A 141,196-nucleotide genomic window follows, 5' to 3' on the forward strand; every position below is an offset into this window, starting at 1 on the left:
TGATTTCTTTTCAATGAAATGATGGAGGGGAAAAATTATTCTGGGCACTAAGATGAGTTTCTGCTCTGATGTGACAGATCTTTTGTCTGGTTTGATTTTTTGTGATTTCCCTTTCTCTTTCCCTCTTTCTTTCTTTCTCTCTCTCTTTCTCTCTCTCTCTCTCTCTCTCTCTCTCTCTCTCTCTCTCTCTCTCTCTGCCTAAAATGAAAAATTTGGTTTTCTCTTTATGCTGCAGTAAGAGAAAATCACACAGAATTCTGCACAGAATTCCACAGCTTTGCTCCACAGAAACGTTCCACAGCCTTGTTTCTTAGTAACGTCACAAAAAGAGTCACAAAAGAGGTATGCATATAGGACCAGCACCTACTACTACTAACCAGAATCTCTTAGACAGAGGGTAGAAGGGCTGTGGGAGTTGAATATCTGGTCGTGATAGAAGGTCTGTGGTAACATTCTACAGCCACATGCTGCAGTAACGTTCCGCAGCCATGAGGCAAAGTAGCATTCCATAGCAGGGTTCCTAAGTCATGATCCACAAACCCTTGAACATACAATATGCCACTGGTAACAGGGAGTACCTGAATCACACAGAATTTCATTGGACACAAACCACAGAGCAATCTGTTAATGTCCATTTACATATTTTCTTTATTCCCTCACCATTGCAATGTAAATATCTCTGTTGTGAAGAAACATAACATTAATCTTATGATTATATCAATGTATCATTATTATTATTATTATTATTATTAATATTATGAATGATGTTTTATTTCAATTATAACCACTGACAATGTAATTCTGTACTGAGTGACAAGTTTGGATTGTAGAAACCCTTTGTACGTGCAAAGTGATCTCCTTGTTGCTGCTGAGAGGACATGCCACGCCCACGCCAATCCCATGTCCTCTTTCTGACCGTATCCTGACCAGGTCCATGCAGGACATCTCAGCTCTGGACCAAGAATGAAGCAAGTGGGACGTGAACAGTCTGACCTTGAAAGATCAAAACCGGACAGCTCTTAGTTTGCGTGTACATGTATGAAGAGCTTCGTCCAGATACACACAAGAACTCAGTTCCTCTCTGTCTTTCCCTTGCAGAAATAATCCACAGTAGGACTCCATACTGTAGCAGATAATCTCCCTGTTTTCGGCCTAACTCGGTCTTCTTTCCATGACTCCCTCACTCAAAACTCAGACTGGGGATCGACCAATCCTGGAGCTTTTGTTTGTGTTTGTTTGACTTTGGTTTCTAACATTCTACTTTGACTTTTCTACTTGACAGTGTACTGACTGAACTGCTCCTGCTCAGCTGTGATTGTGATGTCATTGTGTAGAACACTTGCCTCATCTCGCCAAGGTGACAGCTGAGGTGGGGGTATCATTGTGAGGGAGAGACAAAGATGGAGAGGCTAATTTAGTGCCAGTGAATTGGAGGTCAAATGAAAAGATCAATCATGTTTGTTGGTTCTGTTTAAGTCACTCTTTTTCTTTTTTTGGGAAATTCACAGATCAATGACCATAATCCCAATTTGAGAGATGGTTCACTGTGACCTGGTTTATTCAGCACTGAATGTAAGACTGTTGATGTTGTAAAAGTTTTCTAATTATTATTATTATTATTATTACTATTATTATTATTATAAAGCTATTTTTAGCGAAGAAAACTGTTTGTTTGTGTGTGTGTGTGTGTGTGTGTGTGCGTGTATGTGTATGTGTTTGTGTGTGTGTGTGTGTGTGTGTGTGTGCATGTGTGTGTGTGACTGTATCTGTGTGTGAGACATTCTTGTTGGAGTAGAAATGACTCACCAGACTTGTAAACCACACTCACTGATCAATTGATAGGCTTCCCAGACAGCCCTGCCCTGTCTGATTACCACACCCAAGGAGCGCATTTCACCACAGAAACACAGCAGCGGTCCTGCAGGGTCATGGCTCTCTTTCAATCTCAGAGTAGAGAAGCAGTCATGGTTCTTCACTCTACCCCATCCCAGTCCTGGAGGAACACAGCGTCTTCCAGCTATCCTCACATAATGAATAATCTCATCCAGCTCATAATGTCAGGTTGAATTGGACCCTCTGAGCAGCATCATAGAGCATTATACATACACACACACACACACACACACACACACACACACACTGACACAGACATATGGAATCCACACAGTGTTTAAGACAAAAAAAATAAGATCTTTTATTTTGTGCAGAACACAAAAGTCATTATAATCGGCTGTCTTAAAGGCAGTTCACTTAAATGCTGAAAATGCAGCCATCTGCAATCCTTAAATGAATGAACAGAAGTTTGTGTTTACATCAGCAATGCACATCTAATCACCCACAGGAAAATGAATTTCAAATGCTGCAGTATTTTCAGATAATCAAAAGGAATTTTTAAAAGCAGTACTTTTTTTTAGCTTTTGCTTCGTTCACGACTACAGTTCTTTGGAAAAAAAAAACCCTCCAATACTAATTGAGCAACATCAGGCAAAATGTTTAATTACAACACATTCTGCACCAGCTTTAACAACCATATATCGTATTTTATAATTAACATCCATCTCCTAAATACAACATGCTCATATGAGTCAGAGCCCTACAGAGACCAGCATTGCAATGGTTTGTTTTTCTTCAAGGGCAGGGGGCAAATGAGAACACTGGTTTATGTATTTTGGGGTTTTTTTCCAACTTGATTTTGTGTAAAAAGGAAAAAAAGGGAAAAAATACCCACCAGTCTTCTATGTTTGTTCCCATATTCTTAATTAAGATCTTATTGTTGCCACACAGCTCAATGCTCTGCAGCATAACTGACTAAATATTAGACATTCTATCTAGGAATTCTCTTTCTTGTTTGCTCATTCCTCTTGCACTGCATAATCGTAGCTTCGGGGCTTTTTTTCAACGGGTGTGATTGCATATCGGACGCCTCTGCCCTGCCCACACAGATTTTAAATGTAAACTGACATCACAGCATGTGATTAATAGAGCTTCATTTACTGACAGGGTACTTCAAATGAGACTAACACCAGAAACAAAATGAGGTGAATTAGCCTGCATCCAAGAGGTGTGTTGATTTTCAAAAACAGCTGCAGAACGGAAGCATATCCGGTTCTGCCGCATCTGGTGGCCTGGCCCTCTCTAGGAGGAGAGGGTCCTGGTGCTGGACCTGGGCTCCTTGCCAAACCCAGCCCACCACACGCTGTGTGCCTCCTGGCCAGAAGACCGGGCGATGAGGAGCTTATAGACCTCGGCACGGAAGCACTTCAGGGAAAAGCAGTAGATGAAGGGGTCCAGGCAGCTGGTGGCACTGAGCAGGGAGGTGGAGAGGCGGTGAGCCAGGGAGGGGCAGAGAGGCCTCGGCTCCTGCAGGGCCCACATCGCCAGGGTGACGTGGTAAGGCAGCACGCACCCCAGGAAGAGCAGAAGCATGCCCAGCACCCTTGCTTTGGCCCTGCGGCGGTGGGCCCCCTGCCCGGTCGGGTGCTGCCCCAGCGAGCCCAGGACAGACAGGTAGGAGGCCAGCACCGCCAGGAAGGACACGGCGAAGAGGCAGCACGCGGCCAGCGCCAGGCGGGGGTCCACGTCCCGGAAGCACTGCACCCGCCCGGCCTCACGCCGGGTCTGCGGCACGGCCAGTGACGGGGCGGCGCACACCAGCCAGGTGAGCCAGGTGAGGGCGCAGATGATGGCCGCGCCCCTCTTCTGCAGCATGGGCAGACAGGGCGGGGTCAGATTCAGGCTGCGGTACCGGTTGATGCTGATGATGGTGAGGAAGGAGATGGTGCAGTAGGTGGTGATGTAATAGAGGGCGCCGATCACCCGGCAGGCAGCCTCCTGGAACAGCCAGTCCTCCTGGAGGGAGTAGTAGGAGACCCACACAGGTAAGGTCAGCGTGAACAGCACATCTGCCATGGTCAGGTTCAACAGGTACACTCTCATCGCCGCCTTCAGACGACCACCTCGCCTGCACAGCACCACCAGTGCCAGGATGTTGCCTGGCAACCCCAGGCAGAACACTAAGGAGTAGATTATGGGCATGAGGTGGGAGGCGGTCCAGTTGCTGACATCACAGTGGGCAAGGCCAGGGGTGCCTGTTGTCATAGTGATGGGTGGCAATGAACTGTTGCTCTGCTGCATTTTAAACTGCAAACAAAACTATAAAAGACAAACATGAGACACAAACCTTTTAAAAACATCTGAACAAAAATTAAATTAAAAAAAATACATTTTCTGGCTTTGACTTAACATGACCATAGTGTTTAGCATAGTCATTAACCACAAAATGAATTGCAAAACAAAACAGACTTTTTAAATCTTCAGCATGATACATGCTCACAAATGCGTTACAGGTCAGTTCATTTAAACCTCTGCAGGAATGCATGGATGCTCTTGCATTTTCAGAAGTTGATACATAGATTATGTAATATGAAGAAGAGCTGATGCTTGGATGTTACATTGATTCCTCAATTTATTGCCAGTTGCAAAGATAAAAGAACAAAACAGAAAGGTACATCATAGTCAACCAACTCACACAAAAACAATGATAAAATCTGGACAGTGGTTTTGGTTTATACAACATCGGGTTCATGTGAAAATTTTCACTTTTCACTTTTCGTCTGAGGATTGAGGCACTGTTTCTGTTTTCTGACAGATATTTAAAATGACAAAAATTTAGAAATAATAATAATACAGTAATGAAAGTTTCCTCACCTGTCTTCCAGTTCCTTAAGCACTTTCACCTGTCTCCTGTGTTTGAGTCTGCACAAATCTCTTCATTCATCTCTATATTTAAAGCCTCCACCCCACCCCCCCCCCCCATGGAGAGCTCTCTTGTAAATAGTTTCAGAGAGGATGTTGAGAGGACACACCTGTCTCACTCTCTGAAATGATTGTTTCTCCCCTAGTCTTGGGAGTCACCATGTATGTTGTTTTTTTTCCTACCAGCTGAGGTCTTTTAAATAGGATCGCACAAACTGTTAATCGATCTACTCTTAATCTAGTCTGAACATTACACACGGGTCACACAGACATTGCTGGACGTAGATTTGTGTTTGTAATGATTATAAGTAAAAGTTTTTCCGGAAGTATTTTAAAAAAATAAAAAAAAATAGAATAAAAGTCTTGATGCCCTGGATGAATGGTCATACAGACAGATTTTCAACATCATTGACCCTCAGATTTAGAGGCTGATAGATGAAGCCCATACACACTGATCTGGGAGCAGCAGCTTATGAAGACACAGTACAAAAACACTGATGTCCAAGAGGACAGTTATTTGATTAGCCTCAGATCACTGTAGTTTGCAGCAGTATCATTCTGAGATGTTCTGCTTTTATGTTGTCTCCAGTTTCTGGATTTTCAATGAGCTTACAACAGTGTGGTGTTGTTGAACTCTTAAACAGTTCAGGTCAATGTTTTCGAAGCCTGGTTGCGGGGACAAATGTGGACTGTTTGTCCCTCCAAGTTAAGGACAAGCGTAAGGACACGTGTGTTGTTAACTGAACACAGATCGAAATTTGTCCTTTCATTGATAGATATCTGCTAGAGATACTGGATGTGCTTAAAAATGTATGCATCATCTCTTTCAGTAACTGATTAAGGCATCCGAAAACTGGGCCAATCACTGGCAACCAGATGGTGTCTGTCTGGCTGGTGTGCCATGCTAGTCGATCATGAATGGTTGCAAAAAAAAGAGCCATCTCCATTTTTACATGCAGAATCTTGGTTATCTGTTAGTGAGAGTGGAAGTCCTATGTCAATCAATGATTCAAGGCCCATTTCAGCTTCAGCACTAAGGAAACCCTATAGCAAAACAGGTGCAGGTAGCACTATCGCCATTCACTGTCTAAGGATTAAGGGAAGTAACCATACAGCCTTTTATGCACAGATGCTCAAGCACAAACATGGCCAGGTGGCAAGGCTGGGATTTTAAATTGCTCTATTATTTGATAATTATGTTGCATTTCAGGTTATACCACCAAAAGCATTTCTGCAAAATTCAAAGACCTTTAGCACCAATTGGCCTTGTCTGCTGTCACCAGTTTGACCAAATCTTTTTAATTTGCCAGAGTTGTGAAGAGTAAAAAGTTGCTTTACTGCCCATTGCAATATCTAATTAGTCCTCTTTGCACAGACTCAGAGCAGGAAAGGAAGCACCAGCCCTGTCTGCTCTGGTACATCATTACTGAAATTGTAATTAGCTAATCCAGGTAATAATTACCGGTCCTGACTGGCTGGGCTACCAGGTCAGTGGACCATGGAATGGGTCAGTGGTTCAGGAGAGATATGAATGAAAATCAGACTGCACCCCAGGTGAGGACTGGGAAACATTGATTCAGGGCATGACTGTCACTTGCAGGGAAACTTTCCACACACTGCAAGCAGGGTTGCAGTTTTCTATGCGCTTGTATGCTCCTGTCCATTCGTCTGGCAGTGCTGATTCAGCTGCCAGCTGCAGCGGACTCAGATCTCCCTCACAAATTTGGCTTTTGTGCAACCATTCTTAGTGCTTAGAGGTGAGAAGCTGTGAGACCCCCGCACAAGTGAAAAGTCTCCAGAGCAGCACACAGCGTTTCCAGTGCATACAGCTCTCCAGTGAACTCAGTGAATACACGCATGCCACAGTGAACTTCATTCTGAGAGCTCGTTCCCACGGCCTCCGTTCGCCACTGCGCACACACTAAGAGTGATATCTCAGTTTGACAGTGCGACAGCTGTCGGTCATCTGTGCAAACACCTGGATGTTGGAGCTGACACATCCAGTCTGGCCTACTTGTAAATGAAGCTGGTTTTGCATATGTGAGAGGGACAGCTGTCCAAGCTACTGCTCACTGGCATGCACTGAACTATGTTTTGTCACTCGGTTTTCAGATAATGGAGTAGGAGAATATATGAGCTGGTGGCAAACCGCATTATTACATAAAAGCAAACAAGCACCTGTAACAAAGTGGCATTGAGCAGCTAATGTGATGCAATGAGCAGATGGGACTCAAGAGACCACAGCAGACGTGGCCCTTGTGCTTCTGTTGCAGGAATTTCCACAGATTCAAACGTTTTTTTCCTCAAAAGTATCGACACCATGCCGTCCTCCTCAGACTCCCTGCACAAGCGCGTCTTAGGGACACCGTGGCAACGGCACCTCTGCCTAAATTCGACAGCAGCAGAATTTCAGGATGATTCAGCTTCCCCCGTCACCGTCGCAGATTGACTCATCGCTTCGCAGGACTCAAACGGATCATTTCACACAAATCTGCTGCCGCCTGAATTGTGTCAACTGAACTTTCGCGTCGCTTGCGTGGAAAGCACGCACGTCGCTGTCATCTTCAGCAACGGGTGAGCTGTCCTGGATCTGCTGAATGTCTGCACATGCAATTAACATTTATTTACACTGAAAGTATTCCGCCGCCATGCAAAGTGTCTAGTCTGACTAATAATTTCAGCCCTCAAGCTTTTCATTGAGCCTGAGATGAGACACAGAACAAAAACATATCATTGTTGGAGTTTAAAAATAATCACACATCGCTTTTAGCAAATAGACTTTAATCAAATATTTCTTTTACTTTGTAAGAGATCCAAGTCTTTAGAGAGCAATAAAAATATGATGCAGGTAAAAAAGAAGATAGAGGAGATGAACAGAAGCACAGAGGAGGTGGGCAAATGGACAGAAGTACAGAGAAGATGGACAGGTGGACAACCCTATTTGCTTCCAAATTTCATGAGAAATGTAAGAGTAAAGAAAACAGCTGGCTATTGTTTTAAATACAATATAAAATATGATATGAGATATCATTTCTCATCTTCTTTATAGGGTTCTTTACAGTTTAAATATACATATATTCATATATATGTTTTTGTGTGTGTATATATTATATACACGTATATACATGTACAGACACACACACAGTTGTTTTTCCTGGAAAGAATCCCTGTGTATTCATAAAAATGAGAAAATGCATGATTTGCTTTGGCCCGGCTTCATAGTCAGAGAGATGCTTGGTCTAGTTATGTGACCAACGTACAGTGAGGTTGGAAACGACAGCCTCAGGACACTGGGCCATTAGTGAACCCAGTGGGATTCTGGGATTGCCAGCGCCACAGATCCTCACCTGTGGGAAGAGGAAACAAAATACATGAATTACATAAAAATATAAAATATTACTCTTCTATTGTGTTTTAGCCTTAAACCTGTACACCAGCTAACAGCTACATCACTAATACCTTAACATTACCTACAGTGCTGTATGTGCTGAAGATGACCAATGAGAGACGCCGGTCACATAGTTTACTCACACATCTTCTCTAGCCCAAAGTCTGCCTTCCAGCCCAGCTCCTTCTCTGCTAGGCGGGGATCCGCGTAGCAGGATGCTATGTCCCCACTGCGGCGTGGGGCAATCTTGTACCGGATCTGAGGAAAATTACCCCCAATGAGAGGACAGCAGGGCCCAGAAAACCAGCACTGACTCAACAAATAACCCCCACAACACTGCCTCTCCCTACACCCCACTCGCATCTAAACTCCAAAGCACTCAGCAAGACACACTCCATACCTACTCAGACTAAAGAGATCACTGATAACGAGTGTCATAAGTCATTACAAACTGTTGATTTTCCAGGCCATACATCTGGTCACTTGTAGAAAACCTGAGCAAAACCGATCTACAGTAACTGCGAGCAGAAGTTCCCTTTGACACCTCAATCACAGACACCCGGAACTGCAGAAGACAATGCTGATAAAAGCCAATCAGGGGCTGAAAATCGCATACCGCAAAACACGCCCCTCTCCACTTTCCATTCACCAAGTGACCAGGCCCGTTTGTAGATGCTGTGATGGCAACACCGCACCTCAGACCTTGCTACACTTGTCTCATACCTTTCTCAGTGGTAACTTCCTTACCATTTCTTCTCTTTCCCCCCCCTCACACACTTTGAGCCCCTACATCCTGAATTCTGAATCTCTGAAAATTGAGCTGCAGAACAAATTAAAGCCAGCTGTACCCACCGGAGTGCCCGAGCACTCTGGGTCACAGTGCAGTGACATCTTTCTATTACAGTGCAACATCATTTGACTCCTCCGAACAGCCAGAGGGCAGCAATTACTGACCTCTCTGCCTGAGGCCTTTTCCATCGCCTTCACCATCTGCAGGACAGAGTAGCCAGTGCCGGTGCCCAAGTTGTAAACCTGTGAGAAAGATTTCAGCAAATGAGGAAGGGCCCACACAACCCCCTTATGTTCACCATACACACACTCACACACACACACACACAAACACACACAAACACACACACACACACAGATAAGGAGGACAGAAAGTAGGGGGTGCTTTGGGTTTATTTCTCAGTGGTGTTACACTGAGAGGGAAAGGGGTGAGGTGTGGGGCAGGATTTGGAGCTGAGCTGAGCAGAGCAGGGGAATCATGAGGGGCACAGAGAAGGGAGACAGAAGAAGAAAGAGGCCAGTGCAGGGAGGGACACTGGAAGGAGAGAGAGAAGGTGAGGGTGCCGCTTACCTTACACCCACAGTTTTCATTCAGCTTCTTGAGAGCAGCGATGTGTCCTTTAGCCAAGTCCACCACATGGATGTAATCTCTCACTCCTAGCGGGAGGGCGGGAGGGACAGACGAGACAGAGAAACAGTAGTAGACAGACAAATAAAAGAACCATCACTACAAGACTGGTATCACACCATTATAACATGCATGCTGGATTCAAAGAAAACCACTAGAGACAGATCTTTTCAACAGAAAATACAGTCCCCATAAAAAAGAACTCTGATTATTTGGGGGATGGGGGGGTTAAGGTTTGTTTAAAATTGCTGCCAAGATTTACCTTCCAATAATTGAACATGGCTGGCGATACAGAGAGATAGGGACAAAAAGGTTATACATAACTGAATTTAATTGAATTGAATACATAATATAAATTTTGACGGCATCATACAACCTACAGGTCACATCAGAGAAAAGCAGTATCCACTATCCAGACTACAGAGCACAGATCTTGTTATGTAAGAATGCACTGTGTTTGATAACTGGCTTAGCACAGATTTTATGGGTGATGGAGCAGACAGATACACACACACACACACACACACACACAGCCTCCTCACCAGTCCCATCAGGAGTGTTGTAGTCATTCCCAAACACATTGAGGTGTTCCCTTCTCCCAATAGCTACCTGAAAAAGGCAATGATCATGTTACAGTTCCATGCTATGAATAACTACACTCAAAGTGTTCATTTCAAAATCTGAACAACAAATGTTTATAACATACAGTTAAACCTTCTGGAACAATCTGGAACAGTGGAAAACAGACGGGCTGCTGTTACCTGAGCGACGTAGGGCATCAGATTGTTGGGGATCCCCTGAGGGTCCTCTCCGATGCGTCCTGAGGAGTGAGCACCGATGGGATTAAAGTACCGCAGCAGCACAGCGTTCCAGTCCTGTCAACACACACGTGCACAGTAAAGAGGCGGAACACCAAGTAAATCTGAGCACAACAGCTCCACGGCCCCATCTAGTGTCCACCTATGGTATTACATAACCTGGGGTCAACCGATCTGCGTCTCATTTACAGCATATATAACACGCTGTCAGCATGTATTCAGCGCACATTCTCCACACATTCTAAACAAACTTTCCACATGCTCTCGCTTTGCTGTAAACACATTCTAAACATGATATAAACATGCTTTAAACACACTCTGAACATGCCCCTTAACAGTTATATATCAGTTATATATATCTGTCAGCGTGTACAGGCGGAGGTGTGTCAACCTTTTCGGCCTGGCACTGATCCTGGATCATTTCCTCGATGAAGTACTTGGTCTTGCCGTAAGGGTTGGTGCACCCCCCCACGGGGTGATCCTCGTCGATGGGCAGCCGCTGGGGGTCCCCGTACACAGTGGCAGAGCTGCTGAACACGATATTGTGTACCCCGTAAGCTTGCATCACCTGCAAAATGAGCCAACGCACAGACGGACAGACAGACAGGCAGACAGACAGACATGGCGCGTGTTTAAACATTCCCTCGGCCCACATACATGCATGGTCACTTGCATAAAAAGCCATATTAACAACTTAAGGAGAGCAAACAAATGCACTAGTAACACACATATATACACACACACACACATATATATATATGCTCATGTACTATATATACATGCTCGTAGACACAAAGTAACGAAAATGCTGACTTTTCCAAACAATCACTCATACACAGATTAACACACATTCTCGCATAAACCCACCCACACATACTCACACAGGACACAATCAGGCTCCCAACACCTGAGCTGGCAGAAGCTTGCAGACAAGCAATATGAGACACATCAGCCATAAAGCAATGGCAGAACACTGTAGATCCAGAATCCACCATATATCACCATATTAGGAACCAGCATAGCTGCTCCTGTCCACTCACCTCCAGCAGGTTGATGGTTCCGGTCAGGTTGACCCGGTAGTACCGTAGCGGCTGCTCCACAGACTCGCCCACCGCCTTCAGACCCGCAAAATGCATCACTGCTGAGAACTTGTGCTGCAAAGACAGATGGATAGACGGCTTGGTGAGCAGCCGGCAGGAAAAAACTACCTCTAGAGAGAACAGGTGCACAGACAGGAAGGGGAAGCCCACCGCACACTGCATCAGCTAGTGATGTTCTTCTGTTCTAGACAAAACACTGACCGACTCCCTTCAAAGACTTAATGACTGACTAACTATAGACACTGACTGATGCCTTTCATAGCCTGAGTGATTCTCTGTAGACACTGACCGACTCCCTTCATAGACTGACTGACTCATTGTAGAGACTGGGTGTCTCATTTAACAGACTGACTTGTTGCAGTGGTAGACTGACGTGTTGCAGCGACTCACCAGGAGGACAGAGGAGAAAGACTGTATCAAAAAATACTCTCAAAATGTACAAACATTAAGACTCTTACAGACAGACAAACAAACAGGGAAGAGAAACAGAACATTGTTGATAACTACTCCCCACAAAACCCAGACAGGCACAGAGAAATCAAGACAGCCGTCAAGGTCAACAGAGACATGGACCGAGACGCTTCCATTTTCAGCAGAAGGGGGAAAGATAAACTGATGGCTGATGTTGACCTCTGACCTTCTGGAAGATCTTCTCCAGGCTCGGCCGGTCCAGCAGGTCCAGCTCCTGGAATTCGATGCTGGTGTCCAAAATGGCCTCTATCCTACGCAGGCTCTCAGGAACATCACCCTCTCCTCCACACAGAACAAAGCACCTCAGCACCATCCCCCAAAAGCTACCCCCACCAACCCAAAACCCACCCCATTGACATTCATAGACACACAAATGCACATACACCTCAGCTCCAACACATTCACACACACACACAAATTACGCAGATATCCACACATCTGAAAGCCACCCTCTTTCACCCATCCCTACAAATACAGCCCTTTGCCTACCTCCACTGTATAAGGACACACTTGTTCTACTAGTTTCATACATCAGAAAACTCAGTCAAGGATAAATAAAATACGGATTTTACTGTATGAGCCTCTCAATTACAGGGAAAGATGCGAGCAAGCAGTGGTGCATTATGCTGTGATGCGCTCACCTCTGACAGCATTGCTGAAGTTGTCCACGACCACGGGGCAGAACCCGGCCTCGATCAGCTCCAGCACACAGTGGCTGCCGATGTAGCCACCTCCACCCGTCACCAGCACCTTCTGCGCCATCCTGCCCACCTGTGGAACACCAGGAATACATCACAGCATGATGTCACATGTGCCAACGTGACACCCGCCACCATGGCGCTGCCCATAGTAACAAGTCTCCTTTACCCTCGCTATCAAACACATTACTCAGTACTAATTGTGCAGCGACAGAGAAAAAGAGAGTGTCCAGAGACAACAGGCAGAGTAGGCACTGTGAACAGGGGCATTTCCTGCTGTTCTAGTGCACATATGACCAGACTAGGGAAACACACTTCCCCAAATTCTCCAGTCAGGTGATGCAATTCCCACTGCTGCTGAAACAACAAAAAACTGCAGATATCGCAAATTAATCTCCTTCCATTACCATCCATTGTTCATTGTTTGTTGTTAAAAAGGGAATATTTAATTATACTTATTTTATTCTAATTTCATTATAACACTGATTTTACTTTTCATTTTCTTTTGTATGCTTTATTATTATCCTCATTAGTGAATTTACAAAGAGAGAGGGAAAGAGGGAGAGATATTCTTCTTCATACGGACACAAAGAGTGCCTGTGTGAGTTGCCACGCAGCTCCATTACCTCACAACCCAACCCCCCCCCCCCCCCCCACCCCCCCATCCCAAGGCCACTCTCTCCTCCCTTGCAGCTCAGGGACATCTGCAGACTCAAATGGTTTCTGTCCATATGTGAGTGAGTGTGTGCGTGTTGGCACATGTATGAGTGTGTGTGTGTGTCTGTGTGTGTGAGATAGAGAGAGAGAGTGTTGGCACAGTTATGAGTGTGTCAGTGTGTACATGCGTGCATGTGTGTGTGCATGTGTGTGTGTGTTTCCAGTTGTTTTTTGTATGTTTTGCAACTGTTTTGACTCAGCCATCAAGGCTGGAGCCATCAAACAGAGGCCACACGCAAACAGTCTCACTTCAAATCTGAGGACAAAGATCAATATTCAGATATTACACCAACCTTGAAGAAGAAGAAAGCATGGACATATTCCTATGAATGTGTCACCTCTGACCGGAGCAGAGCATTGTCAGAAACAATCACGTGATGGTCTGTTCGTGTATGGTTTACCACAGGTACCACTCCTGCACTGCTGATCCCTGCATCACATGCATTGGCTACACAGCTCCAACAGGAGGAAGTGGGCTCCATCTTGGCTAAGTGCCTCAAGCACAATGAGCTCTTACTGAATGGACACGAGCGACACACCCCCACACTGGCAACACAAAAGACACACCTGCAACATCCCCACCCTCCCTCTTCTTACACGTCACCTTGCCACCTGAACCAGTAAGACCAGGACCTTATAGCTATGAAAGGCCCCGTTCCAGAAATTCAAGTCTGTCTGTTCTCCCTCATATCTAATAATACTGGAATTGCAACGACCTTAATCACTGTAATTAAAGTTGTCTGATTAATGTCTGAGAGTAACTTTTTAAAAATTTACGGGCCTGTTAAAGCCAAGTCAATTTACATCAGGTTTTGCACTAATGGCGATTGTGTGTCTATAGATGCAGTTCTGTCACGCTAATATTGGGCTTCACCTCCCAAAAGCACGTCAACGTGCTGCTAATAGCAATCACCCTCGTTGAGGAGATGTCCAACAAAATCACCTCACTTAATTACACTTAAAGACAAGACAGGAAGACACGCAGCGAACCCTGCAGCGCCCAAGGTCCTAAATTGCCCACCACCACCACCAAAGATTATAGCCGAAACAATAATATGTATGACTGTCGTCAACATCAGATCACCCGTAAACTATTAAGTACGGACTAAAATGACTGCATATAAGTATTCTTAATTTAATTCCTACTGTCTAGCTACGGCTGTAGCCCTTGGTATTAATGAATGACCATGGGCGGCAGAGCAGTTACCTTGCTTGCCAGGACAAAGCGCAAGGGGTTAGCGAGCAGTTGCAATGAACGCAAATGAATTAATCCCAGAGACACAATGACATGGATCTCATAACTCGTTCTGCTTCACAGAAAAAGTCACAGCAATCCCTACTTGACGAGCAGACGTGTCCCTTGAAATAAAGCTACATTAAGCAACAACTGTTTAAACGTTACCTCAGCGCCGGATTTAAGTCACACGAGGCTCAGTTATTGCTTCGTTTAGCATTCTTTTCAATAAGCATGAAATGTATCTCCGAAAACAGCTTGCTAAAACAGCAAGCTATAGTTAAGTACACTATATTGTAACATTGACACCAACCTAGAAGTCACAATGACTCCATTCATTCAGTGCTGGTACTGGACTATTGCTTTTGATTCATTTAACAGCGATAGCAACCTACTTTGTCGTCTGCTGTGTTTTGAATGTCTTCGTCTTAGTTCAACGGTAACCAGTACCCCAGCGTCCGATCCGTCCGGAAAATGAAATTACTGCAAGCTAATGTCTGATCCTTGCCCTGTTAACACCATATTCCTCCGCTTCCTCCGCTTCCTGTTCGAATGAAACGTGGAGGGGGGTGGAGATTTCCTTCCAAAGTTTACCAGGAAGCAATATTATGATTGGCTACTGTCAAGTTCGACGTCAGAAGTCATGGGACAACCCCATAGTAACAGCGCCTGGTTTCGCTTCCTGGTTGATTTGTTGCAGGATTTTTCCTTAGGTCTTTGGTAACAAGTTGGTTTGGTTCATACCTGATACCAATATAATCACTTCCAGTTTAATTCTTAGTACAGGTAAGGGAAAGAAGGTTTTGTGTTCTCAGTATCAACAGGAATTAAATAGCAAGCTGCAAGCTACTACCTAATGCGGTCTACATGCGGTCTATTCTGCTTATTAGTATTTATGTTATACTACCCTGCCCACCCACCTGTTATAATATTTATATTATACTAAATATGTCTGGCTCAACAGAAATGTGAAAAACATTATAAAAAAAAAAAACTCTCCAAAAGTAATTTGTCAATCATCATTTAATAAATACAAACGAAGGTTATCCACTCAATCTGAGGGGGCACAAAACAGATTCAACTTTAGAAGACAACAAAGTTCACAGATACGGTGAAACATAATTAAAACAACCATTCAGCTACAAAGCCCTGCTCCTTAGAAAAAAAAATACAGAACCACTGGAATGGAGATGCACACATGCCAAGGGTTAACACATGAAAGATTTAATCCGGTTACATCACTTTCCCTCTCATAAAGGTTTATTTTACTGTTCAGAACCTCTGGACAGGTGGTAGGAGAACTGCACACAGTTCTCAGAGGTGAAATACTTTTTTACCTGTAAAGTGGGTGTACTTGACAATGCACTGCTTAAACAGATGGCACCACTATTGCACATGGGCAGAGAACATGATTGTAGATCTTCATAACCATTCTGTAGGCCAGTGACAGCTTTGTTATGCATACATGACTGTCTTTTGAATGTAAAGTGAAATGACACACTTCCTTCATTTATAAATGGCATGTTTACTGAAAGGGTTGAAATTCTGAAAATATTTTGATTTAAATACAAACACAACAATGCCCCATATTCACACCACCTGCACTGAGCAAGAAGTCAGAAAAAAAATCTGTAAAATCATGAATTCATCTCCATCTTTTTTTTATCATAAAATCACGTATTTTGACCAAGCGGTCAAGAGTTCTGGAACATCACATTGGGATTCCATGATGTAGAACAGAACATTCTAAGGCACCAGCTCCATCAAGGTCCTTCTATTTCACAAGCAGGATGTTGCACCCTTTCATGGATAACTTATATATAATTTCCACGTTTTTAAGTATTCTGGTGAACGTAGGTGACTGTGAATATTTAGACTGACACTTATTTTTTCTGTTTGCTATCTTTACAAAAGCCCATCATTCAGAATCAAAATAACATTTTAGACCAGAATGTCATGAGTATTCATAAAGAGACAGGAGTCATGCCTACACCCTCCAAAAAAGGAAGAGTGGAACACAGATTGCGATATCTTGCTTGTAAATAGAATGTCTCTGGTTACACATTTTAGGAGCCACTTTTATGTGCAATGTGTCATGAAGACACAAGGCCTGGGACACAGAGCCCTCCCATATCTATGGAAGGAAAGTCTCAGAGCTTGCAGGAGGCTTGCGCCACCTTTGAGCTGGTCCTGCGGTTGAGAGCACGACAGATATATGCTCCAGCATCCATCAACTTGGCCAAGTCTACCCCCTGAGAGAAAGTAAGTGAGAGAAAGAGAATAAGAGACATTAGTGTTAGACAAAAGAATGAGCTGGTACACAGTCACAGAACAGGAGTAATTCAAATCAACCATGTGGTTCTGTATCACTGGTACTGGTACAGTAGACAAGGGAGCGAGAAGAAAAGGGAGGGGGGATAGAGAGAGAGAGAGGGGTAAGAGACTAAGATACAGGAAGGGAGACAGGATGAAAGAGTGAGACAGAGAGATAAAGAGACAGAGACGGAATGCAGAAGGGTGACTTACAGTGTGAATGCCCAGGCCATGCAGCATGTACACCACATCCTCTGTGGCCACGTTCCCTGAGGCACCCTGGGCATACGGACACCCGCCGAGTCCTGCCACAGACGAGTCAACTACACTCACTCCCATCTGCAACACCAAGGATAACATTAAACACATTCACATCCATCTGCAACACCAAGGATAACAAACACATTCACATCCATCTGCAACACCAAGGATAACATTAAACACATTCACATCCATCTGCAACACCAAGGATAACATTATACACATTCACATCCATCTGCAACACCAGAGATAACATTATACACATTCACATCCATCTGCAACACCAGGGATAACATTACACACATTCACATCCATCTGCAACACCAGGGATAACATTATACACATTCACATCCATCTGCAACACCAGGGATAATATTTCACACATTCACCCACAAGAACCCACCCACAAGCATGGACACTTACATAACTGCATCCATCTAAAACACCATGGACAATATCACACCTGCAGTGCACATGTATGCATGCACAAACACTGATCTACCCAGCTCTGAACAGCAGAGCTTTTAAAAACATAGAACTGCAAAGGAGAGAAGACATATCAAACACATTTATTTACTGCTGGCTCTATGGTTTGCTTCCTTCTGTGCTACAGGAAGTCAATCCAATCCCCAATCTCCCTGATCATGTGACTCCGCCATGCGTGCTGGGCTCCCTGCCCACCCACCTGCAGAGCTACCAGGATGTTGGCCAGAGCCTGGCCATAGGTGTCATGGCAGTGAACCGCCAGTGCATCCACGGGTACCTCCCGCATCACTGCCGCCAGCATCTCGCCCATGCTGCCCGCCGTGCCAACCCCGATGGTGTCACCCAGGGAAATCTCGTAGCAGCCCATGGCATACAGGCGCTTCGCCACCTGCAGAGGCGGGATCACAGGTAACTGATCACACCTGAGATCTAGAGCCTGCGCTAAGCCATCACAACAGTGCTGCCAGTGTTCCCACTCAAACCAGACTGGCATTATCCACAACATCTCAATGGAATTATAAGGAAAAAGTATATATGACTTTAGACTGAATGTTTCTGTTATTTTTGCACAGTACAAAGACAAATTCCTGTCACACTTAGCTACTCTGAAGATGGATTTGTGGGGGAAATGCTTTCAGGGGCACATTCATTTCTAAACATTCTGCATCTTCCATCACCAGTGAATTTCTGTAGCTGGCTAAATGTTCACACTTGCAACGCAGAACTATGTGAGAAACACTGCGGAGGAACTCACCTCAGCCACTTTTTCTGGCAACACCTTTCCTTCATAGGGGCAGCCCAGCACGCAGGACACATATCTGTCATGCAGCCAGCAAGAGAAATTCAGCCAACATATCAAATATTTTATTTCCGAGATACAATGAGAAATATTTACTTCCTGATTTCATTTACTTCCAGTTAAGTAAATTAAATGAAGGCTTCTAGGTAAACCAGGTAAAATATGAATGAGACTCCACTGTGTCAGTTTTTTACACTTTTCCACCTTGTGTCACTTCAGTGCTCTCTGAGCTAACCCTTCCCATTTCCCATGCCCCTGCACCTTACCCCCGGACCGGCACGCCGGCCTCTTTTGCCGCCTTGGTGACCTCTTCGAATCGCTGCAGGCTCTCTTCCACAGAGCAGTTTATGTTTTTCTTGCTGAACAGCTCTGAAGCCGCACCAAAAATGGCCACCTCCCCAGCGCCCGCCTTCACCTAGAAGGGCAGAGAGAACAGCTGGCAGGGCGAAACAGTAGATAAAGCAGATACTTCGCGTCACTATGTAGGGAGGCAGGGTTTCCACTCCAGTCAGACTTTTAGGGACACATATACATTTCTAGGGAGTTAGAAAGATGGATGTTTGTTCCCAGCTGTAAGTTTTTTTTTCTTGACTTTGTAAGGACAGTGGGGTATCTGACCACAACCCATGATTGTTCAGTATAAACATGTTCAAGGACTTTCCAGGACCATGCAAACCCTGGGGACGGGAGCAGAGGACCTGGTGTCAGGGTGTCACTCACAGCTGCCTGGAAGCCCTTCAGGTTGGGTGTGAGGACAGGATAAATGACCCCTGGCCGTCTGTGGATCCCCTGCATCACCTCCACCTGGTCTGCCATCTACAAATCAGGGGAAAAATATTCATATCTGTAATCACTGTCCAATGCATTTCAGCTGAATTCCTGACTTTCTCTGGTGCCATTCTTTCTCAGTGCCAGTAAAAAAAAATATGTAAAGTCTGTGAGTTATAACAAACAACAAATTTATCAGTGACTCTACCACTGGACTGAGGGCTCCGTGGCTTTGAAGAACCAGCCTTACCTGAGGGACCCATTTTGGGGAGACAAAGCTTGTTGCTTCTATGACAGGAAGTCCTGCCTCTGACAGCATGTCTATCAGTCTTATCTTCACCTCCGTGGGGACAATGGTCTGGAAGGAACAACAATTAAGAGGGACATGGGGACAAGATTTGAATACAAATGCTCACTCAAGACATGCTTATCCAATGCTGCTTTCACATCTTAGCAATTTTACCATGCTGCCACTTAAACTGGAAGCCTTCTGCTTCTGTCATCCTGGCATTCTCTGCTCACCTTCTCATTCTGAAGCCCATCCCTGGGACCCACCTCCACAATCTTCACCTGTTCAGGTAGAGCCTTTACTGCAGAAACGCCGACCTGCCAGAGACATGACAGCAGATGTGACAGTCAGAACCACCCACAACCAGTCTTTGCCAAGCCACTTCCTCGTTAGTATAGTGGTAAGTATCCCCGCCTGTCACGCGGGAGACCGGGGTTCGATTCCCCGACGGGGAGGCTTCCTTTTTCGATGTATTGTAACCCTGACTTGGGAGACTGCCACCCAAAGCAAGTCTGTAAAAGAGCGCACTTCGCTGTAAGGACACAAAGCTGACAACCCAACACCTGAAACTACTCATCTATGACTGAGTAACCAGAGAAACCGAAACGAAAGCATGGCAACACTTACGGCCATCACTGTTTTCTGTAATTTTTCTATGATTAAAACGATTTCCTAGCCAGCTATAATTCAGAGCTAGCAAGCTAGCTGGCTATTTATCTAGCCGTCTAACGACATATTAATTATGTGGTTAAAACAACTAGCCAACGAACTAAAATACTTAGCAAGTCAATTATTTATATAGCTAAGCAACGATACAATAATTAGCTATATGGCCATAATACACAGCTAGCTAACTATGGAGTTATGGAGCAACTAGCTATAATATGAAGCTATAACATCAGCCAACTAATAACATCATTATTTAACATAGCAGTCATAACTTTGGTTACCTACAATAGATGGTAATAGGGTGTTGGCTTGTAAGCAAATATTGCTCAGTTGAATTTGTTTCCTCTTAAAACGCTTTAAGAACCAACAGCCACACACGCGACCTTTCTGACTGAGCAGCGCTTTCCCTCTCACACCATTCTAGGGCAGAACTTTTGGGAGGGTGTCACAAAGTAAACATTTCAATCTTTCGACCTTCGCACCTACCCTTCCAATTCGCGGTATCACTAGCGCAATTAGGTGATGTCAGAAAGAGTTCACGCTTAAGGTTCTTAGGGGATGGGGGCTGTTTGGGACGCAGTAGGGTACTTTTTGCCGTAGAATACGCAGATCGCTATCCCCGATTGTGGTTCACATCACTTCCTGGTTAGCAATACTTGGCTTATTTTAGATAAACGTTTAGCAATGTAGCAGTGTAGCGAAAATAATTTTAAAATGTGGATGATTCGTCCAAACCAAGCCCCCTGTATTACCATATATACATACTATAAAGATGAATGAATCAACTCTGCAATTATTTAAAAAAAAAACAGACTCTGGTTTTACAGGGCGTGCTAATTTGTATTTCCAATTATCATGCACACCTAGTAATTTGTCCGTGCCAGTCACATGGGTACGCATAACCTATCAGAAACGCAATACCGAAGTAGTCAATATGCAAAGTCTGCGCCGCCCGTTTCACATTGTTTTAGTGACCAACTCTGTTACGACAATGCTGTTTCTATTTACACCTCCAGTTAGCTCACTACGTCTAAGCGAACTATTACTTGTTATGTATGGAACATAGGATAACGTAGCGTGCTGGCAAGCAGGTATCAAAGAGCAGGACACGTAACGTTAGTAATTTGTTATAATGTTCTTCTAAAATCAAATGCGCCTGCACGCAGGAAAAGAAATGCCGACCAAAAATGAAAGCAAAGCTACCACACTGGCTAACTCACAGCTCTCGCTACCGTAGTTGTTGACCTCAAGGCGATGCTTCGAGTACTAAAACTCGGACAGAAACTCCTGTACACCCTCATCGCTACGGTCGCCATCTTCAGTGAAGCTGGGCTATCAGCGACGTTGCGTCATGTACACACCCCTATGGTGAAGGTTTATGGACCGGGTGAATTGACCAATGAAATACAAGTTTAACTACGCTACAGCCAATCATAGAATGGAAATTGTTTCAATGTTGCGGTACTATGTCATGACTCTTACCAGCAATGTCGTTAGTCTACATAGCTAACTTCATGGAATTATGTAACTTGCGTAGCACCATCTAAATATATTAGCTAATCGTAATTACCAAGCTACCCTATGTAGACCTAACTAATGACCTGTAACAGAATTCAACAGCTGGCTCCATCGTATAATTAATGAAATTTAAAGATAAAGAAATTAACCGGTGAAATTTTCTATAAAGCTAACCTTTAACAAGCTGTCTGAATATTACTATCAATGAAAACCTAGCCTCTTCTTCACACCAGACTCAATCCATAAACAGGCTATCAGGTCAACAAGCGAAATCGAGAAAGTAATCTGTCATACAATTAGTATTACCTCGGTATGCAAAGTTTCGCAGGAGCACTAATTTAATGCATAGCGTTAGCCACCTACCTAACAGACCTGACTTTTTAAAGCGAACGTTACAAATTAGGCAGCTGTCCAAACTGATGAATGAGACAGCCATGCGTCTGGTGAGGCAGGCCAACAAGCTAACTCTGTTAACAAGCTGCCTAATCGACGGGATATGTAAGTGGGCGACCCAGTGGGCTAGCCATCCGATCATGCTAACTACATAGCTAGCCAGTCCGCTTCCTTACCTGAGTACAGATTGCTCCCATTGTCCTAAAACCATCATGTCACATTAATGGCACACTGAGGACAAAGATTAACAGTCTTGGTAAGCCAAAAACTCCCGTTTCCTCCCTTATTGCCATCTGCAGATGGAGGAGAACGCAGAACAGCGGTAGCGGTAGGATGCTCAAAACGAGCGTCTTTCCGCTCACAGTTTGTTCAAAACATGACGTAACTCATGTATCACCATGGCAATCCTCGTTAGTATAGTGGTAAGTATCCCCGCCTGTCACGCGGGAGACCGGGGTTCGATTCCCCGACGGGGAGGCTCAATGTTTTTTTTTCCTCATCATTCGTCCTTTTCTTTACCTTCACAAACCATAACACATTCACAAGATGTTTGCCACTAGCTAACATGCTTGCAGAACGCATAGAGGAAACCAGAGGTGACCAGACCAACACAGACTGCCCCAAATGGGCTGAAGACACAGCCTGACCTTGTACTTAGTACTTATAAAGACAGTATCGCTCCACAGCGACCACTGGCTAACACCCTGCTCTCACTTTTAACTCTCCTCTCACCGCGATTATCAAGAGAGAGCGCGAACGCAGTCCCCCACTACCAGAAATTATGCAGTCGAGATTCCCATATTCGGGGAATTCGCAGGGGACCTCTTCAAAGAGGTCGCACCTCTTCAAAGAGATCTTTTCCCGTAGTTGTGCCATGCATTGATTTTAATCCCAAAAGTTCCTCTGTAACGTTCAGACTTGAGCCCACTCCATGGATGAAGATTGACAGCTGGGCAGTATCAGAAGTGTCGCTGCTCTCATCTACAGCAAGGGAGTATGCGATGAAATCTTTGCCCTTTCCCACCAGCTGTTGTTGTAGATTGGGGGCAAGCTCACATACACGATCAGCAATGGCGTTTCTGCACAGGCTCACATTTAAAAACGCTTGCTTTTTATCTGGGCACACGACATCGCAAACTTTTATCATGCAGTTTTTGACAAATTCTCCCTCGGTAAAGGGCCGGGCTGATTTAGTGATCTCTGCTGCCACAATAAAACTAGCCTTTACAGCAGCCTCACTTTGTGATTTGGCTTTTGTGAACGTAGTCTGCTGTGACACCAGACTTCTTTTACACTCTTCTACCTTCTGGAGCCTCTGTTTCATGCCCAGATGCTCGTACTTGTCGTGGTGTTTCGTTTCATAGTGTCGCCTTATGTTATATTCTTTCATTACAGCCACATCGGCTCCGCACGCAAGACAAACAGGTTTGCCCTTTATATCCGTGAACATATACTCTGCCTCCCACCTGCCTTGACAACCCCTGTTTTCAAAGCCCACCTTTCTTTTGGCCATTTTTTGGGGAGAGGGATAGATAAAATTTGACCTCAGGTGACTAACTGCATGAGGCTGCTGATGAGCGTTAACAGATACTGGGGCGAGGGCTCGCGCTTGCGGGCCTCGATTGACGTGCCAACGCACTGGCAGAGCATTGTGGGATTTGCAGTATTAGTGGTGCGTGCGATATACCGGCAGGCCAGCTCTGATAGGCATTAGATATTATCTTGCGCGCCAAATACAATTCCACCGCAGGCAGATTTGGCCCGCGGGCCTTGAGTTTGACATATGTGCCTTAGACATGGTCCCTAATTGTATTCAGGCAATCTGGAAGACAGCAGAGGTAGGAACAGTGTACATTTTCTAAAAAAAAAAAAAGAAAAAAAATACATCACTTGCTTTCCACAGAAATTCTTTAATGCAGTTCAAAATCACTGAACTAAAAACTGAAACGACTTGGCCATAGAATTTATTTCTCATTATAATAAATCTGTGCTGTCTGGAATTATTACTTTACTTACATTAATTCAGAGTTCTTCCAAGTTCTTAATCTGCAAAGGTAAAAACTCAATATTCGTCTCTACTTCATAAATTGAGAAACAGCGCCCCCTTCCGTTGAAAACGCCATAAAAGGCTTACAGCACCGGGTATTCCCAGGCGGTCTCCCATCCAAGTACTAACCAGGCCCGACCCTGCTTAGCTTCCGAGATCGGACGAGATCGGGCGTGTTCAGGGTGGTATGGCCGTAAGCACTTACTACAGCGGCAAACTCCGCTTTATATCTCACCGTACCTACTCTTCGGCTCTCGCTAACGTCTGCGATGTAACTCTGCCCTAGATGTGAATTTAACCCTGGGACAATAGAACACATGCTCTTCGTACAGTACTTCCTTGTAGAGAGAATACATCACAAAAAATTAAAAAGACTAAACTGTAGCAAATCGGCTGAAAACACAGACTATTGTATTCCTATGAAGACTCTTTTTTGACGTCGCTTCCATTCAGGCTGACATTCATTCACTCTGCATCTTCATCGTTAAGTTATATAATCAGTGTACATTTTAAAACATCGACACTTAACATACAAACAAATATGTCATAACTATGAAATAATCAACACCCTACACGACAGCTAGATTAGCGGTGAAATACAAAAGACAAATTGCTATTCACAATAAACCTAAGTTCCAAATCGCTCGCGTAAAATTACACATAGCACTATAAAGACTGAAAGGCGCCGAAGAGAAAGCTGGTTAACCCCCTGCTATTTCGGTTAACTCTTTTCTTTCACCACGAATATCAGAGAAGACCGCTAAAGCAATGTCCCACAACAGAAATTCCAAGTTCTTCCAAGTTTTTCATCTGTAAAGGTAAAAACACAATATTCGTAAATCGTATTCTACTTCATAAATTGAGAAACAGCGCCCCCTTCCGTTGAAAACGCCATAAAAAGCTTACAGCACCGGGTATTCCCAGGCGGTCTCCCATCCAAGTACTAACCTGGCCCGACCCTGCTTAGCTTCCGAGATCGGACGAGATCGGGCGTGTTCAGGGTGGTATGGCCGTAAGCGGTTGTTACAATATTACAGTCTGCTTTCATAGCTCAATGAACCAAAGATTCAGCTTTCGCTGAGGATCCTGATGTAGCTCAGTCCTAGATGTGAATTTAACCCTGGGACAATACAGCACAAGCTCTCGAAACATTGCTTTTTTGTGGGTGACGACAGGACTTACACAAACCGTTGCAAATCGGCTAAAGACTGAAGACTATCCTGTTTCCTTGAAGACTATTTTTGGGTGTCGCTCCTGTTCAAGCTGACATTCGTTCCCTCCACAGCTTCATCGTTCAGCTGTATCATCAGTGTATGTTTGAAGGCACCGACACTTTTAACATACAGACGTTAGAGCTATGAAATAATAAACACACAACACTAACGCTAGATTCGTTACTAACGACAAAAAACATCACTATATGTAACAAGCAGCTCTAAAATCCTCGTGTAACTAGCTATGTGCCTGTATAAAAACACGAAGTCGCCGAGTACAGCTATATGCTCTCATTTTCCATTCAAGTCTTTCTTCCACCACAAAATCAGGGGAGAGCGCGAACGCAGTCCCCCACTACCAGAAATTATGCAGTCGAGATTCCCACATTTGGGGAATTCGCAGGGGTCAGCACAGCCGGAGTGCAATGGCTGAGCCTCGCCCTGGGTGAACCACCTTCTTGATCATGGTATCTCCCCTGCCAGGTAAGTATGAATTGTACATCGCGCTCATCCCGACCTCATTCCACACAATAACCTTCTCACACACGGTGACCACAACTTGCCACGGGCTACGCTGCCCCATTTGCGGACCGAAACCTGCTTACTTCACTCGTTCTAACTGTAAGCTATAATATAGCAACATTTTCATTTCGGACACCATCTAAATTTCACATAACTGATGTTACCCATAATGCCATGCATGCATATTTCCATAATCAAAGATATAAAATGGATATAGAAGACATAAAGTCCTACACGACAGCATTAGAAAAAAAAACTCACTCCTGTGAAGAAGCTGAAGCTATTCTTTATTTGTACAAACGATTTATACTTGCTTTTTTCTTTCATGTTTGCAATGTTTCACGGCTCGTCGATGCGACTGGCAGGATATCAGGCTAATACGGCGCATGACTTCCATCTACAGTATGCGAGGGTGAACTGCAACACTGCAATGTAAAGTCAACGGGAATGCTTTCTCCGAGGCAGTGTAGCTCAAAAACACGACTAAGCTACTGCCTTGTAGAGCTCCCCATGCAGACACAGACAACAATGACCCACTACAGAAATTCCAAGTTCTTCCAAGTTCTTAATCTGCAAAGGTAAAAACTCAATATTCGTCTCTACTTCATAAATCATGCCGCCTTTACCCTGACGCTCATTGCGCCGTTTGAAGTTGTCGAAGTCCGCCGTTTGAAAGTGTATCGTATTAGTTGCCCTATAGGCTGTAATTGTACAAATCTAATAGTACTGTGTCCTCAAACAGACGCTGCTCTCAGCTGAGAACTGTCTCATTGTGGAACTGTACACATCCTGTCCCCGTACTGTCGCTATATTTGCTGTATGCACTTTTGTAAGTCGCTTTGGATAAAAGCGTCTGCTAAATAAATAAATGTAAATGTAAATAAATTGAGAAACAGCGCCCCCTTCCGTTGAAAACGCAGCAAAAGCTTACAGCACCGGGTATTCCCAGGCGGTCTCCCATCCAAGTACTAACCAGGCCCGACCCTGCTTAGCTTCCGAGATCGGGCGTGTTCAGGGTGGTATGGCCGTAAGCGGTTGTTACAACAGTACAGTCTGGTTTCATAGCTCACTGAACCAGAGATTCTGATGCAACTTAGTCCTAGATGTGAATTTAACCCTGGGACAACACAGCACGGGTTCTTCATACAGTTCCTTCTTGGGGTAGAAGAGTATATCACAAAATTTCAATAACCTGACTAGCACAAAGTGTCGCAAATAAATTATAGACACAGCTTAGCGTATTTTCTTGAAGACTCTTTTTGGATGTCGCTTCCGTTCAGGCTGACATTCGTTCCCTCTACAGCTTCATCGTTCAGTTTCAGTAGTTCTCAACTCCAGTCCTGGAGACCCACTGCCCAGCATGTTTTAGATGCCTCCCTGCTCCAACACACCTGATTCAAATGATCAACTGGGTATTAACTGCTGCACCTGCGTGATAACAAGCTGATCATTTGAATCAGGTGTGTTGGAGCAGGGAGGCATCTAACCACCCAGTTATATGATCAGTGTGTATTTTAACACATTGATAATTTAACATACAATCAAAAGTAACAGCTACAAAAAGTAGTAGCTTGGTCGTATCTTCGCTAATCTATAATAAATCAGCCGCAAGCTGCTCACCCAAAAACCTGAAACTCCACAACTAGCCCAATCCTCCGACTCTATAGTCTTTTTTTTCCCACCACAAAATCAGGGGAGAGCGCGAACGCAGTCCCCCACTACCAGAAATTATGCAGTCGAGATTCCCACATTTGGGGAATTCGCAGGGGTCAGCACAGCCGGAGTGCAATGACTGAGCCTCGCCCTGGGTGAACCACCTTCTTGATCATGGTATCTCCCCTGCCAGGTAAGTATGAGTTGTACATCGCGCTCATCCCGACCTCATTCCACACAATAACCTTCTCACACACGGTGACCACAACTTGCCACGGGCTACGCTGCCTCATTTGCGGACCGAAACCTGCTTACTTCACTCGTTCTAACTGTAAACTATAATATAGCAACATTTTCATTTCGGACACCATCTAAATTTCACATTACTGATATTTCCCATAATGCACTTGAGCATAGCTTCATAATCAACAACAGGGATCTACAGGACAAAGTAGGTAAACGAGTACATTGCGATGTGAAATACACTTTCCTCCCTTTCGTTCGGGTAGTGTCATTTAAACACACGAGTACAGCTTCGTAAAGCTCCCCACTACAATTACCTGGGGCACGTAACTCTTTCCGTGAAACTGCCCGACTACCGCTATCGACAACATAACCGCCGTCCCTTTAAATACACGTCATAACTACCACTATGCATCTCCTCGTTAGTATAGTGGTAAGTATCCCCGCCTGTCACGCGGGAGACCGGGGTTCGATTCCCCGACGGGGAGGCTCAATGTTTTTTTTCCCCTCATCATTCATCCTTTTCTTTACCTTCACAAGCCATAACACATTCACAAGATGTTTGCCACTAGCTAACATGCTTGCAGAACTACCTGAGCTGTGGACACAAGCAGACACCTCTTGTAGTTTTCAACAAAATGGATAATTGACGAGTTACTGAAATTCTTATTTAAAAAATTTAAGATCTACAATACACCTGTTTATTGGCTAGAAAATATGACTATTCAGATGAAATATCTTACCACCAACCTATTGGTTACTCCCTAACCAAGTAGCTGATGAGCTAGCTAAGTGGACAAGCAAGTATTAACCTATTTCATGTACTTTGTGTTCTATGTTATTTAGAAAAGAAGGCACCAAGCTTAATTGCTGCAGCTGGGAAACAGCCAGGCCCTGAACTGTAAAACACAGCAGCATTACAACATAACCATCTCTCTACAAAGCTCTTACCAACCACAACACCTCCGCCTGACAGGCACTGCCACAGAATACTAGCTAAATGTACAGAAATATCAAAAGAAAAATATAAAAAAATAACCTCTTGATGAGTAAGTTGTTGCAGGGCATGCCTGTATTCAGGTGCCTGTAGTAGAGGTACTCCTCTGCCTTGAATGCTTATGGTTTATTACGACTGAGTAAGCTGTTACCTGAATACTGATCTGCATCTGAGATTGTTTAACCAGTATCTGTTTTGAGCTTGTTATTAAAGGCACGGTTTGTTGACTCTTTGTTCATGTAACAAAATATTAAGAGTAAGTGCCACTGGAGGCATCTTATTTTCTTGTGTCCCTTATGAATGGTAGGCCTAAACTGTTGCAAAGAAAAGGATTCGAGGGGCCATGACAAATTAACCGAACAGACTGCACAACTAATTAAGCTTAACAAAGACAGTTGGCCTCTATTTTAAATAAATCCAGTCAAAATGTGTTCTTTGTGTTTCACATACCTTTTACAGGATCCAGGTTGAGACACACACACACATAATAACCTGTAATTTGTATTATTACTTTGTCTTTATGTACATGTATTTTAACTATATTTGTATTCATCAGACTATATTAGATTTATTATAAGAATATTATATTATGTAATATAATATTCTTGTAATATATATAAGAATATATTATGTAAATCATCAGCTAACAAAGAAATGGCCAGCGCCGCCATCTTATCTAATGATATATAGTTTTTTTTTTCCATGTTAAAGAGGTTATCCTTGCCAGAGTAGTATCCAGAGTAGACTTGGAACGTGCCAGTAACGTCGCTGCAATGCCATTTTGCAACGCTCTAATAATGTTCTGACGCAACGTTCAGGAGGCAACGTTCAAGCTGCAGGAATGCAGCGTCGTGGACTGACATTTACGAATCGAAAGACGTTGCTGGGCCTAGTCAGCAGGCTGCAGCTTCATCCATTTTGACGTTCACGATGCCTCACTCCTTCCTTTTGTCCCACCCAACCATCAGCTCCACCATGCGCTTTAGGCGCCCATTCTGTGCGCATACGGTGAAGTGGACCGTTTTAAGTGCGCGTTATATGACGCCTTGGTGGCTCTGACAAACTTATTTCCAGCACTAACCGTTTTGACAACTGGGGCTCCAGTAACAATTGTAGGCATTCAAAATTCGCTAGTTAGTGAGAATGGCACAGTGTAAAAAACTGCGGGGCGAGTTCTTCATATTTCACAAAACGTAACCCAGCCTAGACCACATAACATACAGTCAGTTTACTAACTAGGTATATTTTCCTGTTTAGTGGTTTACAATGAGTCCCGTTATACATTTAGTCTAGGTTAAATGCTTTTGTGCCTATCGGTAATGGTAGGCCTATGTAGGTAAAAGCAGTTTAAACAGCTGGAATTAAACAAACACTATTATTCGCTAAATTATAATACGTCTTTTTAAAAACAGCTATTTGCACAACTTACTTACAAACTGCAAACAACTAGTTATTTTTCTTTCTCACATAGAAATAGCCAACTAGCGACCATTACGGCTTGTGGAACCGCAACAGGCCTACAGCGAACGTTAGCTACTGTCTTTAACTGCGTATTTAACACTCAAGGTCACCCGCGTACTTGCCTAACCAAAGTTTTCAAATACTGTTCTTAGCCAACACTATGAGTTTGGCAGCTGCTAAATTCTGCAAACTAAGTGTGTAAGAATAAAAAGTTCTTTACGTTACCAAGTCCTCGAAGTTTCAGACAGAATGAATTGTGATTACCCACACTAAATCCGGGCCTAAAGGGCACCATGATTAGGTAACAAATTAACAAAATTTGTTACAAATTATTGGCCTACACTCTAGGTAAACTATAGTCAAGGAAAAGTTACGTCGAAGGTAAGCGAACATCCATGAAAACGTCGTCTTGCAAGGACAAGAGATAATTGGCAACTTGGAAAACTAGCTGGCCACAGGATTTTTTTTAACACGTGAATATGGGGTACAAAAATTAACTACTCACCAGCAATTAGTTTTTTTTTTTTTTTTTTTTTTTTTTTTTTGCTAAAAGCAGCAAAAACAAACCTGTCATTAATAAAAATATAAATAAATGTAAAATTACATATTTACCTATATTGCGTCATCCAGGCCTCAAGCTAATAGTATCCGCTCTCTTCCACGCTTAGCCAGCCATTTTATCTGAGTGGATTCCAAAAGGAAGTCGTCATAGGTCAGAAGCGAGAGAATAGAAATGTCCTGAAAGTAAATTATACTGTCTGTCTCTGTTCAAGTTCATGGTTTGTATAAAAATGTTGTAAATAAATGTTTTTGGGAAAAAAAGTCCTGAAAGTGGTATTGTGCTGCCACCAGTGCAGCGTAAAAATCGAAGCCATCGTTACCTCCGTTATTCGGGCAAGCTTTCCACACGAAATAGCCAACAGGAGAGGTTGGAAATAAGTAAACGCTACGTATTTAGTGAATGTAAAGTCGATGTTCTGTCACCTCTGCACTCACTTTGCTGAAACATATCCGGCATCTTACACGCTGTACGCCATCTTTAAAAAGTTGGGTTATTAGAATGATGTGGAATGGTGCCCCATTGGCATAATAGTGAGACATGAATTCCACAGGACGCAAAAAAAGCGTCTTTTGGAAAAGTTTCAGGTAAGATAAGCAAATATTTCAGAAAAACGGGTCTGCAAGCGCATACTTCCGGACATGACTCATACTGCTCCTCTTTATTATGACACACACACACACAAAACACACGTGGCATTCCATCAGACACTTCCCACTGTTTCTTCTGCAAATAATGTGTATAAAAATATCTTTATTGTGTAGAAAAATTATAAGTAAAAAAAGTCATAAATAAATCATGTCAATCACAAAACAACATCAACGTTTAAAATATAAAATTGGTCATTCATAAGCACAGGCAAGGTAACTGCACCACTTTACCGGGGGTTTAAACCTCAAGTCTGAACTATAAGATTCTAATCATATCAGAATTCAAATTGTCATTCCACTGTCTGACGAATTCAGTGGTCTGACATTGTGAACTTGAGGTTGAAACTCCTACCAAGGTTGCTGTGATTGGCCCACAGTGTTTATTAAATACAGTTAAATACAAGTAGATACAATTTCCACCATGTAGAGGGTAGCACAGGGACACCTGGACTATAGCTGTTCACAAAGGCTTCTGTTGCTGCCCTACAGTGGAATGACAAAACCATCATTTATTGCTTGGTTTTTAAGTCATATTTGTTTTCTATGGTGCCTTTTGACTTCCCTTTACATTTCCTGTATATTGTCAAAATGCATTTAATGGCATTACAGGTTGAAGACATCACCATTCAGTTGAAAGTTCAGGTGTTACACCTGTTCCTCTGCAGACAGATATCAGACTGTTTGTGTGAGAGTGAAAGAGTGTGATCATGCACGCTCTGTTATAAAGTGGTTTCAAATTAAGATACAAATAACTGTATTATTTACATAACATATAATAGTAAAATGCCTGTATGTGATTGTTTAAATGATGTTAGCTATTTTCCCCAATAAATTAAGTTAAAATTCAAACCGAGCAAAACCAAGCAATATTTTGGAATGGCTGCAGGTTGCAATAATTACAAACCAATTTGGCACTGGTAACTCAATGAACAGAAAATTACCATAGGAGATGCATGTGATTGTTCTTTTATGACTGCCTTGTGAGATATTACTTGTGAGTTGTTTTTCTTACTAAATATTGGACATTTGTTCAGATTTTGTAGATGGTTAAATCCTAGGGTTTATACAATCCCAAGGAATGATGTAATAAGTGATTTCAAATCATGCCTCCACACAAGGGGGTACTCTTAAGTGAAGACTGGCTTATTTTCACACTGGAGGTCTAGCTCCTCCTCACTGTCATCCACTTCCTGGATGATGAGGTCAGCGCCCGAGTCTTCCGCCAGATCATCATCATCATCATCAGCCATGAGCCACGCCTTGTCCTGGTCGTCCTCCTCTGTATCTACAGCCAGAAACAGCCCCGACTCGCTGCTGGCTGCGTCCGAACTGTCAATCACCACGCTGTCGCAGCCACTTTCCTGGATGCACTCATTGCAGAGGCGGTAGCGGCGCGTGCCCTCGCTCACCACACGCCCACTCTGCTCCGTCACATGGCGCTTGCACTTCCTGCACACCAGCTTCCGCGCCTGGTGGATCTGCATGAGAGGACAGGAAGACGAGGGTTTACGCCAACATCAGACAATGCACACATGCACATGTGCACACACATATACACAGAGACCAATGCATGCACACACACACACATATATACACACACACACACACACACACACACACACATATATATACACACACTCACACATATACACAGAGACCAACACACACACACAAACCACAAACACACACCATTTGCCCAGATGCTCAGCAAAGGAGCATCATTGACTCAGAGCATCACTCAGCTGCGGCGCCCAGCGGACTAGGTGGCTCACCGTCTCAAAGTGGCTGCGGAGGTGCTCCAGGCGGGTGAAGCGCTTGCTGCAGGCCTCGCAGGGGTATGGACGCTCCCCCGTGTGACAGCGCAGGTGCCTCTTCAGGTCAGCTTTCCTCTTCACCGTGTGCGTGCAGAACGGGCACTTAAAGCGCATGGTGGGGCTAGAGTCTGGGTGAGACACAAAGGAAGGAGAGATTGAAGAGGGAGGCATCATGAACCCCAAAACGGGAGTAGCTTCAACTTACTGACTAGGCCCAACAAAGCCTTTTGATCTATAAATGTCAGGGATCGACAGTACATCCTAGCGCCACCAATCATGGGGTTCATGACATCTTATTCTCCCAACCCTAGCAGATCACCTCCAAATTCATCATGCTCTGCCATCTCCTCTGACCACAACTACAGAGCTGGAGAATTCTTATAGTTAAGACACTGATTTCCAGGAGTCATAGTGAATTAAAATTTAGGACTTAGCACTGAACCAAATCATATATTGATTTTGGATTGATCCTAACACTGAACAGGCATGGAAACCAAGTTAAGCACTGCTGTGCCCGGCTTCCTCTTTTTCCATTACCCAAACCTGACATCTCCTACACGACCTCTAGCCTCCACACTCCACCTCCATCCGCCCACCTTTATCTTACCTTTGTTAAACAGGCCCACGACCCCGACAATGGTGGGGAGGGTGGCATAAAGTTCATCTGCTTTCTGTGCTTTGAGAGACGGCGCCCCCTGGAGGTCCAGAGAGTACATTGCATCAGCGTCAGTCAAGGCATTCCAGGATTTCCTTTTCCCTGATCCCTTTCCTCTGCTCTCCGAAACCAGCGTGGGTAGTTGATATCCCCCTGAATCTGACAGAACCTCTGCCTCGTGGGCCTGCTGGGCTTTGCGTCCCCCACGCTGGGGAGGGGTGCCAGTGGCTCGTTTTGGGGAAGGGGCCTCAGGCTCCTGGTAGTAATCGATTTGAGGGCTGCCACAGTAACCTGACCATGCAGTGGGCAGTGGACTGGAGTCTTTTTGCGTAGCGGTGGGGGGGGCCGGCTGCAGCTCTGCATCTGTGCTGGCTCCATGGGTGCTGTCGTTCTCAGATATGTGTTCGTCATCCTCCTTGGCACTGATATCCAGGGAGGACTTGATGAAGCCCTTACAGAAGCTGATGACGTCGTTCATCTGCAGGTAGCTGGCCGCGGACATCACCTCAATCACGTTGTCGCTGGTGAGGTCAAGTTGGCCTGAATAGACAAAGTCGAGGATGACGGAGAAGATGTCGGGGCTGAAGACCTCGAAGGAGGCGCTGACGGGCTCCCCGCAGTTCTGGGCGCCCTGAGACAGAAGCATGCGGAAGTACCCGCTGCTGCCGAACAGGACGTTGCGGTGCGCCTTGAAAAGCCGTCCCTCCACCAACACATTGCAGTCGCAGAAGAGTTCCTGACGTCTCTGCTCATCCAGCTGCTTAAGCAGACGGCTCTGGTGGCTGACAGACATCTCTGTGCTGGACACTCGCAGTGCATGTCTACATTGACAGTATACACAGTGCATTAGTGCAAGCATCACAATGATATTTTCATATATCTGTGTGTGGATCATATCTATATCATAATCATGGCTGCAATTTCAACACATTTGTATGTATTTGTATGACAATATTGCTAAATGTTTTCAAATGGACTTGTCTGAACAAAACATATTTTCAAGAATATTATGGCATTCAATATTAAATCATTTAATGCATTCATAAATACTATACTGGGATCATAGAAATATGCTTATATATAAGATAAGAACAGTGATTTATTCAATTACCCCAGGCAATGGTTTATGAAAATGCATATACAGTGCAAAAGAAAAAATGGAAAAAAATGTATGGTCAAAATAATTGGAATATGAGCTTAGCCCCACAAAAGAGAAAAAGCAAGGGGCAAAAACAAAGTGTGATGCAGTGTTTAGACATCTAGACTCAGCATCTCAGGGGGCACTCTTTGTGTACTTGGTGGCCTCACTAACGTGCTGCTGTGGGATGTGTGAGATCTTATGCTGTAAGCATTAGACCTATTTCCTAAGGCCATTAGCAAAGAAAACAAACAATCGTCATTTACTGTGCCTTCAGCAGGGACCAAGAACAGTATGGTTATTGAAAGCCTTAATATGAGCATATTTTGTTCTGCTTCCAATTGGTGTCAAGCTAGTTGTTCACTGTTGTATCAAAACAGAACTGAGAATACAACACGTAGAACAAAGAGGAAATGACCCTGCTGGCAATCATTCATTAAGACAATATTTTGCTGCCAGCAGTGGTTAAAATCACAAAACATTTTGCTCCTCTTTGAGAAGGCCTATTTTTGACAGTTGTCCAACCAGTATCGGCTCATCTAAACGTCAAAATATCAGTATTACATAATTTTACTGACTATGATATCTCTAGTTGACAAGATTGACGGTATGTACTAACCAAAGGGAGCAGCTCGGAACCGAAATCGGAGGTTTCCAGTTCAACTTAACACCCCTATCTTTTGTCTTACACCTTCGCACTAGAGAGCCTTTTGTTTTGTACAGCATAAAGAGGGTATTCCTCGGAGACTCTGCCCACCGCACTCCCTGCAATGTGAATGGTGGAAGAAGCTGTCAATCAATGGAGCGCTCTCGACGAGGGAAGCTACACCCGACTCTCTGCATCGGGCAACAAGGGACTCCAACGGCAAGCGCTCGAGGCACCGATCTGCGCTGAGCTAAAAACGAGTCTGGGCAACGACAGCAACCCAAGACAAGCTCAATTCGGGGTATAGGATCGGTTATCTGAAGATGAGAAGTACACATGCTAACATCTTTGAACAGAAAACGAAACGTTCCTTCAATTAAAAAAAACTATAAGTAAATGGCAGTTGCCTTCATTGGTGATTATTGACGTGAATGTTATTTGCACCACTAATGCGCAATGCAAAATGAGCCATCATTCTCTCATTACCCGTTTTTTTTTTTTTAAAGAAAGGATTCTCGATTTAAACGAACATGACAGCTCAGTGGCGCCCGAAGTACCGACGCCCGTTTAGTGCCTAGGGAAAGACTACCCATAACCAAAAATACAATGCAATGCACAGGAGATATTGTAACACTCGTACACTAAGCTACACTTGAACATCTGTATTTGAACAATTTACGAAAAAGTGTACATTATCCAAGAATAATAAAACGGGTAGCTCTTTTCTGTCCTCACGCAGCGAAGCCCCATGGGTCTGGAGAGACGCCCACTTGTATACCAACAATAGAAAATATACCATGTCAGTTGACAATACATTCAGGGACTCAAATGCCTGTTTTCAACCCGACTCTCAAACATCTGTCCTGCCCGACGTGCCCGTGGCTCACATCTTATGTACACCCGGTTTTTGCCGTTCGCCGACTACCCCCTCTCACCTCAGTCCGGGAGTACCATGGTCAGCGGAGAGTGAATTCATGTGTTGCGGAAAGAAGCACTTACTTCGCAGGCGTTCGATATCCGCAGGACCCGCTGACGCCCTAACGTTACACCCCGCCACCCAACCTCCCCCCGATACTGCCAATAATAGCTATCGATACTCACTGTTGCCCTGGTTCGCCGGGCGTCCGAGAAGATCTCTTCGTCCTCATTTCGGAGACCATTTCCATTTTTTTGTATTTGATCTAACGTTAACTGGCTACCTCTCTCCTTCTCACTCGCGCAGGGTACACATTCGTTTAGTTCCTGCTCAGCCCTAAAGACCGAAACCCGGTTATTGGACAAAAGAAGCTGTGCTGACGTGGGTGTTTAGCTGAGCGCCCGAGGGCCGGAGAGCCACTTAAAGCTCCAGTGTCCCTTTTTAGCTAAGTAAATACATCTGAAGTACCCGCCGGAACGCCCGCGAAGCGGCACCAACACCCAAAAGGGCGTCGGATGATTTGTATCTTGTATCCAAGATACCAAATAATTTCAAACTGCAGTTAAACGATTCCTTCACCACTGACGTTGACTTTGTGCGTACGCTTCTGTTAGAAACGTTGCCTAAATTGCCTAAATACAGGGAATCTCCATCTCCTGCACCTAGACTATCGAAATAGACCTTTCCTCATACTATCGGGCAAATATAAGACGCATATCTACTGACATCCCGCTCTTTAATTTTAATCTTAACTGCATAGCCTACCTGAATTGTCTTTTTTGATTTTTTTTTTCTTCGAATTGCCTTGTGAACTGTTAGACCATTATCCCTTTTATCCACGAACGGTTTTCTTTGCTTTATGCAGCTGTTATAATTATTCTTACTGCAGCCGCATAATTAAAATAAAAAGTAAATTCGACCATTGTGTATTTAGTCTATTTTACATCAAGATAGACTAATACCTCAAACCTTGATTTTGAAAATCAGTTGTAAACCTTTAGAAACTTTAGAAATCACAATGGAGTAGGCTTGATGTAGTCTAATTTTTAAAAAATACTGGCAAAGTGCTCGAAATGTAGGCCAAGTTTTTTTTTTCATCAAAGTACATTTAATAATCATTGTTTCATGTTATTTACAATGAATATAAGGATATAAAAAATGGGATCAGAATAATATCATAATGTAACATTTGCTCATTCCAAAAATAAAAAAAACTTTCATGATATAGCCATTCAAATTTGAGTGGTTTTCAGATAACTGTGCCTTCAAAAAACAGCATTGTATGTCTACTTTATGACACATGCAGAGCTGTGTGGCAACAGTTAGGAGAAAAGCAAAGAATGAGAATGCTAACTTTACTTTTGCTTTTACTTAAAACTTTATAGGTCCCCAGAAAGTGTCCTAGTGTTACCATGGAAACAGTCCTTTACTTGCAGTAGCAGCCTTTGCTGCTGTGGAGGCCTCTGTTGGCAGGGCCCTGAACAGCGTGGGGAGGTTAAAGCCAGACCTGCCCTCAGATATGGGGCAGCTAGGTTAGCCGTCTCCAACTGCTCCGGACAAATGCAGAGATATGGAACAAAACTGCTTGCCTCCGCTTCAACATTCTTTCCTTCAGCAATAAGGAAGAAAAAGGGCCCCCACTCCTCCCTCTAGGAGGAACCAAATGTATCCTCAATCTTCTGCATGAGACTTGGTGTCTACGTCTTTGCCTCGCAGTCCAGACTGGCGTCTTCCTTTGGCAACACCCAGCACTGACCAAAATTGGGTTTCAGTGATCACCTCTGTCCTCCAGGAAGACAATATGGAGATCCTGTAGGTGGAATTACAAGAAGAGTGACTGCATCCACATATTCACCCGCTATAATAACCCCTACCTCTCAAGACGACCACCTCCACTGTTCTACATTGTTGTCAAAGTCGTCTAAGTTTCACCTCCTTCCCCTCATCCAGACAAACGGGCCAATCACTGTCCATATCACTGCGCAGAGCACACTCTAATTGACTGCTGAAGTTGATGGGTGTGGAGTCCTCATGGGTGGTTGTGACACAGGTGCAGCCATCGCACAAGCGAAGCACTTCAGCCCAAGTGATGCCAAGCCTGTCAATATGCGTCAATATCCCTTAAACACAATTGGCCAGTTTGAGTAATGTAATTATGGAAATGCAGACACACCAACAGCATATGTCAAGATGGCTGTTCTCATTGTCGTTTGCTGCTGTTAGTTTAAACGAGACCCAAGAAAGCAACACAACTTATCCCTTGAAACAGACCATGCATTTCCACGTTAATTCTTTAATTACGTATATGCATTTTGCAAATATACAGCTAAGGATTTAAACGTGTGGGGTTTTTTTTTTTACACAAAACTTATTTTCCCTCCCTGTTAGACTGACACATGAAAACATTTTGCACATAGTCTTTGTTATTGGTACAATACAGTATTTATGAATTTCCCCATTTTCAAGGATTTGTAGAACAGATCTCCCACAAATGGGGAATTTGCTTCCTGGGCAGAATCACTAATGCCAGTGAATGATAATATCTACCTCATTTTACAACGGGAAAAGCCACCTCCCTGAAAATGACCCTACTATAATACTGAGAGAGTTGCATTTAAATGCCTTCAAAACTGTTCTAAGACCTTTAAAACACAAAACTGCCTGAGGACTCAAGATTATAATATACAAACAAATTATTTTCAGCACAACATAATCTCCATCAACAGTGTACCTGGTCACTACAGCAGATACTTTTACCTAAAGTTCTTCATTTTAAAAAATCCTGCCCTGTTCAAGATTACAAGGTGAAATAAGGCAAAACTCTCCTAAATGGCCAGATACTGATCAGCCTCTGCAGTGTATGCAGTTAAAGTCACTGTAGAGCAAAAACATCAAAAGACTTCAGACTTTCCATTAGCTCCTATACTGACCAAACGGCTCAGAGCCCAAAAGAAATAGCAAATCTACAACAAGAACTAACTTGCAAAACCCCAACAAACCAGGCCATTAGCCTACTCCACATCACAGCCCCACCCTAATTACAACTAACAGCGCTTACTGATTATAGCCTTGCCCTAGTGCTAATGCAAAAGCCCCGCATTCACTCCAAGAATACACTTAATTATCAAATGATTAAAGACCATTTTCTGAGCGCCAATGCAATCCCATTGTGGCCTCAGACCTATGGTTGACACCTTATCCTGAAATATGACCTGCAATAACCTCACCCTCATTTGTGACCCTTCTCATTCCTGTAACTGGCAGGCTCCCAATGTAAAATACATGGCATTAATACAGGATAGCAGTGGGGTCTGAGAACTGTTTACAGGGCTAAAAGTAGTTTGTCATGATGTCATCAACACGAGAGAAGATACTTGTTCATGGACATCATCAAGAGCAGGTGCCACTCAGATCATCTCTTAACATCAGCAGGACTGGCAAATAGCGAGCAAAGATAATTAGATTACCATATCATTATACTATGAAAATCAGCAGATCTGTGTAACACCTGCTGTAAATGCCCATAAAGTAGAAGCCCTCTTCCCCTTACTGTGTCACTGTGGATCTCCACAATGGGAGTCCTGTCCATTCCTAGCACTTCATCTACGTGGAATCCCCCCCCCCCCCCCCCCCGTTCTTGCACTGAGCGACATGCAGGACCAGCTGCTCCTTCAGTCTGAATCCCCCAGGGCAAAGGGTGAGGCCAGGGTAACTAGAAGGGGGGGTGGATGACCTTAGCTCAGCTGAGCTCTCAGCTCATATACACCAGTAGAGGTGCTACCAATTACCTGGGAGAAGTGCTGTACTGTAAAGCCTTACTGTCCTTTCTCCTCTTCAGATACCCCTTCACTCTCTTGGGTGCAGATCTCCAGGGAGGAGCCAATGCATTGGAGAAGCTGATCGTGTCAGTCACATGCTGGTAGTCAGGATCCAATATCATCTGGATGATGGTCAGTAAACCACTCTGTGATTGGGTGTGGCTGACCGCCCATCTGTCCACAAAGGCCATCTTGTCCACAGGAATGATGACTCTAACCCTGACTCCAACCCTGATTTATATTCCAAGTATAATTAAATTTGGAGAGACTAGCAAGATGGATGTCAGTTTAGTGGGTGAATTGGGTCCTTTTTAAGGCCAGATCTGCCTCTGGAGGCTGCAATCAAAACTGTGAGAGCAAAGGGCACCTGTGTACTTCATACTATTGTCAGAAGAGGGTGCTAGATCTTTGGGTTCTCAGAAACAAATAGATTTTGAGAGATATGGGAATACTGTGTCAATATGCATCCTTTTTTTGTTGTCACACCATTCACATATTTGTATCTTATTACATAGTACATAGAAATATTAGCATCACAACCAAGCTACCACAATGCGGAGCACACCAGATTATAGTAATGAACATCTCAGTTTCATACATCTAAATCATACATTCTGGATGGTGTTGTGCTTTTGATGTGGTTGTGGGGTAGGGGAGGGGTGGGGGTTGAGTCTCAGTATATTTCCTGTAGTTGAGCCTCAGATTATTTGAGTCACAGCTCAGATAGCGATTCTTTAGGACCTTAATAATAGCAACACTTTTCTTTTTTTTTCCCATTTAGTACATAGAGGGCATACTCTCAGTTTGGAGGCCAAAATTAAAACCAGATCTTCCTTTTGCTCCCTTTTTCTTACTCACTCTGCTGTTCAAGCTCATGTAGTCCTCAGAGGGACTGTCTGAATGTGGGAAAGAATTTTTTTCTGGATATGTTTACTGTTGAAGTTGTGTGATTTTTAATGGATGTTCAATCCCTTAAAAATTTGTGGTCTTTGCCAAAATTTCAGACACTGGGTTTAACGACTCAACAAGAGGATAAAAAGAAGGAAGCCACAAGGCCCAGTGCCTGAAGAGATTTAAAAATGGCAGTCCTCAAAAAAAAAAAAAAAAAACAGAACAAAAAAAATCAGAGGGGGAAAGACAAAGAGGGAAGGGCTAAGGAAGGGGGGTCGGATCGTTCCCCTCGGGGCCACATGAAAAGACACAAAAAAGACAACAAACAATAAACATGTTTGACATGAAGACACTGGTTTCTGCGGTGACAGGCAGTGCTGCCAGGGGCCTGGGGCTGGCACCACAGAAAGGGAGCCCACAAACGAGTCCTCGCCTGGAGCTGAGCCTCTGTGCAGGAACACGGGTCCAAACAGAACTGCCATCAGGATCCACAGAAGAAACAATTCACTCTCTCTTGTCAGCTTAACCCTTCTTATTTAGCCTTCAGGATGTTGGCGAATATCCCCACGAATCACTCCCCCATCACGCTCTCCTTGTTTTTGTAGTCTGTGTTGCTGTCCTTCAGCCCTGCCATGCATCCCTGTGGTAGACATGCATGACAGCTGCCATTGTATAAGAGTGTATCAACATATGAATTACAGTGACCTTTTTTAGTATAGTGTATCTCCCTGTTTTAGAGCATTATGCATTTTTTCAAAGCCAGATGCCAACCCTGACTGTCATGATGGTGAACAACCAACAACTGGTGCAAATACTAGCTAGCAAGTTAAAAATAATTAACACCATGCCACTGGTTATTAATATCTAGTTAGTTGATGGAACTAATATCTAGATGGAAAAAAATGATGATGATGGTCATGATGGCCTCTTTGGTTGCTGGGGCTTTTTTGAATAACGGGGCTTTTTTTGAATGTGATTGAATTTTTCAATCACATGTGACCTGCAGAAGTGCGCACAAGAAAACAAACACAGAAACATGCACACGCACTTGCACACACACACAAAACCCTGTGCCAAGTCATCAAAGGATTACCAGGAACTGAGGGTTACACATGTACATTGAGAGCATTGTACACGTATGTGTATGTGTACGTGTGTGTCCATGAGAATGTGTGTGTCTGTGAAGGTGTATGTGGGTGTGCGCACATGTGCATGTGCAGGTATGTGAACGTGTTTGGCTGGAGTGTTGTGTTATACCTGCTGAAGAGGCCTGTTCAGACTCTCATTGCAAATACATCATTGTAAATTCTGCTCTACGCTCCTTTTCTTTTTTGTTTTGTATGAATCAGGTCGATGGTCAGATTTTGATGCCCTCTCTAAAACCTGAAACTGAAACAGAAGGCAGCCTCTCTCAGTGTCCCTCCATGAAATGAACTGCAGCGTTTAATCCTCCCAGAGTGAAACTGCTCATGAATAATTTATGTTTGCTGTCGGTAATATTTTATCACTTTTGCCAAGTGAGAAAGGGGGTGACACAGAGTAAGAGTAAGGGGAATCATTAAAGAATGTATGATCAGGTTTAAAAATAGCTGTGATTTCCCCCTCAGAAAGAATCTGCTTACTGCCCCATGGCTGTTTATGGGTGGTAATGATGCTCGTTTCTTCCTTTTCACAGCACTGTTCACGTTATGGTGTAAAATAGTGATACACAGAAAGATGTTTAAAAAGCAGAAAGGGCGAAATAAGGAGAACACGAAGAAACAAGGATGGGTGAAAGTGAACGAGGAAGAAAACATTTAAGGCCTGCCAGGAAAGGGGGGGGGGGGGGGCAGCGAGAGAAAGAAGGGGATAGGGGAAAGGGGAAAGATACAGAGGGAGAGTGTGACGCATGGATGAGTACAGAACAGGAGGAGGGGAGGGAGGAGGAGGAGGAGGAGCCCAGGCACTGGAGGAGTGTGAGGAGTCCCATCACCAAGAGGCAAGAGAACAGAGGTGAAGCGCACCAGAGGGACCACTCTGAGACTGCTCAAAGACCACTCAGAGTCCTCTCAGAGACCACTCAGAAACCACTCAGAGGCCACACTCTCTGCCAGTCTGTCAGCTTCTCCTACTGTTATGAGGGAGTGAGCGATGAAGGGATCCCCCCCCAACACAGCGGAAGAGAAGCTGAAAGGCAAGGGCCGGGGGACAACAACAGGTGAGGATGACATTCCAGAAATAAGGCCCTAGACATCACACATTCTCTAATCCCACACCCTCACCTACTAAACACTCTCACCCATTAAACCCACCACACCCTTCTTCCACTAAACCCACCACACCCTTCATCCACTAAACCCACAATAAACACATATTACTGCAGATTAAGCAATGCCAGAATGCTGACCCACCAAAGAGGGGATTTTGGGGATTTTTTAATACTTATTTGGAGAAATCTGAAGTAGCTTTGATGAAAGGAAACTATCAACATTTTCATCTTTAATTGAAAACATTTCAGTGATGTCATTCAAGTCAAGTCCTTGTTGGAAACAGAACTGGACAAAGACACAGGTGTGAAGTTAATGTAAGAAAGACTTGGTTTTGTATATCTTTCTTTCTTTCTTTGCCTCCTGCTGTATATCTGATGTATGGTTTCCATAATCTTTGTCATCTACAAATACCCCATCAATCACCATTCAATTTGTAATGTTCTCTGAAAATCAAGAGCAGGTGTATGTTCTAAGTAAATGAAAAGACTTCCAGAAAGCTGTGATCACTTAATTTAACACAGAAATGCAAAGATATGTTCTGATTTAACTGGATCAAGTTATAGACATGAGGAAAGGAAAAGGAAAAATATGTTTGAAGCCATTTCTCTCTCAGTTCCTCCCTTCATCCAGGTGTTAATAAGTCCTGGAAATAGTCGCTTAGCTTAGAAAATAGACATGCACTCATTTCTATAAAGCAGCCACCTGAGGTCCACATTCAAAAGAGACTGATATAAGTTAAGGCAAATATGTATATCACGTATGCTGCAAAGGACATCTGAAATCACTGCCAGTGATCAAAGAGAATTGAAGAGCAGGCATGTTACCAGAAGCATGATTGAAAATGCTGTCCCGTAGCAAAAATTGTAATGCTTGTAATGTTTGGCTTTGAATGTTTTTAGTTTTTTTTAGTTTTTTTTTTTTTAATCAGGATGTTTGTAAAACACATATTTCCAAGGACTCCAACTGCTAATCCATTTCTTCAAGTATTAATCTTTTAAGGACTTTAAGGAACTTTTCACAATATGCAAGCAGCTTAACATATTTATTAGATTCACTAGAAGGCAAACAGACAGGCATAATACATAGAACAAGGCAAAAGAGTTAAACAGGTTGAAATAGATAAATATTTTGTTATCAGATTCGTACTTTTGAATTCTATTACAGATTCCTTGTTCTTTTAAAATGCGGATTGTAGTATACGGTGAGGCACATGTGTTCTCATGCGGATTAATCCATTGGAAGTGACGCTCTGTATGTTCTGAAGGCACATGTGTCTATTTCTCTGTATGTTTGTTTAGCCGTGTCTCTGGCCCCATACCCCCAGGGCTGTGTCTCACAATTTCCGGCCTGCAGGAAGCGCAGAGGGGTGAGTATCTACAGACATGATTATATCTGTTATACATATTATACTATATATACTCTGTACCTTGTAGAGTCTGAAATTGGGGTTGATGGGACCTAGACAAGTGAATAAGAGCGGGAGTTAGCAGAATCAGGACAGGTGAATGAAAATGAAGGTTTCTGGAATCCTAACAGATGAATCAGAGTGGAGAAATCATAACTTATTAATCAGAACAGGGGTTACTGGAAGTGGTGGAGTGGAACAGGTCTGTTCTGCTGCCTAATTCTGACCTTTTCTGTGTTGCTCAGATTATTGAGAAGAAGCACAGAGATCGCATCAGCTGCAGCCTGTCAGAGCTCAGACGCCTGGTACCCAGTGCCTTGGAGAAACAGGTATCTATCTACATCTAAGATATGTACTCAGGGAAACAGGTATTTATGTACACCTCTGATCCACAATCTACCACAAGAAACACGTTACCATGTACACCTAAAATCTAGATTTTATCACAGAGAGACACATATCCATGTCATGTAAGTGAAATATAAGATAACATATTTACACGGATATGGTACAGTAGGCATACAGTTGTATGTGTTTTCAGACTAAACCTGAAAGCATGAACCACAGAGCATTTCTGTGGTTTTTAAGGTCATTATTGTACTGTTATTGTATTGTTGTTATTGTATTGTATTGTACATGTCTCATGTTTAAAACATTTCTGTGGTCTTGACTATAACACTGTATCTCATTTTTATACTATTTCTGTGGTCTGAACTATAACATGGTGTCTATGTTTAAAGCATTTCTGTGGTCTTGACTGTAACATGGTATTTCATGTTCAGAGTATGTCTATGGTCTCTAATGTAACACTGAGTCTCATGTTTAAGGCAATTCTGTGGTCTCAAATGGCATACCACTTCTCATGTTTGAAACATTTCTATGGTCTACACTATAACACTCTACTGCTATGTGCACCACCCTAGCCAATTCACCAGGATTCACCAATTCACCACCGCTACCCTGCTTTTCCGCCCCTGGCCCTGGGCAGGCTTCCAGCTCCCCAGCGGCTCTGTTGCAGTACAGCTAGTAGGTGTTCAACCCCCCGGGAAGGAAGTAAGGCCAGGGTTTTCTTATCCTTTGTGCAGCCCCCCCCACCCCTCTGCTCACTCCTCAAAACACCATATTGTCTCTGCGCAACACACAACATGCCAGCTGAAAATGGAGAAGGAGAGACTGGTCAAAAGCTTCCGGTCATCTTTAAATGGCCATGCACCTCAATTGTAGGACCATTTAAGGGTGTTCAAAAAAATATGCTGCTTCATTGGCTGTGGGACCTCTGCATAGACTGAAGCGAATCTGAAATCATCTCATTAACCGCCACTAGAGGGCGCTGTGGCGTGCCGTCATGCAGAGGCGTGCTCTGCCGTCATGTACATGAGCAGTCTGTGGGACAGTTTCAGGCAAAATTCTGAGAAACCTCAGACCTGACAGAACTGATCGCACAGCTCAGTTAATTTGACCTTTTCTCTGACAGAACACAAAATTTGCTATGTTAGCAACACTGATTTAGCAGTAAGGGGTTCCAGTACAGGCTGACATTTTAGAGAGTGGCTTCACAGGGGGTCACAGGGGGAGTCAAGCGATATAAAGGCAAAAACTGTGATTGGGATGACATTTAAACACCAGCAGACCTGCAGGACCACCCAGATTAAATAAAATACATTTAAAAATAAAAAGCAGAACAGCAGCCATTGCCCAAGATGTACATCAAACTTCCACAATGCACAGCTTAAGCTAATATTGAAGAGTGTTAATCATGTACAGTAACTGAACAACAATCAGAAGGCCAGGCACATACTGGGTTGGAGACAGTGTTACGTACGAGCATGTGTGTGAGAAGGCAAAGACTCTGTGACTGAAGTGGTCACACAGAAATTCCAGGGATAAGACAGGAAATGTTCTATGGCTTGAATCAATCAAACTCTCCACTGTACAAGACTGGATCAGACCCTGTGCCAGACTTGTTTGTGAAAGTGCAATTGTGAGCAAGTAAAACAAAGTCTCATAAACTTCTCTTATGTGTTCTTATTTTTTTTCTTTAGGTTTGGGCCATTTGAAGTGCTATTCTGAAAACAATGGTGTTGCTTTCCCACAGTGAAAATGTCAGATGTCTTGGTTTTAGAACTACATTTAAGAAAAACGCATACATATCATAACACATAGATGACATGTAAACACATAAATGGCATTAAAGTACAATATCTCTGACAAAATGGTCATTTCCTCTTTAGGTTTAGTCAAATAAAATAACAAAAAAGGTTCTATAATCTGATATTTTATTATGAAAGATTTTTTTGATCATAACCATTTCCCCTTTGCATACAAATGAATACAATGATAAGTTTAAGTGAAACAAAATATTTTCAACAATCCCATTTAAATTATTTTTGCACACTCCGGTTATGCAATTGTTGTAATGTGAAAACATTTCTCCACCAAATTCAGAGATTTAAAAAAATGCTTGTGTTGTTCGATTTATTTGCACTAGGTGGCAGCAGAGGACTAGCAGAGGACTGAATGAGTCAATAGTGTCTGCAGCTAACCATTTATGGATCAAGCCATGGAGGGTGAATGAACTGAATTTTTCACTATTAGCAGTATGCAAATACAAGGCCACATCATGGACCACTTGGAAGAGATGGTCGAGAATACAAGCTGAAGCGCTCACTCAACTGCAGACAGAGCAGGAGGTGCTCCCACTCTATCAGTTGGGATGGTCAAAGGTTTGCGCTCCACCATTTTTAATGCTCACATAACTTTGTTTTCAGCTCAGTATGGTGGCCACAGTGAACAATGAGAATAGGAAGTCATAAAGTTGACTCATACGCATTTTCTTGATTTACACAGAGCTATTCAGAGCAGGGATATACAGTGGAGAGCTCATTTCCTCCACATTGTAGTCAATTGAAGACGTGTTGTAGTTTGTGCATATGACCACCTTTTCACAATTAAAAACCTGTAGTTTAATTTGAACAAATTTACCATGAGGTAAAAGAATCCCAAACATAATGAACTGATAAATATTAACAATTGTTCAACTCTGTAGAAAAGAAATTTATTTCAGAAAAGACCACCTCTGTTGCACATGCCTGCTTCAGCAACTTCTTACTCTGCTGCGGGTGTTTCCATTGAAAATCTTGTCTTCTTGCAACAGAATCGTTGTGGAAGTACTGTGTGGGGTTTGATTGGCTGCTTAACCTCATGCTGTCAGTTCAGCCTGAGTTCATGCAATATGCATTTTGTGGTGATGTTCTCCGCAGTGCTGATATGTGAATGAATCCACTGTCTATGGGTGTGGTGAACATTGATTTAAGGTGAACTGCACTGATGCAAAATGAGTTTGTATCCATTTCCCCCAAACTCCTTTGCCACTTAAACTACAGGAAAAAAAAAATTAAAAAAAAAAAAGGACTTCTTCAAACTGGAAAGAATTACAGATCTGCAAACAAATATTGGAGCATTTTTTAACTGCTGAGAACACTGGAAAATAGGAAAACCCAGGCAAACAGAAATTTGAATGACTAAAAAGCTTTTGTCTTCTACTTTATTTGTGATGGTGTTTCTGTGCCAGCCAGGTGTTGCAGAGTTTTCTCAGATTTGATTTATTTGATTTATTCAGGGAGAATGGGAAGTTTTTCAAGAATGTAGTGACAGATAATGTAAAAAATGATAAATCAAGGTTTCTTACTCATTTGCTATTTGCATTTTGCCCTTGTCTCTGAAGCTCTCTAAGACATGACATTGTATTTCATTATGTATTTGCTTTGCATATGTCCTTATACACTGACATAGCTTAATTTTTATACAAGTAATCCATTTAATGAGCTGGATATTCCACTGACACAATGAAGGTGCAGTACAAGTGCCAGCTAGAAATCAAACACGCAACGCCTATGTTTAGGCTAAACTCCTCAAATATTACACCACATTGCAATAAATTCAAAACAGATTTCACCCGAGAACATTATGCACAGTAACAAAATCAATTCCAAAAGTGGATATCTAAATAAAATGTAATAAATGTACCCAACCAGACTTAAGTAACAATTACATCTGGTCAGGAAATGCATATAATATATGCATTTTATGATATATGCCTATAATACATCTATCCTAAAAACTCCTCTGAAGTCTCGCATTGTTGAGGTGAGTCACACCCAGATGTCGCTATAGCGGGTTTGGGTGAGTAGTGACAGTAATGCACCCGCTCTTCCTTTTCCGCCGCGTGCTCCATGCTTTTTTTATCCCAAGTTTGACCCTCGTTACAGTTTCCTCCGGCCTGTCTATAAAGTCCCCATGCGTTTCCCACGCAGTCTCTTTCCCCGGCCACAAAACAGTGAGTGCCTCACTCACCGTTCTTTTTCAACTCAAAAAAAGAAAAAATAAATAAAAAAACACAAAATACGTAAAAAATCTTTATAAAAAATAATTAAGTACCGGAACATCTAAACGAGTAAACTACAAAATTAAAAAAAAAAAGAAAATTAAAAATCGCAAATACTGTATTTTTTTCTTTTTCTTTTTGTTTATAAAACAGAACGGAAGGCCTCGGGCTTATCTAGCCTGAAGTTTTAAGACTGAATTTTAAATAAATATTTAAAAAGAAGGAAACTTGAAAACGCCTGGAGTTTTGAAGGGACTCCGCATCCCTGTTTCATGCTATTCCTGGGACTGTCAGTTCTCCTGCCATCTTGAGTTGACGGGTCCAGTAAAAGTTTTACGGAATACTGAGTTTTATGTTTTAAAATTCATAACTTATGTAATACAAAGCGGCATACCTTACGCTGTCTAAATACATAATAATTTCGGAAACAGTGATAGCGCTACTGGGAATTTTGCAGCACGTCTCTGACAATAGGTTTCGCCCAAACGTTTTCAAGATCGAGAAATGAATACAGCGACAGCGGGGAGTTATCCAATGGCTTCTCTCTATGTTGGCGACCTGCACCCCGATATAACCGAGGCAATGCTGTACGAGAAATTCAGCCCCGCCGGACCGGTCCTTTCTATTCGGGTTTGCCGTGACATGATCACCCGACGTTCTTTGGGTTACGCCTATGTGAACTTTCAACAACCCGCAGACGGTGAGTCACAAACGCATCCCCGTGATAATGATTGTGTTTATGCGTGTTTATGCATTGCTGTGATCGTTTTTATACATTTGCCTCTTTGTGGGATGTTATAGGTACCGTTTCTCATGTGTGTTGGGTGTGGCAGTGCTTTGCGGTAGTAAGCCGATGAGGTAACTGCAAACCTGCCCTCTCCATTCCCCACCTAAAAAAAACCGTCACAATTTATATAATTCACTGGACAATTCTTTGCAGGAATGTTACTGATGTCTTTGCCGGTTGCAGTACCAACATCGATGTGTACGCGAGGTGGTTCGTGAATGTCATGCTAAAATGAATGGCATTTCATGTCTTTACACTGTTATGCACTGCTGCAGCAACACCCATCTGAATGTAAAAGCCAGTCTGCACACTCAAGAACACGTCTGGGGTTGAGTGATGTTGTGGGGAAAAATATATTCCTCTCTGTTGTTCCTAAAGTACCCCCGCCCCCTGCAGCTGTTGAAGTTCTCCACTCTGCCCCTAAAACATAGAATGGAACGTTGTTTTAATGACCGTACTATTGCCCGAACCTTTCCTTTTCAATATGGTAACTCCAATTACATAGGACGTAATTAATGTACCATTACAGAATCGGTGGAATCAATCTGCTACTGGAAGGGTTCTACACATCAAAAAGCAATGTCCATATAACTGGAAGCGTGTGGTGTTGTGTTGTGACAAGTATCCCAAGTATCATGGGTAGGGAGTGAGATGAGGCATAGATAGGATTTCTGGCTGAAGAATGTGAGTACTACAAGCCATTCCAGCACTGGAATTGTTCTACACTCTATTCCACAAGAGTAATGTTCAAATAATCTGAAGAGACATGATGGCCGTATTCAGAAATTTTTCATCAAAAGATTTCTTCCAGTACAAACATCAATTATCACATTCATTTCTCACAAATCCTATCTGCGTCTTGTCGCTACTCATGTATCAGCACAACACAACATGAGAGTGGACCAGGTTCTGCTCTACATTGCTAACCCATAACCCAGAGTGACCCATTTTTGCACCTATTTAAAGGGGCACCAAGGGACAGTCTTAGCTCATTACGGTCCCCAAATCTCCTCATTTATGAACACAAGAAGCTGTGCCTGAAGACACAGGTATAGGAGCGCATAGCACTTTCCAGGGTTCGTTTTGAACCTTATGTTGTTTCTTCCTGGTCTTTCGGTGCCACTCCAGCGTCATGGCTGACTCTCGGGGGCTAATGTCCTGTACGCTCTTGTCCTCTCCTGTGCAGCAGGTAATGAAGCCAGTCAAGATGCACAGGGGCAGTTTCGCCCATTTCCCATTGTTAAGAACAACAACATCACACCCCAAGCCACTCGCTGACAGAGTGCACACCCAGAGCACAAAAGATACATTGTCCCTGCTGGGAAGAGTGACAATGGGCAGAAAATCCCAAGCTTCACGTTTTCTGATTCAGAGCTGAATGAGGAAGTCACAGGTTAACAGCTGGTCCTGTAAATGTTGCAGCAATATACCAAAAGCAGATAACTCTAGCTCAATATTACAAAAGAGCTGCAAAATCTGCATGCCTTGAATATCAGGTGAACGTGACATCACCTTGGTTTGAGTGCCACCCAGAGAGTCTCGGAGAAATGATTGTTGGAGTATTTCAGAAGGATACTACTTTTCAGACCCATTCAAATACAAAGTAGCACCCTCGTGAATGTATTCTTAAATGTTTGTGCTGCAGATACCTTAATATGGAGTAACTTATTATTGAGAATTATTCTCACTTGTACAGGTTTTTTAGCTCATGTATTCATGTGGGATTGTCGTGGGACAGGTGTGGTAAAGTTGCACCCAGGATTCAAACCTCTTATCCTTGGGATGCAAGGTCCAGCCACCTAATTGTGTCATCAGTATGCAAATGGATGACAGCATGAGAAGGGAGCCACCTCAGGTGGCAAGGTGTTGCAGCTATATAAACAGTCTGGTGGAACAGTTTATCCAGTAAAATTTACCTGGCAGGTTTCATAGAGACAGTTACTCTACTATGGCTGCGAGAGGACTGCTTGGCTGCCTGTGATCTCACTGATTGAGAATGTGGCAGGTTTGAGAATGTGGGCTCCCGAGTGTAATGTGTGTCTGCAGGGGAAGCCCAGCCACATGGCTGAAGTGGAGCAGGTTCCTGTGAGGAATCACTCAGCCGCTGGGGAGCACCTTCGCCTATGGATCTGTCACAGAGATTCTGCGCGCAACAGCTGCGTTTGCAAACAGTTGCCACTGCTCACTGCTGCTCATTTGTTCATTCTTGTTGAGCATGTCCACCCCCATGAGCAGCAGAGAAATTTCAACCCACCGTCCATGCCAGCACATACCTTTCAGGACCCCTCTCTGCTAAATATAGATCCCCACTTTTGGGCTGGCCTGGACTCTGCCTGTCCATAAAAAGTCAGACAGTGTTGTACTGTAAGCCAGGCTTTTCAGAAGGGCGCTGAGGGCCAACGTTTAGACAAAGCTCATTAGTCAGTCGTGTCCCAATTTTTTCAGGATCCAGTTCTCATGTTTTATCTTTTGTGGTATCGTGGTAGCCTACAGAGGCAGCCTGGTTGTAAAACTGCCAGACTTGCCAGCCACACTGCTGTGCTCAGGAGAGTCCTGTAGCTATGTGTCCACTTCAGAACAAATAAGGCAGCCGTTTGGTTCTTCACGTCAGTCTATCTGTTGCGTTTCCTTTGCGTCTTTTCCCCTTGGGTGTTCAAAAATCCCTCGGTTTGTAACGTCACTGGAACTGGGGCTCTCTCTCCTTCCACAGCTCCTCTCAGAACTTTCTAGAACTCGATACAGAGTGATGTGCACCTATTGTGAACCCGTTGTGAAGTACAATCGCTCTTGCAAACTGCTGACGCCAGCAGACGCAAGGCAGCTCCGTTTTGTTTATCTGCCTTTTTCAGCTCCACAGCAGAAGGACTGTACACTGTGGAATGGCAGGCAGCCCACATGGCCACAGCAGCATTTAAGGTGACATAATCAAGACTTTTTTTATATATCACTGGTGTAAGACTAGACACCGGAGAGCAGTGAGAGGGGTCTAGGTTATGGTACCAGAGAGAAATTAAAGGAAAAAGTTTCACTCTGTGAAACTGTCTGGTTTAAATGATGCTAAGAATCAAAATATGTCTCTATGAAAGTCCTTAGAGGACTCTGCAATTTCACTGAGCCCTACTTCACCTCAGCTGTGGGTGGTCTCATTCAGTATGAATGGATGAGAGACAGTACACTGTCATATGGTACGCACTTCTTAACCAAAGTGACTTACAAAGTAAATGTACATGAGTGTATACAATAAGGCCACATAAGAGCTATAGATACAGAAAAACCCATCAGACCACATCTGAACAAAAGTGTCAATCTGACACTTTTGCACCAGTTACTGTAGCAATACTGCTACAGTAACTGGTGCCATACTTAATGTAGAATAAGTGCTACCATAATCAAAATTGTAACAATTAGAGCCAAAGTACAATAATAAATGAAATGTTATACAAAAGGCAAGACAACTCTAAAGGTTTATTGTAAGTTGGCAGCAGAAGCTGTCCAGTAACTGTGCTGTCCTAACCTCTATGGGGATGTCATTTCCACCAGTAACTTTTCATCATTTTGGAATTGAGTATCAACAGTACCTGTCAGTGATACATGGACCATTAACTTTTTTGCAAAATAGCTCCTGTCAAAGCTTAAAGTTTACCATAAAGTTAGGACTGAAAATGCATAGTGGTGAAGCCCTTGTTATTTGGTAACAGGGAAAGCAATATCCCACTTTATTTGTTCAACCTTTTGGAAACCTAGGAAATGACCTCAGGTGAAGGTCACACTGATTTATGACTTTCTCATTATATTTAGTATACATTTTACCTTACAAACTTAATTTAACACTTCTCTCCTGATGTGCTTTATACATCTTACTGGTTTACTAGCAAAATACTAGCTGCTGGAATTTTATTAGATATTGATTCAAATTAATAAAAAAATCTGAAAGGCAAATTTAGTAATAGGGAAAAAAAAACATTAATTAGCCAGCTGTGAGGCTGACTGAATTTAGACAGCTGGCAACCATCTAACTGTCCAGGCATATCTGTAAGATTTCTGTACAGAACTTGCAATAGATGCATAAATGCAAGGCACTCCCTCTGGTTGGATTTAGGTCAGTTGTCCCCGCTCTAAAAAACTGCAGTACACATATTTATGGATGTTCCTCTCTAGCCTGTCTGATACACATATCACAGTATAGCAAGCGTACACTCCAAAAGAGATTTTTTGGGGTGTATAATAGAGGATAACATTTCAATCCAGGGACTCTAGCTTTGTAAAAGAAACTTAAAGAGTAGGATTTGTGTAGTGTTCTTAATGATGAACGTTCTTTTTTCATTGGACTAGCTGTCTCACTCTCCTTAAATTCTGGATACATGTCTGATTGATGTCTATATTTGCTGCAGTGATGGTTTTTAAAATTCAATTTGTCCCAGCACTGAGGGGGATGCTGGAATGTTATGCCAAACAAGGTCTGAAACATTAAGTGACATGGGTTTAACAATCTGCAGAAGCTACGCATTCTACTGATTTGGTTTGAATTGCTGTGAATTTTCCCAAGACTTGGAAATACAGACCGACTCCACTACCTGCACAAGGGAGTGACCAACTGGTAAACTGGAATGTGTCAAAAGATTTTTATAAAATGCGATCACTCAGTATAATTAAATTCTGAACTGAGGAGTGAGTGAGGCTGAAGTAGGTGTTTGGTTTTAAAAAAGTTGACCTTTAAAATGTAATTTGGTGCTGAATGTGGGGTTGTGCCTTCCCAGGATTCCTTGCATGGTGGGTGGTATTATGTAGTGCTACAGTGGGGTCACCAGGAGGTGAGAAAGAACAGTAAGGGAATTGAGAAGGGTGGAGGTCCTAGGTGACAGATGGGCTCTATTGCAAAATGTGTAATTATTTTTTCACTGAATCCACCGATTATTATAAATAATCCTCAGAGGACTGGCACACTAGTAATGTGCTGTTACACTGCACACCAGTCTTATTTTCATGTGTGAGTGTATGAGAATGTGCACCTTCACAGGCGCTGGTGTGGCTACCAGAAGTATTCCCACATATGCTCATGACAATGCTTTGAGGATGTGATGTCTGGGATATGCATTAGGCCCCACCCAACCCTGCCCCGCACCACTAACTCCAGCCCCTTCCTCCTCCAGCGGAGAGAGCCCTGGACACCATGAACTTTGACGTGGTGAAAGGCAAGCCCATTCGCATAATGTGGTCTCAGAGAGACCCCTCGCTCAGGAAGTCCGGAGTGGGGAACGTATTCATCAAAAACCTGGACAAGTCCATAGACAACAAGGCACTCTACGACACCTTCTCTGCCTTTGGAAACATCCTGTCCTGCAAGGTAACATTTAGAGTGGGGAGGAGATACCTGCTGGTTTTATGGAATAGGGGTAGAGCAGGTGTGCATGCTGGAAGTAATTTAGGGCAGAGGGAGTTGAGAGGGTTGCCATATCCTCCAAGGTTCTTTCCTTGGACATTGTAGGTTAATTAATTTGTCATAAACATTAAATACGAGAGGTGTCACGTATAGATCCTGATGAGGATTCAGTGATTCTGGGATTGAATCCAGCGAGTAATGTATACAGGGTATTTTGGTTTGTCTCTGCACTTTTGAGTCTTTGACCCCAGTGCTGTCTGCTCAACCTGCCTGTATAGGTTCTTTAATCTGTCCAACAGAACTCAGTGGTATACCACGGAGCTGGGCTATTTGGGATAGTCAACTGTAGGTTTATGTAAACTTTGAAAGTAAGTGGTGCTTAATCTTGTTGAAGAGGATTTCTTACAGTCACTTTATAGCCGTAGTTACTTCTTGGTTAGTTGTATACACTATAGTTACTGAAAAACAAGAAGGATAACATGCTTTGGGGCTTTGGGAGATGGAAATGACTAATGCCAGGCCTGTTCTTATATCACAATGTAATGCTGGAGTTCTGAGTAATCCCAGTTTTGATGCCTGTTTATAAATATTTCTTTGATTCTCTTTGACCAAAAGGCTAACTTGAGGTCCATGGCAGACTGCACTTGGCCCAGCTCAAATGCCTCATCCCCCTGTCTGCATCCTCTTCCCTACAGCACTCCATCAGTGTATGCCTCTAATGAACACCTGCACTCACAGGTGTCGTCTTGAAAACAAGCTAAACCTTCTCCCTGCCTCACAGGTGGTTTGTGACGAAAACGGGTCCAAAGGTTATGCGTTTGTGCACTTCGAGACACAGGACGCGGCCGACCGTGCCATCGAGAAGATGAATGGCATGCTTCTGAACGACCGCAAGGTGTGAGTGTCCTGGTGATGATTAAAGGGGTGGTTTGGTGGCTGAGATCACACTGCACAGCAAATACGTTCAGTGAATAAGAGAAAGATCTATTTACTGCTTTAAGAAAAATAGGGGATGAGGACAAAGGATGAGTATGAGCCTAAATGGTGGTGGTGACGACGACGACGATGGTGATGATGATGATGATGATGATGATGGTGATAAAGATGATGACATGTCATCAACAGCAGAGATGAAGCAGACTTTGGAGGCAGTTTCCTTCTCTTATTGTAGGAGACATTTAGTTTTTCTGTCTGACTATAACATTTACAGCATTTGAATTGTTCAAGGCTTCAATCTGTCTTTACTGTTGGGATAGTGTAAAGGCCATCTCAAAAGTAACAGCAAAATGTGTGAATTGGTAAAAGTTTCTGATGGCACTGTCGCCATGAATAAACATCAAAAGAATGAGGCTGAGGCATGAGGTCACTACACTGAATGACACCCGTCATGCTGACATGGGTCTGGAGCATGGTGTCTACCACATAACAGTTCCAGTGTCTTGCTGTCTTGTCTGTTGTACACAATGTTGTGTCATCCTTGCTAATTGCACGAGTGACTGTGAGTGGAGATGTCTTGCAAGGCTTTAGAGTAATGGACCACCCCCATCCCTGCTCGACTCAGCCACACACACAGACACCCTACACCCTTCCCCTCACCTCTAGCAAACCCCCTTCCCCCCAGGCTAGCCCAGTGGCTCTGCCTGGCCTGCCAGAGTAAAGTGTCCGTCTGTCCGGCTGCCTGGCTGCCCGTCTGTCTGTGTGTAACCCCGGTTGTGTGTTTTAGTGACGGAGCAAGTGCAGGAATGCGATGCTGAAGGCACAGGATGGGAGAGGTCTGGATAGCAGGTACAGTTTGCGCACTGCAGGACTCTTCAAACCCTCCAAAAAGCCTATCTTCTCTAGTCCTGAGCCAAACTTCCTCAGAACATCCGTCTGTCCGTCCATCCCTAGTGTCTCATTTAGGGGGGAGGGGGCAGTGTGTCATCGTCACTAACTTCTTGTTCCTGATGTGTTTTTTGGTACATGTATGGTGGCATGTGCATTTTGCCTTCTGTTTGTCTGACTGCGGCACAGTTAGCTTTGCGAAAGATTGTTCATTCATGGTCGTCTCACAGGGCTTTTCTGCCAGTTCAGTCAAGCTTGTTTTCTTGGTTTAGAAGCAGTAGGGTAAGATGCAGCATAAAGTGAGCCTAGCTATTTAAAAGAATGCTTCACCTGTGATGGTCTTCCTGGTTGTCAGCTAATAGACTCCACATCCTGAATAAGAACCTACCAAGATTAAAAAAAAAACAGAGAGGGACGGTTTCAAAATTCCCACTGTTCCTTAACTGGGCTGGTTTAGATGAGTCATTTCCGGCCTCTTGCTTCAAATGTAGGTTTGTGGGACGTTTCAAGTCTCGCAAGGAGAGGGAGGCTGAACTGGGTGCCAAAGCGAAGGAGTTCACCAATGTGTACATCAAGAACTTCGGGGAGGACATGGACGATGACAGGCTCAAGGAACTCTTCGATAAATATGGTAACCTTTGATGGGGTGGTAACCCCTAGTGACAGGGTTTATCGCTAGGCAAGTGGAAAGTCACCATTACTGAAACACAGCATCAGAGATCTAGCCCAATTAAGTTTCCTTTTAATCTGGTAAATCCAAATCATGTTTTTGTTAGTCAAACATTATCTTGTAAAATGCAGAACTAGCAAGGAATAGTGGTTAATATTGCCTCCACTTCCTGACCTCTGGCAGGTAAAACACTCAGCGTGAAGGTTATGACAGATCCCACCGGCAAATCGCGAGGCTTTGGGTTTGTGAGCTACGAAAAACATGAAGACGCCAACAAGGTACGCAGACAGCAAGATGGACCCAACTTTGATCACAGATTGGATACTATACTGCAGTTCTTCAGAAATTATCCAGTGGAAAAATACTGAAAGACAACTTTACATAGAGGGTGCTAGGTTAGCTTTGGAGCTAACCCTTCACTGAGATCCCTGTGCTTCTTCCTCTGCAGTATGAGCTGATAAAACTGGGATCTACCTGGAGAAGCTATAGTCATCATTAGTAAATATTGTATTAAAATGACCAAACAAATTACATTGTTTTAAAAGCTCTCATCATACAGTGCTCTTATACTCATCTGTAATGTGCAGGTCAGTCACTTGGAGGTTATTTTTCTATGTCCCACAGTTTAGACAAGTAAACTCTGTGGTGTCCCTAGTACAACCGATACGGTTGGGTCACATTTGAAATTGGGCTATTGATGCACAAAATGTTAGTGCAAGGTTGTGGTGGGTGGTCCACTGAGACCGGGCCTCCAGGCCTGACCTGGATCTGTGGGTATCTGCAATGAGAGCACAGGCTGTGGAGGAGATGAACGGCACGGAGCTCAACGGAAAGACTGTGTTCGTGGGCAGAGCTCAGAAGAAGATGGAGCGGCAGGCAGAGCTGAAGAGGAAGTTCGAGCAGCTGAAGCAGGAGAGGATAAGTCGATATCAGGTCCGCATGCTTCCCACCGTTAAATTTTCACAGCAACGCAGGGGCATGTCTCCTTGAACCTGCAGTGTGTGACAATACCTTACATCCAACTCAATTGACACCTCTCAATCATAACACAACACAGTTATTTGAGATAAAAATCTCAAGCAGCAGTGTTTCTAGGATGAAGCAGAGGTTGTGTGTTCAGGCGTTGCCTGACCATACTCATACTCTTGGCTCAGGGTGTGAACCTCTACATCAAGAATTTGGACGACACCATTGACGACGAAAAACTGCGCAAGGAATTCTCCCCCTTTGGCTCCATCACAAGTGCCAAAGTAAGATCTCACTTTCCCCGAGTCTTCTACAGTGTTCTGTGCTTAGCTATGTTTGCTAGTTCCTTCGTCCGGTCCCCTGTGGAATTAACATGACTGTGACAGACGTAGCATTACCTTGTCTCCATGGTAACCCCTCTCCCTCTATGCCAGGTAATGTTGGAGGAGGGTCGCTCAAAGGGCTTTGGCTTCGTGTGCTTCTCATCCCCTGAGGAGGCCACTAAAGCCGTGACAGAGATGAACGGACGCATTGTGGGCTCCAAGCCACTCTACGTAGCCCTGGCCCAGCGCAAGGAGGAGCGTAAAGCCCACCTCACCAACCAGTACATGCAGCGGATCGCAGGCATGAGGGCCATGCCCGCTAATGCCATCATCAACCAGTTCCAGCCCGCCAGTGGCTACTTCATGCCCGCCGTGCCGCAGGTGAGCGAAGGACATCAAGCTCAACGTAGGTCACTGCGCTGCCGGCTACGTCATTACGGCTGGCCATGAATTCACATGTCCCTCTCTGCCAGGCCCAGAACAGGACCACATATTATGCTCCTAACCAGCTGGCACAGATGCGACCCAACCCACGCTGGCAGCAGCAAGGAGGCAGAGCGCAAGGTAAGGACACAGAGGAATGGCTCTGTTGGGTTTCCCAGCTGGTCCACGAAAAAGCTGGAATTACCCCCTTGGAGCTACATCTTCAGAGCAGCTGAGAGTCACCTGATTTCAACTACTGCAGCAGTACAAATAATCACGGAATGTCGAAAATGGTTACCCTTAAAACATCATCGAAAAGCCATGGAAAAAGTACATCTGATATGAGTGGGAGCCCTGTGTGTAAACTGAGACATGACTCTGGCTAGTCTGAAACCCTGACTGACCCAGTGTGACATCCTGCCCCTTCTATTTTCCACCAGGTGGATTCCAGGGGATGCCCAACTCCCTGCGCCAACCCGGTCCCCGCGCCAACCTGAGACACCTTGCTCCCAACGCCAACACACAGGGCCCGAGGGGTATGCCAACAGGGGCACAGAGAGTGGGTAAGAGAGAGGGGTGGCGAGAGAGGGGCGTAGGGAATTGGTAAGAAAGAGTAGCGCAGAGACAAATCCTAGTCCTCAGACTACTATGACTGAGGCTTCATAAACCTCTAAAAAGTGGAGCTACTGTGTGTAATCAGTGATTCATTGGATCTTACAAGACGACTGTCAGCATCCATTATGGGAATTGTGAAGCCTCATTCTTGGTCATTACCTTTTACATCGTGAGTGGTATATGCAGGGGTGAGAACTCATATGTAATAAATACACAGGCAGTAACCACCTTTACCTTTTTGTCAGGATTATAATGATTATGCACTGAAGTAAGGGGAAAGTTGACACTGACTTTTCTCTTCACCAGGAGGCAGTGGTCAAACCCTAGGTCCACGCCCCTCCATGGGTGTTCCCACCCCACGTGCCATGCCACCCTACAAATATGCCACCAGTGTGCGCAACACTCAACCGCAGGTGGTACAGCCTATCGCCCTTCAGCAGGTAAATCAAAGCATTTTATTTGGTTTAGCCCCAGTCAGTCAGATTGTCACACAACATTGCACAGTGGGCATTTCTCAGAAGGAGTCAACCAAACAGAACAACTTTAGTCAATATGTGAAAAAGTACATTATTATTCCCTGACCCTGACATGAAAACAATGAAGGTGATTTCCAGGTGAAAAAATAGGATGCTAGTAGGGAACTGAACCAGTAACCTTTCAGGTTACAAGCCCTGCTACACACTGCTACACTGCCGCCCCTATGACCCTGATTATCTAATATTAAAAAGATAAATGAACCTGAGACTAACATTGTTTGGACATTAGCTTTCTTATTAATGCTATGATCTCATTTGTACATCTCAGACACAGCCAGCTGTTCACGTCCAGGGACAGGAGCCACTGACAGCTTCAATGCTGGCTGCAGCCCCCCCACAGGAGCAGAAACAGATGCTGGGTGAGCAGGGAACCATGCCTTTGTGGGAGGGGTAGAACAGCTGCTCAGAATTGGGAGGAAAGGGTTATTGATAGTGCTGAGGGAGTGGTGGAACAGGCTATTGAGAGATGGATGGTGGGGTGACAGAAAGTAGTAACAAATGGAAACTTGTAAAATGCACATTTATCTATTTTCACATTTATAAATGTACATGGAGCCAGCAGCTGAGCTGAGTGTTTTTATGTGGACCTGAAAGAAAAGAAGTTTGTGAACTTCTGTTGTAGCTTTCCAGTCGGTCTCTCTAGCTATATCTCTCCTCCTTTTGTCCTTCCTTCTTCCTAGTCCCCTTCTCTCCCTCCTTCTGTCCCTCCATCCTACCCCTCCAAGTCTTCTCCTTCCTTTTCCTCTCTTTCTCTCACCTTTCTTTTCCATCTCTCCTTGGCTCTTCTCTCCACACGTATCTCCTCACACTCTCCCTCTCTTTCAGGGGAGCGCTTGTTCCCTCTGATCCAGGCCATGCACCCTAGCCTAGCTGGGAAGATTACTGGGATGCTGCTGGAGATCGACAACTCAGAGCTGCTCCACATGCTGGAGTCCCATGAGTCTCTGCGCTCCAAGGTGAGAGGAGTCAGATGGTTTCTCTTGAGGGCGCCACCTAACCCTACCAAGTGCAGTGAACTCCACTGCCTGCACAGCCTCTTCCCAGATAGCTGCAAATGCTCACTTTAATGACAACATCACAAAACACAAAGCACCATGCAACATTATTGTGCATTTTCTTTGTTACTTGATCATAGATCAGTTAAGATGTTAGAGGTATCTGAAGGTTTAGGTGTGTCCTACAGCTTATGCCAGCTTGTACCATCTGTAATTCTGTGGAACCACCCTTCATAAGACTTCATAATACAGTATGTCAGGTTGTCTTTCTATTCCAACAGTGCTCTAGGATTAAAATGGGTGGTTTTACTGTTTGAAAACAGTATCAATTGTCTAACATTGATTAAACTCCTCATTGATAAACTCATTGATTAAAATTGGTTAAACTAACATTGATTATTTTTGACACATTTCAAACATATTTTTCATGCAGTGTTCACACACCCTTTTTTGTGCCCATTTAACCTTTGACCCCTTACCCTGTGTATGGTCTCCAGGTGGAGGAAGCAGTTGCCGTGCTACAGGCTCACCAGGCCAAGAAAGACGCTACACAGAAAGTGGGGGTCATCGCAACGGCTGCAACAGCTGCCACGTCTTGACCTGTGTAGAGGCACAGATCACTGAACTACTACAAATAGGGTTGGTGAGGCCCTCTATCTGTTTAGAAGCATTTACACATTCAGCAGCAGGCCCAAGAGTACTGCCACCTGGTACTCCAGCCTATTATAATTTTTAATTTAGCAGACAATTTTATTCAGAGCAAGTTACAAGGCTGTCAGGGCAAGATATATAAAGTGCAACAAGGGCAGCAAGAAAAATTGTGTAGGTATACTCTTATTCACATTTAATATTTTTGTCAATGCATAATATGCCTGCAGGTATTTAAGTTGAGTGCTGAGCCCAAGTCATGCATTTTTAAGAATTAAAACCTTTTGTTTTGTTTTTTTTTTTTCCAGGTACCAGGAACTGAACAGTCAGGAGAGAATCACTACACTTGGGCAACTTTAGCCTGGGTCCCTCTCAACAACTGAATGCAAAAACGCATACTTGAAATAAATTTTAAAAAGTATAATTACAGTTATTTGAAATTATATTTTAGTACTGTAATAATTTAATAAAAAGATATATATTAAAAATAGAACACAGTGGAGAAGGATTTATTTCAACAACAAAAAAAATCTGATCCCTCCACTTTGTGGCCAGGACAGATCCTTTTTTTTCTATTAGAAAATATATACTTTTCTTTTGTTTGGAAGCTGTGAGTGTTTGGTGGTTTGATTGGGACTGTTGGTTTCCTCTATCCCGATGTAAGTTTGGGTGATGTGACTCTCTCAATAAAGGTATGAAATTATCACTGGTGTTATTTGTCTCTTTTATTCCGACGTAAATTTTGTATAAGCAGCAGTGTGGAGCAGTAGCTGGGATGTAAACGGTTGTCACAACGTGGGGGGTATTGCTTGTCTGAGCAAGTGGCTGCACATGAATCTTCCCTCAAGAAGTCCAGTTCACCACACTGGTCATGTACAAGACCTAATAATAAATAATGTGATGTCACAAAGTCATGTTCCAAATAACCAGCACTCAGCAGGTTTTCACAAGTATTAGAGCTACATGTATGCAACGCGTAATAATAACGGTTCTAATATGAAAAATATACCGTGCACAACATACGTCGTAACGTTACCTCCTCTGTCCGCAGACTGTTTTCGCTAGTTGTACAGAATTGGGCTATGGTTGACACGACTGTAAACGTTTGACATCGTTCTGAATATTAGTATCTAGTTAGCTGCATACTAGCACCACCCAAAATTACACACAGTAGCTCCACTTTTTAGAGGTTTTACACCAACAAGTACAGATGTACAGAGGCAGCTAGCACGCTAAATTCGGGGCAGTATACAGCTAACGTAGCAGCTGGCTAGATGGCTACATTGTTTCGCAGTTTGTTGGACAGGCGTCCCGTAAGGCTGGCTACACGTTGGCACTGAAGAATTCGGAATTCAGCGTCCTCACCCGCCGTCTCTCCCAACTCCACATGTGTTTTCAGCGCAGTGTAGGGGCGGGCACCAAACAGGAAGAGGAGGATCTAACAGGGAGTGAAAGGCTAAAGGTTAATAGTAATATGGCAGCCTCCATATGTGTTCTGTGTCTAGGTATTGGAAATGTAGCTAGTTTGGTACTGCGAACTTTATCTGTGTGCAGATTACAGTCACGTTGCTTTGGACATATAATCGAGTAGTTAACTTTGCCTGCAAAGATAAACGGCGATATTTCGCAGGTTTTGGTGACGTAAACGTGTGGAGATTAAAGGTAGCTAGAACTAGTCTACCAGTACAGGAAGTTAACCAAAATTTAACTTAAAGCATTAGAAAGATGCAAGTCACAAAAATATGATCTCAGCAAACAAAGCAATACAACGCGTTTTCTCGTTGTGTGTGATTTGGCCGAAATGCGAAACAGTAGCTTGTCTGGATGACAGGCGTCTGGAGGCTAGCTTCTGGAGTTAGTTAACAAGGTTTATGCTGCCACTTAGTGGTGATCTTCGGATTCGCGACACCACGGTGGTTTGGAAAGTAAAATCATTGGGCGAACAGTTTTTAATAAAGAACAAAAATGGCCCTTCACTGCTCCATCCTTTGGTTTTCCACCGCTCATTAGCCAGGGTATTTCTTCTGCTCTTAATAGCACGGTGAGTGAGCACAGGATTTGGGAAAACACTGCCGCGTGTTGCCTTCTTTCTTACCTAAACACTTTTATAAGAAATATATCTTAGTGGTCCATCGAAAGACATGGTGATAACAAATACGTGGCAAAGTCCAGATATCGTCTCTACATCAATAATTCCCATCTATAACTCCTCTTTGTTCTTTTGCTGTCACACCTGGTTGTACATGTTTACATGCCTGTTTTGGCTGGGCATAATCAAATCTTTACCTGGCCAGCCCACACATTTCAGCTCAGAACAATGAATTCTCAATGACTGTGCTTCTTAAAGGTACGCCTTCTCAGTATGTTGGCTGTCCCCTCAGTCTAAAGGAGCTGGATTTGGCCTTGTCCCCCTCTAGCTGTACGCCTTTGAATGGAGCTTTGGAACAGGTGATCCCCCTTGAGCCAGGGCAAGTAGAGTAGAACCAAGCATGATGAGAGCAGCCTTCATATCCAAGCACACAATCCTCCGGTGACAGTCCAGTGAGTGGAAGATCAGACCTGCAGACTCCATTGTGTCACCACCAAAGGGAATGATCACGGCCCCTTTGTATTCATCATGCTGCCCTTTGTTGTTTTATTGGTGTTCTTCATCATTTAACTACATATTGCACATTTTCCTTTCATTCAGTTAGCTTTATGTGTTTGTGGATTGAGGAAGACATCTGTGCCGCTAAAGTAAAACCTTGAAAGAAAGTCAGCATTGTTGCAGTGTACTGAAAGGCCTGTGTGAATGAGCAAGGTCAGTCTCAATGGCCAGACATCAGGAAATATAGCAGGCACAAAACAGAGCTTAATTACAAGGGATTTTATGACCCTCTTATCACACACAGACACATCATAGGGACTGTCCTCTAATTACATCCCTGATTTTTTGTAATCACTTTATTAAATCACCTTTATCAAGGAAAATCAGATGATTTTAAGTCATTGTGCTGCCCCAGATACCAGGTATCGACATAGAGGGTGATGCTGGATTTTAGACTAAACCTGTAATTATTTTCATGCCATAAGAATGTTGAGCCTCGCTTCATTACACACGCTCTATTAAAAGAGATAAAAAGGAATACTATTTTAATACTTAGTGTCTGTGCTAATCTTATGTTAAGCATTTGGGGAATGTAGTTCCATTTATGATTTTTAGCATGTTTGGTTTGCAGAGAAGCAGGTAAACCGTTCATATGTTGTGATAATGCTTAGGAACATTAACAGGAATGGAATGGTTGAAATTACATCTGCAAGCGGTCTGTTCACGTTCAGACTCAATAGTGCCCACAACAGCCACCAAAAAAGGTACCGATGCGGCAGAAGTAGTTTAGAAAACTGACTGTTCAATTAACTGCACTGATCTCCAGCCAGCCAACAATATACCACTGAAGATGTATGGCAAGTTATTTCTCTTCCACAATCTACCAGTTTACCTGAGTTGACCAGGGATTCCACACTCCATTTGGGGAGTAACACGGACATTTATTTAATTGCTCTTTTTATTCATTCATTTCAGGTATGCACAGGGATGAGAACATTAAAAGTGAATCAGAAATATTTCCATCTATTGTGATGGAAGCTCTAAATCCAACAACTCCCCACCCCCCAAAAAAAGAAAAAAAAATTATCGAGCCCAAAGTCACAGTCCTTAAACTCTGTCCTGCAGGTTCAGCTGTCCCACAATTCCTTACTTCAAACACTCCATTACATTACATTACATTACATACATACACAAACTCCAGATGGCTTTGCCCATGTCTACTGCTTCACAATGAGCTGTTCAGTTCATCAAGATGAATTTGAATTCTTTTTTTGAAGAAATCCAAAAAAGTAAAAATTATTTGCTGAGGTAGGGGGAGGGGCGGGGCTTCGCTGCTTACTTATTCTCCTCCCATCCAGAGTTGTGACCTCATCTGATCTTAGAATGCACTATATACAGATTAATATTGTTAACAGTTGCCAGTACTATTAAGGTTACTATCGTAAATGCATACAATGGCCTCCTTGCCTCTAGAGGGAGACACTAGAGGAATCCCCAGTGCCATTTTTGGGCTGAGAACTGTCTTCTTGAAGCCCGAAGAAGGGACCCTTCCATGTTCCCTACATCCTTATGTCCCTACACTTTACCCCAAATATCACTCCTCATCAGCTGCCTCCCTTTTCAAATCATCTGTTTTTTGATTGGCCAGATGCAGGGTGGTGCTTGGAAGTGTCATCACCCCAGTGACCAATGAGGTTGTGTCTTGCTCTACGTCTTTTCTGGACGAAACTTCTTCCTGTGTAAGAAAGTAAAAGTTATCAATGGCAGTCTGAAAAGCAGGTTGTCGGCATGAATAGCACCAGATCAGCTGCAAGCAATTGAATGGAAATCTTAGAAACTGATGGGAATTTCCCCAAACACTGCAGTCAGAGCTCAGTGTGAATGGTCAATGTAAATGTTCTAGAGGAGTTTTATTCCTCTTTACCGCAATCAAAAATGAAACATACTAAGTCATCACCTAAGGAAAAGGAGATAACCAATGAAGCACTGCTGTGGGAGGCCTGACACTGTGTGGTTTTGCAGAGATACCCCCCCCCCCCCCCCACCCCACCCCACCCCTCACTTACTTGATGCTCCATGAGCTCATGCGACTCCCCCTCCTCCCCATTTGAGTGACAGCTGGGGCTAGGAACTTCGATCCCATGGCTCTCCAGGATAGCGGCCTCTACGAAAGAGATAATTCAGGACACCCACCACACCTTTCCCTTCCCATCACTCTGTCAGGCTAAAGACAAGGATGCTCCCTTGTTACACTCCTTTTCAATTAACAGAAACTCCTATCCAGAGCAACTGAAATAGTTTATATATCCTCCCTTTACACAGCAAAGTGTTTACTAAAGCCAATGGGATTAAGTACTTTGCTCAAGGGTACAACAACCCCACCTGGAAATCAAACCTGCAACCTTTGCTTTGAGAACCCTGCCCCTTACCACTGCACCACACTGCTATACCCATCCTATCTGCAGCACCTTACACTCACTCCAGTTATTTCTTCTACTGCTCACCAGCTCCTCCAAGCCTTGTTATCTTCTATGTGGTTGTCCTACATGTTTATTTATTCATAGAATTCTGGTATGTGTAATGTGACTTACCTTGTGAATTAAGGAGTTTAAGGAAAATTTCAATTTCATGTAGTATTTAATGAGCAGCTGAGATTTCAGTTCTCTTCTGTGTTGTCTGTATTGTTCCTATATGTCTGACAGTGATGTTCCTTTTTGTATTTAACACTACTCAATTGCTTACTTTCCTCAAAAACAGTGCAGTTAACAGATAGTGTTTAAATCACTGGGCAGTGATCGGAGATCTATGCTGCTGCCATTGGTTTGGAATCCACCCGAGGCTTCTCCCAAAAACACTGTCTCACCTATGTTAGCCCGTCTCTTCATGTCCTTCCTGCGATTGGCAAACCAGTTGTATACCTTCAGTGCTGTAACACGCTCAAACTCTGACAGCTTGCAGCCTGGGAAATGAAGGAATGAAAAAAAATGATGCTGTGTCCCAACCACAATCTGAATGTTCAGCTCTTTGATTGCAAGCCTCGTTCCCAGACCCTTTCTTGTTACCTGTTTCAACAAACCTGCCCGGAGTGAAGCTCTCAGTCACAGAGACTGAGGTCACGCTCAAGGGTGTGGCAGTGCAGGGTTAGCTATCCCACCCAAGGTTCAAATTCCTTATTCCCAGAGTTCCCTGCCTCATCCAGCACTACTCCATACTGCTGTCTCCTGGAAACCTGTGTGACTGACCTGGTTTCTGGATCACACAGTTGCAGGCATTGGCAATCTCCTCTCTCTTTGCCTCGTCAGGATACTGGTTCTCCATGAAGAAACTGAAATACAATTCACCTTGGTCTGAGGAAATGGCTCGGACAGGCTTTCCTACATGACCATCTGATAACAAGCACTGCATGACAAGCATATTCATATTTCACTCACATATTTCTTCAGGTACTTAAAGAATACTTTGATTATTGAGGTTCATGGCTAATACCCTGTGGCATAAGGTTATGTACGCTGTTGCAGAGCATGTCATGTGATTGGCTCACCCCTCCATGATGGACAGGCACTCCTTCCTCCATGTGAAGCGGCTCCCTCTGCGCAGCCTCATGGCACCTCCCACTGCTCCGCCTCCAGCTCCGCCCCCACCCCCACCCCCACCAGGGCTGACACTGGCCCTCCAGTCGGGCTCTTCTTTCACAAGGGGCCGAAATGACAATGTTGCACCTGCAGGGGGTAGTAAAGAGAAGAATATACAGGCACTGATGCCCAAACTTCATGCATGTTGTGTGAGTTCCACACGTGTCTTTTAAACTTTCCTTATATAGAAAATACCAGGTAAAAAAAAACAGTTAGTACTGAGGTTCTTCTGAAACAGATTTCTCAACTCACTGGTAAATCAACAGTGTGCTAAGACACTCACCTGGGCTACTGCGCTCCAGCAGGTACCAGCGGTAGAATGCCCTCCGTTTGGAGTCACTCATCTCCAGACCCTGCTGAAGCAGCCACTGCGAGATGTAGCTCTGGCTGATCCCTGGGGAGTCAGGGGGAAGGTCAGGTATCCAACATGAAGGTAAAAGGTAGAAGGGGAAAGAGGTAGGCAGTCATAAGATCAAAGGCGAAAAGAACAGTTATAACTTTTGTAATCTTATAATATCAAGAAAATTGAAAAAAAAAAAAAAACGACGACAAAATGTATTTCATTTGAACAAAAAAAATAACCCTGGGACAATATGTGTCAATGACTGTTGAATGCACTGTGACCTGTAAACTCATGCAGTACCTGTGACCTGTCCCACAATTGCCTGAGAGATTCTCCTGCTGTTGAGGAAAACCTTGATCTCCTCCTTCACCACGTTGGTGTCCCTCCTGGAGTCATAAATGCGGGTAGATGGACACACACACACAAAAAATACAGGAGTCATACAAAAAATAGCAAGAACTCAAACAGCAGCTACACAATACACACCTCCAAACATGCTAGTTTGTGAAAACAAAATTAAGTGCAATATAATGTGTTTTAGCTGTTTGTATGGCATTTCAAAAGCCTCAGGGAATTCCCTCTTCAAATCGTTAACTTTTCCCTGGCCTTCCAGAAAGGTTCCATCTGGGAGTCTGTCATTCTCTCCTGTTATATCAGCCTGACCCCTCATATGTAAAGAATATACTGTACTACAAGGCTGAACCTCTATATAGTGCTTTCCATCCTATAAACACCTTAAACAACAAATACAGATTTAGTAGGTTGGACCTTACATGTAATATGTAGAATCACTTGAGTAAACATACTGTATGTCTATGGTATTACCTCATGTACTCTTCTACTTTCTCCTCCACATCCCAGTCCTCCTCTGCCAGTTCGTAGCAAAATGACCTCTGACCTCCACTGACGGAGTAGACAGGTGGAGGCGAGGCCTCATAGCTGTTACTGGGTGATGGGGAGGCATCCAGGCTGGGGGTCTGAGTGCTGGCAGAGGTGAGGGAGGAGGAGGAGGAGAGGGAGGAGGAAGACTGGGCGTTGGTGGGGGCAGCATGGGTGTCACAGCACAGCACCCCACCGGGCTCGGCGTCCAGCCATTCCAGGGATTCCAGCGCGTGAACAATCTGCGGTTTGGACATCCCCGATAGGCGCAGGCGCTGCAGCAGGTCAATCTGCTCGATGGTGTACCGCGGCTCCACCTCACAGCACTCCATGCTGGCATCTGAGGGGTTAACAGCAAACAAAAGGGTCAGGGTTCAGATCCTGACCGTCCAGAGTGTTGCTGAGGGGCCAAAAAGGGATCAAGCCCAGATGTGGAGGACGTGGGGTACATTTTCACCAAGGTGGTTCACAAAAATAAAATACATCCAGCACAAACTTTGTCATCTCTGTCATGCTTGTTTCACTGTCTCTTCACAAGAATGTGCAAATTGTTCATTCACACTAGTTGATACAGAGGTATGAGGCCTGAGGCTGCTTCTGGAGGGGGCCAAGAATGTCTTTGTTTAATGAAAGGGAGCAGCAGAATTTCACAAAAATGCCTGAACCCAAGTATGTGGTCAAAGAATCAGTGGTATGAACGTGGGGGTAGTTAATGCTGCACTCTCTCCCTCTTTAAACCTTCAACGTATTCTACGTTTTACATCTCTGGACATCATCCCCAACAACATCTCAAGCACTGGACCAGCAGTGATCATGACCTGGATTTGTACAGACATATGCATCTCAAATGGCACACGTAATTTTACAGCCTTGTTAAACTATTAATATTCATAGCAGATGTATCCACTACACCAGATCACTAGACTGTCATAGTCACTAATAGGGTCACAAACCATGACACTCAAACCTTCCTCTCCCTCACTCTCAGCACGGCTTGCGGACCTCTCCTCTTGGATGGTCGCCCATCAAGGGATACTGAATTTCTTCAAGTCAGGCACACTGTAGCTCGTGGGTCACCACAAGCACTGGACCCCTCTGTCTCCAGGGATAACACCAAGTTGATGCTAACCAGACTACCAAGAACCTTGGAGTTATGACTATTAGAAATGCACTTTCCTTCAACCAGGATGTTACAATGTTGTCTCATACCTATAAAACATAAGAGGAATCCCCCCATCACCTTCTAGGTTTTAGCTACAGGTGCTATCTTGTCTGGACTACTGTAACCTTCTCCCTGTCAACAACTTCTGGGTGTTTTTCCATGATACTTTTTATTATGCAAACCAGTATCAGCCCGGCTGTTTCCAGTGCTGGCCTGCTTTGAAAGTGGCTGAGGGTGGAGTCAGCAAGATGCATAAAGAGCACACTAGCATGCATCTCACAGATTTCAAGAATTTTAAATCACTTTACAGTGAAGATGGAACAGCTCATCTCAGCCATCTCCAATGTGCAGCAGCCACCTGTGATGCAGGGCAGCCATTTAGCACCAGAACCATCACCATGCAGCAGCCGAGGTGGAAAGGGAGGGAATTACTCATCCAGTAAAACTCCCTTAATGTGAGGTCTGGTTTCTCTATGGAAAAAACGCAGCGTTGAACCACATATGAAGTAGTACATGCAGTCATCTCAGTCTGGGAAGATGGCAGCATTTGTGTTTTCTGGCCACAGCTCTTGCTAGCCTGGTTCCAGTTAAGCAGTACAGAAGTGGTTCCAGTCTCCCCCAACAGTTTGCCTTGCACCCTACATTCCTGCGTATCCCTCCATGTTGAAGGCTTGCTCATTCTCAGCTTTGGCCCTCCTGTGGTGGAACCAGATACCTACATCAATCAGGGCAACAGTGCCACCACCGTGTTCCTTGACCTTATGCAGGCTCATCTAATCATAATGTGACTGAGTTTTTCAGCTGTCCAGAGACCTTGATCTGACAGTAACCAGTTATTATGATTATGCTTGATACTGGAGTTGTGTTTTAATTGATTAAGCTGGATTTGTGTTGTGTTTTAGACCGCAGAGTCTTGTGGAGGTGTTCTGATGCTCATTTCCTATTTGCATTCTGCAGTGTTGTACATAATGCATTGTAAATCTTTCTCCAAAGGGCATTAATACAATAATAGCTATTAATAATAATAATAATAATAATCTAGCAGCACTGCTGTACTGCTTCACAACATGTGCTCTCCACACCAGTAAAGGCTAATTGTATGTTTAATGGTGAAATCTGGGTTAAAGCCAAAGGTGTCTGTTAAATGTTTATGGGAAAGGGGCTTAAACAGGACACTAAATACTGGGGCACTACTGAATCAGGGACAAGAGGGTTTGGGAAGGAGCCCCTTGTGATTTCTACAGAAAGGGTGCAACAACACTGCCCCATCCAAGGTTTGGATCAATGACACCACCCTGATTACAACACCATATTAATACCAAACATGTCAGATATTCTTCTATGGGCGTTGTCTTTAATTTGCAGTGTGGTAATGGTGAAATGACAAGGAGTGTAATAGGTTATAAGTTCCCCTTAAGGACCATCACATGCAGGAGCGCTGAAAACCTTGGTTTCACTTCCTTCTTTTTCTTGTAACTTTCATCCTGTCACGTTTGAAACAACACTGCTTTTCAGCATTTTCCTCTGTCATGTTGCTATGGTTATGTCAACACAGGACACAGCAGATTGATATAAATATTACTCACAAGACAGAGGAAACATACACAGTATAAAGAATACAGGCCTTACTCTTAAATCACATGTACTTAAAACTTCTTTTGAGGACAGGCAACCCAAGACATGAAAAAAAACAGCTATAACTCCGTAGAACATATCAACGTGAATGTTATTTGACAAGAAAGCGTTTCTAGACTCAGTACCTATTGCAGAACCAGACAGCCGAGGAGACTGCACACCCGTCAGGAGAGGTTCGGAACTGGGAGGGATGGCCGGAAGGCACCACTGCCGCATGGCTCGTGGGGGCTGGAGGAATTAAACGGCATAGGAACATAATAAAATCGAACTAGCTAATCAGCTGCAGATAATTCTGAAAATATTTTAATCATAAAAGCAAATGTAGTTAAATGTAGGTAAATGCATCATTATCTATGAAACAAACGATGTTATGATGTTTAAAATGACTATTATATATTCAAACTGAATTCACGGATATCTCTGAGCCGCATATGTAGTTTTCGATTAAATAACCCTTGATAAATGCGTGCCCGTCACATTTGCAATGGTAAAACAATCCACCTACTACTGTTTGCACCAAAGATGTGAGGGAAGCACTGTGCTCATGTAAACACTGCTGTCTGTCTGCTGTCTGCTATCTGGATAGTCTGTGGGAGGAGGTAGATACTGGAATCTAACTGGCGCCTTGTCTTACCTATCAGTGCGGTAGCCGCAGCTTGAGTGATGGAGCGCGGCAGGCGAGGTGATGCGAGCTGCGGGCTCCCGGAAAGATTCTGGCTAACCAGTCTGTGCACGGCGCTCTGTCTCACAGAGCCCTTAGCTGACCGCACGCCGATGTGGGCGATCGCCGCGACTGTCCCCAGACACCCCCCCCGCTTAATGAAGGTGATAGCGGGGTCACTATTGCGCCGGGATGCGGGCGGGCGTATGAAATCTGACGGCAGGAGCCGATCTCTGGCATTAACCTCTCACCCTGTCGCATCCCGGGTTGATGCAGGAAGTACTACTGTAGTTATTACACCAGGAGGGAAAATCAAACGTGGGAATTAGAACGGGTTACTCCATATTTAACCACAAATAATTTGTATTCAACTGGTCCAGGCTAGGGATGACCGTAAATGGTAATGATGATGATGACGATGAAGACGACGACGACGACGATGATGATGATGGTGATGATGATGATGATAATGATGATGATGATGATGATGATGATGATTATTATTATTATTATTATTATTATTATTATTATTATTATTATTATTATTATTATTTATCATCATCGTCATCATCATCATCATCATCACCAAAATAATAATAACAACAACAACAATAACCATTGTCAATTTCAATTTATCACTAGTAGTTGTTACATATTTAAAAAAACATGTTCATTTATTTGATGTATTATTATGGATATAGTCTGCTTACGACACTCCTGTAATTTTCCACAAAATAGGCCAGCATCCAGCCTCATTTACAGACATTTAGACGTTGCCGGGGCACACATTCTCCTCCCTGACACACCTTTCGGCAGGTTGCACAACCCAAAACGAATTGCAAAGACCAAAACATGTGTGAGAGAGCTCCACCTTCCTTCCTCTCAGACTATTGAGATAGAAAAAGTGTCCGACGAAAAAAAAGTGAACGGAACTTTTTTTTCTCTCCGAACAGCGAGCATATTCAACAGTGTAGACTACCGCCACAGTCTTGCACTATATCTGTCGGGTGTGCGTTAAGTAAACGGTAAGATCATGCAACTTTTGTCTTGTTTTTGCTCTTTTAGAATGTCATCCGCAAAGTTATTATTTTGGCAGAAAAGGTCTAAAGAGCTAAGAAAAGTGAATTTACAGGCTACGTGAATGTTGCGACCATGTAGCCCGAGAGACGAGACGGTCATTAACGTATACTGTAGATTCTGTGTTTAATATATTATTACAAAATGTAACAGAACACACAGGGCAGCAGATTGTCTATGTATTCCTATATGTTGACTGAAAAAAAATCGTTGTGAAGTGATTTGTTCAAAGTGAAGCTTCTTGCTTACAATTTAGAACGCTCCTTGATGGGGAAGATAGCACTGAAAACCCCCAAGTATATCGTTTAAAATAAAATCACTCGTATGTATTAAAATATATGTTACGTTCATGGACAATAATAATAAAAAACAGTTTACGTTGTATTTAAATTTATATTTATATACAATACTTTTAAGCGCATTTCAAGTGCGATTACAAATCGTTCAAACATCTTTCAGGGGTTTCTGTTTATAAAGTGACTTTGGTTTTCTCTTTTTAAATCATGGTGAATGTGCCGTTAAAATTTGAATAACGTTAAAATTTGAATTGTGTAGACTTGTTGTAGTACATTTTTGATAAATTGTTCATCAATGAGCACGGAAGGTGTCGCAGAACTGCGATGTGTGGTGTGTTTAGAATTGTATATTGGGCTAACTAAAGTAATAACTGGGGTACCCCTGCAGAATCTGTTCAACAATGTCAGTCGTTTATTTTGACTTTCGCGATTGTGTGCTGTTCCATGTTTGTGAATCACACATCTTCTACAGCTAAGTCAATGAGTAAGTCAGTCCAACTTTGGTTAGGGAGCTGTGCAAACTAAAAAGCCTTATTGTCTCTTTGCTTGTGTCCAGTTTGCAGATAACTGAGGAGTATTGAGAGTCTTCTTCTCACTGTTTGTCACTGTAGGTCAGCCAGAGGTCCAGGGGTCTGACACGTCACTTCCTGGTCCCTCTGTGATTTGGGTGTTTGACTGTGACAGGCCAGGTCTGGGTTCAGGATGAACTGGGCATTTCTCCAAGCACTCCTCAGTGGGGTGAACAAGTACTCCACGGCATTTGGACGGGTGTGGCTGTCCATAGTTTTCCTCTTCCGGGTGATGGTCTTTGTGGTGGCGGCGGAGAAGGTGTGGGGTGACGAGCAGAAGGACTTCAAGTGCAACACGGCCCAGCCGGGCTGCCACAACGTCTGCTACGACCACTTCTTCCCAGTGTCACACATCCGCCTGTGGGCGCTGCAGCTCATCTTTGTCACCTGCCCCTCACTGCTGGTGGTGATGCACGTGGCCTACCGCGAGGATCGAGAACGCAAGCACCGCCTCAAGTTCGGCGAGGGCTGCAGCCGCCTCTACACCAACACGGGCAAGAAGCGCGGGGGCCTGTGGTGGACCTACGTCCTGACCCTGGTCTTCAAGATGGGGGTGGACGCCACCTTCGTCTACCTGCTCTACTACATTTACGAGGGCTATGATTTCCCCTCCCTCGTCAAGTGCTCGCAGAGGCCCTGCCCCAACGTGGTGGACTGCTTCATCTCCAGGCCAACGGAGAAACGCATCTTCACCATCTTCATGGTGGTCACCAGCCTGGTGTGCATCCTGCTCACCCTGTGCGAGATCCTCTACCTGATCGGCAAGCGCTGCTACGAGTGCTTCTCCTCGCCCAGGCACTCCCGCCAGCTCAGGGAGGCCACCTCGCTGGTCGTCCCCAAGGACAGCAGCTCCCTCATAGGGTCCCACTCAGGGAAGCTGGGTAGCCATGGCAACAGGAATGCCAGTACCGCTGCGCCTTCATATAGCGTGGCTGTTTCCTGAGCCAGGGGTCTGAGACTTGAGACAAGTACTACCGAGGAGAGGGAGAGTGAATGAGAGAGACAAAAGAGAGACGATGGACATGTAGTAATACTGGAGCTAATTCTCTGCTGTGCATTTTTGTCTCTCCACTTCTGGCAAATGCATTATAGGACTGGACTTGGTTTTGAGTGTCAAAATGTTTTTTTGAAAGAGCTGGTCAGTCTATAATTCCTCCCCCAACATCTGCACAATTAAATGTCTATGAATGATTGGTTGCCCTGCTTAACCTAGAGGACACATTGAAAAGGTTTCAGAGTTGCAAACAGAAAAAAAAACAATTTAAAAAATACCTAATTAAATAAGATTGGGCATTTTCAAACAAATTAATGAATAACTACAATACAACAGGAATTTAAAGAGGGGCTAGAGTCTGAGCTGTCCCATTTCCCAACATTGACCAGGGGTCCATAGTGCTTCATTCAGTTGGGGCAGGGTAGGCTCTGTTGGCCAGAGTTCCATTGGTGCACAATGCTTGGCACCATGAAACCTGCCTACTGAGAAGAATCACCCATCCTGCTGTTGGCTTTCCTGGTGTACCATGGGACTTGTAGTATGAAAGATGGTTGTGGCTGGTAGGCACATGTACTGGAGGATTGCATTTACTATGCTCCGGTGTTCCTGCTTGCAGTAAGAACAGTCAACTGCCAATTCCAGAAGTCAGGGTTGAAAAAGGGGGAGAAATACAAAAAATGAAGGGCCTATCCCTTCAACACAAAAATGTTGTTGTGGGTCTTGTTTTGTGTCAAACACTCAAAACTTAAATCTTTTTAAGAGTGAAGGGCCAGTCAGGCTTACATTTAAAACATTTAATTAATGTTACTTTTCAGGCTGCTGAGAGCTGCAGTCCACATCTTAGTTATTGGGAATTGAAATGTTTACTTGTTTGCTGAGGTGATTACCAGTTTGTCTAATCATGGCAAAAACAGATGGCTGTAGATTTGGTCATCTTTCCATCTTCCTGAAAATGGACGAATTCAGTGAATTTATCTATAAGTAACATTCAAAGAAGTGCTACTTTTTCCCTCAGCAAAATAACTTTTTTTTTTATTTCAAGCTGAAGTCAATGTAAAAAAATGAGAACGTAACAAAGAAGTACCATTTCATTTCTGTTTAACTCAAAATTAAAGCCAAGCCACAACGCAGGGTTTTGAATTTCATCTAAACTCATACAGCATGGAGCAGAACTGGATGTGCCAAGAATAAAGACTCCATGGGTGTGGTTTAGCCGCAGTCTGCTTCTTAGCCCTTCAGTCTTACTGAATGTTGGGCTTAGGCGTGTCTCAGATTTCCCCAACTGCACGGCCCTGTTTTGCTCATTTGCCGGGGTTAAAAGACAATGCACTCAGATGTCTTGTACTGCCAAACATGGTTTGACATAACAATGTTAATAAGGAAACTGTTTTGTTAATTTAATTTTTTTTTTGTCTGCTGTATGTGGGAAGCCTGCCCGTCATTCTTCATGGCCTGAGCAGCCATAGTGCTTGCACCTAAGCTTGGATGGATCAGATTGGCTGGATTGGCTGGATTCTCCTGTATGTGAAATGAAATGCTGCCGTGGTGAAGAGATTCATGTATAAACACTTCCATTACTCATGTGTACATTTGAGATAAACTGTTATTATAACTTGGGGGGGGGGGGGGGGTAAACGCATAAATAAAATATCTATTTTTGATACTGTTGCTTGATCATTTGTTTAACTTCTCTGTTCATATTCAGTTGTGGTATTCTATGGGTATATATATGATGTGTTTTAATAATTCTAGAGAAAAAGAGCAGTTTTGGATTCTGGAACATTATCTGAAATACACCTCCATCTGTGGCTACAGACGAGTGGTGGTTGAGCTGAGTCTCCCCCACACTGTAGTCCTTTAAGAGTCTTCACAGGCTGAAAGATGCAATGTAGAAGGTAACTGATTATTTTTATTAGTATTATTATTTGTAGTAGCTGCTATTACTATTACTACTACTGTTACTCTTATGCTTACCATTGCAATTGTTATTAAGAAGTACAGTCAGTTACCTAAATGTTAGGCAGCTTTGCTGCATTTATGTCAAATGGCTTACTGTGTGCTTTTAAACAATACTGAGTGGAATCCGTCAGCTCCATTTACAGAGTAGACTCACAGTACCTCAGAGCAGTTGATAAATTAACAGTGTCTGGACAAGGTTTTTGCAGCAATTTATTTTAATGGTGGCACTTGGATCCTCTTTCTCTCCGGCATGTATTGATAGATCCCACAGTGATTACTCCCAGAAAAACACATTGGTTGTGCGCTGTCAGCATGACGGCATTTATCTTTTTTCTTAGACGGAAGTTTGCAGCAAAATCACTTCCTCTTTGAGTTCCAGAATCACAAGCCTTAAAGGAGCACATCCAACATGACTACATTATATTAGCTTAGACAGGCACCTTCATCCAGAACAACTTATGTTGTTGATACAGCTGGATATTTTGCTGACTCAATTCAGGTGATGTACCTTGCCTAACAGCACAACGGGAAATGAATCCAGCAACCTTTGGGCTGACTGACGTTGTGGGCAAACCAGATTTTCCTGTATGACCCAAAAAACTAAGCACACTCAAAATTACTGTAAAACACAGCAAACACAATTTATACAGATTGGTAAAACATTGGCACATAAGTGGCCATTGAGACTCAATTTAGAAAACTGCTGGCTACATGTTAAAGGAGCAAGGCATGTTTCCCAATGGTTGCTGGTTTGATACCCCTGTGGGGCAGTTACTTGAGCCATATTGTTTCGTTAATAATCCATAGAATAAAATTATATGAAAGATGTGTGAATCATTCTGATGAAGGACACCCACAAAGCATATAATATATATTTAGTGAATTAAAAAGAATAAGTGAGACACAAAGCCAAATTATCATAGACACAACATCAGACTTTTGAGGGCGTGCACCTTTCTCTAAGGTAAATTGCAAGGTGTCTGTGCTTTCACAATCAGGAGGTGGTGCTTTTTTGTTCACTCTCCTTGTTCTCTTTTTCAGGTCCCACCGGGATACGGGGAATCTATTGCAACACGGCAAAATCTATCCCACAATGCCTCTGGTTCTTTGTCTTAGGTGAATGGCACGCACCAAAGTGGTTGGTGTACTTTGTTGAGACGTGCTCTGTGCTGGTGGAAGCTGGTTTGAGTAAAGGGGAATTACCTCCATTCTGCCTCTCTACAAGTTCTTTAATCTCTGGAGACCAGGTACGCTGCTCTTTCTGTCTGTTCATATTCTGCTGTAAATTCCACACATCAAGCCCCATCCTGCCCTAACGCTGCAAGGGGAAGACAGAGAGTTGGCTTCCAAGATTATATATATATATATTAGGAACTAATGTCAATACGTTGCATACGTAGGGGTACAAAAAGTCAGTATCATTGTTTAATTCCTGGCAAAAACCCTCAGCCATCACCTCTGGTGTGGGCGTGTATTTTCATTCATGGAAGATGAATTTTTTCATCTGATTAAGGTCACTTAGTGCCTCTGCCCCTATTCCCTAAATATAACCACTTTCCCCTCCTGGATACTAAAATGGAGGGTCAATTCTTCCCGATCTCCATGTATGTTTTTTTCTTCCCGAAGACCCAAGCAGATAATGAGAAAGCCTCATATCTGAAGGTGTTACATGGAATAGCAGTTTGGTTGGGTAAAGGGCAAAACCCAGCACTGTGTTTCCGGCCAAGTCATCATCTGATTTCTCATGAAACACCAGCAGCAGCATCATCAAAGAGGCACACCACCCTACCATGAAGACCTGATGCAAGAGGAAACTGATGAGGAAGTGTTTATTTCACCAGATGGGGAAAAACCTTTGGAATGGAAAAACACTGGCCCATAATTGAGATTGGGAGATAGTGGGCATAAGAAGGTGCAGTGTCTTCTAGACGCAGATTCACCTGAACAGCCTGATTTGGCGTTTATGTAGTCTGTCTGGTTTTTCTTGGAACATGCAAAACCCTGAGCTGCCAACATCTCAGCTGCAAGAATAACTGAATATAGGGGCTCCCCAGTGGCTCAGAGGTTAAGGTGCTCACCTTGAGTGCAAGCTAAACTCTATGGCCCAGGATTGACCCAAGCCATGTCATCAGACAGCACAATGCCCTCAGCTGCAGAACAAATTAGCAGCAAGTACACTCACACGCACTCGCAGCATTCCTGCACTAGTGCAGTGGTTGTTATGGTGAAAAGAGCCAAATGTTTAACTGATGGTTTCAAAAAGAGCTGCATAAAAAAAGAGTAACAACATACACTTTGTCAAGTAATAGTACATAATGTTTATATTCAAAGGATTAATCATGTAATTCATTAATTTTTACACCAGTGCATGTATCGTTTCTATAAGAACGCATTAAATTCAAGTTCAGTTATTGAGACAAGGACATCAATAGCATCACAGAAAACAAAACAATAAAAATGTATTGGTAAATAATCCTTAATTATCGATTTAGCTACAAATTTGAAAACTGGAATTTTTTTGTGCATTTCTGAGCTCACAAAAATGGCCAGCGGAAAAATGAAGTGCTGTTTTCAGTGAAAACTACAAACTATGGAATCATGAGAACACTGCCAACTGTAGACATGTTCAGAAAAGGAGTCAAAGCCTATATCACAGTGTTTGGGGTTACTCTCAAAATCAATACCCTCATGGGTCACTGCCACTGGAGTCCTAAACAAGGCCCTTAAACTAAATTGGCTCTCTTAGTTAATGTCATACAAATGGATAGCGTCTAAAACATGAATTCTCAGGAAAAAGAAGTCTGCCTGTAATAATAAAATTAATAATAATTATGTATGTGCACTTCCGAGTGAGCTTCTTGTGTGTCGATCAGTGTCAGTGTCCCTTCTCCTGACGCTAAGCAAATAAATGGCCTCTAATCTCATCTTCCACATGCCAGATGAGGGAGGGACTCAGCCGTTTGAGCACTTTTCCCCTCTGAGGAATTTCCTCTGCGAGCAGTTCTGCAGTAAAGTAGGAGAGTAAAGGAGGAGAAACTTACATTTCACAACAGAATGAACCGGTATAACTCTTCACATTTTTAACGCTCATAAGCACGACATACCTGTGTATAAAGGTGAAATCTCATTATGCAAACCACATAAAATGTCATGGAAAATGGCAGCCCTTTTGTTATTGTTTTTAGAGGTTATTTATCGCACAATGTTAACTTACCAACTGTTCAAATGTTACTATGCTACACTCTATCTGTTCTTATACTCTAACAGTTTCTTTAATAGGGAAATGGCAGTGGTGCAGTAGCAGGGGAATGGGAGCACCAGAGAGCAGCGTGGATAAACTTAGGGAGCAGCAATACTATGGCACTGTTGAGTATGGGGCTCTCTCTGAATCACCTGACTGAATATGCAGCAGTATGACAGGGCAAAAAGAGTATGCTGAGTTATGTTACCGTGAAAGTAAAAAAGTATATGCTAATTAAGATGTGTTAATTTACCTGATAGATGAATAAAGAATGCATGATAATAATTACAGGTATGTCACTTTTTCCCCATTCAGCAGGCTGAAACACACTTCAAATGGACTGATCCCTTTCTACACCCATGTACCATTCATGTTAACCCTTCCAGCCCCCCTACCACTCCTTCTGGGCTAAACACAAGTCAGGCTTTCCCCTGTCTTTGAGACAAAAGGACAGACACGGCGTTGGTGTTGGTGTAACGGCAGCATGTGGAGGCTTGCAGCGGTGGTGCAGTGAGTCACGCAGTGCATTCCTTTCCTATGTCTCAGATACGAGTGTGTTGACACACTCCCCGGATCTGTTTTTAATGCTAAGACAGCTCAGAGCGGAAAAAATCTGATTCCACACACCCCGTCCCCTTTTACTCATTCTATCATAGTCTCATTGTAATGAAATACGGTAACTTGAAGCTTTGATATCTGATCAAGGTTTCAAGTTGCTGCTCGATGTGGGTCACCTCAGGTACCTTGGCTGGATTCTTTGTCCCAGCAAAGGGGAAATCTCTGGTGTCCCCCTCCCAGTTTCCTAAGCAACCATTGGATCTACTTCCTCAGCTCCTCTTGAAGCTCAACAGACAAATTTCACAGCTGTTGAAGAAAAAACATGGCAAAGCAGCTGGAATGAGTGAGGGAAAGTCACCAATAACTGAATGAGGCTGCCAGTTCTTGGCATCATTGCTGTTTTTAATTTTTTTTTTGCTGTTGTTCCTGTTGTACGTGATCTGCTGCTACTGATACTACAGTGTGCGTTCCTTGTTGCCCAGGTCATCTGTGTGAATGCAAAGATTTTCTCAATTGGCAGGGCTGGATGAATGTATGCAAAATAAAAAAGCAAAATGCACAATGCAGAAGGGAAGTGTAATTGTGTAGTGAGGCCGCAGAGCAGGGAGGACAAAAAGGAGGAGGAGACACATGTGGCCATGTGCATTGTGTGTGTGTGTGTTTGTGTGTGCGTGTGTGTGTGTGTTTGTGTGTGCGTGCGTTTTCTTTCTCCATCATGATGAACACAGCTGCACGCAATGCTCTGTCAGGACACGTCTGCTGAGGAAGCCTTTCGAAGAAGTGCTGACGTGTCCAAGCACGCCTGTCGACATTCCCCAACTCTGTATACCACTGGTGTCGCCACCGACGAGAACAAAGACGTCAAACACTCAAGCGGGAGCGGTCCTGCTCAGACTGGTTGTGTTAGCTGTCTCTCACAGCGACCCCTGACTTCTTCATTCAAGCAACACTAGTGATGCCCCAGAGAGGAGAAAGGCGTGCTGTTTATCGAATGAGCCCAGGTAACAAAACAAAAGACACAAGGGAAAATGTAAAAGTGGCAAAGAGTCTTACAATATTAGCTTCACCATGATGCTGGTCAGTCTACAGACAGTTCTGAGTTTTGAGTCGTTCCTCTAACTGTGAACGTAATGTGTGTCCTTCCTTGCTTTTCTCGTAGGGCTGTGAATCGGAGTGAGAGTAAAGTGTGAAGGCGTGTGCAACATGTGCACTTTCAAATGTGAGCGTGAAGAATTAAGCAAGGACATGAGATGCAAAAATTTTTGCATAGTGAAGAAAAAAATAAAAGATTTCATAAGGGTTAACTTCCAACTACTCTAGTTTATGGTTTACTCATGGTTAAATATTGCAACGTTCCTACCTTTTCCAACTAAGCAAAATTTCACAATTAACCTCCAAGAAACACGTAAACAACACCTCCAAGAAACACATAAAAGCAATGTACAATATGTATAACAGCAACTTCAGTTTTTGGTAACCTGATCCCCTGCAGTTGTGAAAAGAGCTTTAGGTGTATCAGGAAATCAACACTGTTGTCGGTCAAAATGCTCTCCCCACCTACACAAGGGAAAGAGTTCCACCTCAAAGCCCTTCTAATCCTCTTGAAAATCTCCACCAATCAGCACAAACGCTCCTATATTCACCTCAGGGTGCGGCAGGCTCAACGTCAACGTCTCCAACAATAAGCACACAGATTGGGCAGGAACAAACAGGAAATGGGTATACCTGGATATCATGAAGGAATGAAGGGTGGGGGGAAACACAGCGGTGTACAGCAGCAAGTACATCCAAACACAGATGAAAACATACATTAGGATCTCACAAGGTATTGTTCATCTTGTACAGAGGTACCCATAAATTACAGACTCTTCCGTAGAAATCTCTCAGCACAATTTGTCTATAATAATTTCTCGCCAAGCAGCTCCAGATGTGCTGGCTACCTTTTGAGGTTTGCAGTTTTCAAAGGAAGGTAAATAAGGCCTAAAATATTACTTAGTTACGAGAGGGCTGTGTTCACGGATAATTCACCCGAAGTGTGTACTCATCATTGCCATGGCAACATGGTACATAAACGACTGCTTCTCAGAACATAGTTGTGTATGTGTATGTCTTTTTGTTTGCCAGAGATGTGGAGGGGGTGAGACGTCAAGGGGGTGAGACGTCGAGGGCGCCCCAGACCGGAACAATCAGAGAATAACCTTTTTTCCGTTCGCGAACTCCCCGCTCCTCTCTCGTTTAGTTGGTGTTGAAACCACACCCCTGAACAAAAGGCAAGAACATTTTTCTTAATCTGAGACATAAGCGTCGGCGATGCTGCCTGCTGAATGTTGAGATAGGCTAGTTGGCAATCCACGGGGCAACAGAAACACTCGAGTACATAAGGCTGAAATTTTAGGAAAAAGAAATGGAATAAAAGAAAGTGGACAAGTAAAAGTAAGTGTTTGCTGACGTTTTCGCCTTTTATCCACTAGTTCATCTTTTTTTTCTAGTTTTGTGCGATTGGACATCCAAAGTACTTAGCTGCCCGTATTCGTTGTTTAGACGCAAATCTTGGTTATTTTAATTAGGATTGTTACTGCTTTGCAGACGCCACTTTGACCAGATGTATTGGTGTTTAAAACAAAACGTTTGATTGAACTAATTCATCTTTATAAAAATAAATATATTATATGGAATTGTGAATTTATCGGGTAGCTGCCTACTTAATCTATGTTGTTTCTCTAATTAAACAATTTCAGCAGGAAACAACCCATAGTGGGCTCGATTCCTCTGGTATTTTTACATAAAAACTGATATTCAGTAAGTTTTATATGATGCAGAAAATACAGTCGTATTGTTCTTGTTGCGCATGTGGGTCCTTTCCGCCTTCCCCGTGTTCACCAGAAGTGCTTGGTGACTTCAAGGGCCGTTATGTCCGTTGGTGCGAATTACGAGAAATAACAAAACCCAGTCATGTCCTTTGTCAAAAAGAGGGCAATTTCAAAAAAGGAGTAAAACCGAATTTGCATATTTTCTTTAATAGGACTTAGTTTAAGACGCGTAGGAGAAAACCACCGTCAACTGAAGTAGCCCTCCAGAAAAAAGACACCACAAATACTCTAAAGCAGAGTTTTCGCATTTTCCAGGACACTATCCATAAGTATTTTGGTGGAGTCCTGCAGAACAGGGACCTCAGTTATTTCAGTTATATATTTCTTTATAAGACAGTTACGATTACGTGTAGCAACCGCCGTAGTGGAGCGAGGTATGGTGTGAGTAAATGTAACTGCAAAATGGCTTTATGGTGTTTACGCAAGACATACAGGTACTCTCACAAGGGGAAAAAATCACACCTGTACTTGTCCAAACTGATTTACTCGTCATTGTCATCTATTACATTTTAAATGGGACACCTACACGAACAGGTGTAAACGGATTATTCAGTATTAATGCACAGCTATGGAGATCAGGGGGTGTTCGCATAATCATTCGCATGCATACGTGAAATAAAGCACGGCACCCTAACGTCACAATGGGACACGACGTTTTCTGGTTCCCAGTAAATTCGGTTATTAGGTGTGAAATTAAACTGGGGAAGATAACACCTGTTGTCACTCTGACTTGAGACCAGGCCATACCCACATTTTACGCATTTAACAGTCTGTTGAGTGGGGTCAAACAATAGATTCATTCAGACAACTAAGACCGTAGATCGGACATTTTGTCCGTTCAGATTCAGAGTGAATGAATAATAATAAAAGAATCATAATAAGGTACTGTATAGAAATATGATATAGATATGGTACAAAAAAATCACAGCGTACTTCCGATCAATTGAACGGCAGAAAACCTGGAACGCGCAACCTGAAAACGAAAGTGCTTAGCATGTGTTTGTGTGGTTTTTCTACAATGTTAATCTGGTTTGATACCTGATAACGCGCGCAATTGACCCTGACCTAATGGCATGTGTCACTTCCCAGTTAATTGGTAAACGCCCTAGTACTGGTAATTAGCAGAAACGGTGCTGCCAAGCCAACGGTGAACGACTATTGCATTTAAATATCAGATGGGGCAGTTTCACTTGGATTGTTCCGAAAAAAGAAAAAAAATGGTGACCTTGTTGGGGAAACGTCAGTTGTGTTGCATACCAGGATCAACCAAACAAGTGAAAAAATAACAATGATAATGCAAACGCACTTTGACTGTAACATGTAGCTCCAGTTCTGCAGACCAGCTGGACTGTAACATTTTCGAATCTTATGCTTGATGACGACAGCATAAAGTCTTATTGCAGGTATTTTCTGTCTTTTATATATGCAACCAAGACCCATGTTTTCCATTTGATTTGAAGACCACGCTTTCAGGGCAGATACCCTTGTGGAATTATTGATACGTTCACTGCATTCATGCAGAGCGTTGCAGGTGGGATTGGACATATTGCAAGGGATGAGGGTGGGAAAAGAAGCACTGTGTGACAGACATTGTTGTTGGCTTCTGAAACACCTGTTATTGCCAAGAATGCATAAGGGTGAATTACTGAGAAGGTGCTTTTGAAGTTAAAACAATCATAGAGTTCTCCCAAACACTAAAACCTAAACACTGAACATCCTAGATGATATGAAAGATGTATTATTATTCTTAGTATAGAATGGTTTTGACCTTCAAGAGCACTTGTAATTCAGAGCCATACTTTAGTTCTCCTGCTTTGACACATTTTTTTTTTTTTTTTGTCATCTTAAGACTTTCCATCTGACATTTAGGTAGAGCCAAAGGAAGCCATCGAAAGAGCAACAGGAAAGAAGAACCTTCAGAGGAGGTGTACATCAAGCCGCCGCCATGGACTGGAAGACATTCCAAGCCCTGCTCAGCGGGGTGAATAAGTACTCCACGGCATTCGGGCGAATCTGGCTGTCGGTGGTGTTTGTGTTCCGTGTGATGGTGTACGTGGTGGCTGCAGAGCGCGTGTGGGGCGACGAGCAGAAGGACTTTGACTGCAACACGAAGCAGCCGGGCTGCCCCAACGTCTGCTACGACCACTTCTTCCCCATCTCCCACATCCGCCTGTGGGCGCTGCAGCTCATCTTCGTCACCTGCCCCTCGCTCCTGGTGGTGATGCACGTGGCCTACAGGGACGACCGCGAGCGCAAGTACCGGGCCAAGTACGGCGACGACGCCAAGCTCTACAAGGACACGGGCAAGAAGCACGGCGGCCTGTGGTGGACGTACTTGCTGAGCCTCTTCTTCAAGACGGCCATCGAGATCGTCTTCCTCTATGTGCTGCACCGTATCTACGACAGCTTCTACCTGCCCCGGCTGGTCAAGTGCGAAATCTCCCCCTGCCCCAACCAGGTGGACTGCTACATCGGGCGCCCCACCGAGAAGAAGGTCTTCACCTACTTCATGGTGGGAGCCTCGGCCTTCTGCATCGTGCTCAACATCTGCGAGATCATCTACCTGATCGCCAAGCGCATCATGGGCGTGGCCCACAAGATTAAGAGCCGGGATCGTAGCGTGGCCATCCAGCACAGGTGCAAGGACCAGGACTGCTCAAACTGCAACCTTCCCATGACCCGCCTGGACATCAAGCCCCCCTTCCAGGCCGAGGAAATGCGGGCATCAGCCCCCAACCTCTCCACTGCTGCCTGAGATCCCCTGGGTCTCCCCAAAAACTTGAAAACCTCAAAAATCTGCTGCCTCTTTTTTATACATTATTTTTTAAAGATATATATTTTTAAATGTGTAAATATACAATTTTATTGCAGTGTTTTTCATTGCTCATGTCTTGATTCTCTGCTGGGAATTTCAGTGCTTTCTTCTGAAATACAGTGTGTCACATCTAGATCCTTGGGAAAGGATGAGCATCATGCCCAGTTCAGCTCTCAGTGCCTGATGGGGGTGTCCTCAATAAGAAGCATGAGTGTGGATGCATTTCAGAGGCTCATGTTTTGTATTTAACTACACCCCAAATCAAATTTTCATCTCTTAATTCAATGACTGTTTTTACAGCAATTGTCGCTCTTCCTGCAGATATGAATATTTAAGCAAGTGTTAATGCTGAGCCTATGGATTTGAACAATATTGTATTTTTTGTACTTTACATTGTACTGTTTTCACCATTAGTACAGTTGACAGGCTTTGATATGTGCTGATTAGGAGATTGTCCTAAATGAGTTTTTAATGGATCTAGGAAGTGGGGATATCTCAGAGTGCAATTTACTTGATGCTTATCGGACATGAAATTAGAATGTTTAGTCTGTTCGTGTTGTATTTCTGCCAGAATTTGTATTTGTTGTGCCTGTACCATATTTGTGGCTCATTTCTTTGATTTGACATACAAGTTGCGCTGGCCCATGTCTGAGTGCTGATTCAATGTCTTCCTTCCTGCCAGATGTAGGCTCTCACAGTGAAAGTGGAAGATACTAGACAACATGTGTGCAAATACAAGCCAAACATTTGCTCTTTAAAACTTGGAAAATGGATGTGCTGCAGCAGAAGCAGGAAAAACACATACGAAATTGCCGAAGTAATAAAGGAAGGGACATTTCCTGCTGCCCTTCAAGATTTGTGCCAGGAATGTTCATGCAGCAGATACTGCCTGGATGAAATAGAAAAAAATCTCCACACCTTCACGAACAAACATGTTTTTTAAGCACCTTGGAATATGAAAATATGCCAATTTGTACAATTTTGATAAATAAATGACCTCATGAAGTCAACCTTGCTTTGTTCAAATGTGTGTGAGCTTTATCAGACCTTTAGAAATGGTTTAATTCATTTCACAGGGCACTGAGAGAACATGCTGGAATGCAAATGAAAGCTTCCAGTCACCGAAAAGGTAAGACCATAATTACAGAACACACAGTCACACATGCCGGAACATATAGAGAGAATGAGAACGGGTCAACACCATTTATGGATCTAGGGCTGTAAACATGTCTATTTCACATTATATGTCTGGAAAAAAAATTATCCTGATAGGCCAGTATATTATATTCTATGCTGATCAAATTTGCTGAGCAATTATTTCACCACCATGATTGTTAGATGAGTATGATGATACCGGTTAATTTGACATCCAGTTATCAAAACTGGACACATTCCATGAGAATCTTAGTTAACAGGTATACTGGTGAGACATCTTCAGTAGTGCACAGCTTCAGACAACATTTTCAGAGAGCTAACAAATGACTATGCATGCAAATATTAAGTAGTGCTGTTGTGTTCCAACTTAATTCCTATTCAGAATTCAAATTAACAGACAGGTTTCACCATTCTATGGCAAGATAAATACAGTTCAGTGTTTTTAGATGGCGGACCAAACGATCATTTGGTGTAAATTCTCTTTGAGGAAGGTAACATGATCAAAGATAAACATCCAGCTCTAACAAGTTTCAAGCAATTTATAAAATGGGTTTTCCATCTTTGTGCCTAGTTAATTGTTTGATTGAGCCCTTAACTGAACCAGACCTGACAATACTGACAAAGGCCAAGACTGGCCATTAGGAGTTGGTTACAAATATTGACCGTTTGCCCTGGTTTTGTATCCTTCTGTTTAAACAAAGCCATTTATTCATTTTTGAGATCCTTAAGTTGGTAAGACAAGTGTTCAGCTAAGATTAAATTCTTTAGATCCTACAAATTGTACAGATAAGACAAATAATCCACTCCAAATCCAGTAGTTTGAAGGCTGCTTTCATACCAAATCAACTGAGAGAACAAGGTATTGTTTCTGATACTACTAAAAAGGCAATTTACTGTTATACCAAATAAATGAAATGTCTTGCGGTATTTTTTTTTTCCCCACACATACAAATCCAAGGATTCATGGTCTCAAACTGAACATGATATTCTGGCTCTTATGTACAATGAAAAAACAGCATTGATAAGTGATATTAAATGTTATTTGAATAATCAACATTTGATAGTCACGTAGTAACATGGAAGTGGTGTGAAGACAAGCTGGAGAGGGGCGTTTCCAAAGGAATCTTGACTTAACGGGTCTACCGAGTCAGTCAAGTTTCTGCCCAAAAACTCAGAGGGTGTGAACAGAAATTTGTTACAAAAGACTGGGCTAAATAGTGAAGTACACAGCTGCACTGGTAGATCAGGGTATAAAGCCCTCCCTGGTGCAAAGCCCTTCAAGACCTGTGCCAGGAATGTTCATGCAGCAGACTATCAATTTGAGCTGAGTGTCAAAACAAATGTCCTATTATTACACACTAGAAAGAATATTTCCATTATGTTCCAACAAGGGAGTCATCTTTGAAAATGTAACCAAAACGTTTGCCATGAAAGTAAAGCCTGCATTTAAGCTAGTCAATAGGCCATATTCAAATTTTTGCTACTTTGCAAAAGTCCTCGTGTTTGGTTTACTCATGTCCGTGAATCATGTTGTAGTCCTTTTTTCTAAGTGAATGCCTAACTCATTCTGTGAGAACGTCAGCTTTAGAAGTTCATTTTGCTTTGGTCTTGTTCTTTGAAGGAAACTCGTGGCCCTGTGGGCCAGAGCATCAGTGATGACTCACTCCCTTAGCGGGGGGGGGGGGGGGGGGGGGGGGGGGGGGGGGGAAACCACAGGACATGTGGCTCTGTGGAGAAATCAGGGTTGTGCAGCTGCACTAAAATAAACAAACCAACCCCGGCATGTAAACTGACTAGGTGGAAATACAAAAAAAAAATAAAATAAAATGAAAGCCTGCCACCTCCTGGTTTTAAATGGTAATGATTATTAGGCCATCAAAACCAAAGCCACTCATGCTTTATGTATAAAGTCAAATTCAAACACACAATTACTACATTCTGTGAGGAAAGACCATTTAAGCTGCAAAACTATAGGCTATGGTATTTGGCTATAGCATCAGCCAAATTTAATTACAACAGAAACTAGTTTACCACCCTCTCCCCAACATGCATCATCTGCTTAGGAGCAGCATGGAATGAATGAGCAATAAAAGGATGTACCAGGACCAGACCAGTTGCATTTAAAATTTTTATTAAACTCATTAGTGCACTCATCCACTGTGACTGGAACAGGCCTATTCCACCTTGTACATTCTCCTACAGGTGAAGCAAAATTAGGATTACTGCAGGAAAGGGTTACTTGAGCATCCATAGCCTTTCAAAGTCACATTTCTGGGATCAGGGTTATGCAGCAGGCAAATTGCAGAATAGCATAACTTGGTTAATGTTTGCTTGCATGTGCAAAGCATTCAGAAAGGTCAATGGCAGTGAACCCCATATGGGTCTCCTGTCCACTGCTTGCCCTTACCTCAGCAAGTCCTGCAGTGATGACGGTTGGATGTTCTCCTCCTCAAGCAGGACCCTCCTCTTCGTCATCTGGTCCCCCTCCCCAAGCCCTGCATCCTCTTCCTCATAGTGCAGGGAAGGCTCTGCGGACAGCGTCAGCTGCAGCCGGGAACGGTGGGCCGACAGTAGAGCAGGATCCAGTCGCCCCTTTGCCTTATGCAGCAGCACTGTAGTCTTCTTCAGCACCAGGCCCTCATCCTCCAGGGTACCCCCATTCAGCTGCGCCTCACTGCGTGGATTTCGACTCTGGTCGGTTGGTTTTGGTTGCTGGCCATTTTGGAATGGGTACCATTTCCCCCCTTTTCCCCCCTTTCCAATGCCCCCTTCCTGGGTCAGCGGCAGGTATGCCCCCAGTTTCCCACCCCACTGCTTCCTTTTAGCCTCTTCAAGGACTGAGTTAAACATGTCATCCTTACTGCCCTCTGCAGGTGGCAGAGAGAACTGCTCAGGTCCCTTCATTAGTTCCTGTTTAATGGCGCGCTCCACATTCCCAACACCCTGCTGCTCTGCTCCTATTAGCACCTTCCCCTGGTCCTCAACAGCAGAGGGGCCATCTTGAGGAAACTGAAGCAGGGTCTCCTTGCTCTGCACCTGGGGTATGGCATTATACTGGGGGTGCTGGAGGGAGCTCTCCTTCCCAGAGGCACCGTTAACCGTGCCCAGCTCAGGTTCTTCATGGACCTGCCTCACGATGATCACCCCATGTCCCATCACTGGAGGAAACACCCAGGGCATCCCCTGGGACGTCGCACCAGTAGCCAGCCAGCCTTCGGGGACAGGGACGGGCATACCCCAGGTCTGTTGCAGCACCGGGGTGCCATCTAGGTAGTTTGCGGCAAAGTTAGAGCTGCCATGCTGAGCTGCATCTGGGAACACGTAGTGGCCATCGCTCTGTGCTGCAGTGGTTAAGCTGTGCTCTGGAACAGCAGGTCCCCCTGCAGACGGCCATGTCTGGGCTTGCTGCAGAAACTCCAAATGTCCGAGTGGTGCTCCTGAACCAGGAGCCTCACCCAGAGGTGTGCCAGCTTCGGTGGAGATGGCTTGATCATACAGCTCCCGGGTTGCAACCTGTGCTTCTGCAAACTCTTCATCCAGGATGACAAGAGGACCAGTGCTAACCCTTACCATGGAAACTGAAATGCAAGGTGGGGGTATTGCACATGGCAAGTTTGGCGGTCAGCACTTAGTCAATGAAATTGCATACTGACACAGCATGATGGCATTGAACTGGTCAAGGGACAGCAGTTGCCAAGTCAGTCAAGGTGTCATTTTACTGTTAACCTGCTATAATATAAGGGCTGCTGGATCATCATAATGCAATTAACACAACAGCCAAATCAGATTAAACTCAACATGCACATATCCATTTACATTAGCAGGAAAGAGACCTGTGAGGGTGGAGTCATGGCAGGTTGTCCTACAGCATTCGCAGACAGACGTGTCACCATTCAGCTCTTCCCACCTGAGAGAGACGATTTCACTGAGCAGTCTCATTTTACTCTGAGCAAAGCAAGTCCTCATGAACCCGATAACGGATGGAGCAGTTGCACAGCTCATATTGCAGCCAATAATGAGTCCCCAATCAGTTCAGGAACAAATAAAGACTTCCATCCACAGAAATGCTAAATTGGGTCACAGAAAGCCAGAGAACATGACTATGCCACCCATTATGGCCTACAGCCTCACCATCCAATCATCCACCTTGACCCTAGGCCTTTGAATAAAATCTTCCCACTTGATACATCAGTGCACACTAGAGAAACAGCTAGAGAAAAAAGGTCCTCAGGTGGAAGCTTTTAAACAGCAGCCAGACTCACTAAGATCAGCAGGTCATAGTAATTTAGTCATCATGCCTTTGACATAGATAAACCTTAACTGCAAAGTGGGAGACTTGCCATAGTCGTCTCTGGTTGTAGTTGCAGGATTTGTAGGCTGATGTTACCTTCCCCTCATGAACAGCCAGGTCACAATGCAGGTAAACCTATGGAATTTTCCAAGAGGCTTAAAAACAGCAAATGCCTTATATGAACAAGATGTATGCTTGTGTAGGTTTGCAGTTGCAAAGCAGCACAGTGCACACCTACCTCAGGTGAACTGAAACTGAAGGCATTGATGACGAAATTGACTGCATCCCTTCTTCCAGAAGGAACAAACCTGGCCTGACCCCGCTTGGATGCCACATATGCAACACATCTGGAAGAGAGGAATAGGCATTACGGGGGACACAACCACAAAACAGGAAGGTTGGATTAACTTAATTTATGCGTGTGGGCAAGAAGGGTTTTTATTGCATTTGTGGAGCAGTCAGCCAAAACTTCCACAGAAAGCAAGCACAAAAATGATTTTGGGTGACACTAATGTCTGATTTCAGACAGGTAATGTTAACACAATTGATGTATATCTATTAAAGGTGAATGGTCCAATTATTTAACATAGCAGTCAAAGCAAGGTGCAATCAGATTGTCCTCAACTTTTATCCAAAGAAAGTTGCGCGTGGTTGTGTGTGCGCACGTGTTGCAAAGGGAGCTCTGCCACACACATATGCCCCCCACAGTGTGGCCTCACCCATTCTCAACGATTGCTCTCAGCTGGGGCCTGGCCTCAGGATCAGGGGAAGAGGTGGCATGGCAGGACAGGATGTAAAGCTGCTGGTCTTCAGCCGTATCCTCAACAGTGGCCTGGAAGTGTATTGGCTGTCTCCGCTGGTACACATTGGTTTCTGAAACAGTAGTCCAAGAACCTAATATGGTACAAAAGTTACCCACTGGAAAAGGCAAGAGCACTCATCATGGAACATTGACAGATCTCAAACTCACGGTCCATGGTTTTCAGATGGAAGGCAGCTTGCATGGTAGCGGGAGGGAAGGTCATAAACGGATCCATGTAATCCTGGGATCTGCAACGCAACAATCGGTCTCGCTTAATCAAACGCTTTGGGTATTGCAGTGTAAGTGGATCTTTTTGTGTAACGGTATCGTTACTAGATCTCACCTCTCTAGGGTGCAGTTGACAGGTATCGCCATGGCACCGCCCTGCAGGTGAGCTGGGTTGTCAGCATCGAGAGCGTAATAGAGGACGTTGCTATAGACTTCATTTCCGTTGTTCATCTTAAGGGAAGCCATGCCATAATGTAAACTCAATCCATTTGTTGCAACAATTGTAATCAAATGTCCGCTATGCAGAGGTAACAGGAATCAATTGCGCTCACATGGAATGTATAACCCACCGATCGTTTGGTGCCACACTGGAAAAAGTAGTAGATGAAGAACAGCCGGTGCGACGATTCTCCGTTGCTCTTGCATCCATTTCCAAACGTCAGCGACTCCGCTTTCAAATCCGAACCGTCCCACTTCTTACTCACGCTCAGAGTCATCTGGTTACGGGCACACGACACTTCAACATCAGGGCCCTCCAGCACACCGTTCCCGTGTTCACCAGCCAGACTCCAGTCTGTAGGCGCAGTCATATTCATGTCGGACAGAGCGTCCTGCTCACCGTTCTGGACAGGGGCAAGCTCAGCGCTTTCTGGGTACATGCGCCCAGCAATCTGCATGCCACTCCCGGGCTCTGTTGTGTTCTTTGCCTGCAGTCCTGTGCTTTTGCCAACAGACGGCGTGGGCAATAGGCCATCTATGAAAAGTAAGGGGAGTAGTAGTAATAATCCCATTTTTGAGGTATAAACGGTGCCAAACTTTAATCATACACCGCCGGAGCTCTATGGAAAGACTACTGGAATGGCCCTACCAGCAAAGCATTAAAAGAAGAAGCGTTTGTGTTTGTTGCGGTAGTATTTAAAGCAAATGTGCTGCCTTAATACAATCAACCGCTACACTCTCCACGTGATTCGGTGAATCAGGTGTTCGTTCTTAACAAATCGCATGCTGTTGCAATGTTCAATTAAGGCAGATGCAGTAAATGACAAATTGGGATCTAAACCGCTCTAAACCCAGGTGTAACGGCTTAATCTGTAACCTGTAAGGTTGTCTGACTGGTTCAAGCACACAAACGATCGGTTTGCTGTTTTTGCAGTCATTTTCTGCGTTTCCAGCTTATAATTAACAAATATGTTTTTGTATTGTTAAATGTTGTATTTTTTTCTTATTATAAATGTGTATTCTGCTACAGCTAGTCACCGTTCCATGTAAACGCATGTTACATTTTAAAATGACATTTGAGACGAAGAGAAACTCCAAAACTCTTCTCCCGCCTTGACATTTCAACCGTCTTTTAATTATTGCTATGTGTTATCCCACGTGAAACCAAATGGCGTAAAACGGAACCATACATGTGCCATAGCTTCCGCATCTATCAAAACAGTGAAAAAACGTTCTGTCTTTTTAAGAAGGTAGAGGCCGTTGGGAGTGGCCTATCCGAAATGATGCACCTGTGTTTTTGTTCCCGGGGACTGAGTAGGTGTACGAGGGAAGAGACGGAAGGGCGCCATCAAATGAGAAGTTAAAATATGATGAAGAATTCATTAACAATAAGTTAAACCAAGACTTTACAGCATGGGGTACATGGGTAAGCGACCTTCCCTCATATATAAACTAGTTCACGAAAAGAGAGGACGATTGTGGACGGGGCGTGCTTCTAGTATCGAGAGGCATTAAACCAGCACGAATCGTTGTCGTCTTTCTGGGTGGGGCTGGTGTAGGTTTCAGGCGAGAAGTTACTGCGCTATTGTACAGTTTTAACTTAGCGGGGAAGTCTGAGCAGAAGTCGTTGTCTCTGTTTATGGACAGCACAGCCGCCTTTTCTTAAAACTGCATCAGTCTAACAGATCCGCAGAAATTCCTAGCATGAAAAACACTGTCGAATACGAATTTGGATAGTTTAGTAATGGAAACAACTTAGTCCTGCTGAATTTCAAGGATCGGATTGCGCTAAAGAATGCAGATGATTTTGGGTTGTAGGGTCATGGGTATTGATGTGGTTTATACTGTTCCTTACCACAAATATCAAACAAAAAAAAAAAGCAATTGGTTGGCTTTTCAATATGGAATAAGAGAGTCTTGCACGGGCATTGTAGTGTTCTCCCAAAACTCAGGTCTGCGGTATACCTTCATTAATATGACATCATTGAGACATAGGCCCTGCTCATGACACAAAACTCCTGAACAGTAAAAGGGTTCCTCTTTTCTGTCACTTATTTATATATGGCCTTGGGATACTGTCCGGAGAGATACATAATGAAGCCAGGGGGTTGGTTTTGAAGGGGATGGAGGTGTAGTTTAATGGGATTCCTGGGGTTAAGCAGCCGATGTCCTGAAGATGCATTCATAGGAATGTTTGGCTTGTGAGGGGGATGTGGTGGCACTTGGGAGGGGTGAGGACTTGTCCCCGTGTGTGGGGTGTAAACAGCCCAGGGGCAAGGCTGGGGCTGGGAGGAATGTGGGCTAAGCTTCTTAGCAATGTGGCTACCGTTACCAGCACCCCCAAAACAGCACAACCTCAACACCAGTAGTACTAATTTAACACTACCAATCCATCATATCAACAACAACTTGCACTTATGTGTACTATCCTCTTTAGCACTATTGGGAGTGGAACTGTGTGGATCTTTTTGTTGTGCCTTACTTTAAGTCTGTGTCGATGTTGTAGTGTACAGGAAGCTGTGGTGTATGTATCTGCCTTGTCTTTCCATACCTTTACAAGTGCCACTGCTCCACTTGTAACTATTTTTAAGTCTAAAACCAAAAGTCCATATGGATTTGTGATTCATGCCTGCTTTTTCTGGCGAAGAAAGAGCCACTGAACTTTGCTTCCTGTTTTCTAATCATAATAGTAATGTTTATTTCCTCAATAAAGTTGTTTTATGAGAATGTGTAGGGTCCTTTTAAACCACAGAAATGGGTATCAACATCATGTTATACACAGTGAGCTGCATCTTTCCCATCTTCCTCTGCCGTTTTTTGTCATGGTGTTATACCTGTGTCCCCTCCCCCCATGATGTCATCGCTCTGAAGTTGAAGTGCTGTAGAACCGGTTTGTCCTCTTTAGTTACACTAACCTTGCTGCCTTGCCTTTTTCCTTCTTTTTGTGTTTCCTCACTCCTAACATCTGGGATCGCATTTACAGATAATATCTGTACCTGTGATGAGCATGGCTTTGGGTGTTAGGAGTGTGGACTATGTTACTGTGGGCTGCTTCACTTAAAATGTTTAGGGCTGTTTTGTTTTAACACCATAAGAGTCTCCCTGCTCTGAGGTACTTCTGGCTTTTCATTCTGTTGTATCTTGAAGTTGCCGCCATGATTTGTCCAGTACAAGAACAAAGTCTGTTCTGTTTTAGAACCACACCTTTCATTTAAGGACTCAGGTAACTGTCTGAGAGTAGGGTTTGTTCCACCATTCTTGTAATATCCTTCCTTTGTGCATTCTGTTGGCTGAGCTCCTCTTTTCCTGTAGCTGTTGCAGGTTGATCTGTACAGTTAGTGTATTAAGTGGTAATTTAATGATGTGGCTATGCTCCGAACAAGGAATAAGACTACTTAATCCAATAGGTAGTTGTCTCCTTTTCCCCTGTTCTTTTCAGTATATGTGCTCCCGGGAGCACATTATTTTGGTGAATCAACAGGGAGTAGCACCTGTTTCCTGGGAGTTAGAGATGTGGCCATACCCCCTCCCCCTTCCCCCAGCTGCTCTATTGAATTGCTGTCATTGAATGTCGTCTCTGACTGTTAAATATTTGAATTTCACCTCCAGCTGCCTCTGCATTAGAAGTTGTGTAACGCTAAGTAGTATGACTGAGGAGAATGATTTCAAAGGCCAGCGTACAGCTGATGTGCACTGAGTGAAGTAACTTTTGGGTTGAGGACTGTTTTTAAATAATCATGCTTGCGAAGGCTCCCTGATGCAGCCACACACACACACACACACAGAGTACATTTTTACATTGTGACACACTTTATGCATTTCACTACACCCACACAACATTGTCACGATGACAAGAAAACTGCTTGGTTTCACTGGTTTAGTCAATGTTGTATTAAATGCGTAATGAATGAGTGTAAGTTATGAATGTAATGTGCAAACTAACAAGAATGCTTGCGTAATTGTCTGCATAGGTCTAACATAGCCTAGATCAGGAGTAACTAGACCTAGCTCTGATGTGGCATTGAGTGTGGATAAGGGCCTTTAAGGTGTAAAAGGTGCTGTTTGTGTGTTTCATTAGCACTGCAAGTCAAATGAATAAAATGCTTCAGTTAGAGTGTTTAGCAGAGTCTGTCCAAAATGAGCAGGAATCCCTTATGTGTTCTAATCATGAGCTCAGTGCAGTGTTACTCAGTGTTTTTTTACACTTATACACTTGATGTTTCTGTAGGATACCTGCTAAACATAGGCCGCATTTAACATACTGTTAAGTCCTCATTTCTGACTGCTTATGCATGTTCCTCCAAGTGCTGTTGCTGCATGGAGAGTGCACCCACTTTTTGCATAGTGAGAAACACACCCCCACATCCCACAATCGCCGCTGTGTCCCATCATCTCTCTGGGTTACTTTCTAGAGTTGACAACAGATCATAGATCAGACTGCTTACCGCCAATCCTTACTGCGACCAGTTCGTATTAAATATTAATTCTGATCCAGGATCAGGCGCTAAGGGCAGAAGGTGTCTACACCCGTGTCATCTCTCTGTGCTCCCTCACTCCTCGCTCCAGGTGTGTGCTGTGCCAGCCTGAAGGATGACAAGGGTCTGATGAAGATGGGCCTGGGGCAGGTGCTGGTGGGGCATGTCAACTTCCTGCTGGGGGCGCTGGTGCACGGCGCTGTTCTGCGCCATATCAACCTCCACAAGGAGGCCCGTGCCATGGAGTACGCAATCGCCAACGTCATTGCACTGGTCGCCGGGCTCATGGTAAGGACCTGTCCCACGCCAGCACTGCTCACCATGCAAGGGACTATCATAGAGCCGTTTTATCCCAAATTCAGGAAACAGAAAAAACACCTCCCATCTGTGCCAGGGTGCTGGGGGAAGACTAGGCCAGTGTTTGCTCTGTTTCACGCAGACCTTTAACTACTGGATAAAGTGATTGAGTCAGTAATTAGGCTCAATTTCGTCTCAATAAGCATGGTCTGTGAGCTTGGTGATTTGGACCATGAGGTGTCCCTCTTTGACCACTAATGTCTTCAGACCAGTCTACCAGTCAGACCAGTAGATATAGCACATGGAGTGCAAATGCCAAGCATCCTGTGCATTTAATGACTGTTTTAATGTTTTCCCATTTGACAAACCTGTTTCTCTACCTGTATTTTTCCCGTTGCTCTGACGAAATTAGTCTCTCGAGCCGTCAGAATGTTAACTCTGAGCTGAGAGCTGGGAGTTTTGACAGGCATTCAAAAAGCCCTTTGTTCTATGACCCCTCGACCCTACTGACCTTTGACCTTGTTTGTGCATTCTATTGGCAGGCAGTCATCACAGGCATCATAGCCATCGTCCTCTCCAAAAACAAGAAGAATACAATTCTGGTATGATATTCTCTGCCCTTCAGCAGGCCTCTCTTCCCCCCATTTATCTGTGTCTGTCTGCTGTCTTCTCACCCATAGTTTTATTATGTATATTGGTAATATTTTGTGTGTCGATGACTTGTGGTTTCTTAGACTGGGAAACATTGAATTCAGTATGCATGGAAATTCCTAGTTTTATACAGTGTTGGATCCCCACTTCTATACCTGTCTGTCTCCCTCTGTATGCCTATCTCTCTCACAAATACCTTCTCATATTTTATTATTACCACCTATTCATATTTTTATATTGTCTTGCATCAGTTTTCATATCGTGAGACTTTTTCCTCATCATTTCTTGTTCTGTCCTGTTCAGCTGTTCCACAGAATATTTGTATTCGAAAACAAACTGATTAGACACGTTAAATGAAAATAAAAGTAATATGCAAAGAATTTTTCGGTAGTTCATGTCGAATAGACCCATGAACAGTCTCAGGTAAGGGGAGGAAACAGAGATGAACAGACTTGAGACCAGGGGAAAAGGTCCTGGAAGGCCTTAAATGAGGCTTGTATAATAATAAGGGGAAAAAAGAGGAAAAGCCAGCTTTATTTTACGTTGGGATGGTTTTACTCTCTGTCCAAACTTGCCTTCAGCTATGTGTCAGAACATGCTCGCGCTCACCCCCCTTTCACTGTGGGTGAACAAACAACAGCACTCACAGTTCCGTACACACCCTCACACACATGCTTGGAAAAAAAAAACATGCACACACATCTTCCAAAACACACACACACACACACACTGTTTTGCTCTCATGGACACACTCTCACTCTCATGCACACAAATGCACAGAGTGTAGCCTGCAGTCACAGTTAGACCACTTTTTACTACTGTTGATTTCAACATCTACTGTCCCTTTTTGGTCAGTCTTTTTCATTCATAACTCTTATGTGTAAGCAGTAGCAGTAACACACATACACACAAACACACTCCCTCCTTCTCTCTCTCCCTCTCTCGCTCTCTCTCTCACACACACACACACACACAAAAATCTCACTGCACGCCTGTAATTTTCCGGTCTTTCATAAGACTGACATGCATTTTGACAAAGAACAGTGACATGACATTTTTCATATCCCTAGATGGATGCTGTCAAGCAGGGTGTAGTACAATTACTACAGTCGTGCAATGTACACACTCTGAAACCTGTTTACTTAGATTTTTTTCCTAGGAACATTCAGGCATAAATGTTCTTTGTTCAAGGTCACAATGGCATGGTTCTGTATAGCAGCTGGTTTTCCAACACATGGTCCCAAAGGGTCCAGGGTTTTAATGTGCTTTTAGTCCATCTCCAGCAAGCTAGCCTATTCGTTTGTGGTATCAGCACACTCATATAGCTACACTATTATCACATGGTAAAAAATGAAGAGTATTTTTCCATGACTTTCTGGCATTACAATATTTTCAAGTGTTTTGGGAATGACTTGTTTAATGTGAGTCAGAATATGACACTTATTTTGAGTAGAGTTTTGAGTCGAATGTCACTGGACTCGCATAAGCTTTGAAGGGCTTGATTATTTTCAGACTTTTGTTTCCCCAACATGTGCTTCCCACGTGTCATTGCTGTTTGTAGTCTTCACTTTCTCTGCTCTGTTTTTACTATCAAAACTGGTTTGGCCCAGAATGATGTTTACATGAGGAACTGAGAAGATTACTCTATGCAAGTCACTAAAGTAAAGTCACAGCTGCATCAAATGATTGTTACATTGTGCTCACAATATTTAGTGGCATGGCCTTGGGTCTGCAGGGCTGCTGAATCCATTCCCATCCTGGTTGTACAGAAATCAGAAAAGGCAGAATTTGCTCCAAGGCAGGGAGAATGGAAAAATAGAGTGGCAGTGGAGTGGCAATAGCAGGGGGTGATCTAGAGGTCATTCGGTTCACCTGTGAGTGGTCATAATGTTTTGGCTCATCAGTGTATATACTGTGTGTGTGTGTGTGTGTGTGTGTGTGTGTGTGTGTGTGTATATATATATATATATATATATATAATTTTAAAGCCCTGTGAAAACTGTCTGTTTCATACTCAGGGGCATGGTATCCTGACTTCATTTTCCTAAGTGTTCAGCTGTAAGCGAGAAATTATTTTTCTTTTTCTTTTGAAATTATTCTGAAGAAGAATTTTGAAATTCATTAATTGCTACTTCTCAAATTTAAGTTTAAAAGGGGTTTCAAATGAGTGGATGTGTTTGTTTATCTTTCTTTTAAGAATTTGGAAAGTTATGATTTTTTCCCCTTGTGTCCCAGTTTGCAGTGCCCAATCATGTCATTACACTTCCACTCATTGCTGTAACCGCTACTAGCAGTCCAGGAGACTGCAGACGAGCTGTGTTTCATTGAAAATGGAGGCTTTTCTCCTCACAAGTGACTTTTATGTCAGTCTCTCCTTTGCTCAAACTTCTATTTTTTCCCCCTCTTTACCTCTCTCAGTATATTACCCTGCTCTTCTCGTTTAGTCTGTGAGTTGGTACGCTGTGGTATAGTGTGTGGTGTGGCATTGCGTGTGTGTGTACACTGACCCCTATCCCTCCCCTCCAGGCGTGGCTGCTGCTTGTGGTCAGCCTGCTGGCTGGTCTCCTGGCAACTGCCGCCACTGTGGGGCTGACTGTTGCCATGGTGAAGGCAATTTTGCACAACGGCCAGAGCCTCCTAACCCACTGTGACATCCCAACGTCCATCAGCTACTACAGCATCACCACCGAGTGCTCCTTTGACCCTACTCGTATCTATGTGAGTACAAGTGTGGGGGGGTGGTAGGGGGCAGTTGTGTTTTACCCTGAAAGTCATATGCATCCATATGTCACAATAGCGCCATGACACATGGTTTGATATGGAAAGAACAAGAGTTATGATTCCCCTCTGTCCCTCCCTCCAAGGGCACCACCATCATTCTGTGGGTCCCGCTTATCCTGATGTGCGTGGTGGAGTCCGTTTTCTCTGGCCGCTGCTGTGCCGTCTGCTGCTCCTTCCTGCGCTTGAGCTGCCGAAAGAGGAGGAAGGTTACCAAGGCCCGCAGGGTAGGCCCCGCCTACCACCTGCCCTCACTTACATTTGCATTTAGTCATATATTCATTTATTCATTTGGCACGAGAGTTATCCAGAGAGACTTGCAAGAAGTGCATTCAGTGGGGTTAGGTGAACATGTTTACCACTGTGCCACTAGAAAAGCTTGTGGCAACAGGTTTTTGTCTTATGTGCTTAAAATAATTATTTGTTTGTATTAGCTTTTAGCAGTGTTAGGAAGTAGAGGGGTCAGAATTCAGAGAGCCCAGGTGTAGTCTGAATAGGTTATTTTTGAGTGTGTGCCAGAAAATGGACTGTGATCCCAACAGTTCAAAGCAAGGGTAGAGAAGGGATGTGAATGAGATGAGCTACTCAGGATGCTTCCTACAGGGGATTCCTAGATAACCAGAGTTAGTAGAGTGGAGTGTTCTGTCTTGAGTATACAGTGTGATGATAGACTGTATCCCTATACTTAGTCTTTCCTTCTGCTTGGTAGGATAGAAACGGAGATTTGAATTTTATCTGAGCCATAACAGGTAGCAAGTGTAAAGAGACGAGGAGTGGCATAACATGACAGCATCAAGGTTTCACCATGTCCACTCCTGTGTGTGTTTGTATTCATCGCAGCTTTTCAACAGAAGTGTGTGTGTGTGTGTTTGTGTGTGTGTGTGTGTGTGTGTGTGCGTGCGTGCGTGTGCGTGTACGTGTGCGTGCACACCCCTGTGGGGGGCGGGGCATTAATGTTTCAGGTGCTTGTGCGGAGACCAGAGGAAATGACATCGGGCTCTCAGGTGCAGCAACATGACCAGGAGGCGGAGCCAGCGGAACAGCATGAGCTGCTCAACAGGAACTCTCAGTCTCACAGATCCACAGACTGGGTTTGAAGATCACTAGTGCCAGGCCAGTGCAATGCATGGGCTCTTAACATGACCACATGTCTCTAACTCTGTGTGGGTAAGGCGGCCCCAACATCCCACTACAAAACATGATTCACCCCCTAGTTGAAGGCATGCGGATGTGTTATGCCAGGACATCTTCTGCCCTCTTTCAAAATCATCAGACAAAAGCACTTCTTTGTAATCATTGGTTTACACTGGAGCGCAGTGATCTTTGAACAGGCAGCATGGACTTGCTTGCCCCAGAGCCCACTGCATTGACCGCAGTACTCGATGCAACAGTCAACTCTGGTCCTTCCGAAGAGACGAGGGTGTCAGGTGTTCCTGCAGACACATGGTCAGTCAGTGGTCAGGACAACTTGGTGGAGTTTTATTTTCTGTCTGATTTACACATACAAGGAGCGTGTGCATACCTCTGTGTTCACAGACAGCAGCATTACATTTAAATCCCTTTGTCATTCCAAACTTTTTCACCCGCTTTTGGGGAGAACTATGAGCAAAATGAATTTTTTTATGTCTTCTTTAATACTGTCATTCTGCCTGGCACAACTGTAGACATATACAAACCCACAGAAAGCTGTTACAGAAGTGCTTATATAATGACATATAAAATGTGTAGGGATTTTTGTGTGCAGTATGTTACAATATTTATGTTTTCTAAATAAATACTGATCTCTGCCATTACACTGGACATTCCTTTTTTTGTTTGTTTTGCAATACAGCATGCAGAGTAAACAGCTTTTATCTTGCAGTGTATGTACATTGATGAATTCGCTCATAACGCCAAGATTCTACGCACTAAGGGTTCTATGACAATGGGTAGGTGCGGGATACTTTACAGAATCCTTCAACAGAAACACAAGGTAGACTAAACTCTAGACTTGAGGGCTAGCAGGAAATTAAATGCGATTGAAATAGCTGGCACTTCACCATGACGAAAAGTAACGCACAAGTCTTGCTGCAAAAGTTTCATGCCCAATATTTACTTTGGCTTTTACTCTTTTATGGAATGTACACAAATATTATTTTTAAAGGCCATTTTAGATTTTTTTTCCATTTGTGGTAAATAAGTCCAGATTACCAACACACATTGTGTAGGTGTATGTTCTCAATATGAAATCCTCACAACCAGTTAACCCTAGGCCTCATAACTCCAAACATCGTGTGGTTCAAACTGATTCAGGATCATTGTTTGGGAGCTGAAAATATCTACAGCTGGATGAGGCTTGCTTACTACACTGGCCGAGAAGTGCTTATATTTGCTTTCTATATCCAACACTCAAAAATGTCCTGCCCTCAGAGCCAGATGGACTGTATGATGGTAATGGCCAAATGCATTCGGTGGCACTGGATTATTCTCAACATGAGGGGGTCATAAATTTGAGATCAAGCTCAGTTTTACTCTTCATTTAGGCAGTGTTCCAGACTCCAGGCTGTAAAGGAGTTTCTCTCGTGCATTGTCGCATGACTCCCTGGTGGTTTCATCCTGTGTCAGGCCACATGATCCATTGCACATGTTCCATATTGACCAATCAGATGCCAGTTTGCCTCGTGGGCTAAACGAAGCTTGAGTTATGGGCAGCAATTCAGAGCAGACTCTGCTCATCCCTGCTAATATGTACAGTGTATGGTTCCATCTAGTCATACATGTAATCAGTCCAGATGGTGTAAAGATCATTCATCTGTGCAGTCTGCTTGGAACTTATACCAGTAAACAAGATGATCACAACAGCCCTGGTGTTGTACTTTGAAAGAACCTCCTAAGTGTCTCCTTATTACCTTATAAAACTCTTTTGCTTATTTGAAAAAAGGATCACTTCCTACCAAGAACAAATGACACAAACTGGTTTTCAAGCACACAGGTATATTCCTGATTGATAAAAGGGGATATACATGACGTCCAGGGTTTCATTCGCTGAAAAAAGACATAGTACAATTTAATCACCATATAGTTGTGACAGAACTCAGTGCAAACTTGCTGTGAGCAAACGCATACCCACTGCGTTGCAGACCTCACACTGAGAATAAATACAGCCTGGATCATCAGTGCTATCCACAGTGAGGCCTACTTACAACTACAGACATTTTGTTATGAGACCAAACAGGTTAAGCAGAGACAAGAAGAGACTTTTTTGGGCACACTCTCTGTTGAAGAACAGTAATCAGCCTTTACAAGTGACAAGTTTACAAGTGGGGTGATTTTTCTCCTCTCTTGAAAACCTAAAAAGAGCATGACTCAGTGGTGAGATGAACATGGGAAAATGAGTCCACTGCCTTAATGTCCTTTTCAATTTAATGCTGTATAAAGAAGTAAAAGTTATCACTTTCATACTTCATGCCACATGTCACTAATACTAGGATATCACCGCTTGAAGTTATACTAAAATTAAAATTTGGATGCTTGTAGTTGTGTGACATAGTTTGACAAGGATACCATGCAGTATCTTTAACCCAAACACACACCAGCTCACGCACGCGCACACACACAGACACACACACACACACATGCTCTCCAGTACTATGTCTGATCCATCTGTCCTTTTTTCTGTGTAAAAAAAATCCTTTTTGAAATATTTCCCATGTTTCAGTGCAAAGCCCTGGAGCTTCAACATTCTGTCCAAACAGCAATGGCATGGACACAGAGAAGTCATGTGGGCAGTCTCCTTCCTCAAATGACAAAGAAAACATAATTATTCACAAGAAAACGTACAACAAAAAATACACAAAATCCAACAGCACAACTGGATTTTAAATTCCATCAAGGATTCATATTATGTTGCACTCAGGGGAAACCCCAGCATTCTCTTCCAGGACCTGTCTCCCACTCATGTCTACTGGCTCAGAGACAAGGAAATAAATTTAATAAATACTGTCATTACTAAAATCAATGATACAGTCTGTTCATAAACGCCTGCATTTTCATACATACCCACTTGTGTGGACAGACGGAGAGACACTTAAAAATGAGTATAAAAAGTGGAAGTAAATCTGTGCTTTCAGGGAAGAAATCAAACTTAAAAACAACTCAAAGCACCACTGGCCAGCTGAGAGCTCCTCCCACTCTGATCCCATCCAATCCAGCCGAGACACTCTGCTCCAACGACTCCAGTGACATCACAGAGGAGTGATGCGCGACAGACAACTGACAGTTCAAATCTTGGCAGGTTTTCTACGTTCTTTTTTTTCCGTAAAATGATTATGCTTCTTTTCAAAAAAAACTCCCTTCCCTCTGATACACAAAACGACAGGAACCTTCATGCAGTGTGTGTGTGTTCCAGGAGGGAGGGATATCTTCAGAACTGCGATGCGCTACTGGGGTCGCACTGCAGGAGTCGCACGATGGAAGGATCGCTTTTGGCACCTTTGATGAACTCCTCCAGGGACAGCTTGCCTGAAACAGCAAGTGAGAGAAGGACAGAGCGAGAGAGACAACAAGAGAGAGGGACAGAAAGCCGTGGAGGGTGACAAGAGAAGGGGCGATAGGGCGACAGAGAGAGGAAAACACACAGTTAGGTGACTTACCCTCATCACGTCTGAAAAGCTCACCGCTTAGACCTCTAGCTTTGTTTGTTGGAAGACTTTAGCGACTGACGGAGACAGACAGAGCTCACAGTCTGGCCTAGTTCGAAACTGTTTCACAGGCCATTAACCAGCCCTCCCTCCTCCCCATCTCCCCCTCACCATCATTGTTCAGATCCATCTGCCTGAAGATCTTGTCTGTTCTCTTCTCTGGCGTCGACTCATCCTCCGGCATCTTCATGACCGAGGAAACCATCTTATAGATCGCCTAGGGGGAGGAGAGAGGGAGAGAGAGAGAGAGAGAGAGAGAGAGAGAGAGAGAGAGAGAGAGAAACAGCGATATATAGTCAGAGAGATAGTCACCTCTCATACACTGTTGTATCATATACTTTTTGACATTCACAGGTCAATGTTATATTGACAATGTAAAAATGCATGGATAAACAGAGACCAAGACTAAGGGACAGTGACCACTGAAGGCAGTGTAAATAAATCATGTGTTGTTGTTAATTGGTAAACCTTGGCAGTACAGTACAAGCATATCACGCCAGCATGGCATTTTCCATTGAATTGCACTGAACTGAGAGGAATTAAATTGAACTGACCTGAGAGGAAGACAGAGACAGCAGGCAGCAAGCCAAAATAGCTGAGTGTGCATCATCATTCAGTGAATGTCTCTGATTCCTCTGACATTGATGGGCTAAAACTGAGTGCTTGTTTACTGGTCAGCTGGCCAGACATAGCACTGAGGATCGACTTGGTTCTGCACCAACCTCAGACCAAAAAAATTGTCTCTGCCACCAATTAACAACTTTATTTAAAGGATGAGAATTTCTGTGCGTTTCATAGAAGCTATGGTCACCTGATACAACAGATAAATTAAGGTCTCCTTGCCTTTTTTTTTCAATGGAATGGTGGAAAGGCTGAATGAGAGAGAGGGAAGGTGGCAGGGAGAAAGTTTTGACCGGAGAAAGTAAACCATAACCTCGATCAGCCCTGTGATAATCCGCACGTTCAGAGCCCTAGGGAATAAATCCGTTTAAATTTAACTCGGTAATCCAAGAGCACAATGAACACACCCCCAGCATGTGGCCTGTCTCTCACCACACCTCTGTTCCTTGCTCTGTGGGTCTGGGGCTCCTACAGGATGCTCCCCAACCATGCAGCACGCATGCGTGTGTGTATGTATTTATCCGTCGTTGACAGCTAAGGGGAGTGGTGCAGTTACAGTCTGTCACCACTAGAGGTCATGTGTTTCTTTGTTTTTTTCCTATTTCTCCAAGGTGGCGCAACATTTGCTGGTGTGGTTGATTTAAACCCTCCCACCCAAAGCGTGGATACTGGGCACCAGGACTGAAGCAGAACAAGAATTCTTGTGAAGCTGATGCCCTTATCTGTTGTAGCACTAGTGTCAGTGGTGAAAGCTGCTGTTGTTATGTAAGGCAATTGTCTTCTTCGGTATTTCATTATGAATTTCTACATGACACAGTATTTTAGTCAGCTTCTGATCTTTTAAAGGCTTACTTTACAAATAATTCTGCAGTTATGCAATTTTAAACATTTAACCCATTGTTCCTCTTGCTCCTCTGTCAGGGATAGAGAGAAACCTCATGCAACAATGTGAAAATGTTGCAGTTCCTTGGCATTAACAAAAACCCCACAAAGTTTGTCTGTCAGCTCATGAAAGTTAAGTGAAATGTCAGATGCTTACAGCTGACATGGCTGTGTTAGGAGACACATTAAGGCACAATCTAGGAATGCATTTTTCATGTTCCCCCAAATGCAAGGATGGTTTGAATTAACTGCAACTCCCAGCATGCTCCGCTCTCCTTCACTCACCCACCTGAACAATCTCTAGCATCTCCTCCCTGCTGATGTAGCCATTGCCATCCAGGTCATACATGCTAAAGGCCCACTTGAGCTTCTCCTCCAGCTTCCCACGTGACGTCACGCTCAGCGCGATGATGAACTCCCGGAAGTCAATGGTGCCGTCGCCGTTGGTGTCGAAGGTACGGAAGACGTGCTCGGCGAACTTGGAGGCATCACCGTAGGGGAAGAAGTTGGCATAGATCTTCTTGAACTCCTCCACATTGAGGTGTCCACTGGGGCAATCCTTCAGGAAGCCCTACAGATTAAAGATATATATTCCTCATAACCTTACCTTTACAAACATGCACACACATCAACACACTCATACCCACAGGCAACTATACACACTCACACGCACAAGCACACAAACCATGTACATGCGATCACACACACATACACCAACACACATATATACATACTACCCCAGAGGAATGAGTACACGCACACAAAACACACACAGATGCACACACAACTACAAACATGTATGCACATAGAGCCACATACAGTCTCTGGAGGCAGAGAAGTTTTATATATATGGATGAACTGGAGAAACCATATTCTACCACTGCTATGGTCACCTGCAGCAGGGGTTAAACCCACAATGTGCTGTCAGAAAGATGGCCCCTGAGTCTGAGGACTTTGGGTTTTGCGTGCGTGTGTGTGTGTGTGTGTGTGTGTGTGTGTGTGTGTGTGAGAGAGAGTGTGTGTGTGTGCATGTGCACCATTTGCTTTACAGTAACCTGTGTGTTAAAACAATGTGTCCTCCAACCAAGTGGGGGCGGTGTGCTCACCTTATACCACTCCTGCAGCTCATGGTCTGAGAATTCTGTGTTGGCCCTCAGGTCCTGGAGCATCTCCGGCCTGAGCTTGCTGTTCTGTTTCCCCATGGTGATAAGTCTCTATACGTGGAGCGACGATACCGAGGCCCCGGATTAAATCTGCAACCAAAAGCAACCTGCAGTCAACAGCCAATCACACTGCCAGGACCCAGCCAACAGCCATAAAAACACGCATTTGACAACTATTTACAGCCCTTTTGCAAACTGCATAAAACCAACCCCACAGAGGGCTTTTATGGTGACACAGGACTGCTTTGAACAAAGCACAACCTCATTAGAAACCAAAACCAATTGCTATGGCCTTCACTGCTTCTGTAAGACCTGACCAATCAGCACAGGAGGTGAGCTCACTCATCCCTGGACCTGGGACTGATGTAGTGTACAGTGGCGAAACATAGTCACACACACAGAGGTCAAGATATAAAAAAGATTTAGGAATATTGTTGAAATCCCTGCCAAGTTTAACACATTCTTTTACTTGCACTGAATTCTGAAGCAAGCACATGCTGAAAGAGTCTCTTCTACCATTTTAGTCTTCCCCATTTTGGATGGCCAAAAATGAGACACTATTATGCAGACAGTGATATGGAAAAAGCTTTGTAATCCCCCTCACACACACACACACACACCCACAATCACACTCACACACGCACACAAACCCACAAACACACTCATGCACACACAAATCCACAATACGCTCACAAATACAGGCAAGATACCTAGGGAACACATGATATTTAGACTAAATTAAAAGTTAATTAAACTAAAAAAGTTGTGAACACATCAGTAAATACGGTATTGAATGACATCATCAGCGTGTCCCAATCACAGTTACAGAGAACATCATTCTTCATCCTTCAGCCCCTGAAAAACAACATTACTATGAACATTACTGTACACACTGCTGGAGTCCACCTGTATTACTCTGGGAAATGCAAACCAAATGCAACACTCTGCAATACATGCAATCCTGACATAACCTGACAAAACCCCTCTTGACAGTAGTGTCACCGGGGAAAAAGCAATCATGAAATGAATGGGTTGTGTAAGAGCCTGTGTCGGAATCATTTCACCCGAGTGACATTTTTAAATCCGTGATGGTGAGCAATTTATCCTGTGAATATCGTCCATTTTCGTTCCCTGATTATCTGCTCTGTCTCTCGGGGATCTGAGAGAGACAAGCGCCCACTGCAATACCCAGCAAACACCAGGAATGGCCACTGAGACAAAAGGCTAAGGATGTGTCCTTCTCATGATGCTTTGGCTGCTGCGTCAGTGCCACTTATGCATGGGTCAAATCCCGTCCCAATGTTTTAGGGTAGCCCCTTGCCCTGGGTCGCCCTGGGTCACCCTGAGCACCCCGACTTTAACTGCACCCTATTTACACTCTCTGGCAAGCCCTGGTGATCAGGCTGTCACCCTCCACGGATGGAACCCTGAAACAGACTTATATGATATCAATATATTTTCAAATACAACATATTATACAACAGGACCTACTCATTCTCTACAGAGAGATCAGTGGGGGAGAGGAACAGACAGACAGAGAGAGAGAGAGAGGGATAGAGGGAGAACAGGAACAACGATCAGCAGCAGGAGAGAGGATAAGAAAGGCATGTGTAGAGTTGAATGGAGGGGTGGAGGGAGGGAGCACAGAAGAGGGGCAGCTAGAAGGGGAAAGTGCCCAGAAAGCAAATGAATGGCCTGAGGGTAGCACAAGAAAGAGAAGCAGACTGAAAGAGAGAGAGAGAGAGAGAGAGAGAGAGAGCGAGAGGGAGAGGAAGAGGGAGAGGGAGAGAGAGGGAAAGAGGGAGATGGATAGAAAAGGGGGGAGAGACAGGGAGAGTAAAAGAGGAAAAGAGAAAGAAAGAGAGAATGACAGAAAGGGAGAGAAAGAGTAAAAGAGGCAGGGAGAGAGAGCTAGAGGGAAGATGGATAGGCACGGCTCCAATAGTCAGAACGCTGGGCTTGCACCAGAACGTTCTGTTCACTGCCTGCATCGCTGCTCAAAACAAGCGACTCTGCCACTTACAATGACCGGCTTTTCATTCCACACAAACTTTTTTCCTAATCCTTTGAAAAACATTTAATCGTTGGCTTTTTTCAATGTGTGCCATTCAGAGTAAAAGGGGAAAAAATGAAAACATCTGCATGACAGTTGCCAAAAGAGTCTGTGCCAAAACCAATCTGCGAAATAAAAGCGCAAACTCAAATCTGAGTCCAGATTCTCCCTTAATCCTCCCCCCCTGCTGTCTGAGGCCTGAAATCCCTCAGACACACAGCACACTAACAAGACACACGCAAGAAAGATGCCACTTTGCCACCTGACTGCATCATCACCGGCCCTCTCTGCTGTCTTCTTCAGCTCTGAAAGCACATCCCTCTCATTTTGAAAGTGGAAACCCTCCTTGGCATCCTCACTCCTCCTGCAGGAACCCTCTTTTCCCAGATTAAGCCTCTCATTCTGGGTCGCTGATCTCTGTGCCCCACCCTCAGGGACCGGGGTGTGGGGTTGTCTGGAAGCTGAGATGATTACCCTTTTTGATGAAAAGGCATGAGCGGCAAGCGGAAGCCACCCCCTTAGGGCCAACCATTAACCCAGAGCCCACAGAAGGGTCAGGGCCTACAGGAAGCAGACGGGCACTGGGCAGGCTCCACTGTGGTTAGCAGAGACATCCACAGCAAGCCAAGCACAGCCATTAAAGAGGAGCCTTTAGAGAGCACATAATGAGAGGAGCCGAGGCTGAGAGCTCACTGCAGCACCAAAAGAAATTACACCACTGCACTGACAGATATGCTCTCTCTCTCAATATCTCAAGAAGCATGTGATTGTTGAACCCCCCCTCCCCCCACTTTTGCATTTCCTTTTTATCTCTCCTATTTCTCCTTAGGCTAGGGGACAGAATAACCTCCATCACACGTTAGAGGAGGAAAAGTCCTCTGACAGAAAGTGGAAGTACTCCAAGTGTTTGTTCCAATCGCTTGGATTTTCTAGCAATTAGTAGAATCAGCTGGTTCTGTGCATGGGTGGAACAGATATATGCAGGTACCTCTGAAGTCTGGACTTTTCCACCTCTATCATACATACACACACAAACACACACATGTATAAACTCATAACTATGTACGTATGTGCAAACATGCACACACACACACACACACTCCTAGAGATGGAGCTCACCTGGTCTCAGTAGCTATATAGTAGCTATATAATGGACTGGCTATATAGGTACCTTTTACTGAAGATACTGCGGGTTGAGTCCTGACCCAGATCCACAAGGAGTCTCTTTCCGCGAGTCTCCCACTTGGGGAATGAGATAATGGAGGTGGTAAAAATAAGAAGGAGGCTATGTCCTCTGTGAGAGACTTCTCCTGGCTGATGAGAACAACAGATCATAACTCTGCAGAATCAAACACAATTTCCAAAATTAGGTCTCCAACAGAGACGGCTGCCAATCCTAAAATAGCTTCATCCTTCAAGGGTCACGCTGTCATTTTCCTTGATATACAGTGACTACAGGCTTGCCAGTTACTACAATTACTGACTCAAAACAATCATAGCTGTACATAATTACCAAACTGCAATTACCATGATCGTCATAACAGAGCAGTTCCGTAGGATTGAAGTTTCTTTTCTGTTCTAAAGCTGTATAACAAAACGGCATATGAAAACCCAACCGTAGGTTCTCATTGGTACTTTTGCACTCCAAGATCTCACCTAGTGGGGCTGTTTGTGAGGAGACTGAAAGTAAATGTACAGTGTGAAAATGGCCATTCTCACAGTCTCCTGTGAGCCCATAGTACCCATTTCTACAGAACCTGCCCCACATCAGGAACCCTGCCAACCAAGAGATTCGGTGCTGACCGACAGGCCCTTAAACAGGCAAGTTCACAGCACATACATGTAAACACACATTACAAATAAGGACACAAACACACATAAACTCAACCTCTGGCCACACACACACACACACACACACACATTGTAAGGTAGTCAGTGTAGTTAGGTTTTTGTTTGGCTCTGCCACCCTTTTTGTGTCATAGTCAGTTGCATTGTTTGGGTGAAGGTATTTAAGATCGTTTCTGTTTTGTTAAGTTCTTTTCTTTGGCACCGTCTGTCGTCCTCTCCCCTTTTCCCGTGTATATGTGTTACTGTAAATCTACTGTAAATAGCTACTGTAAATTTATCGCACAGCCCCTTACATTGCTCCCGTGTCTGTGCTTTCCTCGTCTCCACACCGTTGTGTTGTGTTTCGTTTGTGTTGCGTCCCTCACCCATACCCCTGGATGCCATTACACATCCAGGACGTAACACACACATACATTCCCTTACATTCAGACATTCACAGACAAGCACACATCGGTCAACGGACTAATTTACCACTGCTTTGGGTGTTGCGTGAGATGCTTTTTATCCATGTGTACGAACTCTGGGCAGGAAGACAATGTCTACCTCTAGAGCTAGAGCTTGAGCCTGACTGACTGCTTCACCCTTTGATCATATGCTGACCCTGGATCAGTTTCATACTTTCTGATATAACATGTGCTGTTACTTTCAGACATAGGAAAACTGATCCTGGAATGTCTGTTCGCTCTCAGATGCAGTCACATAACTCCTGGTCTCCACACCTTTGGTGCCCACAGAAGACTCTGGGGTCACTGGAGGTCAAAGGCCACTTCTAATGACAGCATGTGGTGCCACAGATATACAGTTCCTCCATTCCTTGGTCCTCCAAACACCTATAGTATAGGTAGTATATATAGACTGCAAGGCCACTAAATGGATTAAAAACTTTGTGAGCACTGCTGAGACTGCTGAGGGAAAAGACAGAAATCTCACCAAGCCAGGCAATCATTCAGGAGGGTGAAGTCATGAGGTGAGAGCAGCAGAAGCGTGAAGACACCAACGATGACAAAGGAATGCCATCTCACTGTTTTTAAACCCTGTGACAATGACCTGGAGTTGTGGAAGGTGTGTCAGAGTCTGTTACTAATCACTGCGGTAAGGGGACAGTGGTATTAGAGTCTGTTACCAATCACAGCAGTAAGGGGACAGTGGTATTAGAGTCTGTTACTAATCACAGTGGTAAGGGGACAGTGGTATTAGAGTCTGTTACTAATCACAGTGGTAAGGGGACAGTGGTATTAGAGTCTGTTACTAATCACAGCAGTAAGGGAACAGTGGTATTAGAATCTGACACTAATCACAGGGGGAAAGGGACAGTGATATTAGAGTCAGTTACTAATGACAGCGGTAAGGAGACAGTATTGGCTTGAGGCATTGCCACAAGAGGAGTAAGGCAGCGGCGCGAGATGGCTGATTGCTGCGGGAGAAATGGGAGCTGGGCAGTGGAATGCCTGACATGGAGCCCAGGAGGTGATAAAGGAAACCCGAGACCATGGAGAACAGCCTCCATGAAACCATTACAGCAGCTGTTTCTGATATACCAAAGACGCCTCTCCCTGGATATCACACCTCCTGTGCACAGAGCACGCAAGGACTGCACACAAAGCCCTGATGTGCATTTCAGCTCAAAGGCGACAGCAGCGACCTACGCTTACAGCGTGTGCTCACTTGCAGTGTGCAAAGCGAGGTGTTCCACACTTACTATTCACTCACAGAGGCCGATTTTTCAGTTTCGTCAGCAGCTGCCAATTTGCCCCTTTCGTGATTTTGTCTTCGGGTTTCACACATTAATTCACAGTAATTCTGATGAGATTACATGCTTATGTGTACGCCTGAGTTCTGCGGCAGTGAAACAAGTACGCTGTAATCACATAGTGTGCATCTGTTTGCACTGCGTGGCATAATCTATACCTCTAACATGAGCAGGTTCACAAACCACCCCTGTATGTATACACGTGTTAACAAAATAGCCAGGGTGAGGAGCTACTGCATTAAGAAGCAATTAAGATGCAGGAAAATGTCCAGAAATCAATAAGAGCACAAATCCCTCACCGCTCACCCACACAGATTGAACAGGTTTCCACTGACAACAGACACAGCCCTGCGAGGACCTTACACAAATCAAACCCCTGGGGTTTTTTCAAAAGATTAGCCTGGGATTTCACTGGTTAAACATTTTGAGAGCGAGGAGCCCCACCTGCCCACGGCAATCTCATAACCTTTCTGTTAGGCTTTGGAATTTTTTTCAAAATGCGGTGCCAAAGCAACGTCGGGTGAACGTTGGCCTTCTGGCTGATCTCCAGGAAGACAGACTGAAACAAGCATGTGAGGAGAGGATCACAGCTGATGCTCGGTGCCAACAAGGTCATGCACTCTGAGCCTGTGGATGCAGGACTGGAAACTGGAGAGTAACCACCATTCACAAATCATGAATGGGGAGGAAGAGGTGTAACGATGAAGAGCACTGGGGTCTGGAGCAACACAGCTTTCACACAAACATTACCAACATTACTCCATTTAAAATTAGACAGGTTGAAGACTCTGGGCAATGTGGCTTTTATTTTAAAACATGCAACATGAATTGGGGCACAATCCCTATAGCAGCAGTTTTTTGTTTTGGGGACAGATCCAGGCAGGATTCCCTTCCTGAAGAGGGCAGCATTACTGCCCCATAACATGAATGCTGTACCGTGAGTAATACCCTGCAGCAGGGCTGAATCAAGGTCAGTGATCCTATGACTCTGCAGCACCATAACTGCAAGATATTACCAACAGGAATTTCCACAAATTGTCTCAGGTCAAAACGCAGCAGTTTGAAGGCAATTTGAAGGCGCAAGCATGAGAGTGGCCTAATACCTCTGGCTGGGTCAATTTGCCAGCTTTTGGTTTTCTACTTGGGGATGAAGAGCTCTTTAAAAACACTCTGTGTAAAAGTGTGCTAATGGTATCCCAGTCTCTTCTCTGCCCTGCTCTCAGTGTGATGACTCACTTGCTTTAGGTTACCGGGATGGAAGCATCTGCTGCAGGAGGGCAGACATGGGAAGTGACATCATGTCAGAGACCGCTCCTCCTGGAGAGGATTCTGTTTTATTTCAGCCTTGTTCATACACTTGTTCAGCGGTTCCACTCCTTCACCGCAAACCCCCGCAGCACTGACAGAATCCTGTGCTTACAGGCCATTCAGACAGCACCAGAGCACAGCTTAAGCAACGATAAAAATGTTCTTGTTTAAACTGGATCGCCTCAGCTTCCGTCATGGGTGTATCGCCAACAGGAACACTTCACCACGAACATGAACATGACCACTTTACTAGCAGGACGAACATGACCACTTTAACTTTAACGTGCACATGACCCCTTTACCTACACACTTTACTTAAACACAATAACTTTACACAAACACAATCACTTTACCACCAACGTGAGTATGGCCATTTTATCACGAACATGAGCATGACATATCACCTTCTTAAGCACGTCCAATTCTCTCACTGGATTATATTCTGAGTGCGCAAGATCCAATCAACACAAGCCACGTGACCTTATTCTGAGCTGTGCTTGCATGCAAGTGTTCACCCGTATGTGTGTGCTTCCCTTGCAGTCAGCTAAAGGTCGTGGAAACCTGCCTCAGACTGAAGCACGACGGACCTTTCACTTTTCCACTGAGCTGTAATGCACAGCGTCCACTTTCTCTAAAAGGGAATCCATGCAAGTGACATGTCAGATTCAGGAAATGCTCTCTGATAAACAGCCACCTTTCCCCCCACAGTGACGATTCTTCCTGATTTTATTCCTCTGTTCTGTCTCTCGTGATGATCTGGGTTATTTTTCCATCAGTCCGGTAATGAGACCCAGAGAGCTCAGCCCTGCTCCAGTCATCAGTCTTTATTCACTGAAGTTTGTACTGTCCACCCCCATTTGGCCTACAATGCCACTCATTCCAGCCACTCCCAATTGCTGAAACATCATGGCTTCCCCTCCCTAATGTCTCTGTTTGGGATTTCTGTGTTAAATGCTGTTTAAAAGGGTACAAGTTTGTGGACAAAAAGGGGTGAAAACTTCCACGGGTCACAAAGAATTGTCCCCTCAAGTTTTAATAAAATCCATTTGATGGTTTTTAATTTACAACATGTTGAAAAAAACTGAAACATTAAGTCATGTTCCCTTTTTCAGGCAGGCATGCCAGTAATTAAAACTTTAAACATAAAATTAATAAAGAAATTTCACTCTGTGAAATCCTAGAGACTGGAGGGTGAGAGTGTGAGACTCTGAGTGGCAGTGTTCAGCTGCGACGTCAGAGGGCTGGCAGTGAGCCATGGACGCCCTGGCGAAACAAGAAAACTGGGCCATTCTGTCACCGTGGGAGGGGGGCGCGTTTTGAGCGGTGGGTCACCCCAAGCGCACACAGGGAGAAACGACATCAACCGCCTTCTTTACATTACTCCCTCACTCTCAGCTTGACCTTCTTCTTCCCCAGTAGGGCGCTGCCCCTTGGCGTTCGAGGGCCGAACGCCTTGTAGGACTGTGTGGGGAAGGAACGCAGCTGCCGTTCAGGGAGAGGGAGAGACAGCGTGAGAGAGAGAGAGAGAGAGAGAGAGAGAGAAGGAGAGAGAGAAATATAAGCCAAGCGCTGAACATGAGTAGTACTGAATGGGGATGGGGTTTAGAAAAAGGACTAATGGATGAAAAAAAAACCCTGCACTGTTCTGAATGCCTGAGAGCTACTAGCCCCCCCTGCTGTGCCGAACTAATGCTGATCAGAAATATCAACGTTCATCTCTACCCCTCCCCTTCTGCGTCCAGCCACCACCCCCCACCACCACCACTACCACCACTGAAAAAGCCAGTTAGAATCAAGGCGCAGGGAGGGGCAGGATACCCTTTGATTGTTAATGGAAGGCAGAGGGGGAGGCACAGAAGATTTGTGTGCAGGAGGGTTCATGCTCATAAAGGCCACCTCCTGCAGAACCTGCCCACAGACAGTGCAGCAGCAGTGTGAGAAAGCAGACTCGCTGAACACATCTCCATCGGCTTTTTCCAAGCACTTTCGAGTGTTGCGTATTTAGTGCCACTTGAGGTTTTTTTAGTCCCTCTGGAAACAGTGCACTGTGAAGCACTCGGACACAATTCTACTGCAGAGACCACTACACCAAATAATAGCGGCACTGAGGCCTGCGGGTTCAAATCCCTCATGGGGGCAGTGCTTTTCTTCTTGCATTATCTGATGCTTTATATGATTCACTTCTGAAAAAAATAAAAAATAAACAGAGCATGGAGACAGTGACAGAGGAGCGCAGAAAAATGCACGCTAACATTCATCTTTTTTTGAGGTTCATCTCTTTATCTAGAAACCTCCAACACTGGGGACTGTCTGCATCCCATTCACTCAGCTCTCTTCCTGGCTTCCTGGCATGTCTTAGATAAACCAGCAATCACCGGCTTACAGGAACTAGGGCTCCCATGTGGCTCAACCATTGAAGACGCTCATTCCAAGCCTGGGCTGAGCTGTACAATTAGCTGGAACACTGGACCATGCTCAGAGGAGGTGTGGTTGACATCAGCCTTGGGCTCAACGTCACACTTGCCAGCATCCTCCATCACCTCATAAACCACCTAGAGGATGCTCAGCTAACAGCAATGAGAGACACATACTCTGGTGGTGGATCCTTGACCAGGGTCTCAGGGTAGGCTGTCATGACATCAAAAGTTACATGCATACAATGTCATCTAATGGTTAAGGAGTTGGGCTTGTAACACAAAGTTTGCAGGTGTGCCTCTCTGGTGGGCCACTGCTGTTGTGCCACTGAGTAAGGTGTTCAATATGAACTGCTTTAATGAAATATCTACAGTTATAAACAGTTAATCTGTAAAATGTAAGCTATGTAAGCTGTTCAGGAAAAGGCCGCCTGGTAAGTAAGCGAACAGATGAAATGAATAATTCACAAGGCATTAAAAACGCTGCATGTCCATTCAGCAGACCCTCAGCGTCTGGTAAAGCAGTCCGCCGCATTCTGTGGTCGTGTTCCAGGAGCCCGCTGTGAGCGTCGCTCCCGTGTTTCTGAACAGGAGGAGGTGAGACTGAAACACACGTGTGATCTCTCGCTCTCCGCATGCGGTGCTCGTTCCAGCCCACACACACACACACACACACACACACACACACAAACACGCTGCGTGTCTCCTCCAGAGGCCGGACCTGGACCATAGTTACACTCTGCGTCGCTCACACGCATAGCCTCTCTGTGGTGCACAAGCCACTGCTACGCTGAGGATCTGGAGCAATTCCGTATGGGTTTGATTCACAGCCAATTTGTCTTGAGAAGAGCTGAACGAGCGCGCGCACACACACACACACACACACACACACACACACACACACGTGCGCGCACACATAAATCTGTGTCTTTATGCACATTTGAGGAATAAGGGGGCATGGGGCATGTCTGTACCGAAAATGATTAATGAAATACTATAAAGCAGAGGCAGTATGAAACAGAATGTATAACACTGTACAACAGCAGCAGTATTAAGTATAATATGAAATGCAATAAAGACAACATTATTAAAACTTGTGACAAAGTATAACAGAATAAACTGAATTCTCATTGTAAATGTGCTTTTAACTTTTCACTCAGCACCCAAGCCTGGGAGCTTCTTAGCTAAGGAAAGGCCAAACTAATGAGAGTTGTCAGTTAAGTAACATATTGGCAGCTATTGCACCACATGAACAGAAGTAGATTTCCTATCACCAAGCAGTAAAAACCAAATCTCTCCAAATTCAGAATGACCCTACAGATTGACAGAATAAATCAAATTTAATTGAAAGCTTCACAAGATCTTTTATTCCATGTACAACTCCACCCTGAACTATATGGCTGCGTTTGTGTATGGTGGATGTAAGGGTGTCTGACAGGCTTGTAAACTATGTTTTCCATTTTATAAACAATTTAATGGGTTTTTTGAATTTCTATTACATAAAACCAAAACATAAACGCAAACGCAACGCAAACGCAACAGAATATAATCATCAGTTCGAGCTGATACTCGCCGCACTTCAGTACACCTGCAATCTTATAACCTATCCTTGCTGTAATTATATTTGTAAGCAACAGCATTGTTGAGGACAAAACACCATAATTATTCTCTTTGTTGCATCTTAATTTATTCTATGTCTCTACACTCGCACAGCTCTATGGTAATACCCTCTCATTTAAAAAAAAAAGGCATGGTGCTGCCGGCTGGAAGGTGAGGGTACGTACAAAGTAGTTCCACTGAGGCGTCTCAGAAATGTATTATATCAATGTATTATATTGATTATATTTTACATTTTTAACACTTATACGACTAAAGGAAGTAGCTCACGTGTTGTGCGCACATTATAAGATTTGTATCGTTGCCGAAGAATGTACAAATTGAGGACTTGAAAGACTTCCGTTGGGACAACGAACCACGCTATAGTGTAATAGTGTGAAATAGTGCAATTACTGAAATAAACGCTTCTTTACAGTGAAACAATATCAACCAAGAGCACTGCATTAAATAGCGCTCGAGCCCCATCCCCTACGGGGTAACCCCCTCTACCGAAACATTCTGTGTCAAAAATGGATTCTGAGTCCATGCGTGAAATGAACCGCATCCCCCTCGGTTTGATCGTTGCCACAAGCTCGGCTCGGAGGATTGTGATCTAAAACAGTATTGCATTCAGAAGAGGACCAATTCCGGGCAGGAATTCGCTGTACACTACAGCGAGGAGTATTCCCTTGCATTTTTTTCCCACGGAAATACGGTCCTGCGTGGTGAATATTTATAAAGGACAACAATGTCGCACGCATAAATACGTGTAGGAGCCAGCTCTATTATTAAAATAAAAAATAAAATACATACTTGGAGGAACGCTGGCAATCAACCTAGCCGAAACCGCAATAAATCGAAAGAACTAATGATTTGGCTGCATCTTTGTGCCTCTCTTCATTTAAGTATAAACCGTAACAGAAACAGATCTTCTCGTTTTCATTGTACAATATTTCTCATCTTCCTTTGTTACCACACAGCTGATCGCACGAACTAACAGAAAACAATGACAGAGCATTGTTCATTCTTACCTTGTACAACTGGCCCAGCTCCCACTCAACGGGCAGATATGCTGTTGTTTGTGGGAGAGTGCGAGAGACGGAGAGCACGATCCAAAAGCAGATCTACAGTCCTGTTGTGCAGACCATGGTGTGGTGTCCCGCGGAAACGAACCTCTGCATGTGCGTCCACGGGGAACGTTGAATCAGCCCAGCAAGGTGAGGAATTTCTTATCCGCCGACCCAGCGGATTAAACATGCACAGGAAGGGCGGGGGGTATTGGCAAGCTTACGTCGTAGCTTTTTAAGCAGCTGCTGTTTTGCAGATGGGTATCGCTATGCTGTTACGCGATAGATGCGAAAACGCCGCTTCTCCATAAGCCGGTGTTTGGACTTCCACGGTCCATAGCATGGTTTGGCCGAAGGATTTGTTTAAAATTTTCGCTTTGATATTCTGTTTAATTTTTTTACAAGACGAATGTAGGCCTTATCTAGACGGATTAGCGTCCGTTTTCAGAATGCAATGCGTTGATTACATAGGTCAAATAAATAAATAATAATAACAGTGAAATTATTATTATTATTCATTGTGGTTATTACCTCAATCATATATTTACTTTGATTTACAACATATTTTATGAATACTAACAAACGCAAATTAAGCAATGATAAAATGAGCATTTGACCTCATAGTGAATAAACCAGGTGTGGACGCAAGACATTTCAATATCTATGTAGTAATATTGATTGTCACATCAACACTGGTCCAACCAGTCCTGCGCACCTTTAAGCCATTATGGGAAACCTCCACCCCCCACAAGCAGAATGGAGAGGGTTCTGAAAAGACATTGGATGAACATTCACTCAAACTCAATTTTAAACCGTCAGTAAAGCAGGGTTAATGCCAAACTTTATCCCGTGCAGATGCAGTAACTTGTATATTTATAATGTTAATTTAGTAAACCCCTTTAGTCAGAGGTAGTTTATGGGGCGCATTAAAGCCACACAGCCAACCCCAAATATTTTAATTTACAGGCAATATAGATGTATTTAACCATATATATATATATATACACACACACACACTCAATATAGCATAACAATTATGCCTATCGGTCAGGGCTCCATTGCTCAGAAGAACTTGTTAGTGATACATTCCAGTCAGAGAGGCCTGGTCTTTTACCAATATGCTAATATTTCTGCATGGAGTGGAAGATCAATTCCTAGTTCCAGCAAGCAGTCCTTCAGCTGCTCTGAAAACCCTGCCCGCCACAATATTAATTGCAGATGCACAGACACTGATGGATAGCTAGATAGATGAAGATATAATAATCAATATATTATTGATAAAGTTTTTTTTTGCTATAGTGCACCTTTACAGCTGCATTCTGCAGAGTCTGTTTTCCAGAGGGAGTCAGAAAACCATAAGCTAACTGGGGAGGATCTGTTCACTGATGCCATGAAAAGGCAGTCGCAAGACACTCCTGGAAAACAGTGCAATAGAAACACAGGAAGGCTTTTAAATGAATATATTGCTCATTTCATGACATTAATATGATTAATTAATATGATCAGCATCATAATAGATGATATACATCATCTGTAAAAAAAAGTCATTCGTTGTAAGAAGGCATTCCGGTAGTGAATATTTTGCAATGAGAAGGTCGGCTCAAGCGACATTGGTGATTGATTGTTTGGGTCTAGTTTCTTAGTCACTGCTCCATGACAAGGGGGAGGGGCCTATGTAGATGGGTGCTTTTTGGCCCCAAGATCTGCCCCATCTGTTAGAGAGTCCTTCCGCTGTGCTGCACTGCCACCTAGGATTCGAACCTGAGGCCCTTCGAGTACCTCCAGCCTGGTCCCACGGGCAGCATTGCCATCCTCCCCCAGCTGCATCCACTAATCCTTATCTGGCTGATGTCACCTGTGCTCAGGTAAAAAAAAAGGATAAAGCAGGCTGAGCTATTTTGGGACGACAGGACAAGCTGCTGTCTGTAATCTCCCCGATTCACCTGCCCTCTTCCGCCACACTGCTGGACTCTTTCACAAATTTGGCAGCAAGGACAGCCAGCCAATGAGGAAGAAGCCTGAACACGCCCTCTCTCACAGCTGAGGAATTTACTCAGGGGTTTCCCTGGCGATGGCACCTGGCTCCTGTGCAGATCTACACCTAGCATCCACAGTTCTGTAGCATGGGTGAAGGGAATGGTCATTCCTAAAGTTGGGGTAGACATACTGTGAGTGATTGGGTGAGTGAGAGGGTTTCAACTGGCACTGTAAGTTACTCTGGATGCTCAAGGCTCCTGCCTCACAAACATATTCTGTGCATTTTTTTTTCAGATGTAACCCTTCAAACCATTATCATACATCTCTTTCTACAATACAGAGGAATAATAATCTATGTAAGTTCAAGGAGAGAGAGAGAGAGAAGAAAAAGACCTAAACATTTGGTATTCCGTTATTTTAACTACAAAATTTCTTTCCACTCTGATTTCCATTTTATGCTAAAAAAAAATCCTTGAGCAATGAGAGCTGTATTAACTCAAGTCTCAAAAGAATCTTATCTCTCACTGGCCTGCAATACATTCTTAAGGGCATTGACGTTGCACTGTGAGGGCATGACACAGGTGACTTCCTTATGCTGATTTTCCATTTGTCATCCACAGGGTTTGAGTGGCAGATACTCCGCGGTGAAGGTCGCGGGCTGGTGGGGTGAGACAGCGCATGCTGTGTACTTGCGTTGACTGCTTTGCACCAGATCCTGTCCAGAGATTCTCTCTCACCACTCTTGTACAGCCTGCAAAAAGCATGCGCCTGTTCACTGGCCTCTGAGCCCGAGATGCCACGTCATCCTGGCCCGTGCTACAGCTGTTCACTAGGGCTCCAGTCCGAAGAGGGAGGAATCAGGGCGTAACTGACTGCCGCAGTGTGGCATTGCGGGAGGGAGCCAGGCTCATAGCCTAAAGGTTGTAGGTTCCATACCTAGGTGGGTTGCTGGAGTACCCTTGGGGAAGGTAATTAACCTGAGCAGGCACGGCAAATATACAGCTGTATAAATTAATAAAATGGGGAAATTCTTAGCATTTAGGTAGCTCTTAGTATGAGCCTCTGCTAGGTGACTGTAACATAATGACTGCCACATCCTCATCATGCCAGGAAGCTACTTTTATGCAGACAGTGTGTGGATGTGCTCCATTGAATCCTCAGAAAAGACAGCACACTGCACCTGAATTTCCCCAAGGGGATGAATAAAGTGTCTATCTATCTACCTCTGGCACATTGGTGTTCCACACCAGGAGAATGAAGACGGTCACAGTAGTGTGATGCAGTGGTAAGGAGCAGGGGCCAAAGGTTGTCTGCTGGGGCATTGTAGTTGTATCTTTGGACAAGGTGCTTAATCCAGCATTTCCTCAGAAAATGTCCAGCTGTTTAAATGAATAACATATAAGAACTGTAACCTATGGTAGTTGCTGTGTAGAAAAGTGTCTGCTAAGCAACTAAATTTAAATGTAATGGCAGAGACGGGGTGGGATGTCTTCCCATTCTTAGTAAGCTGTGGTAACTCTTCGAAGATAATCACGGAGATGGAAAGGGGCAATTTCTCACTGTCATGACTCTTGGTTTCCCAGGTCATGGCCTGTCACTGACAGTCTGCCCACACAGTATACAGTACTATTATCCCATGTCCTTTTCCCAGCACCTGGTAGCTGAACACATTACAGTTAATCACGCAGTGTAGACTAGTGTGGTATTGGCTGATATCGCTCTTATGTTACTCCTGTGTTTGCTTTTATTGTTCATTTTTTGGCATTTTTTGTCTTTATGTCATGAGTTCAGGAGAGGTTTCCCTTAATATAATTTTTAGTACCGTTCATAGGCTGGCATCTGATTAGTTGCACGGTCACTGTTTTTCAGCTTGATTGTTTATCAGTGACGTGTTACTTGTTGTTCTGTACCTACACCCTGTGTTTATAGCCATTATGATATGCATTACATGTGTCCTGCCATGAGACCTTGTGTGTCGTTAAGAGCATATGCCAAATGAATGCCTAATGGCATCGTGATGACTCAAAAGACATTGTTCTCCTGATAAGGGGGCCACATTGGCCCCGAAATGTGTTCCTCTGTCTTGATTTTCACCAGCTTTGAGATTCTACAGGTTAAGTAACTTGATCACCTGTGCCTTATCACCTGTGTCTGTCGGCCGTTTACAGACACCACACTCATGTCAAGGCTGTTATTGGAGGTTCTGACACTTGTTTTACTGCTTCCCTGAGTTTCCCCAGCCCCCACACCCATCCACAGTGGTTGTGTTTTTCTCTTTGCATGATGTAACATGTGAGGACCTGCAATGCGCTCAGACAGCACATCCACATCCACAGAGGGAAATGGAGAATTTATCTTTAAATATGCTTCCACAAATGCAGGCACTCAGTACTCTCAGAGGGAGCACAGGCTAGTTCAGTTCATCCCTTAGAGGAACAACAGTTCCCTCATCCCGGGGTGTGGAGTGCAGGCACATGGAAAATTGGCTTGCAATTCTTTACAGGCATTCAGAGAGGGATAGCTGGATCAATACTCAATATCTCCAGTCAGGGGAGAGTCAACACCAGGCACAGGCAATACAATTCAGCATTGTAAAAAAAAGAGATTGTAGTCAACACACACCCATCCATCACCCACTGTGTGTGCGTGTACATTTCAGTGTGTGACTGTGATTGTGTGGATCTATTAACAGCGTGAGTGCATGCTATGACTGGCGTGGGTATGTGGGTGTTTATGTTTCTGTATGCATGTGGGTGCGGGTGAGTGTGTGTGTCTGTCTGTCTGTCTGTGTCTGTGCGTGTATGATAGTTCAAACTGCAGTATCATTTTCTAGCACGTTCTGTCCAGTGCAGTTTTATACAGTATAAATCTTCTCTCTCACGCAGTGCAGAATCTTTCCTTAGGTTCTTCCAAATTACGTTTGAATAGTGGTTTGTGTAGCTCATAACACTGCAGCTGTCTGAATCAAAACAGAAACCCAGACACTCCCCCCCTCCCTCCCACAGGTCCCTGTGTATCGTTACCCACCCCCCCGAAATCATTGTGTCTGGTGCTCTCATTAACAGCATGGAGGGAGGCATTGATTTTTGGATTTCCAGGCTTTAAAATGCATGAACTTCTGTCAAGACAGCACTCAAACTGATAGGCCATTTTCAAAAGCCTATATGCACATATGTAAAAAGCCTAATACACATATTTATTTATGTACAGATCTGATCACCAGCCTACACGCATACATACACACACACATACATTCTTCTCTGTGCTTTGTACGCAATAATGGAGTTCCAGCAGCAGCATAGGTTGTAAGCATAGCATTTTAGAGAAGAGAGGAGAAGAGGCACTAGCACTGAAACAGTCGCCATGAGGACCATGCACTTGACAAAACCACTGACCAATTTCATGCCCCTTTACGTGCCGGTTAAGGCCTATCTGTCTGTAACAACACCTTGGCGGCTGTGCATTACAGAAGCTCATGTTAGACTGTAGATGTGCAGCGTTATTAAAAATGAAAACACACTTCTGGGGATTCACTCAGACATGAATTAATCACTGGAGCAATCTGGAATGGCACTCTGACAGTCCCTCTGTGCTTTCTGTCAGCACTAGTTGTCTCGCTTTAGGAAGAGCACCCCACACACACACACACACCACCCCCCAAACATCCTCCCACACTCTGTGTCCCTAACTTAACCTCTCTCATGGAGCACGTCAGATCTCCTGATGCGTGCAGATATCAGGATGGCATGGGCCTAGCTCCAGAATGTTCTGGAGGCACACTGCTGACCGGCTGATGGCAGGATGCTTCTCAGAGCGTGGCCTCACCCGAATACTCAGGCATGATTCCTGCTTTCTTACATGGCAGGTTAGTAGGTATGCGTGCTGAAAAGCAAGGGACCGGTTCTCAGAGGAAAAGATCCACACTAAAGCTGTGCCCTGACAACAAGCAGTGCCATTTCCTTATGCTAATGCAGGAGTGATAAACAGATGCTTGATTTCTAACTACCAATAATGTGTCCCAACTTTATACCTCTGCATAAGATTTCAAACATGCACAGGTAGGTGATGTTGAAACCTGTGCCTTACAGTGTTCCTGGTGGCTGGTAATCCCCAGTTTGCCAATCAGTGCTAAATGGCTGGAGTAGATATTGTTGAACATTAAAAAAAAGTGTGGCTTTAAAACACTGTAAAACTTATATTTATTTGATCAGACCTAAAGGGTTGTTATTTTAACAATTGTGTATTGGCTGTTGGGTTAAAGGGTTCTTTCTGAGTGCAGACAGGGTCCTCAAATCCAACCGCTCTCATGCATCGTGTGACTTTTTCGACAGCTGCTCTCTTGGTGGGCTGTGGGATTTGGTAGACCTGGAAGCTCATGCATTGCCGTGGGGTGCATGCGAGTGTACCGGAAGATTACACTCGTGCTTCAGTGCGCCTGTGTGAATGCAGTGGTTGCTGCAGCCAAAGGAGAGCAAATCACTCGCTCACCCTGTGTACCCACGCCTCCTCACCCTTTGTACCCACTCACTACCTCATCTGCCACTCCCTCACTCACTTCTTTATCCCTTGTTAATTCGCTCATTACCATATCTCTCACACAGCTACTCACTTCTGTATCTCTCACTCACCACCTTATCTCTGACTCATTCACTCACTTTTCCCGGTTCAAACTCACTCACTCACTTGCTCATTTTTTCACTCGCTCACTCACAAGCTCTTACATGCAGCACCTGCTAACGCTCTGGATTTTTCCCTTCATTTTTATGAATGGAATTTGTTCTGTGGGAATTAGAGAGCTGCTCACTCATACGCCGTTGCCATGGTGAGGAGAAATGAGAAGTGATACGGCGCGACCTGGTTCACAGAGAGAAAGAAAGAGAAGTGTTCTTTGTTAGAGTGTCTGCGTTAGAGCGCTCTCCAGGCAGCACAGACAGCTCTACAGTAAAACTGTGTTACAGCACACTGCATGAAAACACACACAACTGTACAGTATATTTGTGTTAGAGCACACTGCACAAACACACAGACAGCTCTGCAGTATGTGTTAGAGTATGCTACATAAATACACAGACAGCTCCACAGTATATCTGTGTTAGAGTACACTACATAATCACAGATAGCTCTGCAATATGTGTTAGAGTATGCTACATAAATACACACACAGCTCCACAGTAGAACTGTGTTAGAGCATACTACATCAACTCAGCTCTGCAGTAGAACTGTGTTCGAACAGGCTGCATAAACGCTCAGACATCTCTGCAGTAGAACTGTCTTGGAACAGGCTGCATAAACACTCAGACAGCTCTACAGTGTAATTGCACATCTGAACAGAGAGCCTCTCAGATCAATTAACATCATCTGCCAACTGCAGACAGAAGGAGAGAGAGAGAGAGAGAGAGAGAGAAACAGTGATAACGAGAGAATTTTATCTATGTTTATCTTAATTATATGTTGTTTTCTTATTTTTATCTTATTTCTTTTGCATCATGTGAATTATTTGATGTAACATTTTCTTCCTGTTTCATCTGTGTTTCTCCTTTTTACCTATAAATGTTTCATACTGTTATGTAAGTAAGTAAATTATTTTGTTTATCAATTATCTGACTTGGCAATAATGTACATTATAAAGCTATGCAAATAAAACACTATTTGAATTCTGAATCTTCTGAAAGAAGGAATCTGAGTAAGGAAGGAGTGAGAGAGCAGGAGAGATAAAGAGAAAGAGAAGGAGTTGATGACAGTGAGAATGAAGATGAGTTACTGTGGGTGGAACAGAAAGAAAAGGGTGTTGCTGTATATGTGCCCATCTTCCTCACCTTATTGTTGGTCTGGTCTTCGGACAGGGGTGCCAACCTCTTCAGGAATGTGCATTAGGACCCTAACTGTTGGCTGCTGAGAGAGATAGACACGGCTGACTGCAGGATATGATTGACTGGGTACCTGAGGCAGGTTAGGAGAACCTGTCTGCGGGTTGGGTGTGGCCTGGATATGCTGGAATACTGCAAGATTGGTGGTGAAACTCCTTGTCCAACTCCGAAATGATCCTCCACTTCCTGGCCCCATCCCAGGCACCCTGTTGCACTGTGGTTGCTATGGGAACAGTGTCAAGATGTTTCCAATCTGATAAATACTGCAAAATGCGCAAAGATTCGCCCTGCTTCTCCCAAGGGACCAGCCTCTACCCATCACCATGGAGATGGCTTTCCCAAAGCCAGTTTTTGGATAAATACAGGAAGGGCTACACCATTTTATTAAGAAGAAAACTGGAGTGGTACAGTTAATGCAGTTAAATTTCGCCAGCATACCTGTGGATCATAGATGTTCCAGCTTGTGGGTGGATGGGTAATGCATTTCTCTTTGATCTTATGATGTATAGTATTCTCCTGGTACCTAGGAATTGCCTAGGTACCTAGAAACCTAGAAAAACTCACCTCTTTAGTCTTGCTGTTAATACATTGTAAAGATTTTTAGTTATGCATAGATGTTATGAATTTTGTAGTCATCATATAATATATTTATACATTAATATAGATTCACATACCTCACATATTGAGGAGCACTTCATGAATAAAGTTTATTATCATTATCACAATTATTATTGTATTTTACTTTATACAATGTAAATGCAGCTGAGAACAGATCACGGCTGACTTGCTTTCCATCTCCACGCTTGTGTGGGTGGTGTGGCCTAAATCCCCTCCGCCCTGGACTTGAACAGCACAGAGAGAGAGAGCGCTTTAGCTGAGAAAGTAATGTCGGCAAACTGCCACAATGCTTAATGGCTCCTCCGAGTTGCAGCCTTTCCAAACTCATGACTTGTGACAGGAGCCTTGGTGAAGCAAGGCTCCCCAGAGCTAATGCCCCTCCTCTGGCCTGAACGAAGGAGCTTTAGACCAAAGCTGACCTGCCGATCTGTGGGACAGACGCAGCGTTATCCTCCTGACGCCCCACACAGGAACATTGTAACGTTCACATTTTCTCAGTTGGCAAACATTCTTAACCAGACAGGCAAGGCTGCAAAAGGGCGTCTAATAAAGTGACAAAGAACCGCAGTGCACACGGAGCGTGACAGGCCGCTGAACACGCGTCAACCCACCAGGCAGTGCTGTAATAACTAGTGGCATTGTGAGTATTACAATACAATAATGAATTTTTAAAAAGTGCAATAATGCCCTGCAGTAATGCATAATAAAACTAAGATTTAAGTTTTGATTGGGTAGTGGAACTAAACACGCACTCTGAAGAGGTGTGCTGTACAGTCCACAGTGGAAGGCGGCCAACAAGGCTGCTGTGCTGACTAGGAACGTAAGAACTAAACACTGGGTCATACTGTACTTTAGGTGTATCTACAGTATATAATTCATAATACATTGTACACGACACCCCTCTTCACAGGTCATTTGTTATGTAGAAAGAAAAGTCATATTCTACCCCACCAACAGTGTTACATGACACATACGACATAGGTGGAGTGCAAGGTGTCCTAATGTCATGTGACGCAGTCGGTGGGTTTGGATGTGACATCCAACTCTACATTACATAGGCTATGATATGTTAAAGTGCATAATGTTTCATGCACAATGTATAGCATGCTTGATGCAGCTGTTGTGCAATGCTTTTGTAGGCTTTGTGTATGCTTTCTCCAGTTGCACTTAATGTACAATATGACCCAATATTATATATTGCATTGCAATTATGACAAAGTCTTGGATCACCATTTTGGCCATATCTAAAATTACAACATCTTTACTTCTTGTGCACTAAAAGGTATTAAAACAATAACAACAGTAAGAAGTAAAAATACAAGCAAATAAATAAATATAGACAAACTGCTGTTTAAGCCATAAAAACAATGTTAGGAAAATTAACACAATAAAAGGGCAGATGAGCTAGACTTGAAATCATCATTGTGTTCAGTGAATGATCCAAGGGTCTTGAGAACACTGAAAATGACAATGAGTCAGCACAAACAAAAAACCAGCCTCTCAAAGACTGAGGTTTTCATTCCTTTCCTAATGTTTGAACTGAAATGTTGGGTGTACCCATAATGCATTGCATCTTATCGTGATTTATTGCCAATAACTCCCAGCAACCTCTTTCTCAACAGAAATACAATTTGAAGGCCCACACTTTCCTCCTGATTCCTTCTGTTTGTGTTTTATTTTTTAATATTGTAATTGTCAGTTTCCACCATGCAACAGTACATCAATAAATATTATCACTATTCCTCCGCAGAGGTAAGGCACTTAGCACAACACTTCTACCTGCTGGGTCTTCCTACCTGACAGAGGAGATGTCTGCAATTACTGATACTAAAGCTTGGCATGCCAATGTTTACCACGTCCTCAGTTTCCACGCAGCTATGAATAACAATGATGACAGCAAGCTTGCACATTTCATCTGTATTTTCACCCAATTAACTGTTAATTGCACTCTCACCATTTTGAACTTGAAACAAGATGTGCAGGTGGTATGGAGTGTTACATTTTTAAATGGAATTCAGGACCCTTTCTCCACCTGTTCTTTGCTGTTCCACATGATTTATGGCACTGTTCTCAGGGTCTGCTCTATAATCTGGTCTAGCCTGCAGTGTGACAGGGAAGGCCACCATTCTTTTTACTGCTCCCTTCATGTGGATTAACCCATAGCTGGACTATGTGAACAGACCTGCAGAGGTCAAATTCAGGGTGGGTGAGGTCTTGATCTTTGAAGGAATGGTCGAGTCGCTGTCTTAGCACCAGCCAGAATGTGTCCTTGCCCTATGTTAGTTTTCACAAGCCCAGTGAAAAATGACTGTGTGGAACTGTATAACCCTTTTGCAGAGACTAAATGTCAGCGAACAGGTGACATGTGGAGGACAGAGCATCAGACGATCGTGCTACATTTGACATTGTCTATCAGTTTTACTGTGTGTGCCCACAGTAACCGCCATCTTGCATATTCAGGTTTCACATGCATTTTTTCATCCTGAAATTAGAGCTATTTGTAGAATATGCTATTCAGGTGGGATTTGTGACTTAGAGTCGTAGAAGAGGACAGGCTAAATCAGGCCCAAGGTAGCCCTTTATAATGTTCTCCTACTGGCAGACCAGACCCAGTTCTGCCAGGAGGAATAGGCCATGGTCACCACCTACTGGTGGAGACAGGACACTGCAACTGGTGCCACGGTGGGGTTGGCTCCTAAGCTGCTGAGATTTGCAGCAAAATAGTCAAAATAACCCTATGTTTCATATTAAAAAAACACATCTGCCCTGAATTGAGAAAGGATTCCTGCTAGATGTCATATAAAATTGCCTAAATTCAATTGAACAATGTTCCATTTCCCCCACTGTTTTAGATACCTCCTTATGTTCTTCTTGGACCTCTTCCCCATCTCGATGGGTATCACCGAGGAATCAAGTAAGAGATGCAAGGACTCATCTCTGAAGTATTGCAATTCTCCATATTTCCTGAGACACAGACCATACCTGCACCAAGGCCTGTACAGCCAGCATCTGACCTTTGAACTGCCTAATCTAACTTTTCTGTTCCTGCTGCCAGTTTACCATTGGAATATGCTGCTTAAACCCTGTCTTCACACGCCAAGGTGCAAAGCAGTTAACTACGACTGACAAATTTGCTTCCCTGTATCAGTAGGGGTCTGAAGTTGGTTGGTGTTGCTGTTTTTGGGGTGTGGGGTATAGCTAGTGTGATGTGGAATTGCCTATAAATTTAGCAGTTTACATCAAAGTTCTGTAGAAGAAAGACTGCAAAACTGTGTATAGGTAATGCCTAGATATGAGGCTACTGCAATTACCATAATGTAACACTCTGACAGTAACTAAACCTCTACCCCCAAACCACAAACCACTCCTCAACCAGATCAGTAAGGACACCAACACACTTAACTTTTTCTGTTTATTATATCATAAATATATCCTATCTTTATACAAAACATAAAAATTCGAAAAGACATGTACAATTTTTTTTTACAATAATTTTAAGTTTTAAAAATTGGTCAGCACACATACATTAGGACTATGGTTAAACAATAGAGGTCTCTAACTGGTTGTCAATTATCACCATACAGTGCAGCTCTCACAGTGGAGGCAAGAAGTATTAGGCAAGTTCAACAGGTATGTTGTGACAAGAGTTTTGCAGAGGTTCTGGGAGCTGAAGTCTGGAGACAGTTCTAATGTACCAACTGCCTCTAGCTCTAGAATACGTCTCCCTTTCTGGCCCTCTGAGAAACCTGTAGTGCTTTACCTGTCAAACTAATGTTCGAAGCTGAGGACAATCAGTCGTTTCTGTACCTCTTCAACATCCATTGTATAAAACTGAAATATGTACAAACATATCTAAAAATGCAATTAGGGGTCACTATAACACACAAAAACCCATTTCAATTTGTCTACATAGTAATGCAAGTAACTCATTGTTTAAAATATTGAATATTTGTTCCACTCAGAGATGGGGCAATGGTAAAATACCAATAATAGAATAAGTAAGCTACCTTAAAAGTAATTCCTGTAAAAAGTCAAGTTTTGCAATTACCAAAGTCTTCTTGCAAAAATTATGGAGTGAAGTCTAAACAAATGGATGTAATAACGGAATAAAAAAATGGACATCCATACACTGCACCTGACAAATGACTGCTTCAAAAGTCTGCCTCCAGCGTGAAGGTATTATCGGAGGCCTTGGACATCACGCCCATCCTCTGGTACTCCCCTACCCGCTTCTCAAAGAAGTTAGTCTTCCCCTCCAGAGAGATGTTCTCCATGAAGTCGAAGGGGTTCTCCACCTTGTAAACCTACACGTACATATAATGGGGACAGTCAATATAAACACATCTCCCATTAGTGTTTTTTTTTTAATAACAGATTTTTAACTAGGTGAAATACTGAAGTATAAATGCATTAAGTACACAGCCTCAGTTATTGCCTTGGATCTATTAATACAGCAGCGCTGTTCAATTACAGGTATGTGTGTACTTGCCTTGTACACCTGAGCAAAGGGAAGTATGGGTGAGAGGGAAGTGTGCTCACTCATACAGGTAAGAGGAGAAGTAAGAAGAGTCAGGGGACCCACCTTGCTGAAGCCCAGTTCAAGCAGCAGACGGTCGGCCACAAACTCAATGTAGCGCTTCATCAGCTCGCAGTTCATGCCGATGAGGTTAACAGGCAGGGCCTGCGTGAGGAACTCCTGCTCAATAGTCACCGCGTCCATGATCACCTCCCTCACCCGTGCCTCTGACGGCCTGTGCACCAGGTGGCTGAACATCAGGCAGGCAAAGTCACAGTGCAGGCCCTGCAGATGGGGGTTGGAAGGGGTGAAATTTAGGGCAACGGATCAGACCTGTGAGCAGCCTCTATTCTGGGAAACTCTAAACAGGAATGAACTCTAGAGGATGGGGGAAAATTAGTTTTATGGGTATAACTAACAAGATCTGGTGTGGATTAGGATCAGCAGTCTGTAACACAGCGTTTTGTCCATATCTACATGTAAGGGTGTGTGTGTGTGTGTGTGTGTGCGCGTGTACATGTGTATGTACCTCATCTCGGCTAATGAGCTCATTGGAGAATGTCAGTCCTGGCATAAGGCCACGCTTCTTCAGCCAGAAGATGGCGGCAAAAGACCCAGAGAAGAAAATCCCCTCTACAGCTGCAAACGCAACCACTCGTTCCCCTGTGAAAGAAAGACTGAGGGTCACACATACACACAGCACATCTGGAGCATCTTTTCCCCCCCACACGCAACAGGACTGCTCTCCTGTTCTCACACAATTCTCTACTCCTGTGGTTGTACAGAGTCTTGAGAAAAGCCAACTTCTGGAATGACAAGAGTTAACTAAGGGTTAAGGCTAAAGTTTTGGATAATGCTCGCTCTGGCAGGTGGATCTTTTTCTATTCATAATCTGGCTTTACTCACCAAAAGTGGCATCATGATCACCAATCCAGCGTATTGCCCAGTCAGCCTTCTTCCTCACACAGGGCAACGTCTCAATGGCATTGAACAGGAACTCCCTACGGATACACTTCCTGTCAGGAATCCTTTTTCGAACTACAAAAATGGCCTCCTAAACTACTACATGTTCCTGGTTTAAACACTCATTATCAGCTATGATTATGCAGACATTTGTTAAAATCATTAAATCCTTACTCTGAAAAGCCCACAGCTGCACTTTTTGACTCACCCACCCCTATACACACACACCTTTCAGTGGAGTCCTTGATGTAGGTGTCAATGAGCAAGCTGTACATCTCAGAGTGTATGTTCTCCATGGCGATCTGAAAGCCATAGAAACAGCGGGCCTCCGTCACCTGCACCTCCTTGCTGAAGCGCTCCACCTAGACACAGATGAAAGAGTGGAATCAGTGCCAGGAGCGAGAGCAAATCAATGAAGAACAGCTCCCTCCACAGGGGAACCTGGCACAAAGCTAGGAGCAACATCTTGTAATAGCAGCACTTGCAACTACTTTGACAAAGGACATTAGAATGAGCATAGTTTACCATCATGGTACTGTAGGTAGTTGTTCTAAAATATGTTCAAGTGTAGGAGAGATAAACTTATGTTTAGGTTGTGGTTTAGGGCATCATGTTGCAGGGGTCTGAGCCGTGCCACAGGCATTTAAAATGTAGATCAGTTGAAATGATTGGGACAAAGGGAATGAGGCAATCAGATGCTTTTAAAATTGCCAAATTCTTCTATGAAGTAAATTCACCACAGGGTGGCCCATATGTGGTTATGTGAACCCCCAACTCCCTCCTCTGGCCAACCCTTGGAACTACACCCACCAGGTTCTCATTGACAATGCCATCGCTGGCAGCAAAGAAGGCCAGCACGTGCGAGATGAAGTACCGCTCCTCCTGCTTCAGGCCCTCCCAGTGCTGCATGTCTTTGGATAGGTCCACCTGCAGGGGTAAGTCAGTCAGCAACTGGGATGGGAGAGGGGCAATATGTGTGGATTCCAGCTCAACCTCGGAACACTGTTCCAGAGTCAGTGCTAGTCGTTCCAGAATTTTCTATGCAATGGCTACACTGACAATTGTGGTGGAAGGATGATACAGGATCTTTTGTTGGGACCAGAATATATCCATAGCTTTCCATCCCATAGAACCCCCCCCCCCCCCCCCCCTACAAGCAAGTAGTTTTGGATTTTTGCACTTCATAACATCTGATTGCACTGTCATTGCGGTCTACATTATATCCACCACTCATGCAAATCCACCACTCATCCACTCATGCATTTTTTAGTCACGTTTGCAGTGTATTGCTTCGCATGTTCCCAAAACTGCATGTTGTGAAGGTCGGTCTACAGATGGCACATTGAATGAACAATGCATTCGCATTTAATCTAAAATTGCACACAATTCTAAGCATTTACTGATTTTTGTAGATGGCATATAATCGGGTACAAAAGGGACGAAACTTCCAGATCATTTAATAATCAGTGAATTTGGGATTTATGTGCAACTTTACGCCCTAAAAACTCAATCTTAACCTGCAATGTACACGGCCGACACCCTAAGCGGTGGTCTTTATTTGTTTGAGCTGACATTACCTCTTCCGCTGTCCAAAACGAAGCTTCCGCCTTCTTGTACATCTGCCAAATGTCGTGGTATTGAATGGGGAAGATGACGAAACGTCGTGGGTTTTCCCGAAGGAGCGGTTCGTCCTGTGCGACCTCGAGTCGTTTCTGTCTCTTAAGCAGCATAATAAGCAATCGATCAAACATCAGACCAAAAATGCTGCAGCTACAAAGACGCAATGTGTGCATGCACATTGTTAGGTTCTTGCTAGCAAAATAACTGATGAATACCGTGTTCGTGTTTGTTCTCTAGTTTGGTTTCCAAGTACGTTTCTTAATCACACTTCGAGATAACATTTAAAGCTAAAGCTTGCGTTGTACTTAGTATAGCTAACTATGACAGCAACGTATAGCGATCTTTGGTTCGGAGAGGCTCGGAGACAGGTGGCCATCCCGCCAAAACGACCGAAGACCTTGGGCTGTAGAACAGACCCGCCCAGACTGAATAATAATTTCTGTTTAAAAGTATACTACAAACAAGCAATTTAAAGTTTAAGTTAGCTACCAATGTGCAGGACAAGCAAGCAAGCCACCTTTTCGTTCTTACCTCTGTGTTATTTGACGATGGGGTCTTCTGTTTCTGTAAGAATAGAAATGAATGTTACTGTGTTATTTGCTGGTCGGTCAATCATTTTTACAAATGCAGAAACGCAATGATATTAAACAACTTGTATTATATAAACAACAACATTAAATTTACCTTATTGTGATTTACGTCCGCCAAAATCTTGCGTGCCGTTTTAGAGGCCAGTATCCGTGTTTCGCTGAATGATGGTGGCTAAGAACAGAACACGGTTAACTTTGTTAGCTAGCTAGACAACGTATTATTTGATTAATGAGCAATTTCCGCTGACTTCTAAATTGATAACGTTAGCTGCATAGCCAGACTTACTGTGTTTTCATCGTTGATATGCCCGTTTTCATTCTTTGATGCCAGAGGAGTCCTGTTTGCGGAATTTGTTGAAGACAGCATCTTGATTGTTTTCTGAGTTAAGTACTTGCTAACAAAACAAAATTATTGATTAACCAGATACTATTTAAAGTGCAAGTATGAAACAAGAATCTGGAAATGTTCTAGAAAAAAAAGACAAAGACGACAGAAAGAGGGTGACAAAAGCTTTTTGACAACACAGAATACAGAAGTGCTGCTAGCTACTGTAGCGATTCAGGCGGATTTTGGCGTTTATAGCTTTTGTATTTTTGCGCGCTACTCTGCTCCAGCCAATCAAAAAGGACAAATTCTTAAGGTGGAACATTTGGGTATTTTAATGTGTCTTTGACTCTGTGAAAGACTGAGTGTTGTAAAATAAATCTGCTTAAAACATTGTAAGGAACAAACACGTTATTCAAAGAGAGGTGTGATGGAAAGCCGAATTGCGACGTGCCATATATATCCGCTCTGTTCAAACTTGCGCAGTACTACCTTAAATTTCTCAGCGTCATTGGGACGAGAGGGGGGTTTTAAAGTGTGTTGTGGTTTTGGAAAACAGACGGGCAAACTTATGATTTGTGAAACATTATAAAATACGGTTAACGCTGTGATCCAAATTTTGTGCTATCACCCTTTTTTGAGTTTCATAAATTATTACCTCAAATACTGTATCTGTAGCGACATTTGCTATTCTGTGTTAAAACAAACAAAACTGCGTGGCTAATCTCAACTAAGGTACAAGAGCTAGACCTAAAATTACATTTGGCCTAATCGGCCTACACCAAATTAATGCCGTGTTGTAAAATAAAGTTGGATGAAGAAGACAAGTTTGCACTTGCTAATTTTATCTTGGTCATATTTGCCATGGATGAAGACGATTTTTAAAACGTCTAGTTACTCAATGCCCACACGTGAATGTTTGTTAATGTATGTTAACTACAGACATTCCAATATTTTACGATTGTTTTGACAACAAAGTTTCAATTTGCAAAGCTCTTAACGCAAAGAGTCAAACTGACTTAAGATTCTAACCTTAAGACACAAAATGCTTAGCTTACATACAAAGTGCAAAATTCTAAATCCCATGCTGAATTCTTAACAGCCACCTCATTTTAGTACAATGTTCAAATGGTTTTGACTAGACATGCAGGTCATGAAATCAGTTCAACATGCAACATGCATTTTTCAATCATGTCTCAATACTTCAAACAACAATGCCCAGGTGAGGAGCATTGCAACACAATTACATGAAAGGTATGGAACAGGCCAATGTAGTTGGTGTGTGTTTATTTATGTATTTTACTTTACATTCATTTAGCAGACACTCCAGGGCGATTCAATTCAAGCAATCCATTCAAGTTGAATGAACACTAGTGTCAGACCAGGACACTCCCAACAACACCCAACACTCCCAAAGTAGTGACTAAGAATAACACTGCTCAAGCCCTACTGCAAGTTAACTTGTGCAAGACAATTAACTAGACAATTGAAGCCAAGTATACTACCATACATCACAGTCACTAGATCACAGAATCCAAAACACTCCCTGATACTACACATAAAACAAACAGAAAGTAATAAAAGTAGCAGGTGTTGGGTGAGGAATGAGGTGGAACCAAGATATCGTCTAATGTTGGCATGTACAGCTTCAATAAAGAAATGTTCTTGGGGTGTGGCTTTTTTGCCCAACATTTTCGTCATAGTGTGGATTCTTGTACAAGATTCTTTTCACTGGGAGTTGCAAGCATGCATTTTTGTTTGACACACAACGCTATTTTTTCTACTAATTTTTCCTATGCCTAGCACCTGACAGTGGTTTTTGAAATCTCATTTCTTGCAGTATATTTCAAAATAAAAATCTTGAAACCCATCTGTGCTTATGTGGTTGTTTCCTTTGGTGGTGTTAGCCACCATAATACAGTAGCAGTGAAAGTTCTCACCGTGACCACTAGGTGGCATATTCAGCTATATCCTGTCAAACTAGTGACATTGTTGCATTGTCTTACGCCATTTTTACATTGCAGTCCTAAGATGCCTGTGTAATATTCTCCTGGTCTTTACTTTATAAATGGCATTTCACCCCATAAATAACTTTTTCATGACAGTAAGGACATTAAATACATTTAGTTACAGCTGGTGTAATTTCTTAGTACTTTCTTAGGAGCTCTTGTCAAACTGTTATCCTAATCAACCATGAGCACAGATTTGTGACTACCATTGAAAAGGTTATTAAACAGGTCATCACTGCTTGAATACCACACTTGAATTAACTAGTGAACCAATTAACCAATTGTGTTTGCCACACACCAGTGTAGCTACCAGTGCCCTTTCTACATCATGTTTTCTTCCTACATTCAGAGAAGGTAATTTCCTCATTTTCTTTTATTTTCTTAAAATAGGCCTATCATTCTTTTGTTCTGTTGCCAACAGAGCTGGACCATCTATATAGTCATTATTCATTGGTCTTTTTCTTTCACATCAGTGTAATTCATTACAACTCCACTCTCAGTTCAATTAATAAAGTCATGCTTTTTATTAAAGGCATACCCAGTAAAATGTTTTTATTCATATTGGAACCTTAAATGAGACGTTGAACATTCTGTGTGCAAAGTTTAATTTTTATCATATTTGCATTTATGGTC

The 141,196-nt window shown here is 43.6% G+C and overlaps 11 protein-coding genes, 7 non-coding genes and 2 pseudogenes across 23 annotated transcripts; 7 read left to right on the forward strand and 13 right to left on the reverse strand.

Moving 5' to 3' along the window:
- Positions 1-3,135: 3,135 nt before the first annotated feature.
- LOC118786885 (platelet-activating factor receptor-like) lies at positions 3,136-4,098 on the reverse strand. Its single transcript, XM_036542233.1, has one exon. The coding sequence runs from the start codon at positions 4,096-4,098 to the stop codon at positions 3,136-3,138; it is 963 nt and encodes a 320-aa protein (XP_036398126.1).
- Positions 4,099-7,604: 3,506 nt separating this feature from the next.
- gale (UDP-galactose-4-epimerase) lies at positions 7,605-15,133 on the reverse strand. 2 transcript variants are annotated; one of them, XM_036542825.1, is made up of 11 exons: positions 14,994-15,133; positions 12,591-12,720; positions 12,116-12,228; positions 11,419-11,532; positions 10,770-10,946; positions 10,322-10,435; positions 10,103-10,169; positions 9,504-9,589; positions 9,098-9,175; positions 8,287-8,401; positions 7,605-8,102 (listed from the first exon to the last, which is right to left on the reverse strand). In XM_036542825.1, exons 2-11 carry the CDS (start codon positions 12,709-12,711, stop codon positions 8,038-8,040), a joined length of 1,050 nt encoding a protein of 349 aa, XP_036398718.1. In that variant the 5' UTR covers positions 12,712-12,720; positions 14,994-15,133; the 3' UTR covers positions 7,605-8,037. The 2 variants fall into 2 exon arrangements, with proteins under 2 accessions (XP_036398718.1, XP_036398717.1); XM_036542824.1 differs by having other exon boundaries at positions 12,116-12,231.
- Positions 15,134-15,664: 531 nt separating this feature from the next.
- On the reverse strand, positions 15,665-22,401 carry hmgcl (3-hydroxy-3-methylglutaryl-CoA lyase). 2 transcript variants are annotated; one of them, XM_036542371.1, is made up of 9 exons: positions 22,271-22,401; positions 19,748-19,831; positions 19,476-19,583; positions 19,178-19,273; positions 18,724-18,872; positions 18,413-18,476; positions 17,858-18,046; positions 17,125-17,250; positions 15,665-16,850 (listed from the first exon to the last, which is right to left on the reverse strand). In XM_036542371.1, exons 1-9 carry the CDS (start codon positions 22,289-22,291, stop codon positions 16,749-16,751), a joined length of 939 nt encoding a protein of 312 aa, XP_036398264.1. In that variant the 5' UTR covers positions 22,292-22,401; the 3' UTR covers positions 15,665-16,748. The 2 variants fall into 2 exon arrangements, with proteins under 2 accessions (XP_036398264.1, XP_036398263.1); XM_036542370.1 differs by lacking the exon at positions 22,271-22,401 and adding an exon at positions 21,404-21,499.
- Positions 19,898-19,969, forward strand: trnad-guc. Its single transcript has one exon. It is a non-coding gene; the product is annotated as a tRNA-Asp (tRNA).
- Positions 22,402-22,499: 98 nt separating the features above from the next.
- Positions 22,500-22,571, forward strand: trnad-guc. The gene has a single exon. It is a non-coding gene; the product is annotated as a tRNA-Asp (tRNA).
- A 264-nt stretch (positions 22,572-22,835) lies between these two features.
- LOC118787543 lies at positions 22,836-22,978 on the reverse strand (annotated as a pseudogene).
- Positions 22,979-24,221: 1,243 nt separating this feature from the next.
- LOC118787548 lies at positions 24,222-24,340 on the reverse strand. The gene has a single exon (XR_005005383.1). It is a non-coding gene; the product is annotated as a 5S ribosomal RNA (ribosomal RNA).
- Positions 24,341-25,040: 700 nt separating this feature from the next.
- On the reverse strand, positions 25,041-25,159 carry LOC118787538. Its single transcript, XR_005005375.1, has one exon. It is a non-coding gene; the product is annotated as a 5S ribosomal RNA (ribosomal RNA).
- A 523-nt stretch (positions 25,160-25,682) lies between these two features.
- On the reverse strand, positions 25,683-25,846 carry LOC118787539. Its single transcript, XR_005005376.1, has one exon. It is a non-coding gene; the product is annotated as a U1 spliceosomal RNA (small nuclear RNA).
- Positions 25,847-26,801: 955 nt separating this feature from the next.
- LOC118787553 lies at positions 26,802-26,910 on the reverse strand (annotated as a pseudogene).
- Positions 26,911-27,567: 657 nt separating this feature from the next.
- Positions 27,568-27,731, reverse strand: LOC118787540. Its single transcript, XR_005005377.1, has one exon. It is a non-coding gene; the product is annotated as a U1 spliceosomal RNA (small nuclear RNA).
- A 458-nt stretch (positions 27,732-28,189) lies between these two features.
- trnad-guc lies at positions 28,190-28,261 on the forward strand. Its single transcript has one exon. It is a non-coding gene; the product is annotated as a tRNA-Asp (tRNA).
- Positions 28,262-31,637: 3,376 nt separating this feature from the next.
- zbtb8a (zinc finger and BTB domain containing 8A) lies at positions 31,638-36,947 on the reverse strand. The gene is made up of 4 exons (XM_036542770.1): positions 36,795-36,947; positions 33,862-34,730; positions 33,213-33,382; positions 31,638-32,918 (listed from the first exon to the last, which is right to left on the reverse strand). The coding sequence occupies exons 1-4, from the start codon at positions 36,857-36,859 to the stop codon at positions 32,568-32,570; spliced, it is 1,455 nt and encodes a 484-aa protein (XP_036398663.1). The 5' UTR covers positions 36,860-36,947; the 3' UTR covers positions 31,638-32,567.
- A 12,354-nt stretch (positions 36,948-49,301) lies between these two features.
- On the forward strand, positions 49,302-63,229 carry pabpc4 (poly(A) binding protein, cytoplasmic 4 (inducible form)). Of its 2 annotated transcripts, none has more exons than XM_036541973.1 (15): positions 49,302-50,056; positions 55,294-55,487; positions 56,305-56,420; positions 57,839-57,978; positions 58,201-58,295; positions 58,813-58,950; positions 59,172-59,267; positions 59,418-59,687; positions 59,780-59,870; positions 60,170-60,292; positions 60,651-60,784; positions 61,149-61,239; positions 61,706-61,836; positions 62,373-62,518; positions 62,832-63,229. In XM_036541973.1, the coding sequence occupies exons 1-14, from the start codon at positions 49,861-49,863 to the stop codon at positions 62,472-62,474; spliced, it is 1,917 nt and encodes a 638-aa protein (XP_036397866.1). In that variant the 5' UTR covers positions 49,302-49,860; the 3' UTR covers positions 62,475-62,518; positions 62,832-63,229. The 2 variants fall into 2 exon arrangements, with proteins under 2 accessions (XP_036397866.1, XP_036397865.1); XM_036541972.1 differs by having other exon boundaries at positions 62,373-62,514.
- A 2,952-nt stretch (positions 63,230-66,181) lies between these two features.
- LOC118787151 (homeobox-containing protein 1-like) lies at positions 66,182-73,667 on the reverse strand. Its single transcript, XM_036542611.1, has 10 exons — positions 73,396-73,667; positions 72,887-72,989; positions 69,911-70,304; positions 69,386-69,471; positions 69,026-69,136; positions 68,652-68,829; positions 68,353-68,435; positions 67,974-68,069; positions 67,177-67,274; positions 66,182-66,845 (listed from the first exon to the last, which is right to left on the reverse strand). Exons 2-10 carry the CDS (start codon positions 72,975-72,977, stop codon positions 66,705-66,707), a joined length of 1,278 nt encoding a protein of 425 aa, XP_036398504.1. The 5' UTR covers positions 72,978-72,989; positions 73,396-73,667; the 3' UTR covers positions 66,182-66,704.
- A 581-nt stretch (positions 73,668-74,248) lies between these two features.
- Positions 74,249-77,967, forward strand: gjb10 (gap junction protein beta 10). The gene is made up of 2 exons (XM_036542952.1): positions 74,249-74,447; positions 75,407-77,967. The coding sequence occupies exon 2, from the start codon at positions 75,498-75,500 to the stop codon at positions 76,305-76,307; it is 810 nt and encodes a 269-aa protein (XP_036398845.1). The 5' UTR covers positions 74,249-74,447; positions 75,407-75,497; the 3' UTR covers positions 76,308-77,967.
- A 6,304-nt stretch (positions 77,968-84,271) lies between these two features.
- gjb3 (gap junction protein beta 3) lies at positions 84,272-88,594 on the forward strand. Of its 2 annotated transcripts, none has more exons than XM_036542701.1 (2): positions 84,272-84,549; positions 86,836-88,594. In XM_036542701.1, the coding sequence occupies exon 2, from the start codon at positions 86,932-86,934 to the stop codon at positions 87,739-87,741; it is 810 nt and encodes a 269-aa protein (XP_036398594.1). In that variant the 5' UTR covers positions 84,272-84,549; positions 86,836-86,931; the 3' UTR covers positions 87,742-88,594. The 2 variants fall into 2 exon arrangements, with proteins under 2 accessions (XP_036398594.1, XP_036398595.1); XM_036542702.1 differs by having other exon boundaries at positions 86,856-88,594.
- Positions 88,595-95,806: 7,212 nt separating this feature from the next.
- LOC118786505 (keratinocyte-associated protein 3-like) lies at positions 95,807-105,466 on the forward strand. The gene is made up of 6 exons (XM_036541583.1): positions 95,807-95,922; positions 99,063-99,259; positions 99,811-99,870; positions 102,446-102,637; positions 102,784-102,924; positions 103,660-105,466. The coding sequence occupies exons 1-6, from the start codon at positions 95,910-95,912 to the stop codon at positions 103,792-103,794; spliced, it is 738 nt and encodes a 245-aa protein (XP_036397476.1). The 5' UTR covers positions 95,807-95,909; the 3' UTR covers positions 103,795-105,466.
- A 172-nt stretch (positions 105,467-105,638) lies between these two features.
- LOC118786719 (hippocalcin-like protein 1) lies at positions 105,639-122,465 on the reverse strand. The gene is made up of 5 exons (XM_036542004.1): positions 122,043-122,465; positions 109,986-110,132; positions 109,169-109,450; positions 107,488-107,593; positions 105,639-107,197 (listed from the first exon to the last, which is right to left on the reverse strand). The coding sequence occupies exons 2-5, from the start codon at positions 110,079-110,081 to the stop codon at positions 107,100-107,102; spliced, it is 582 nt and encodes a 193-aa protein (XP_036397897.1). The 5' UTR covers positions 110,082-110,132; positions 122,043-122,465; the 3' UTR covers positions 105,639-107,099.
- Positions 122,466-134,675: 12,210 nt separating this feature from the next.
- On the reverse strand, positions 134,676-138,646 carry LOC118787219 (ribonucleoside-diphosphate reductase subunit M2-like). 2 transcript variants are annotated; one of them, XM_036542699.1, is made up of 10 exons: positions 138,516-138,646; positions 138,324-138,401; positions 138,171-138,203; positions 137,597-137,737; positions 136,830-136,946; positions 136,248-136,381; positions 135,963-136,057; positions 135,586-135,719; positions 135,123-135,341; positions 134,676-134,844 (listed from the first exon to the last, which is right to left on the reverse strand). In XM_036542699.1, exons 1-10 carry the CDS (start codon positions 138,594-138,596, stop codon positions 134,692-134,694), a joined length of 1,185 nt encoding a protein of 394 aa, XP_036398592.1. In that variant the 5' UTR covers positions 138,597-138,646; the 3' UTR covers positions 134,676-134,691. The 2 variants fall into 2 exon arrangements, with proteins under 2 accessions (XP_036398592.1, XP_036398593.1); XM_036542700.1 differs by lacking the exon at positions 138,171-138,203.
- Between the last annotated feature and the right edge of the window lie 2,550 nt (positions 138,647-141,196).

Source organism: Megalops cyprinoides, chromosome 12, assembly GCF_013368585.1.
Source record: "Megalops cyprinoides isolate fMegCyp1 chromosome 12, fMegCyp1.pri, whole genome shotgun sequence".
Lineage (NCBI taxonomy): Eukaryota > Metazoa > Chordata > Actinopteri > Elopiformes > Megalopidae > Megalops > Megalops cyprinoides.

Coding starts and splice junctions, on each gene's coding strand:
- LOC118787219 (XM_036542699.1), bottom strand. CDS start 138,596: ATGCTGTCTTCAACAAATTCCGCAAACAGGACTCCTCTGGCATCAAAG. Junction 135,720..135,962: donor TGATCATGATGCCACTTTTG/GTGAGTAAAGCC, acceptor TTTCTTTCACAG/GGGAACGAGTGGTTGCGTTT. Junction 135,342..135,585: donor AGCTCATTAGCCGAGATGAG/GTACATACACAT, acceptor CCCCATCTGCAG/GGCCTGCACTGTGACTTTGC.
- LOC118786885 (XM_036542233.1), bottom strand. CDS start 4,098: ATGACAACAGGCACCCCTGGCCTTGCCCACTGTGATGTCAGCAACTGG.
- gjb10 (XM_036542952.1), top strand. CDS start 75,498: ATGAACTGGGCATTTCTCCAAGCACTCCTCAGTGGGGTGAACAAGTAC.
- gjb3 (XM_036542701.1), top strand. CDS start 86,932: ATGGACTGGAAGACATTCCAAGCCCTGCTCAGCGGGGTGAATAAGTAC.
- LOC118787151 (XM_036542611.1), bottom strand. CDS start 72,977: ATGCGGCAGTGGTGCCTTCCGGCCATCCCTCCCAGTTCCGAACCTCTC. Junction 67,275..67,973: donor GAAGAGACGGGCTAACATAG/GTGAGACAGTGT, acceptor TCTCTTTCGTAG/AGGCCGCTATCCTGGAGAGC. Junction 66,846..67,176: donor ATGAGCTCATGGAGCATCAA/GTAAGTGAGGGG, acceptor TTTCTTACACAG/GAAGAAGTTTCGTCCAGAAA.
- LOC118786505 (XM_036541583.1), top strand. Junction 99,871..102,445: donor ACAAGAAGAATACAATTCTG/GTATGATATTCT, acceptor CCTCCCCTCCAG/GCGTGGCTGCTGCTTGTGGT. Junction 102,925..103,659: donor AGGTTACCAAGGCCCGCAGG/GTAGGCCCCGCC, acceptor TTAATGTTTCAG/GTGCTTGTGCGGAGACCAGA.
- zbtb8a (XM_036542770.1), bottom strand. CDS start 36,859: ATGGAAATGGTCTCCGAAATGAGGACGAAGAGATCTTCTCGGACGCCC. Junction 34,731..36,794: donor CCCGGCGAACCAGGGCAACA/GTGAGTATCGAT, acceptor CTGTCAATGTAG/ACATGCACTGCGAGTGTCCA. Junction 33,383..33,861: donor CGTGGGCCTGTTTAACAAAG/GTAAGATAAAGG, acceptor TGTCTCACCCAG/ACTCTAGCCCCACCATGCGC.
- hmgcl (XM_036542370.1), bottom strand. CDS start 21,499: ATGGCGACCGTAGCGATGAGGGTGTACAGGAGTTTCTGTCCGAGTTTT. Junction 18,047..18,412: donor TGCCAGAAAAAGTGGCTGAG/GTGAGTTCCTCC, acceptor CCGCCTCTGCAG/GTGGCGAAGCGCCTGTATGC. Junction 17,251..17,857: donor ACATCCTGGTAGCTCTGCAG/GTGGGTGGGCAG, acceptor TTGGTGTTGCAG/ATGGGAGTGAGTGTAGTTGA.
- LOC118786719 (XM_036542004.1), bottom strand. CDS start 110,081: ATGGGGAAACAGAACAGCAAGCTCAGGCCGGAGATGCTCCAGGACCTG. Junction 109,451..109,985: donor AGCTGCAGGAGTGGTATAAG/GTGAGCACACCG, acceptor TTTAATCTGTAG/GGCTTCCTGAAGGATTGCCC. Junction 107,594..109,168: donor AGATGCTAGAGATTGTTCAG/GTGGGTGAGTGA, acceptor TCCTCCCCCTAG/GCGATCTATAAGATGGTTTC.
- pabpc4 (XM_036541973.1), top strand. CDS start 49,861: ATGAATACAGCGACAGCGGGGAGTTATCCAATGGCTTCTCTCTATGTT. Junction 59,871..60,169: donor GCAAGGAGGCAGAGCGCAAG/GTAAGGACACAG, acceptor ATTTTCCACCAG/GTGGATTCCAGGGGATGCCC. Junction 60,293..60,650: donor AACAGGGGCACAGAGAGTGG/GTAAGAGAGAGG, acceptor TCTCTTCACCAG/GAGGCAGTGGTCAAACCCTA.
- gale (XM_036542824.1), bottom strand. CDS start 12,711: ATGGCGCAGAAGGTGCTGGTGACGGGTGGAGGTGGCTACATCGGCAGC. Junction 10,947..11,418: donor GAACCATCAACCTGCTGGAG/GTGAGTGGACAG, acceptor CTCATTTTGCAG/GTGATGCAAGCTTACGGGGT. Junction 8,103..8,286: donor CTTTGGGCTAGAGAAGATGT/GTGAGTAAACTA, acceptor CTCTTCCCACAG/GTGAGGATCTGTGGCGCTGG.